Source organism: Pagrus pagrus (genome assembly GCF_965226575.1).
Source record: "Pagrus pagrus genome assembly, chromosome: 4".
Lineage (NCBI taxonomy): Eukaryota > Metazoa > Chordata > Actinopteri > Spariformes > Sparidae > Pagrus > Pagrus pagrus.
Window position 1 is genome coordinate 1602248 of NC_140188.1, and position 143841 is coordinate 1746088.

General features: G+C 43.4%; 7 protein-coding genes across 17 annotated transcripts in view; 3 read left to right on the forward strand and 4 right to left on the reverse strand.

Moving 5' to 3' along the window:
• Positions 1-4917: 4917 nt before the first annotated feature.
• On the reverse strand, positions 4918-24066 carry dlc (deltaC). The gene is made up of 10 exons (XM_084350136.1): positions 23892-24066; positions 23223-23465; positions 22835-22895; positions 22214-22471; positions 20911-21102; positions 17672-17841; positions 17289-17505; positions 8459-9194; positions 8125-8239; positions 4918-6475 (listed from the first exon to the last, which is right to left on the reverse strand). The coding sequence occupies exons 1-10, from the start codon at positions 23940-23942 to the stop codon at positions 6470-6472; spliced, it is 2049 nt and encodes a 682-aa protein (XP_084206262.1). The 5' UTR covers positions 23943-24066; the 3' UTR covers positions 4918-6469.
• A 10392-nt stretch (positions 24067-34458) lies between these two features.
• timm50 (translocase of inner mitochondrial membrane 50 homolog) lies at positions 34459-67087 on the reverse strand. Its single transcript, XM_084351656.1, is given in 12 exon segments — positions 34459-35435; positions 35530-35636; positions 36537-36693; positions 41749-41847; positions 42852-42956; positions 44635-44754; positions 46043-46101; positions 56122-56143; positions 61582-61613; positions 64671-64827; positions 66583-66818; positions 66821-67087. Coding segments are annotated over 12 exon segments (1374 nt in total). The 5' UTR covers positions 67002-67087; the 3' UTR covers positions 34459-35336.
• Positions 67088-71205: 4118 nt separating this feature from the next.
• Positions 71206-77534, forward strand: LOC311255718 (protein NLRC3-like; the record flags this gene model as incomplete). Its single annotated transcript, XM_084350367.1, has 9 exons — positions 71206-71339; positions 72277-74074; positions 74732-74914; positions 75095-75268; positions 75564-75737; positions 75846-76019; positions 76206-76379; positions 76559-76605; positions 77032-77534. The coding sequence occupies exons 1-9, from the start codon at positions 71303-71305 to the stop codon at positions 77532-77534; spliced, it is 3264 nt and encodes a 1087-aa protein (XP_084206493.1). The 5' UTR covers positions 71206-71302.
• Positions 77535-81081: 3547 nt separating this feature from the next.
• LOC311255719 (E3 ubiquitin-protein ligase TRIM39-like) lies at positions 81082-82818 on the reverse strand (the record flags this gene model as incomplete). The annotated part of the gene is made up of 1 exon (XM_084350368.1): positions 81082-82818. The coding sequence occupies one exon, from the start codon at positions 82816-82818 to the stop codon at positions 81082-81084; it is 1737 nt and encodes a 578-aa protein (XP_084206494.1).
• Positions 82819-84718: 1900 nt separating this feature from the next.
• On the forward strand, positions 84719-103890 carry clip3 (CAP-GLY domain containing linker protein 3). Of its 5 annotated transcripts, none has more exons than XM_084350573.1 (15): positions 84719-84798; positions 86266-86381; positions 89287-89704; positions 90879-91018; positions 92768-92861; positions 93245-93406; positions 93570-93688; positions 93899-94192; positions 94316-94451; positions 94543-94692; positions 94801-94932; positions 95251-95374; positions 95558-95625; positions 96820-96892; positions 97984-103890. In XM_084350573.1, exons 3-15 carry the CDS (start codon positions 89305-89307, stop codon positions 98036-98038), a joined length of 1947 nt encoding a protein of 648 aa, XP_084206699.1. In that variant the 5' UTR covers positions 84719-84798; positions 86266-86381; positions 89287-89304; the 3' UTR covers positions 98039-103890. The 5 variants fall into 5 exon arrangements, with proteins under 5 accessions (XP_084206699.1, XP_084206700.1, XP_084206696.1 ...); XM_084350570.1 differs by having other exon boundaries at positions 84733-84798; positions 86223-86381; XM_084350572.1 differs by having other exon boundaries at positions 84733-84798; positions 86223-86381; positions 93899-94135.
• Positions 103891-104947: 1057 nt separating this feature from the next.
• Positions 104948-107048, reverse strand: dharma. The gene is made up of 3 exons (XM_084350526.1): positions 106205-107048; positions 105789-105991; positions 104948-105397 (listed from the first exon to the last, which is right to left on the reverse strand). The coding sequence occupies exons 1-3, from the start codon at positions 106515-106517 to the stop codon at positions 105278-105280; spliced, it is 636 nt and encodes a 211-aa protein (XP_084206652.1). The 5' UTR covers positions 106518-107048; the 3' UTR covers positions 104948-105277.
• Positions 107049-123163: 16115 nt separating this feature from the next.
• The window catches only part of LOC311256094 (nesprin-2), a 33517-nt gene continuing 12839 nt past the window's right edge, over positions 123164-143841 (forward strand). For all 7 annotated transcript variants that reach the window (XR_014622441.1, XM_084350893.1, XM_084350894.1 and 4 more), the window contains exons 1-4: positions 123164-123343; positions 142255-142482; positions 142582-142732; positions 143519-143701. Coding sequence is in view for 6 of the 7 variants with exons in the window: in XM_084350893.1 (XP_084207019.1) it covers positions 142277-142482; positions 142582-142732; positions 143519-143701 (540 nt within the window). In the remaining variant the exon portion in view is untranslated. The remainder of the gene's footprint in view (positions 123344-142254; positions 142483-142581; positions 142733-143518; positions 143702-143841) is intronic.

Below are 143841 nucleotides of genomic sequence, written 5' to 3' on the forward strand. Positions count from 1 at the left end.
CTGATGTGCAGAAAGTCCATAAAAACAGGAAGTGTGTGTGAGACAAACGCCTGAGGACTCCTGGAGTGCAACCTCGCCTTCACTCTGTGTGCGTGTGTGTGTGTGTGTGTGTGTATCTCAGGATGAACTTGTCCTGTTTATCAGTGTGTCGCTGTGGTGCGACCCCCTAATATGTCCTCCTGCTCAGCTTCCTGTTGACTGATTAAAGGAAACAGTTTTTGTTTTTTGCAGAAAACACTGATTTCTGGAGCGTAGATGAAGGAACAAGAAACTTAAACTAAACTCTCTGTCTGTGTTCAGAGTCTCAGTGTGTGTTGCTGCGACTCAAACGTTCACTCATGGATCCTTTCTCCACTTGTTAACATGTATATAATGCTGATATTTACTGAAAAATGACATAAATTGAATGTTTAAAGGTGCATTTTACGTGTTAATAATCTTGTTTTTTGTCTGAGAAGAAATGCTGTGTGCTGCAAATCTTTCTGTTTAAAGTACTGAGTAGTGGACAGACCGCACTATTTAAGATCTTAAAAACATAAAGCAGGCACTGTTTTTTTTCAGTCTTAAACAAATCCTTAATTCACCACGTTACATGTGAAAATATCCAGAGAGGCAGCGAGGGGAAGGGCAGACATCAGAGAGGCAGCGAGGGGAAGACAGCCGGGATTCAGTGAATTAAGTTTATTTCAACCAAACCAGAGTCGGTGATTGTTGGAGCGCTGGAGAGACGAACCACGGTGGTTTGGGGGAGTTTGAATGAAGCGTGTGTTACGATGGTAAAACTGATGTTTCTGTGACTGGAGTCTGGTGGATTCTGACGGCTGATTCTGGTTAAACAAAAAGGATCTTCCTCTTCCTCCTCCTCAGGAGCTGTGGTGGCACTCTGTGCTGAGCCAAGACAAGAAGATGGTGTCGTGAAATCATGAACAGCAAAGGAACAACCTGTGGGGAGAAAAAAGTGTTTTTTTAAACCTTACTTTTGTTACAATTAGGCAAAAAGGTGAGGAGCCAAATGCAAACACAGAGAGGACGATGGATGAAGATGAAGGCTCACACAAAACAGCAGAAATCCAAAAGCAAAAAACTAAAAGTACAAACCAGAAACACAGGAGACCCACGGCAAAGAGAGAGGGAGGAAGACTAATGAGGCACAGGTGGGCAATCAAACAGGCGGGAAACCCAGAAAGACCGGAAGTGGAAAGTAAAACATGGCACAAGGATAAATTCACCAAAATAAAACAGGAAACAGCTGAACCAAAAGCCAGAATCATGACATTTTTAGGGGAAATCCACCATATTTTTTTCTAGCTGACTTTTCATTCATTCAGACAGCGGCCCGGTGTTGTTAGTGTCGGGGGGAGTCACCAAGATGGCTGCCAGGTGGTACAACGCGTCTAGAAGAACTTTATTGCTCGTCATTTACACAACAAACCATGTAAACAGGGCATCGGCTTACAAATACCAGAATTCCCCTTCAAATTAGGAAGAAGTATGAATCATCAAGTCACTGTTTGTCATTTTTTTTCTGTTGACGCAGTTTGAGCGTGATGAGCTGCAGATGTAAAACCTGCTGGAGAACAGACCGCTGCGTCCTCAAAACTCCTCCGCTGGCAACAGGTATGAAACACACCGAGGACATCTGCAGCGACGAGCTGAACCCTGTGATGCATTCACATGCAGAGTCTGAAATATGAAACACAGGAGTAACTGCTGTCCTCTGGTCGGACGCTGGCGAACCAACAGCCTCTCCAGCAGACGGGCTGTTAGCAGAGAGCGACCTTCAACCTTTTACTCAGATCACTGAGAGTCCGTTGGTTTCTGTTTCCACCAGGTGACAATCAGGAGAGTTCACAGTTCAACCTGAGGACGGGTGTGTGTGTGTGTGTGTGTGTGTGTGTGAGTGTGTGTGAGTGTGTTACAGAGACAAAGCCGGCCAGGTGAACAGCAGGTGAGCCAGAGTCTGAAGTTCCCTCCACTCTCCTGCTGTCAGTGTGTGTGTGTGTGTGTGTGTGTGTGTGACACGTGGCAGCAGCTACTCATTAACCAGGAGACGCTTCATCAATTAACAAAACTGTGAAACTCAAAGTCAAGAGAGGGAAAGTAAAAGAGAACAGAGTCCACACAGTCTGTCCTCCAGGAGAAGTTCAGGTACTTGTGTAAAAACAGACTCTGGTAAAAGTAGAAGTACTGATTCAACATGTTTACTCCAGTAAAAGTAATAGAGTACAGGCTCTGATATGTAGCCTACTCAGAGTAAAAAGTCTCCCTCTGAAGGACATTTGTGGTCAAAGCCCGAGCAGCAACAAAGAGAGAAAATAAGAAACTCTCTGCAGATACGAGACACTAACACGCCTTTTCTCCCCATTCAGCCTCCCTCTCTGTCTGTTCACGTCTTTTACGTCTTTGTCTCGTCTCGCTGCGTCTGCCGTGCGTGATGTGCTCTGATAGGTCGACATCAGTCTGTGATGTTGGGAAGGCGGCGTGCGATGACGCCAAATAACAATAATCCATAATTCACCTCAGATGCATCAAACTAAAGTAACAAAGCTGTTTTGAAGCTGTGAGAAGAAGGAGAAGAAGGAGGAGGAGGAGGAGGAGAAGAAGAAGTGAAGAAGAAGAGAAAAAGAGATTTTAAAACAACTTTATTTCAAGATTTCCTTCAGTTCACAGTTAAAACATCATAAAAACATTTTCCAAAGAAAAAGCCCTACATATTAAAACCAGAGTGAAAAACTAACTCTTCCTCCAGCAGCGAACAGACGACATCATTAAAACACCACAGTTTGATAAAAACATCCAGACTCTTCATCAGTTTGTGAAAATTTAAATCAATAAATCGCCCTGACTGAAGCAACACACACTTCCTGAAACACTTTCCTTTCCTCTGTTTGAGAAGAAAAAAAGAGAAAAAGAAGAAGAAGAAATGAAGGAGAAGAAGAAGAAGAAGGCGAAGAATAAGAAGAAGAAAGAGAAGAAGAGAAAAAGGAGAGGAAGAAGAAGAAATGTAATCAAATTAAATGAAAGAAAGAAAGAAGTCCGTGTGATTATCAGACCATCTGAACAGGATGCTATAAATCCTCTCCTGACTGATTTCTGGATGAACGTCGCGGTGGCCTCAGGGTGAACGTGATCGTCCACTGAGCCCACAGCAGTGATGATAATCAGCCTGCACCACGCTGCGTGTTGCTGTCTGATAACTGAACGCCTCGCTGGGGATTATCATGAATCATCACCATGAATACAACTGGCTGCAGGGTTTTAATCTCTACGTTCAATGTTGTTACAATTCACTGAACGTTAGCAAACACACACACACACACACACACACACACACACACACCATGACCAAAGAGCTTACCAGCAGGTGCAGAGAGGTGGTTGAACTGTATAACTGCGAGCGTTTGAGAGTAAGAACCAATCAGAAGACTTTTTGTTCACACTTGACATTATTGCTGCTGTTGTCCAACCAGGTTATTGATGAGAAGTGTAACGATGTTGTGATATTCAAAATAACCATGATATAAAAAAATGAAATGTTAATTTTGTGTTAATAATACAAATATGATGATGTCGTGTGATTGATCCAGCTAACATGTTCGGCCTTGTGCATCTTCTCACTTGTAATTGAGTGTAATTGTTGTTTTTCAGCACGTTTTTTTAGGGTAATAAATTTGCCAATAAAAGAGACAAAACACACGGTAAACAAAGCTGAAGATAGATTTGATTGATTGTTTGTATTGATCACTTATCATTGATATTAGTATCTATTCCACACAAGGAGAAACACCAATCTAGAAACACAAAAGCCTGGAAAATAGTGTGGAAATGTGGGATGCTGTCAAAGTCCTTTGGAGCAGCTGAATCTTTTTGTATTATATTCTATAAAAAGTCAGAGTCGGATGTTTAGTTCAATATGAAGCTACATTTTAGCTTAGCTCACTGGAAACAGGGGGAACAGCTAGCCTGGAAGGTAAAACCTAAAACTAAAGCTCACTCATTAACACTTTAGATCTCAGTGACTTCTGTGTTCCACTTGTATGGACAAGAAATAATCTGACACATTACCGTCTTTAAAATGGTAAATTGACGTTCCTTCAAATACAAAAGTTATCAATATCACTATTGTTTTGAATAATTCTGGCCTTGGTATTATTTACAAGGTGTTTCCACTGCATGATATAGCTCGGCTTCATTCGACACAACACGCTAATGGTACCAGATACTTTCCTCATTTTTGTTTTTTTACTGCAGCTGGTACCTCTCAAAGTAGGCGGGACTCTTTAGTTGATCGTCATAGTGACGCCAGGTGATCATCTTCAACGTGACACAAACACACAGGAACAGTGGAGGATGATTGCAGTCAAGTGACGATTCTCTCTGACCCATCAGTGGTTGGAACTGTGACCGAGGTGATTACCAGGAAAATTACCAGGAAACCAAAAAAAGAAAGTTGAGGTGAGCTGAGCTATGCAGTGGAAACATGACATTAGTTTTACATCAAAGCAAGAATCTGTGGCACCGACCTCAAACCACTTCACAGTTCTTCTGTTGTGGTTCTTTATTCGTCCATTATCCTGTTTATGTCTTTTAAAATGTTCTCTGCTCTATTGTACCGGTAGTTTTGTCTTGTTACCAGATGTTCTGCTTGTTGTGGTCTTCCTTGTTGCGATGTCACAAATACTTGACCTATCACAAGTGACAGCACTTATTTCCTGAGCAGCGCCAAAATGTGTTCCAGGGACTCACCAAAGGAAATTAAACAATAGATTTCCTCGCCTCCTGATACAGAAAGGAAATGCACTGTTCACCTCGTTCATCACTTTCGTATATCATTAGACATAAACTGTATGTAGTGTGCAAACAAACAGCTCCTTATGAAAAGGATGAAGTGAAAGAAAAGTGAAACAACAACGTATCATTAATGTTATTTTTCAAATTTATTTATGAAAAAATATAGTTCTTGATTCTGAGACATTAGGCACATTAACATAGACATATATACAATTCTCTTTCATAAATACAAAATTATTTACAAAGGGCAAACTTAAATAAGAAAACTATCTTCTGGAGGATATGTACACATTGCAATGTTTTCTTAAATTAACGAAGATAGTACAAAGACACGACTACACAGCAAAAACACATATTTTTGGTATCAAATGGACTTAAAAAAGATGTCATTATAAAAACTCTCTTTGGAGTCCTTCACTATTGTAAAAGTTAAATGAAAACACCTGTTTTTTCAGCGGGTGTTTTTACTGTTTTCCTGTTTTCTTGCTGTGACAGCAGAGATTGATAAAGGCAGCAAGTTTTTTTGATTAATGGAAAAACTTACAACAATGGGCTAAAAAAGGAAGTAAAATCACAGGAAGACAAACGGACAAACTGATCTGTAAGATGAATCCAGCTCGGCTGGACCTTAATCCAGACTGTGACATGTTTGACTTTTCTTTTATGTCTTAAAAATTGTCAAAGTAGATTATCTGTTCATGAGGTGAAAACAGCTGATTGTTGACAGAGGTACAAACTCTCCGTGATTCACCTGAGACCTCCTTTGGACAGGAATTAAAAGGAGATATGGGATAGTACTGGACATTGGGATTGGGTCTTGGATTGATTCCATGCTGGTTCCAGTGGAGTTGATTGGGTTTTCTGGGCTCTTACAGACAGGATTTGAACACGAGATACAAATAAAAACCCTCGCAGGCTTTCAGAAGAAACAAATTCTGCTCCTTCTGAGTCCTGTTGCAGTTTGTTTAATAAGAGGAGGCACTTTAGAGTTCATAGGGTTGGTTTGTGATTGTAAGGCTGCTGACGTTCTTCTTCTCAGACCACTTTAAACTTCCAAAGAAAACAAAGAATCAAATAAAATGGACAGAGTGATGATAGAAAGCCACTCACGAACGCTCCATATTTGTTGGAAAGTTCAGCTTGTTTGACCTAAAATAAAATGTTCTGTCTCCCGTTCCTGTAAGCAGGTCCTCTGATGATTTGATTGACATCTTATTTTGAAGGAAACAGGAAACGGTGGCCACAATGATTAGGGAGCACAGCTAAGGCACCGGTCTTTCCGATTGGTGGACGGTTCCAATTCTTTACGTCCTCTCATTCACGTTTGATCCAACGAAAGTTCAGATACACAGACAGAAATATTATATTAAGATTTAAAGAATATAAAAAAAGATAAATAGTGCAAATGATGCCAGACATTCAGTCCTTCCTTTTTTCTCTCCTCGTCCTGCTTGTTCACTCTTCTCAGAGTCAATGTGATCCGAACATTGTCAATATCAAAGCAGAAAAGAATAAAAAAACAGGTCTTTTTTCTCTTGTTTCTTTCCGTTGAGCAGCAGTAATAAATATTAAATAAAACTGTGTGTAGAATAGATCCTCTGGGTGAGCTGTCCTGGACAGAAAACGTTTCAGGCCTTTAGCGTTGAAGTTCCTCCGCTGGCGGTCTGAATACTGGAGGTTATACCTGAGAACAAGACAGAGAAACAGCGGTTAGTCATCAGCGTATGGGTTTACTTCATCTCTGTCAAATTAAAAATACATGCCATCATTTATAAAATAGGATGATGTATATGGAAAGACTTCACATTATAAAGACTGATCAAAACATGTTCATATATACATTTTGATGAATAATTTGACCAGAAAAAGAAGATTTTCGATATCACAAAGCACTCTTATCATTCCCTTTGTTTTCATGTCATGTTGCCGTTTAGCATTTTTGGATCAAATTGAAAATTTCACAGCTTATTTCTTCATTACATGGTTTTGGTTATGTACTTGCATGTATTACTTAGGAGCAGTTTTTCACACATGAAGCAACTTTGAATATGACCAATCAGCAAGAAATGGAAAAACAAATAACCGAGAAGTTCTGACCAGTTTGAAAAGGAGGTGTATTACTTTTAATTTGAGTTCTGTCTATTGAAATTATGAGAAGTGACTTATTATAGTATTATTATTTCAGCCACACCCACAACATCTATACATAGTAGTATTTAGATATAAATCAATATGATTAAGACATTTCTGTACTCTCTATCTGTGTATTACTGAACATTTGTGACAAAAAGCAAAAAACGCAAAATCTTTATCTTAAACATGACAAAATGTGGGTTAAGAGATTCATTATCAGACCAATAACAATATTATACCACTGTAATCGAGGCTTGATAATTAATTAACAGCTTCAACCATACAACACCTGTTTAGCACAGTACAGCTGTTTACAGTCGAGTGCTGTAATCAATACTTTAACAATCCAAAAAGGTTGATATCAGTTATTTTCTGATTTCATAATTTTCTGCATTTTTATATGCAGATAATAAATGGTTTAGTGTGCAGACAGCAAGCCAACACATTAATCTTATTTAATTTATTGTAAAACATTTTGTAAAACTTGTTTTTCCAAGTTACAATGCAGTTGTTGTGCAGTTGTTGTGTACGCTATTTCATCTGGTTAGTTCATTAACTATATTGTTTTAACTACAGGATTGTTGTTATACATTAATTTGATTGATTTATGTGCATTGTGATCAACAAGGCTGCTCTGCTGCATCGCATTGCCTCTGGTATTATGATGTTTTTATTTTAATAAATGTATTTGTTTTTTACACAGTTCAGATAAAAACATTAGACCTGTCACGTAAAAATGGAGAGGAGTCATTGCAGCAGCTTTGGTTGATTAGAATGGACGCGCTCTGTTGAAGGTAGACCCGTGCCCTGGGTATTTTGGCCATAAATGAGGACAAAGGGTCCATTTCACAAAAAACAGTTCTTCACCTAAACTCGTCATTGAGGTGATGAGGTTCTTATAAAGTTTAACAAAACAACAGGAGGTTTAAAGCATCCTGTCGATCTCCTTCAGAGTTTTCAAGTTTGAGAAAACTTGATGTTTTCTAATTTGTGAACAATAATCATCTTTGTTTCTCTCTTACATGTTTACTGTCTCGCTGCATGGACCGGTTCTGTCCAGTGTCACAATTTTTGTCCAGAAAAATAACCAAAAATCAAAAACTAGAGAGTTTGTCTTTCTTGGACCGAGCAAAAGTAAATATACATAAATACACAGACACACTTGTTTGTGTGTAGTTGTGTTGGTAAACGTGTCCTCACCTCAGTAGCGAACACACACTGCTCCATCTGCTCTGGGATGATGAACACAGGTTGATACAGACTGTCCTTTGCAAAACTGAGAGGAGGGACGATGATGGACGAGTCGCACTTCTTACTGTTGGAGAGAGAGAGGGGGAGAGAGGGAGGGTTGGTACCGCGGCAACAACAAGATTTACAGAAATACTTTGTGATGGTGTGTGAACGCAGAACTGATCAGATAAGAGACAACAAACATGCTGGGATGTGTCTTCATGCAACAGACCAGGTAAAAGGATGTAAACACACACACACACACACACACACACACACATAAAAAACATTATCAGGTCCTTACAGGTCAAACTTGTTCTTGCCCAGGTGCTGCTCCTCTTTCGCCAGGTTATAGTCGGCCATTTTGTTTTTAAACATGGACATGTTGTCGCCACCCTTCTCCACCAGCGCTGCATCCTTGTTGGACACTTTCAGATGTCCTCCAGGGAGGAGGAAGGCCTCCTTCTCTCTCAGGCTGCCCAGCGGTGCTCCTGGTAGGCTCCCGTTATTGGGTCCACCCCCGCCGATCACTGCATTGCGGTTGTTCACCGTCTCCAGGTCGTTCTTCACCGACGTGGCCATGGCTGTTAGCGCTCTGCCCCGGCGGAGCTGACGCAGAATGTGGATGGCGGCGCACAACAGCAGGGCCAGTGTCACCAGGCCGAGGGCGACTGCGGCAATCAGCGCCGGAGACACCTCGGGATTGGGCGGGTGTGTTGGCTTGCCGACGGAGTACTCGCAGCGTGCACCCATGAAGTCTGGTGGACACTGGCACACTGGGCCCGTGAAGTGGGTGTAACACTTGCCACCGTTGTCGCAGGGGAAGTGGTCGCAGGGGCTGGTGCGCACGGAGCAGTCCTTGCTTGTGAAGCCGAGTGTGCACGTGCAGGTGAAGTCGTTGATGCCGTCGATGCAGGTGCCGGCGTTGCGGCAGGGGTTCCCGGCACAGTCGTCGATGTTGGTCTCACAGCGAGGGCCGGTGAAACCGGGCAGACAGCGGCACATGACGTGACGTTTACCAAGGTCCAAACACTGAGCGCCTGCAGAGACACAGAGAGGTTTGAGTTACTAACACAGAAGACTGGCTGTGCAGGACAGATCTTAGAACTGTTGAGCAAAACATCTGATCACATAACACAAAGATGTAAATTTTATGCTGCAATCTGTAATCTGCCTTGTTCAAGAAAATCAAATAATGATCTGTTCATTTAATGCATTGGTGCAATATAATTGATTCAAGCACTTGAGAAGAATCTGCTGGACACAATAATGGAAATTAGACTATTTCAAATTAACAACTTTTGATAAAGCTAAGAAGCAGGAGTGCGACGGATCAGAACTCAGAGTTTTGTGTCATGGACAGGATCATTTTTTTGGATCTGGGTTAAATTAACTTAAAATGTGCTACTTTGGCTCTGATGCAGCCGCCTCGCTGTGTCTCATTTTTAAGAATGATGGTGCATCGAAGTGAAGACAGCAAATATTACTGAAGTTGCAATAAGCATCACGACCTGATGATCTATTTCTACGATGACAAGCATGCCCAGTTTCACAGTTACACTACTTATAATGACCGAAGTCACAGCCTGTGGGATTTCACCCAATGGAGACAAAAGTTATCGATTTTAAATCAGTCGCTCTTCCTTAAACCAATCATTGCGCTTCTGAGTCAAACACAGCACAAATCTGTCTTGTCTGTTTTTACTGTAACTCTGCATCAAGATTTAGAGAATTTTATTATTTCACATTATGATGATTCAATTTTGTAAATTCATCCAAGATTCACATCCATACTGAACCGTGCCCTCAGGTCTCAGGATCAAGACCAAAAAGTATCTCAGAAGAACAGCAAGAGAGACGGAAAAGAAACTAGCTGACTTAAAATAAGTACATGGTATAGTCACAGCTGGAAATCACTCGCTGAAGGCAGGACTGTACTTTGCTAGCTTGCAGTGTGGTTTTGTTGCAGGGATGATAAGATCATGAAGACTATTTAGTGCTGTTCAATGGACGAACACAACTGAGTCACAAAGACATGTGAAAAGGACTCATAAGCACATGTTTATATATTTTATCTGCTGTTCAGTGGTGAGTAAACTGAAAAAGATAGGGACCGGGGATCAGGGCCATGTGGAGGCCAGTGTCTCTGCCACGTCTGTTCAAAGTCCTGTATGTTTTAATCAACTGCATCAACAGTCTGAAAATAGAGTTTAGAGCTGAACGCAGTTTTCAAGTAAATGTTAAACAAAAAAAGTGAAATACTTGTTGGTTATCATTGGTTTTAGTCCCCCAGAGTCTCTGAGAAGACATAACCGGAGGTGGGCAGAGAGGGAGAGGATCGATGGAAGATTAAAAGAGAGAATAACAATGTGTTTATCACAACACTTCCTCACAACACATGCCAAACACCAGGAGAGGAATGTGTGTGTGTGATTAGAAATATCCTGAGATGTTTCCATGCCAGCAGAGACTACTGCAGACCACACTGAGGAGATTTGTGAATGAAGAAAACACACGCATAAAAAGCATAACTGACTCACTGACCGACTGATCATTTTGTGTTTTGCTGTTGTAACTTCAGTCTTGCAAACCAAAACCGTTCGCTTGACCTCGCTGAGAAAGGTGAGGCTGCAGCGACTGAACTTCTGAAGAAGTACTAACAGGACCTGCAGGGTCGATTTGAAGCGACATGCCGGAGCTCAGACTGAAGGCTACACACTCACACAAACTCTTGAATCAGCTCCATATTTGGTTGTCATGTGTTGCAACACTGCAAACAGAGCACAGCAAGAACAAGCATTTTTTCCCTCCCCGTCGGGCTCACTGAGAGGCAGGAATGATTGCAGATTGAAGATAAGCAGGCGGTGGTTTCTACACGCTAATGAGGACCTGAGGGACGACTCGAGGCTGAACTGGGACCCTCGGAGACGACTCTGTGCAGCAGGCTGGCGATAACTGTGTGGTAATTGTAATTTTCAGTGATAAAGTTAAATTTTGTGATGCCCAGTTCTGTGAGTGGAGCCGTCTGATCCTGATTATCTGTCTGCTCCCATAAAAAAGGTCTGAGAACAGGTGATTTAAAGCTGAGAGTCTGCATCCTTCTTTCCTCACTCAAAATCTGGTTGTTTTTGAAAAGCATTATGATCCTTTGAGTTTTAAAGAATCTTTGTCCTGATGAACAGTGACACCAAAATGTTAAATTCATGTGATTTTGCTTTTTTTTGTTTCTAAAAATCCTGACGAAACCTGTTGCAGAGAGCAAATCCACCACGATAAACATTTTGCTCAATTTATTTTTGTAAAAAACTCAAATTGATTCAGATTTATGTGAAATCCAACCTGCATGGTGAATTCATAAGCTGGTAGGAAAATCAGACATCCTAGACTTAGCATGTTGACAATAACAATCCAACATGACAGATTTGGAAGAAAGTCATGTGAATTTGAAGCTCAGCACAGTGTTGACTATGGTTGATTATTGCTAGGCAGTAAGTTTCAAGTCTCTGTCGAGTCATGGCTGCCTGGAGGAAGGGAAATCAACCTAAAAGCTGATGGTATATTGTGGAAAATGCTCTGCAGTGATGTAAAGACAATGGAATTAGTAATAAACAAGGTTAACAAGGTTACCATAAATTTGGCGTGCCGCTGCGAGGTGCCACGGGCTAAATAATCATTAAAACATCATGAGAGGCTCATAAGAGCACCAGAGAGCAACGAGCTGTCTCTGGCAGCATTTCTCAGCCACAACAGCGCTGACTGCTGCCCGAAACAACCAGACAAGACCAGGTAAAGAAAAAACAGAGACTGAGAGCGTCTCCAGGGCGAACAAACAGGCTTGTTTACGCCGACAACAATGAGTGAAATGTTTGTGTTGGTGATAAGACACGTTCAGAGGCTCCTACGTGACAATACAGGAGTTTATCTGCCCTCTGACACACAAACACACACACGCACGTACAGACACACACACGTCGGATGTGAGGCTTTAAACCCAAACATCTCTAAATTTACATCCAAAAATAAGAATCGAAGCAATTTGATCAATCAAGTCTCAATTCTAAGAAGCTAATCAATCAATCTGTGCTCATATGCTAATGCTAATAACCTTGAATTTTCTTATTCTCTTTAATTTTCTCTTTCTTTCTTCATCAGCTGAAACATAAACTTTTATCATTTCGCTTCCTTCCTGTCACAACCCAAATCACATCTGCTTAAAGCCTCTCCAGTTGGTCAGCCTGTGCACCAACTGAACTTTGATCCAATGCTTTAATTTCTCCTCCACAAAATGACTGAATGATTTCCTGTAAATGTTTGTGTTCAGATAGCAAAACGTGCTTGAAAGTGAAAGCATTTCTCTGGTAATTATTGTACCTTCATACAATATTTTGGATGTGCAGAAGTGTTTGCTGATGGGTTGCACACAAACATCCTGCAGAGACTCACAAAGAGACCAAAAACATGGACATTCATGTGAAACCTAAAAACCTCTTTGAGCAACAACAGATTTTATGAAGAACACCGTCTTCTCTCGCTCCCATTTCTCTCTGACATTTCACACTGATAAGAGGGTCACTGACTCGAGTCAGTGAACTTTGTTTAACATGGATCAGCTCCAACACATTAGTCCTTGTTATTACCAGTGGCTTTTAAACTAAGGTAATCGTTATCCTTTTATATTTTTATGGCAGATTATTAGTGTTATTACATGACAATCTGCTCTGATGTAATAAGACATTAGACGTGACAGCAGTAAGATCTTTATCTGAACCAGAACTGAATCTTAAGACAAACCGCCTCAGGAATTAGTTCAACATGAATTACGACCATTTAATAGTCCCACTTTGATACTTCCTTTGTGTTTTTAGGTCGTCATGGTATGTTGACGTATCAGAATTTCTGTTTGATATGACCAACGATCACTTACTGTTTTTTTTTGGTCTGTTTTCAATCTGTTTGTCCAAATTTTACTTTTCCTGTGCACCGACACTAATGCACACAATGTTTCTGTCTTTGAGACCGGGGTGCTGCAACAGTCTTAAATTTATCTGACGGATCAGCTAATGTAACTGCAGCATAAATGCGGCATCCCACAGGGCTCCACTCTTGGCCCACTCCTCTTTTAACTCGTATACTGTCACCAGTAGATTTAGTTTAAATGTCTACACTTATGCAGATGACACACAACTGTACATCTGTGTTTCTCCTGATGACACAAGCTTACTGAATCTGTTGAAGCTCATTTAGGATAAAATAAAGCACTAATAGCAAACTTGACACAAGTGCAACATATATGAAGCCCTCTTTCATATCGGAAACTATTAAAAAGGGAACACGTCTGTTTTAGTCCATGGATTAATTAAAACTTTAGACGAGCAAACAAGGTGACATGATATAAAACTAAAATCAGGTGTGTCTGGAGTTCATTTTTTTCTTCTTTCTTTTAGATTGTCAGGAAACAAACTGCCTGATGACACAAGGTGTACCACAGCTGTGCCATCTCATATAAACAAGCTTAATACCCACATGTTCTCTCAAGCCGATGGTTAGCTAGTACCTCTATCTCTTTCTCTATTTGTCCGTCTCTCTCACTCTCTGTCTTTGTGTTGGTAGGTATGTATATAGTTTTTCCTTTACATGCATTCAAATATGTATTCATGTACATTTTAATCTGTATGAAATGTGCTATACAAATTAGTAAAACATAAATACTCTGTAAGTAAAAGATGACATATATTTTATATATTATTATTTTTTCTTATTCTTATATATTATTATTTAAAGTTATAAATATTATGTGATTGAACAAAAATGTTTAATTCATTAGTGTGTTCATCGCTGTAATGTTAAATGCCTGATTTAAATTTCTTATTTTATATATTAATATACATACTGCTGGTTATCTTCTGAATTAGATCAATGAAGTCTTATTGATTTAATGTCAGATATTTGAGATAATTAATGTATTTATTGATAATATTGTGTTTTGTTCATCTGAAGCTGCCAAGTAACGAGTAACTAATGTTGTCATATAAATGTAGTTAAATAAAGAGTACAACATTTGGAGTAGACATAGCAAGGAGCAGAACATAGAAATACTCAAGTAAAGTACCTGAAATACGTACTTAAGTACTGTCTTTTAGTAAATATATTTAGTTACTTTCCACCACAAGTAACTGAGTTGAGAAATGCCAAGAAGCATGCTAATGCTAGCTAGTTTAGTTAATATGACATATCAGGAAGGTGGCTTTGAGCAGACAGCCATTATTTATATTGCATTGTTTTGTAAAGGCCACTCAGACAACACTCGCCGCTGACTTTAGCTCACATTTGACGAGGAACACTGTATAACCTAGGCTATGTTTATCATGTCGGCTACCTGGTAAAGCACACCTGATATGCCTTCTGTTGTTTCCAAGATGAGACCTCCCAAGGCTTTGATACAAGACACACGCAAACAATACGAGCCTTTCCTCCATTTTGCCTTCAATGCCAGGCTGTCTGCCTCATTTCTATTGGCCACGACGCCAAAAGTTCAACTCTGCCATCACCGGCACTTTATTTGCTCAGGCTACAGATAACTGAAATGAACTCAAGCCAAACTCTTGCATGCCATGGACAATCTGTCTCACGAAATTCAATTTAGCTTGAGCCAAGAAAGTGCCGCACTGTTGCCTCCAAACATGCCAAGTCCAAACATAAGAAAGTAAAAGTAACACTGCACGATAATGTTGAAAATCAAGCTAACCTCAAGTTTACAGAGAAAAATTTCAACATCCAAATTTAAAACCCTCCACATCTAAACAATTCACGAGAGAGATCTGACTGACGAGTGACAAGTTTGCAGGAATGAAGCAGATTAGATTTCTCTCATGAAGTTGTTTGTGAAGATTTACAATCTGAAAACACTCTCTGACTGTAACCCTCCACCGTGGCATCATTTAATCATTACACCAGCTTGCTCTTGTAAACACTTTGATATTGATTGGCATTGGATGAACTGCAGTGTATAAATAAATTATTAACTGACTGATAACCTGGAATATACCAGCATCTAGCATAGTAACTGCAGTTTCACAGAGCTGCAGATAAACAATAAAGGTTGTTGGAGCATCAGGGTGGTTTCACAACAACAGGACCGTGTGAAGAAACACTCATGATGGTGCACACTGGTGTGTTTGGTGAACTGTGAAAATATCTCTCTGAACATCTGAATGTGTTCAAACAACCTGCAGCAGGTGGATCCAGTCAGTGAGAGTTAAGATCTACAAACAGATTAACTACCAGAGAAAAGGACGTTGACATGCTGCTGACCTGAACACTCAACACCTACACGGATGCTGCCTATCTTTTCTCACTGAGTGACACTACTTTTGTCTAAGCTGCTCACTAAGGCTGTCAGTTCTGGTTGTGTGTTTAAAGATGAATTTTAAATGATCAACACTTCACATGAAACCTGAAGCGTCACTCTTTGTTCATCCAGCAGGACACTTGAGCTGCTTCTGATTCACTCATTCAACCTTTATTTAAATCTCCAGGAGATTAAGGACTCTTCATCTACAACTGTCTAAACTTTAAATCAATCCTACACACGTTTTTGTTACACTCACAACTGCACAAACTCTACAGCTAGAGCAGACAATACTTTTGTAGCAGTGCATCGTGTTTCCAGCTGATCAATCTGACTGGATGATTACTTTGACACAAACTACTTTTATAGTAGAAAGCAGCATGGAGACCGTTGACAATGTCACAGTCGTTACTTTTTATAATATATTTCACTTCAGTCTCTCGTTCAAACTCAGCGTCAACGCGACAGTGTTCGAGTGCTGCTCGAACGGAGACAGATGGAACTATTTTCGCGCCAACATCCAGGACTCACATCATAGCATCGAGGTGGAAAAGGGGCAAAAATTACCATGTCAATTGGGTATCGTGTTTCAAAGACAAAGGCCAGATGTTAGTGGGTGTCCATTAGTTTCTGTCCAGTGTGAAAAGGGTATTAAACACCTTAATATCTTACTGGTTCACTCTGCTGCTGTACGGTGATTTCACCTCTTGTTTGCAAAAACATCTCCCCTCAGGCACAAACAGAATATCTCATTCTTATGTCCTTGACCAGAACATCAAGTTCATGTGAGCCACAAAAAGATTCTTGAGATGCATAAACATCGGGAGCTGCTTCACTGAGAATGAAGGAAAAACTGATTACATGAAGTGGTTGAACGGCGGCCGCCTGCAAGTCTGAACATCTAGGACATCACCAAGTCTCACTGAGTCGTATCAGCCGTCTCCACTGAGCTTCATGTCTTCATATCAGACGCTCGGCTGTTGTTCTGCGGCTCGGGTAAAAATGTAATCTAGCTGGCAAGTTGTGACAGGACAGGAGTGTCTCTCACATGTCTGCTCCATGTTTTTATTCTTTGTTAACCATCAGATTATTTCAGTAAGCACAAACTACAAATCAGAGGCAAACAGGTACACTCTGGCCGTGGTGATAAACAAATGAAAAGCAGGAAATGATGTCACAGATTTCCTTCCAGACTAAAGAATGACGGGCACTGAATTTGGGGTTTTGGTGCAACTGGTTCCAGGTGCCACCTCAGACAAGATTTCCAAATAGAGCTGAACATTATATAAAAACTCATATTGTGATGGACATTTAGTGGGAATCATCTTTTTTGTTTTGCAATTTTCACTGGAATTGTTTTCAAAATGATGATAATGTGACTCTGTACCAGTGAAGCATTTTATTTTACACTTGGAGAATTTGATTTATAGCTACCACGCTTCATTTCATTTGACCCTTATCTAAAGATTGCAGTGTGTGTTTTGGATATTGCACTCGGTCATAAGTCAAATCTGTTTTCATTACAACCTGCACACCCGAGTTCATGGCTGTCATATTTTGCTTTTAAAATTTCCCATAATTTTTTCTTCTATGGCTGAAACTTATCAAATGCTCACTTATATGAACATGAACAATGTCATAGTTCACATACAAGACTGCAGCATACAGAAAAATACAAATCAGCAGAAATGACTTTAATTCAAACTCATTCCACTGTGAAGTTGAGTATGTGAGTGGAAGTACGTAGTAGTATTTTGGATGTGAAGTCATTGCAGGTGGTTCGTACCGTTAGCGCAGGGGTTGCTGCTGCATCTGTCGATCCTCTTCTCACAGTTGGAGCCGGTGAATCCGGACGGGCAGCGGCAGCTGTAACCACCAGAAACGTTCTCGTCGCAGGTTCCTCCATTAAAACACGGCACGTCTGCGCACCTCATGGCGCTGATCTCGCAGTTCTTCCCATAGAAGCCCTGAGGGCACTCACAGGAATAATCGCTCTCCAAATCCTGGAGGAAGAAACCAAGATGAAGACGTGAGTCCAGCTCATTTCTAATCTCTTTTATTTAGTAGTTTGTGTATTCTGCAGTCTTTCAGAAAGATTCTGGAAAAATAAGCTATTAGAGAAATGACCAAAACGTGTTGAAAGCTGCTCTAAAAGTAATCATGACTTACTTTGCAGCTGCCGCCATTCTTGCAGGGGTTGCTGTCGCACTCGTTGGTCTCGATCTCGCAGTTTTTGCCGGTGAACCCGGGTCGGCAGGTGCAGGTGTAGCTGCCCTGGCCGGTGTTGGTGCAGGAAGCTTCATTGCGGCACGGCTTGTGGTTGGTGCAGTAGTTCAGGTCTGGAGTTAACAAACAGGATGAGAGGAACGGTGAGGTTAGCTGAATGATCAGCTACAGGTGTAAACGATGCTGTCTTTTGTTAAAATAAAGCTGGTGGTAGGACAGGAGATCATGTCGATGTCTTCGGATGGTTGTAGTGTCAAGTAATTTTCTTGCAAAGCATTAATATCTCATCTACAGAACAATTCACAAAGCTGTTAAGTTGATTGAAATTCAGTGTTGAAACAGTGATGAGAAAACTTTGTGTTTTGTCTGAAGAAATGAAGATATTTGAAAGGAAATGAGAATGTTTGGTGAAGGTTTTACAAACATTTCAAGAGTCTATGTCGTTTCTGATCGGCAGATCTCAGATTTTGAGGGTTGAGCACTCAATGTAATCTAAAACCTACAAACTCTGCTAACAGAGTGAGAACAAAACACACTGTGCATGTCTTTATCTGGTCAAACTTTGAGTTCTACTTTCCCTTGTTATATAACTTATATAGACAAACATTAGTGTGTTGCCAGAGTTCTGATAGTATTCACTTTGCTGGTCTTGGTTCAGCTCATTCTTTAAGATCACCTGATCAAACCAGAATTTACTTCAGGCCAGAAAGACAACCCTAAAAATAGGGACAAGATAATGTGTAAAGCAACTTTTAAAACAAATGTTAGATTTTTTGTACAATAATAAATGATCTAAAACGGTTTACGGCAGAAACTATAAAAGCTGTCTTCAAAATCATCCAAGCACTAAGGGACGAGACTGAAGAGCCTCAGAGATCTCATTCAGGAAAGACGGACAAGAACATGGATCGACACTGAGACACTGGTTAGTTTTTAGTTTGTTAGCAGTATTTGGGATGACCAATCACATATGATGGTTTCCAGGTCATGTTAAAACATCAAGGCTAGTTTACTACTACAACCGGATTCCCAAAAAGTTGGGACGCTGTGAAAAACATGAATAAAAACAGATACAAACATTTACAACTGAACTGTGTCTGAAAGTGTTCCTGAGCCCACACAGTAATCTTCTTTGAACATCGACTCATCCTTGCTTGTGACCGACTGAGCCTTTCAATCATGATACCATCACCATACTACCAATTAACCTGAGGAATGTTCCCAACAGGTGTTTCTGGAGCATTACACAACTTTATCAATCTTCTGTTGCTCCTGTCCCAACTTGTTTGAAACGTGTTGCTGCCATCAGATTCAGAATGAGCTAATATTTAGAAACATGTTGATGAGGTAAAACATTAATTATATTGTCTTTGTACTGTTAAATTGAGTATATGTCTGAGGATTAGCAAATTATCGCATTGTGTTTATCTTGTGTTTAGCACAGCGTCCAAACTCTTTTGGAATCAGAGTTGTAGCTTCTGCAGGACTGACACTGCATTTAAGCACACATGAATAACCTGGACCTTATTGAACACTTCTATTTTCATCATCAGGTTAGCGATGTCAGATATACACCTGGAGCAATCTAATAATCTGGTGAAGAAAAAGGAAAATGGAAGTGGACTGAGGATAGAGCCCTGAGGTACACCACAGGTCTTCTGAACAGATGAGGAGGCATATTGTGTTGAGGGATTAAGTGCTTCCAGATGAAGTTTCATAACCAGTGAACTAAAAAAAACATCTAGGACAAAACATTAATATTGTGCTACTTCTACAGTAGTTCTTTTTGAGAGGCGTTTAAAATCTTTGGGGATTTAAATACTTTTAAATACAATTCAAACATCCTGACATGTGTACAGTGTAAAGATTACTCAGATACAGGACATGACTAATGCAAATCATGAAACTGCAATTTGGAATTGGAATTACAATACTGTTATGGCTATGGATTATTTGGTATTTCTATCCAGCTTTTTAGGTTAAAAAGGTTCCTGCATTAAACCTTTAACACGTAAAAACACAACAAGTGTTTGTACAGTGAACACATCTGATGACTTTCTGCAGTGAAATAGATTGGATTTGTGTTGTTTTTTTTTATTTTCACATTTGCAGATGATAAACAACTTGACATATAAGTAAAACCCAGTGACATGTGATGGTTATATGATCTAACAATGAGTATTTTATATGTTTGAACCCTGTGTTTTACATTTTATTCTGTAAACAAGAAGCTGCAAAATTTTAAACCATATAGGAGCTTTAACTAGATGTTTTTAGTGGACGTTTTCTTTCATTTCCCAGACGACTGTGGTTTACTTTTACCCTTATTGTCTCATTCCTCTGTATAACTTAATGCTATTTATCTAATTTATATAATAATAAACCTAAAGCGTATCTTTAAATATACCAATCCAACAGCAGAGATTCAAAACTTGCTTGCGAAAGTTACTCCATTATAGTTATCGTCACGTCTTCGCACTTTTTGGTTAAACGTTGCATTATCGATGAGTTGTAATGGATGAAAACACGGGTGGACTTGAAGTCTGGAACTTAAAGTGTGTTTGCTGTTGAATAACGTTGCATTCATGAGTTTTGTTGGTGGAAAAATAAGCAAAAAAGTAGGAGAGAAACGATTAATTTATTGTTGAATAGTCTTTTTGCATGAAAAAAGTCTGATGAGGCTTTTCTGCACGAAATAAACCGAAAATTTATCAGGTAGAGGTTAAAAATAATCAGATGCTACGACTTGAAGAATGGTTAAAAAAACCCAATAAAATAAATGAGCTAAAAACATGCAACAAAAAACGACGATAAGATTAATTTGTTTGCCTTCTTTAGTTGGTCATTAACCATCTAATTAACATTTTAATTAGCACAGCCAAAGCCCAATTATGAGAACAAACCAGACAACAGCTGCAGTCTGATGTGAGAGATGGTTATTTAAAGGGTAAAACAGACTGATTAGTTTGTCGACAGTTAAATAATCATCTGTGGGTCAGTAGGTCCGTTAATCCGCTTTAAACATGATCACTTGTGTTTCAAACTTCTTGCTGGACAGTTAATGCTTCTGTTTTGTCCCAAAACTTGAAGAAAACTTGGGTTTTTAATTGAACTGGTGAATGAACCAGTCTGAAGTCGGTGTTGGTGCAGTCTGGCCGAGCTGTTCTGGAGCTTGAACCCACCTTGGTCACAGTACAGGCCGCCCCAGCCCTCCTTGCAGTTGCACTGCCAGGGCTGCTGGCAGGTCCCGTGGAGGCAGCCGGGGTGTCGGGCGCACTCGTCGCAGCGCTCGCCCTGCCAGCCCTGCCGGCACACACACTCCCCGGGAGAGTCGCAGAAACCGTGCTCCTCGCTGCACCCCGCCGCACAGATGGCTGATGGGAGGAGGAGAGGGAACGCAGGGGGAGGGGGGACGTCAAAGGAAGAGAGGGAAAGGGAGAAAGGGGGAGGAAGAAGGAGAGAATATTACTATGAGTGCATGTGTGTGTGCGTCTCATGTTCTTCGTTCGAATCACAAAACAACTCCCCTCTCAGGGCCTCTCACACACACACACACACACACACACACACACACACACACTCCCCTACAAGTGCTTGTTAAGTACTAAACGAAGCAGCTGGCCCACACAACAAAAGCAACACATGCCGTCTCTTTTCACGCAAGGCAGCGCACATTAAGCTCCAGCGCGTGTCCCTGTTAAAGCGGGCGGGCCGGGGGCCGACCGGGGGCCCATTGTTGAGCTCAAAACAAAAGGAGCAGACCTCAGAGCCAACACACACACACACACACACACACACACACACACACACACTGGAAACGACAGAAGCTCTAAGATCTTTTTTTGTCCTCCTCAGCCACCAGGGCCAGCGACGGCGTTGACAACTGCTTGACTTAACAATTTCAAGGCCACTGGACAAAAAAATGAAGCGCCAAGGGTCCCATTCTTCACCACCCCACCTCCTCCCACCTCCACCTCCTCCCTCCTAATCTGAAGAAACGTTAGAATAGAAACGGAGGGAGAGGAGAGGAAGAGGAGGGGTCACACTACTGTTAAAAAACAATTTACAGACAATATTTGTGTTTGCTTGTCTTTTGTTTGTATTTTTTTTTTGCAGCACACTGAACTCTGAAACAATCATCTCTATCTGCAGCAAACACTGACTTGGATCCAAGTGACGAAACCCTTCTTGAAACTTTATACTGTATCAATATCACAGTGAGCATCAGAGAAGGAAAAACACCACGAAGCAAGTCTCAACAAACTCATCGCAAAGAGCTGCACACAAACTTCCTACCAGGTCCCTGCAGATGAAATACTTTCCAGTATCATACAGTCACTTTAAGTTCACTGTTATGTAGCAAAGACACAAATTAAACTAACAAACTAATATCACGACAGCATGATGATGCCTTAAAGGACCATTCTGGTGTTTTTTGGTGCATGAGATTTGAGGAGGAATCAAAAAGCAAAACTTGACACTTACGGTCGGAGCAGTACTCGCTCCTCCAGCCCTCCTGACAGCGGCGGTTCCCCTCGTTGTCGCAGGTGTAGTGTCCGAAGGTGTCGTTACGGGGCCGGCAGTAGGCGGAGCAGGCCTCGCCATGGTAGTATTCGTTGCACACTACGTGGTAGGAGTAACGCAGCTCGCTCTGGTTGCCGAAGTGCACGTCCTGGGACCAGTCCTCCCCGACTGTCAGCTTGCGGCGGGTCGCCAGCCGGCTGATGAGGTTGTTCTGGTTGTCTGGAGGAAGGAGGGAACGGATGGAGAGAATTTCATGACGTGTGTTTGATGACATCCTGAGAATGTGTTGAAACAGATCAGAAACCTTTCACACTGTAATCCTCCTGTTTGTCTGTAATGAGTTTCCAGTGATCTGACTGAGCAGGAAACAGACTCACAGTGTTCAAATCTGTTCATGTCTACAGAAATCAAACAGCTACAACTTTTAGAAATGAAAACAGTTTTTTTTAACTGCAGCGTTAAAGTTTGTTTTCTTTCACCAGACATGACCTCTAGTCTCCAGAAGGTGTGTGAGTGTTTCAGTGGGCAAACAGCGCCTCTGTCGCCGCCTGGCGGTGAAGCAGCACCGCAGCAGCAGTTTACCTGTAGATTCAAGTCCAGAAGACTCCGCGTTCCACGCTTCAATGATCAGAGAGAAGGTTCCCTGAAATAAATCAGAGAATCGATTATTGATCAGATCCATCAGATGTTTAATGGTTGCACATGCATGTTCGTGTTCAGTCCTGCAGGACAGTCATTTTCCTTATTTCCTTGGTTCAGTCAGTCCTTCTGAACTATTTATGCGTCTAGAAAGTGAAAGAAATTTAAATCAAGCGGGAGAAGTTGCTTATTACGGCGATTAAAGTCGGTGTTGGTGCGTAATCTGAGTGCGACTGAAAACAGGTAAAAGATGTGAGACGCAGCTCACTGCAGGACCAGAGGTGCTAAACTCCGACTTTTGGACAGAAAGCGTGTGATTTTCGTCACCTACCGGCCACTTGAAGTGAAAAGGCACCCTGATGGGCGCGCTCTCGGAGATGGAGTTGGAGTCGGCGCTGAAGATCTCGGTGAGCGCGGTGCCGTACGTGCACGGCGGCTCCGGGTCGATGACGTCCTGGGAATGCTTGAGGCACACGCGGAAAAATATCTGGCAGTCCCGGGAGGGGGAGCGACAGACGCCGCGGGAGCTCGTGAAGGAGTCGATCTTCAGCTCGAAGACTCCGGAGGAGAGGGTCTGAGGGGAGAGGAGGAGGTGTTACACAGAATATCAGCTGATACGATGCGCAAACACACGCAAATAAGCAGAAACATGCACACATGCACAGTCAGGTCATTGCTGCAAACGTTACAATAAAAGCGAAGATGAATTTCTCCTCGTATTTCTGCAGAAATCCATGATCTCTGTGACCCCTGACTCTCTGTACTGCACCGTTAACTAGTTATATATCCATAAATATGTTACATGAAATTCTAACTAATTTCGGTCCCACAGAAATGAAGTAAAACTGGGAGAAAAGCTGTGCGCGCTGCGCGTAAAAGCGCACGTCTCCAAACATCCCAGCTCCGAGAAACCAGCAGAGAAAAACCAAACCACCGTGACTCTACAGTAAAAAAAAAAATGAATGTGGACTCCTGTGAGTGTGCTGTCAGTGCTACTCACCGTCTGCGCTGAAACAAACAGCAGGAGACACGACAGTAACAAACGCGCCATGTCGGCAGGAGCGTCCAGTGCAGAAAGCGCCGGAGGTCCAGGAAGGTGAAGAAGTGCGTAAAATCCAAACGGGTCCAAAAGGAAACGGAGAGCTGAAGAAATAAAAAGTAAAAACTCTCCGGGAAGAAATAAAAAACAGGTTTAAAGTCAGAGGAGCAGTCAGTGTGTGTGTGAGCGTGTGTGTCGGCGGTCTGATGAGAAAAAGAAAAGAAACGAGAGTAAAGATCCGCTCGGCTGCTGAACTCTGGACTGTGGCAGCTGCGGTTCACCTCAGCTTTATACCGAGGAGGAAGGGAGGGGGGGAGGAGGGGGAGGGGGCGCTGCAAGAAATATCCACCTGAAGAACAAACCCTCCTCCTGCAGCACGCGCTACTCTCTGCTCATTCAAACCGAAACTTTTCTTCCATCTTGCGACACTTCTCGTCAGGCAGGAGGAGCGACAGCAGCCTGCGGGCAGGAATCACCGCAACTCAGACTTTTACTACAAGCCACCCGCACATTCCCATCAGAGCTGACAGGCTGCCAGCGCTGTGTTGTTCTGTTTTCTTTTCTTTTGTTTTGCATGTTTGTTTTTTCTCCATTTCCAGGCAGCTGCTGCTTTCTGTTCCTGACGTGCACCGACATGAAGTGCGCAGACACAACCTGAAGATCACCGCAGTGTATCTGCTGCAGCCCGAAGAAGTGTGCGTACTGTAGACTGAAGTCAAGGTGGAGAGGGGGGCACATTTCTTACAGTGTGGACAGCCAAGGAGTCTATGGAGCCATGCATGAGGAGGGGGAGGAGGGGGAGGTGGGGGTGTAATAGGGGCCCCTGCTTTGATTCGCTTTCACCACCGAGGGGGCAATTACAGCGGGGCAATAGAACAAACTGTCAGGCGACAGCAGCAGCAGCAGCGGCCAAACGCTCCTTTTACTGCCTCCACCCGGTCAACACACACACACACACACACACACACACTCACACACACACACACACACACACACACACACACACACACGTTACTGTACGGAGGGTGTAGCTCAGAAACCTTCTTAAACACTGGACTGTATCATCTGTCCTCTGATCTGAATCATTCATCCACACACACACGAGCCCGATGATCCTCCTCTCACCAGACTCCATGTGGAAACATCCACATTATTACAACTGCAGCTGAATGTTCACACAACAGCGTCAGCATGAGTCAGACACTATCACAGTGTTACAGCGTGAAATGTCAGAAAGAATCATGATAATAAAAAGCGACATCTTAAAGAGATAACAGATAAAAAAAACGCCACAGTGACGTCACTGTTTTCTGCTGTACACGTCCGTACAGAGACGTAAAGTTTCTAATAGACGCGACGCACACATTAGAAATCAGAGTACATGTTTTACAGTAATGAAGGCAGAAGACACGTGAACACTTCACGCGCTGAAAGAGCAGAGAGAGGATTTAAGATTCCTGTCTGCAGACGTCAGATACAGTTTTAAGGAGGTGTGTGTGTGTGTGTGTGTGCGCGCGCGTCCCAGCTGTATGATAATGACCCCCCCTCTCCCTCCTTCAGGGTGTGCAGCATGATGTCATTAACATGAAGCTCACTTCTAATCAAACTGTTCAGTGAGGAGGAGGCGGGGCTCAGGTCAGGTAGTGCAGAAGTAACGTTACTCAAGTACTGTACTTAAGTACAACTCTGAGGTACTTTACATGAGTTATCTCTGCTACAGAATACTTCTACTTCACTGCATCTCAGAGGGACATGTAGTACTGTTTACTGCACTAAGCTACCCAGGAATATCAAACATAGACTCATCAACACACTCATGCATGAATAACTCTGCATTCAGCATGATGAGTACTTTTACTTTTAGTATTATAAGCATATTTTGCGTAATACTTCTGTATACGCAGCCTGGACTCAGTGTTGTGAAAGTACTCATACGTCATACTTGAGTAAAAGTAAAGATATGGAGCTAAAATATTACTTTGGTAAGAGTTAAAGTATGAATGGTACTCGAGTAGAAGTCTTAAATAATCTGATATTAAATGTACTAAAGTATCAAAAGTAAAAGTACATGATCTGTATATTTACATGTACTGAGAGTCCACTGATCATCAGAATCTGCTTTTTTCATCTAATTGACAAAAAAATAAATTCATTTAAAAATGTTGTTCTTTGTCTCTGATGCAGCAGGTAATCTGTAAAGTAACTAGTAACTAAAGTTAAAATGTAGTGGAGTAAAAAGTACAATATTTGCCTCCAACATTTAGTGGAGTGGAAGAATAAAGCAGTAGAAAATGGAAATACTCAAGTACAAGTACTTTAAAGTGGTACTTTAGTGTAATACATAGCAACATTACACGGCTGAGTATTTCTGTGTGAGGACACAGGTGAGTCTGGGGGACAGGTGAGGGGGGGAGGGGGGGGGGTATTATCTGACAAACTGTTGCTTTTTATTCTCTTGGCGCTCGCGACCCGCCTCGCCCTCTATTGTCATTGTAATGAGGGCAGCGCGTGCCTCCGCCGGCCCTGACTTCACCCCCCCACACCCACGGCACGAGGCACGCTTCACACACACACACACACACACACACACACACACACACACAACAAGCCTGCTATTGTCCGCGTGTTTGTATCCAGACGTCGCTTTGTCTCGACACACACACATGAATAATATGATATGAGCCCGCACGCGGACCATAAACAAGGATTCAACACAATGAATGAAAGTTGCCCTCGCGCGTGTCGCTGCCGTTTGTTTACCAACAACATGGAGGCGTGTTTGTGTCGTAGAGCTGATCGTGATGCACTAATCCGAAACTTCACCTGAAAAACACGCAATTTAAGACTCAGGTGTGTCGCTGCTGAGAGCTGCAGACTGCACACACACGTCAAACAACATTTAAATTCCTGCTCAAATAAACTAAAAGTCGTCTCACTGTGATGTTTAAATCTTCAATATCAGACGACAACTATACAAAATAATCTATGACCTCATCTCCTCCTGATGATATAAAGTCAGGCTCAGCCATCGTCTCCTCCTGATGATATAAAGTCAGGCTCAGCCATCATCTCCTGATGATATAAAGTCAGGCTCAGTCATCGTCTCCTCCTGATGATATAAAGTCAGGCTCAGCCATCGTCTCCTCCTGATGATATAAAGTCAGGCTCAGTCATCGTCTCCTCCTGATGATATAAAGTCAGGCTCAGCCATCGTCTCCTCCTGATGATATAAAGTCAGGCTCAGTCATCGTCTCCTCCTGATGATATAAAGTCAGGCTCAGTCATCGTCTCCTCCTGATGATATAAAGTCAGGCTCAGCCATCGTCTCCTCCTGATGATATAAAGTCAGGCTCAGTCATCGTCTCCTCCTGATGATATAAAGTCAGGCTCAGCCATCGTCTCCTCCTGATGATATAAAGTCAGGCTCAGCCATCGTCTCCTCCTGATGATATAAAGTCAGGCTCAGTCATCGTCTCCTCCTGATGATATAAAGTCAGGCTCAGCCATCGTCTCCTCCTGATGATATAAAGTCAGGCTCAGCCATCGTCTCCTCCTGATGATATAAAGTCAGGCTCAGTCATCGTCTCCTCCTGATGATATAAAGTCAGGCTCAGTCATCGTCTCCTCCTGATGATATAAAGTCAGGCTCAGTCATCTCCTCCTCCATGCTGATGGCCTGCAGGTGAAGCTTCATTACTCCACCTGACCTCCATCAGCATGGAGCAGGAGATGATGGCAGTAGATGTGAGGTGCAGGTGTGTTTACAGGACATATTGAACTCTGGTGTGATCAGGATCAGACACATGTTGATCGGACGGGCTGCAGCTGTGGTCACGTGATCGGCTGGTTTGGAAACATGACATCTGGATCTGCTCTGCAGCTGCTTCATAATGATCATCATTAACGTGACGCACGCGCCCCTCCGTCGCACATTAATAACAGCTCTACCTGCGCAGCACGTGCACCGTCCGCTCCCCGGAGAGCACGGGGGGAGAGGGGGACGCGTGCACACAAACACCAGTGAGCATCGCGCCATCAGCCGACAATAAGCACGGATTCGATCGGAGGCCATCTGCTGATCGATCTGCTGCTGCTCCTCCACCTCCTCCTCCTCCTCCACCTTCTCCTCCTGCTCCACCTTCTCCTCCACCTCCTGCTCCTCCTCCACCTCCTGCTCCTCCTCCTCCTCCTGCTCCTCCACAGCATCAGAGAGGGTTTATCATTTCTATTAAACCAGGTTTGAATTAAAGGTAAAGTTTTACTCGAGTAAAAGTCTTAAAGTATCTGATACTTCTATAAGTTCTTTGTGTAACTGAGATAATTACAAACACTCCCCCTGTATTCGATTACATCATCATCATTTATCAGTGTTTTTAATCTGGAAAGTAACTAAGTACATTTACTCAAGTGAAGGCGCTTTACTTGAGTACTTCCATTTTATGCGACTAAGGAAATACTCAAATAAAGAACAATTACTTCACAATGAAACAGTACGTTCAGATGAAGTTACTTTCCGTGAGTGGAGCTGCGATCAGCTACAGATTAAACCATGAGCCGGTATCTGATCATCAGAACCAGAGTTCATTAAACACATCTGTCCACATCTGGTTCCCTGTGGTTTGCTGCAGGAAGGAAGGAAGAAATCAAGAACCGGACCGGATCGGACTTCTGCTCCTAGATGTTTGATTTCATAACGTGTACGAAACACAGAAGTCTCACATTCTGTCACTGTGTTCCTTCTGGATGGAGAGTGAAACATCAGTTATTCCCTTCTTGGTTCTGGACCCTCCGGAGCCCCATCACGGACTCCTGCTGGTCCCTGGACCGCACTTTGAGAACCACTGGTCACTGTTGATATCTCATCCACCACATCAGGAGTGGTGTCTCTGTCTTCAGGCTTCAGCAGTCAGCCTCATTCACAGCCTTCACTTTCTGTGGATCAGTTTATTTGTTCTGGTCGTCAGAAGTTTAAAGGAGCGAGCTGACACCCTGTCGGGCTCTGATGACATCATCATCCTGCTGGTTCCTTCAGACGTCTTTGATTTCTTCTCTCTGTTTCAGTCTGGGAGGTTCCACTCGAACGTTTCTATTAAAGTTCCTCCGGCTCAGATCTAAATGTGGTTTCACTCAGAAGGTCCCAGCCTGCAGCCCGGTGGAGTTCTGGGTGTTCTGGAGGTGTGAAGGTGGGAACCGAGCGGCAGCGTGGAGCTTTTATGAGTCCGAAACCATTTGCCTTCCAGCAGCTCGGGGATTGTTTAGCTGTCAGATGCTAACAGCAGGCTAGCTCGAGCAGCAGACTGCAGGGACTGAAAAGTAGCACCTTTAACACCACCTGCACCACCAGCACCACCAGCACCAGCATGACCAGCACCACCAGCACCACCTGCACCACCTGCACCACCAGCACCACCAGCACCAGCATGACCAGCACCACCAGCACCACCTGCACCACCTGCACCACCAGCACCACCTGCACCACCAGCACCAGCATGACCAGCACCACCAGCACCACCAGCACCACCTGCACCACCAGCACCACCAGCACCACCAGCACCAACACACAGAAATTCAGTTTGCATTCCTCAGTTTCGGTCGAGATCTGTTCAATTCACAACTTATTGGATCTTTTTTTAAAAAACATATTTATTTTTTGCATAAATACATTGCAGTGTTCGGGCTGTGTCCTCCAAAGGTGTCGGTGTGTAGTATGTTGATAAAGAAATTCTGCGGAGGCAGGCTCGGTGAAAGATAGAGCAATCTTTATTGAAACAGATCTCAAGCCAGCGTCCGAACCAGAGTGTGCACTCCCTGGTATTGTCAAATCTCGGCAAAGGATGCCCAGAATGCTTTGCCCCCTGCTCTATCAGAAATCCTCTCTGCTCTAGGAAATCTACAAGTGTTCACCACAATCTGATCTCCTCTGCCTGTGCGGGCCTTTTTAGATCCCTTCTGCCTACAACTATCTACTTCTTCTAATTGGTCACTTTGGTGGATTGAGGGCCCATCTATCCAATAGTAACTGAATCTATACGTTGCCTAACTCTGCTGATGTCACTTCTGGATTTTACAACCTAAAGCAGCTCTGCATCTCTCTCTCTGTCTCTATATGGAAATGTTAAGCCAGATCCAAACAGTTGGGATGAGAGCCGAGCTCAGTTCAATACCTTTTTAGGCCTCGTCTTATAGCGAACATGTAACGCACACACATGCAGCTGCGTTCCTTAAACCTCTCACAGATGATCACCTGTCACAGTCTCATTACTCATAATACAGAATGTGCTGCTCAGATACCTCAACATAAAATGTTGAATCAGTTTTTTAAGTAATAAAGCGCTTTGTTAAGTAATTTTAAACTGTCAATCAAAGAGCTGCATTAAATCCTCCTGAGCAGCCAATCATCTTCCAGCTCCTGTCTCTACAGGTGAGAGGGGGCGGGACCAACACGAGCCATGACTGACAGGTGAGACAAGTGAGCTCATCGTTTTCTGATGTTATAAATTCATCCCTCCGTTTGTCTGCCTCCGCTCCTTCTGCGCATGTCTGCACAGGTGTGACTCTTGACGCCTCGCGCTCCTTCACACCTCTGCGGACTTTCCCACGGCTTCGTCTCTCTGACCCCCCCCCCCCCCCTCCTCGCGGGGGCACGCGGCACTCGCCGTGTGTTTCGTCACCTCAACAAAAGCTCGTGCCGCCTCTTGTCGGAACATGTGGGCGCGTGTTGAAGACAAAAGGTGGACGTGTAGCGTCTCCACTGAGATGTAGTGGAGTACAAGTATAAATACTCAAGTAGAGCACCTTCAATTTGTGCTGGAACAGTACTTGAGTAAATGTACTTAGTTACTTCCCAGATTAAAAACACTGACACGTGATGATAATGTAATCGAGTACAGGGGAAATGTTTGTAATCATCTCAGTTACACAAACAACGTGTTTGTTGAGTTTTATGTTCACTCTTTACACTGATGCAATGTAACTAAGTACTTTTACTCAAGTGTAATCAAGAGTGTTTCCATGTGCTGCTGCTTTATACTTCAACTCTACTACATTTAGACACGTTGTACTTTTTACTCCACTACATTTATTTACATCAAATGAGTGTAGCGCAGTAAAAACGTTAGATACTTAAGTTTATTCAATATCAGATACTTTAAGACTTTTACTCGAGTACTCTTCATATGAGAGACTTTCACTTTTACCAAAGTAATACTTTAACACCGTATCTTTACTTTTACTCAGGTATCCTCCTCTTCCTCCTCTTCCTCCTCCTCCTCCTGCTCCTCCTCCTCCTCTGACATATAAATCTGGTTAATTGTCAAACGGTCAGTTTGTGATTAAATGAAAGTGAGATTAACACACACACACACACACACACACACACACACACACACACACAGCCTCAGGCATCATTAGGGACTTTGGCACGTGGTGGTCTGTCCGTTGGAGGGGGGAGGGGGGAGGGGGATGGCTGTCCTCCTCGCGCTGCTTCAGTTCACAGGTAGGTGTTAGCCCCGCCCCCCTCATCCCATACTTGTTCTCTGGTTTCACGCGCTGCCGTCAAACGGCGTCATTAACATGACACACACACGCACGCACATGCACGCGGCTACACACACACACATTAACATTATGATGATTCAGTTGCTTCCTGATGGACTCACATGAAATACACATTTATATTTATTTATATTTAGTGATATAAAACAGTAAATTAAAAGTATTTCAAAGCTTGTACTGAAGTACAGTACTTGAGTAGATGTATTTAGTTACATTTCAGATACATGCTTGCTGTCGCAAATCATAATTATTATTATTACTGATGCTACAACATTTTAAAAGAGTCAATTCGTACAGACGCTCAGCTCGTGAATTCATACTCACGTCACCAGAGTCACTGCTAACTGCTGCCGTCTGCTCGTTAGCTCAGTTAGCTGTGCAGCTAGCAGTCCAGACTAGAGAGGATGGGCGGGTGCTAGCTGGTTAGCATGCTGAGAGTGAACATCTCTGAGTGCTTCCTCGTGTCAGAAGTTTGTCCTCCTGGATGAAGTTAATCTGACTCTTCTAACCTGTGAAAACAGGATTTATTAAGACATTTAAAACTCTGCAAACAGCAGCTGATCTCTGAACTCCTCTGAGTATCTGAGCCACAGCTGGAAGCCGTCCTGAGCTGCTTTGCTTCAGTCCCTGCTTCACACACTGGATAAATAAGAGTGTGTGTGTGTGTGTGTGTGTGTGAAGCCTTTAATCTGTTTGTGTTAAACCTCCTTCAGCTCCGACTGAACGAGAGGAAACATCAGCGCTCCGGTCGGTTTTAAAGAGAACAGATTCCTCTTGGTTTTCTGTCCAACATGCAGTTTATGAGGCTGTAAGTGTTTTATTATCTGTCATTCATGTTATTAATACGGATTGTGTGTTTTCACTTTCTCTGAAGCTGCTGCTGAATATGTTGTGTTGTGTTTTAACCATTTTTCTGTCCACGATGTCAGCTGCCCGTTATGATGCGACTTCAGGACGATATCGCTGACATTTTGACCCGTTTGGTCACAAGGTTTGCTTTCTGTCGGCTGTACAGACGCTCAGTCCTGCAGGAATGATTCAGATTAAACAATACTTCAGGTTAGATTTGCTTTAAGACACTTAATTAAGTAACAGCAAGGTACGTTTAACCCTTCATGCTGCAACTTTATGTTTCTTTAGGTCCAGTCTTCAGTTTTATGTTTTATACGGTGCTGTGTTTAGGGTCAGGAAGAAATCAAATTTTGGCTCAAGACACCTGTTATTTTATCGCCACGATACGATATATCCCAACGTCTTGTCAAAAATGTTCAGATATTATGCAACAAATGTCCAGATTTCTCGTCAAAAACATCTGGTCCTCTCACCACAAACACAGCTGAATAATGTCCCAACGCCGCCAGAAATATTATGTTTCGACGCTACAAACACGGCTGGAAAAGTCTCGATGTCCTGACAAAAATATCCGGTTTTGTGACGACAAACACAACTGAAGACGCCTCGCCAGAAAAATCCAACAACAAATGATCTGATACAAAATTAAACTAATGATTGTTAAGTGAAAACTGGTGGTTCGGTCCAGACCCAGAGCTGCTGGTGGAGCTGAGGAAACCCTCCTGCTGCTCCTGTTCTCATATCTGTGCCAACAGCAGACCTATTATTCCCTCTGAACACGGACCGGTTTCCGTACCAGGCTGACGGGTTCAGGCGGCGCCCCGGCATCTTTTAATGGTGATAATGGTGCCGACACCTTCACGGCATTCAGAAACAGGTGGTGGTGAAGCTGAGAGCCAATAGAGAAGAAAAACAGATTTACAGGTTGAAGGCACAGCAGGGTTCCTGCTTTAAATCCAAGAATGTGAAAGATTCCTGAGGTCTGGTCGGGTTTCAACTTTGGGTTTTTTCCGTACATTATATCGAACAGGTCGCCTATAAACCTCACTATAAACCGTTTCTTTACCATGTGTAGCTAGGAGAAGTAAACACGAGGAGAAAAACAAACTCCTCTAACAAATATTACTCAAACACAATTTTAATCTGCGTCACAGATTAAATATACCAGGTCAAACAAGTGCAATCAGTTACTCAAAGACACGAGAGTAAATTGGATTGTCGGCCGTTAACATAATTACTTATTCACCGTTATTTGACGCCGACATGAGGTTCGTCCTCTGAACAGGCTGTTCTGAGTGAAAGTTGTCTGTATTTGAGTTGATCATTAAAAACAACGAATGGAAATGTGGTTTCAAGGGGAAACTTTCCTGGTTGTAAACAGTGAAGGAAAGATTTACCTCACATGAAACCAATTAAAGCCACTCAGATTATTCACTGCAAATCAACGTGCCAGTCATCCCACCGACCAAACTCCATTCAAAAAAAGCCAATTTAGAAGAATGTGAAAACATTGAAGGAGCACTAAGACGTGAATGAACTCGGCGCAGCAACGCGTTGATTTGGTTTCTTTTATTGAGGAAGGTCGATGGTGAAACGCATCGACAGGAGTCGCAGGATCTTCAACGAGCACATGAAGAAGAACCGTCATGGCTGCTCAGCTCAAACTTGAGAAGAGAGCGTGGAAAACCAAAATGTGGCGCTGCTGCGTCCTATAAACATTAGTTTGATTACACTCGGTTTGTTTTACTTCCAGGCTTAAATAAACGAGTCCAAGTGTCGTTAACTTACACATTTTCCATTGTATCATGTAACATCTAATGGTGATGCTAACGTTAGCTTGTGGCTAGTCAAATATGTTGTTCTAGTTTTGAAATATGTCCTCGGATCATCACCACCCGTTGCCCTGTCAGTCGCTGATCAATCAGGAAGTGGTGAAATTAAAACAATTTGAATTTATACGTTGAAGCGACTCCACACCTGGAGCACAGGTACGACATCAGCCGACCATCAGAGGGAAATGGCCGCCGTGTGAATATGACCAACAGGGATTCATCCGTCTCCTCCAAAAATGAAACTACATATTTGTGATGTGTTTTTATTTTTCTTCAGATGGAACCAACGGGCTCGGCGCAGACAGCCACAGACAGGAAGTCAGACAGAACACACATTGTTGGTTTGGGTCTTTTTTTTTTTAATGTGATTTGCTGACAATAAGAAAAACGTAGAATAAGACAGATCACAACCAGACAGAATGAAAGAGACGAGGAGGAAGACTGAAGCTTCGTGTCTTCTCTCCAACCAGTGGCTCAGCTGCCGATCCAGTCTGTAAAGCCCAGACGTTCGCCCGTCTACGTCACCGCCGCCCGTCTACGTCACCGCCGCCCGACCCTCCGACAGCCTCACATATTCAATAAACTCTCCGTTACACTATTTATTGTTTATTTCCATTTTTTTTTATATAAACAATAATATTTTAACATGATCTCCAGCAGCCCGTCAGCACAGTCTGACACACACACAGGAATACAAATAAAATAAAATACACATTCTGAAGGTTTGGACAGAGCACTGCTGATCTCAGGTCAGATCCTGTGAGCGGCGGGGCCACCAGCCAGCCTGGAGTGGCGATAACAGCGCTGATCCTGGATCCGCCTCCAACCACCAGCAACAAGAGTTCAGCCTGACCTGGATCCTCTGTCTCCTTATTTTTTAACCAATCAGCAGCTTGAGACGCATCAGGTGACACCAAGATGACCGAGGGAGGGGGCCGCCGACACCCCGCCTCCTACAAACCAGGAAGTGCCTTTCTCATTGGTGCAGAGGCCGGCCAATGTTCGAGCACCGCAGACCCGCCCACTGAGACGTGATTGGTTGCTTGTGACGCTCAGCTGCAGCACGCAGGTCTCCCCGGCCTCCCCCTCTGTCCTCTGGCCCCTCCCCTCACCTCGACGCAGATGGCGAGCCGGGCTGCGATTGGTGGAAGTGTGAGGGGGGCGGGGCTCACTGCTGCTTGGAGCGCCAGAACCGCGATGCGATGGTGCCGAGAGAGAGTCCCTGTTTCTTCTGCTGGGAGAGCTCGGCCAGACGCTGCTCCTCCTCCTGCACACAGACAGCCAATCACATGAGACCAGACCAGTCACATCAAAGACGATCCAGGCAACGGAACCGGGGTGCGTTTGATTTCTCCACCCACCTGTGCCAGCTGAGCCTGTCTGCGTTTGAAGGCGTCGATGGGGTCGTCCTCCAGAGCGTAGTTCTCCAACACGGTGCGGACGTCGTCCACGCCGCTCAGAGCGATGGCTGAAAGAGAGCAGGAGGTCAAACACGCGTTTCTGTTCACATCACGGTGTTCCCGCTCATCATAAGACATCTTAACATCATAACACACCGAGACAAGACTGTTCTGTTATAAATGTGATGTGTTCATAAATCCAGTCAGAGACGGTTGTTTAGAAAATCACAGTTCCAGTTTCAGGAGGATGTTTTTGGTCATAATCAAAACAGGAAATAGAAAAATTAAAAGGAGATAAAATCAAAATGCTCATTATTTTACTGCCCTACTCAGAATAATCAGGCTGTAATTAAACCTCAGCAGTCAGAGGAAACTGGAAAAGCGGATTTAAAATGTAAAATGATACAAATGAAACATGAGACTCAAAAAGCTGAAACAGAAAACTACATTTTGTTGTTGCATTTCTAGTCAGTCAGAAATAAACTCAAATGAAAATAATCATTAGACGTCAACAATGTAAGTTTAGTCAGAGACGTTTTTATCGGCTGATGGAGTCGAATCATTAAGAAAAACACAGCCGAGCTTTCAGTGGTCGAGTTTAACCAGAAGAATTCACTGGTTCTGATCTTTTACTCTCCCAGCTCCAATAAAACACGGACATTTACTCACCGAACATCTGATTCATGGAGTGTGTGCTGACCGGATTTGTTGTAACCCATAAATCTGTACGAATAAGGGCCGTTACTAAAAGACATCAGTCTGTGGTTCAGGTTTAGTTACGGGCAGAACTGTATCTGCAGCACTAGTGGTTCTGATGATGAAACGAGTTGTAACGTGTCAGTTTGGGAGCTTTAGACGAGCCGGTTCAGACACTCAGGGAGGATTATACGGCTCATTTAGGATGAAACAACAACTATTAAAAACAATGAAAGAAGACGGAGCGCTGAAAGCCTTGTTTGGCTTCTTACTCTTGAGGAAGTTGGCGAGGTCGTAGAGCGTCCGGTCCTCGGAGTTTCCGTCCCATTTCTTCAGCGCCATGCCGTTAAAGGGCTGCAGGCTGAACGCCTCCCGCTTACAGTCCACCACGATCACCTTACTGGTGTCCCGGTTCAGACACGACACGTCCTGAACACAAAAGAGAGACGGGTCCAGATGTTAACAAACAGAACAGAGGGGAGACGCGTCACACATCTAAAATAAAAATAAAACAAATAAAATTAAAATTAAATTAAAAGACACTTTGAGTTGTTGGTGTTGTTTTAATCCCTCCTCCTCCTCCTCCTCCTCCTCCTCCTCAACATAAGCTGCAGGACCCTGCTGACCTTCTTAAAGCCTCATCAAATACACAACTTTATTATTATCTTAATGATCCTCAATATTCAAATTAGAAGCCGCAAAACACACACACACTTTCTCTGGTAGCTCCAGCTGGTGACTGTCAGTGTGTGTGTGTGTGTGTGTGTGTGTGTGTGTGTGTGTGTGTGTGTGTGTGTGTGTGAGACAGATGGAGAGGGACGCTGCTCGTTGTCTCTATCACCAGGCTCATCTGGTGCCTCCACCCCAAAACACTGTGTGTGTGTGTGTGTGTGTGTGTGTGTGTAAACCTGAGCGGACACATTCGTCCATCCTCCTCACAACCAATGAATAAAAGGCATCTGTCTTCCTTTAGTGTGTGTGTGTGTGTGTGTGTGTGTGTGTGTGTGTGTGTGTGTGTGTGCGCGCGCACACAGATGAACAATAATGACATTTAGGAACGTTCTCCCCCATTTTCACTTCAAACAGTTTAATCCAGCGTGGTCACGAGACCAACCTGAGGAGGCTGCAGGAACTGTTAGCACGTAGCACTGAAGCTACTCAAGTTCAAAGATTTGCCACAAAACAACTTTTCAAAAGAATATAGCACTTTGTTTACAACATATATTCTTCCTGACTGATTCTTGCTGACGTGTTGTATGAAGAAGGAGATCTGCTGCCGTTTCCTGACACGCTGTCGTTGCTGCAGCGTCTGCTCCTCACAGCAGTAGATGTCATTTCTGTTTCTACTCTCCGCACTAGGCTGCAGCCACAGATGGCTCCTGCCAATAACATCACACGGCAGATTTGACGAGAGGCATTTTCATACAAAGAGCAGAGAGAGAAGAAGTGTGGAGCGCTGCAAGTTGTCAGGCCGCGACCTTTCATTGATGTTACTGTGTGTGTGTGTGTGTGTGTGTGTGTGTGTGTGTGTGTGTGACTGCAGGCAGGAGGTTAACCAGCGGCCTGGAAACAACTTCTGGTCTGAGCTGGGTCTGGATCATTTATTACAAGAAGAGAATAAAAGAGTATCAAGCTGTCAGAACTTCACTGGTTTCCAGTCCGTCACAGAGTTTGTTGTACTGGTTATTAAATCACAGCATGGCTGCTCCTCCTCCTCCTCCTGCTGCTCCTCCTCCTCCTCCTGCTCCTCCTCCTCCTCCTGCTCCTCCTCCTCCTCCTCCTGCTGCTCCTCCTCATCGCTCTGACATGGTTAAAACATTTGTGTCTGCTGCAGATCCTCAACCTTCATGATTGTTCCTCAAGTCACAACTAAAAGGTTCAGAGAGGCAGTCGCTGTTGAGAACGACAACGCCAACGTCTCCTTCTCCTCCTTCTCCTTCTTCTTCTCCTCCTTCTTCTTCTCCTCCTCCTTCTCCTTCTTCTCCTCCTTCTTCTTCCTCTTCCGTCCTCTTCTTTTGTTCTCCTTCTTTTCCACTCCTTATTTTATTCAGCTTCTTCTCTTGTCCTTATTATTATTATTATTATTATTATTAGTGTTGAGTGTAGGCCTGCAGTACATTGTGACGGTTCAGTTAAAGTGTGGACTCTCCTGGTCTACATGGTTCATACATTCATACATAATGGATCTAATAACTGACACCATTCTTACATTTAATTGTTTTGTAATTTCATTAAATAAACTCTGCCAACAGCTGAAGAGGCTGCGTGTGTGTGTGTTGTGAGTCGGGCTGAGGACGGGGGATATCAATAAATAATAAATAAATCAGTCTCAGATGTATAAACTCAACACGAGGAGCATGAGAGGCACAGAAACCCACTTTATCTCCTGACAGTAAACCCTGCGTGGACAGCAGGCCAGAACAAATACAACAAAGTTGGAAGGAAGACAGTTAATCCAACTGTTGTGTTGTGTTTCTTATCCCGGCAACAGCCAACAAACAATAAGACGTCTGATCCATCTGAGGATGGCCTGCAGCCGACGCTCAGATGCAGGCCAGCAAACAATAGCTGCGTGTTGTTCAGGTTTATAAGAGGCTGCGGCTGAGGAAGGGTCGACGCTGGAATTAATATCAGCGGAGCTGTTTGTGGTTATTACAACATATCTGAAACCAAATCAGACGGATGGAAACGACACAGCTGGTGGACAGAACATCCACACTGTGTTAGTTAAACTTCACATGAGAGCTTAGAAATACATCCATGTTTGTGAAGTTTATGATGTCGAGTCTTTACTGAGATAATTTGATAATTACCACCAACAAAATGTGAAGTTTGTCAGCAGAGGAAAAGGTCACACCGGGAAGACCATCAGTCCTGGTACATCCCACCAGCTGTAGACCCTTTTCACGGCGGACATTTTGACTTGTTAAAGCTGAATATCTAACATTCATGACGGCTGCGCTCCCTTTAGGGGAGCTAGAGGCTTTGACAAGTCAAAATATCTGCCCTGTTAATGGTCCGTAAAGAAGAGGAAGTCTCAAAATTCACAATTCAAATCAACAGACACTGAGACATCACTACAACAGACCCCGGTGGGCTGCGGCGACGTCTCGCAATCACGGCCAAACCCGAATCCCCCTCAAACAAGACCGTGAGACTCATGTCCTCTCAGGTGTCCTGCTGTCTCGGTACTTCTGTAACTTCTAACTGAATCTCTTTTTTGTACTTTTTGAGACACCTGTTTGATTTAACTCCAGGTCACCACGGTGACAGAGGAGGTCGTCCTCCTGGATCCACATTCTTCACACGTGTTATATCTTCAGTAGCATCAGATATCCTGTCGATGAAATCTGTGTACGATTTTGTTTTATATTGTGGGAAGTTTTTCCTCACTCGAATCGAGGGTCTCAGGACGGAGACTCCTGACTGTGAAGACCACTGAGGCAATGTGACTTGATGTCAGGAGTCGTGTTACTCCCGGCTGCAGTAAAAAAACATATCATAATAACGGTGTTTACTTTTTAAAGTGTTTTAGTGCAAAAAACCCAGAACAGCTTCAACAGAAAGTGTGTTTGCTGCAGACTTTATGTTTTTCTGTGCACTGAAGCAGATTTAATGTTTGATCGGATTATCGACGGCAGAGAAAGAGCATCCACGACACGATACAAACAACATTGTTTAATATCACGGGGGTTAACTTTCTCTTGACATATGCAGCTTTAATAACTCTCCCTCAGCATATGGAGCATTAATAACTCTCTCTTAGCATCTGTTGCATTCAAGGTCTGTCTTGGCGTTATGGAGATGAGATGATAAGTGTGTCTTCTTCTTTCTGGGAAGTAGGTTAACCAGCTCCTTAAAACCTCCAGACTGCTCGTCAATAACACACACAGAGATGACAGTTGGAGGGAGACAGAAGGAAGAGGAGGAGGAGGAGGAGGAGGAGGAGGAGGAGGAGGAGGGGGGGGGTGAAGAGGAAGAAGGGGGAGAAACATGAAGGAGGGAGTAAGAAGAAATGGAGCAAAGGAAATGAGGAGGAGGAGAGGAAGGACGGCAGGGGTGAAGGAGGGTGAACGGGAGGTGAGATAAGAGGAAGAGTGGAGAGAGGGAGGGAGGCAGAAGGTTAATGAGGCCTGAGAGGGGAGACAGAGGGGAGACAGAGGGGAGGAGGAGGGGAGGAGGAGGGAGGTCTATTGTGGCGGTGAGGAGGAGGACAAATCAATGGCGGCGGCAGAAGGCAGCTAAAGAGAGGAGACACGGGGGGCGACGCAGCCTGTCGCTGTCAAAGTGTTCAGGTGTTTGATCGAGAAACGACTTCGTCTATTAAACTGAAATAAAAATAAGATTCTTCAGACAGAAAACACATTTCAGAGATAAACAAGTTCAGATCAACAGTTCCAGTTCGTCTGAGTTCAGGCTGCGTGTCAGAGTGTGTTTACGGTCAGGTTTTAATTTCATCTGCTTTAGATGGAGGATGAACAGTGGATCACTGACAGAACTGGAGCCTCGCTGTTCAGAGTCCGTGTGAATAAATCTAAATTCTGAGTCTGAGCAAATTAAATTACGCAGACTTTAATGTTGCAAACGATAGCAACATAAAAAGTTATGAGGAACTTCAACACAAACATAATGTGTCAAGTGTTTTACATACAGTAATGAATACATTTCTCTCCTGTAAAAAAACACATTTATTTTATTCACTCAACATGAGAGAATAGACTGAAAATTGTAATTGTAAAACAGTTTAAACACTTAAAGTCACTGTGTGAGGCGTCTTTATCTCTGGAGTGTAAAGGCAACACGAGACAAATAAAAAATATCAGCAAGAAAATAAACAAATTCCTTTGTTTTGTTAATTTTTTATTGTATTTTAATTTCATTGGCCAGTTGTTGAACAGCGACAGACAGAAGCTCTGTCTCTAAAATGAAGTCATTATTTTGTGTTATTTCATTTTAAATTCAATAATTTTATGTTTCTATCTGTTCTTTTGTCTCCTCATGTAGCCGACTCTGATTTTACATCAAACACAGATCATGTCAGCAGTTAAATCTTTTCAACATTTTTCATATATTATTAATGATTAATCATTATTTCTTATTATGCACTCTGTGTCCTCTCCTCACTCCTCATCATTTGATTTGATTCACTGTGTTCACCCGACACTACGTACCGGTCTCACAGAGGCTGGACTGTTGAAGGCTAAATGTCAGAGTTTGTGTTGGACCCAGTTTATTCTGCAGGTTTCAGGCTGGTTCTTACTGGGTTTTCTTTTAACTTGAGCTGATCATTAACTCTGGGCTGTAAAGCAGTGATCGTGTCCATCAGGAGTCAGGAGCCATAATGTTTTCATGGAGCAGCTGCAACCGTTAAAACTAAACGTGGTTTCATTTAAACGAAGACGACGCAGGAGAGAAATTAGCTCTCCGTCTCTGTTCTGATTCCCGAGTGAGAAGTTACCTTCACACGTCAAACACACACCGTACCTTCACATGATGCCCCTCCATGTAGTGCGTTGCATCTCTGAAGAGGCGATACATGACGAAACCCTGAGGATCGATGCTGTCAATCAGAGGATACGCCGTCTGCACGCAAACAAGGAAAGAGAAGGAAAATAATCATCATCCACAGCCGTGACACAGCACAAAACTACATCTTCAGTTCAATTAAACCGACTCTTCATGCAAAAAGGACGACTGCGCTCTGCTTCCAGCTTCTCCTGTATCATGGGAAACAATCATTTTTAGGCTTTTGGACAGTTTGAAGACGTCACCTGACGCTCTGGGAAATTGTGAAGGGCACTTTCAACTATCTTGAATCAATTAATGGAGAGTAACTTAAAAATGAGTAACTGATGTTTCACTGCGAGGGAAACCCCCTCAGCGTCCGTCTGTCTGCCTCTCTCAGTGTTTATGGCCTTTAAACGACTGTAAACAAGTCGGCACACTTCACACACAAACAAAGCAGAGAGCTGAGCTACGACTGCGTTAGCATCTCAAAGGGACAGCAACAATTAACTTCTGTTTATTATAGTTGAGCACATAACACATAAAAACCACAACAGGTTGTATTGAACAAAACAGATCTAACATGTTAATGAGTGAGCTTTCAAGGTGCCAATAGGTGAATTAACTGGCTGCAGCTTCATGTTGAATCAATGAACAACTGTTAATAAAGTTAAATAACATTTAATAAAACCTTTGAGGCCCTGCAGAGACTCATTTGTTTCAGGATTAGTTAATTGTCTAACGTGTGTGGTTACTCCTAAACAAGCTAATGGCAAAAGGACATAAAATGAAATGAGTCCACTGACGTCACTTTTAATTTCAGTGACTAACAACGTGTCTAAAAGCTCATCAACCGTTCATGTGTTATTAAAATAATGTTTAAACAGTGTGATTCCTTCAGGCAGCTGCTGCTCCCGTCAGTGAACGACTGAAGCAACAGAAAAAACAGCAAACAGCACATCAGCATGACAGTGAAACCTCTGAGGGCTTATTTACTGATAAACAAGACTAAATCAACTACAGGCTAGTGTGTGTGTGAGTGTGTGTGTGTGTGTGTGTGTGTGTGTGTGTGTAGGACTCACCATGCCAGTCTCTGCGGTGAAGATGACAATCTCGTAGAGCGGTGCGAGCTGCTGGAACAGGTAGTCGATGCCCGGACGTTTCTTAAACCTCCAACCTGTCGACAACTGGACACACAGACAGAGAAATTAAAGATCTGACTCGTATTCGCTGTTTTCAGTAACGATGCAGGACCACACACCTCAAAGAAACTCGCATGTTCACATATGACTTCAGAAAACTTGCATGGGACATTTTTTGTGCTAAACATTATTAAAAAAATGCTAAATGAAGCGGTGGATGGCCGGGCTGAGAGGGTGGATTCAGCAAAAACGATATATTTTGCAGGGAGCAACATCCAGAGCTGCTCGTGTAACCTGAGCTCTTAGTAATCCTCAAGTTTTTGTTTGTTTTTATCAGACAGTTGTTCAGTCGGTCGGCAGGTAGGCTGTGTGTGTGTGTGTGTGTGTGTGTGTGTGTGTGTGTGTGTTGGCGACAGCCGTTGTTTAGTTACGGTCAGACGCTCAGAGGTTGTGACCTTTTCCACTCAGGTCACTCCTGTTTTGCTGCTGCTGTGAGTTAAACACACACACACACACACACACACCATCAACAACCTGAGGGCTATCAGACGTGTGTGTGTGTGTGTGTGTGTGTGTGTGTGTGTGTGTGTGTGTGTGTGTAGACAGAACAGACTGTGAAATGTTTTAACACAGTAGAGCATTTTTTCTTCATTCATGCTCAGGACTTGTTGATCATCTGCAGCTTTAACTGCGACTATAAAATGTTGGTGACAGTTGATGCAGTTACTGTGTGTGTGTGTGTGTGTGTGTGTGTGTGCATGTGTGTGTTTGTCTGAGACAGGAAGTAAGCTTCAAGTGGGTGGGCAGGTGCAGTTACTTCTGTGTGTTCGTCTGTTTTAACAGGCAGCAGGTGTCGAGTTACGGCTGCTGCACACCTGTCAGGTAGGTGGACAGTGTGTGTGTGTGTGTGTGTGTGGTGTAAAGGGGGAGTGTCTCAGCAGACAACAAGAAGTCGACAGGTGGTGGGACACACCTCCGTCACACACTCCATATCCTCCACCTGTCCCATAAAACCATTGAGCCCCACTCCTCCTCCTCCGTCACGTCTTCAACTGTTACCTGATTTCTTTTCTTCTGCTTTTTGTTTGTTATGAGATGAAAATCTGTCAAACGTTACGTCTGAAGTTTGACTCATAATCTCCATGTTACTAATCTGACACATTCATCAGGACAGGTGCAACGTCACAAAAACACTGAGCTAACAAAGGACCAGCTTTATATTTGATGGAGATTTAAAGGAACAGTTCACCCAAAAGGTCAAATCTCCAAAGTCTCCAGCTGCTTCAGGTGTTCAGCAGAATGCTGCAACTCTGTTTTACTGTGAAGCTCCAGAAATGTTTTTCGGACTACGACACTTCACCTGACTTTCATCAGCATGGAGGGAGGAGATGAAGACTGAGTTTACATGTTTGGGTGAACTGTTCCTTTAAATGAATGAGTCTATTTTCACATCTTATCTTGACTTCTTCATTGTGATGTTGGAGCTTCATCGTTGAGTTTGTTTAACAAGGATTTAAGTTTCTCCGTTTCTCCGACAATCTCAGTGAAATATCTGGACGTCCCTGCAGGATTTATGACATCACAGCTAGTCTGAGGCCAATTTCATACATTCTGGGTTTTATCAATGAAGGAGAATAACGTGGAAAAACCCGTATCAGATTATTTTGTATATCAAAGCATCAGGAGGACTCCTGGAGTGGAAGAGTTGACTGAAGACACGTACCGACCACTCCGGGTGCAGCAGGACGTCGGTGAGCTCCAGCACCAGAGTGTAGGGAGGTTGGTAGTACGGCTCCTTCAGCGGGTCGGGCAGCAGCTTCGGGCTCGTCGGCTCGATGATCATCTGATCGTGACACCGTCGACACACACAGAAACAGCAGGTCACACTTTGCATTCATGAATCAAACATATTTCACACCATCTTCTAGAGTCAGATGAGGAAGTCAGCGAGGCGGCTTTATGTGGGAAAATCTTGCACAGTATTTCCTTTTAAAGTCAGAATCAGCTCATGTTACCGCTCTGAAAACCACAAACAGGAAGATGGGGTATGCCCGTATTAAAACAAACCTATAGATTATACATTCATGAAAGTTTTACATCACAACTTTGACTGAGAAAGCCCCCAAAATATAATATAGCTCCTGCTGCATAAAGCTCCTCACTGCAGAAATCTAACAACAATAACATTTTCCCATCATGTGTCTGGTTTCTACAGTAAAGCCTTGTTCATATCGTCACTATTCATTCTGGTAACTCAAAACAGATCATGTGTTTTTTGTAAATCACGTTTCACAGTCGTGTAACAGAGAAGTAAAAGCGAAACGAAGAAACAGAATACTGAGAAAACCTCCGACCACATGGACGACTGTGAGAACAAGGACATTTAGATTTGAGTTGCTCAAAGATGTATTACTGAACATATGCAGTGTTGAGGGTAACAGTAATATATTTCTTTTGGCAGTAACAGAGTAATATAATGCGTTACTAATAATATTTCAGTAATCTATTACTACAGTTATGTCTCGTAACGCGTTACAATCCACTTCACCGACCGAAGTGAAGCGTTTGTTGTTGTTTTTAATGAAAACAACAACATATATCAGACTGTGACGCTCTGCCGGCTCATCACTGTGTCCAGGACATTCACCTATTTAAACCGGTCGAGGCTGTTTCATTGTTCTATAGAGGTTATTTGGGCATTTTGTTGAGAGTAACTAAAAAGAAGTGTAATACATTACGCAGACAGTAATACTGTAAGGTAATATATTACCTTATAATGAAGGTAACTAGTAATATGTAATATATTGCATTTTGGAAGTAACTTTCCCAACACTGCATACGTGTGTGTGTGCTGGTCATACAGTTTATAATACAAGAGATAATGTGCAAACAAACATAAAAGATCAGATTTCTCTCTCTGAACTCTGCCATGACATTAAATCTGGAGAAGAAAAAGTCCTTTTTCTTTGGGCCTTACAAACCCTCCACATGCAGCTGCTCAACAAAGTTTCAGTACAGACCAAACCGGACGACCTCAGTTTCGTCAGGGGAGGCTACAGTCCTGCTTTCTCATTGAATAGTTTTAAACTGAATGATCTGACTGATGAAGTTCAGGATGTGCGACTGCTCACCTGTCTGTAGTCCTTGAAGTATTTGTAGGTTCTTTTCAACTGCTGGACAACTGGAGGATCTGAAAGAGAGAGAGGAAACAACAACAGTTGAAAAATGTCCAGGAAACAGAATGAGATTCAAAAATAATTTAAATTTAAGGACAAACAAAGAGAGAGAGAGCAGGAAGTGGAGAATCAACCACAAACGCAGGTGGACACAAAAGAAAAATAATACTTTCTGTGGTTAGATCCCCTTTGACTCACAGAGGTGAACCAGAGTGAACACAGTTGTAGTGTTAATGAGTCATAAAAACTACAACTCCCTGAGGAGACGCCATCACTAACAGCTGATAACATCTGAGCAGCTCGATGAGTCTGTCTGGACAAACAATCAATGCAGCTGTTTGAAGCCGAGTAGTTACTGATCTCGTACTCTAACATTTTTCATAACAACATATTTAACCTTGTTCGCTGCAGACTGCTCTTCTTTAACCTGCACCTGCATCATTTTGCAGTTATATAATGATTTCAGTGGCACAAAATGCTCCGAAAATGCACCAATATTGTTTATTGCTATTATTTCTGGGACAATGTCGCCCCAACCTAATTATGCAGTTTTTCCAAATGTCCACAAACCATAAAACCTCTAATATTATTATCATTCAGTCGAAGCACAGGAACAGGGAACATCCAAACACAAGGATGCGATCTGATTGGTCGGGATGAAGCTGACCACAGATATTATCAGCGTGGTGATCGGAGGTGTCACCTGGTTTGACCTGCAGCTCCAAACTGTTCAATGAGCTGCTGATGCTGCTGCTGATAAGCCAGCGAGCCGAGTCCTGCTAACAGCACCTCCAGCTGTCAGTGCGCTAATGACTAATAATAATAAAGACTTCGTTTCCCATGGGGCCGCAGGCTCATTACTGCAAACAGGAGCACAATAACATGATACACACAAACGCGTGCCTCTCTAGTCGTCCATCTCTCTCTCTCTCTCCAAACACACGCTGAAGCTAGCACGCTCTGGTCCCGAGGGACTCAATACCCCAGAGTTCATAGCAGCGTGCTGAAGCAGGAAGCAGAAGCCATCTGCCACGGTCCTGCTGTGAAGACGCGCTGACGCTTTCACACGTGTGGGTGCGTATAAATGTATGTGTGGTGTTAGCAGATGGGGAGGTAAGTAAAGATCAGAGGTGGAGCAAAAGGTTAGAGAGGACGGATGTACAGAAAATCAGTTTCACGGGTCAAAGATGTGAGCGAGCCGAAGCTTTAATCCTTTCTTACAGCAAACTGGGGCCCAGAGAGAACTTTTAGCTGATGAAGCAGCTTCTCTACGGAAGTCAACGTGAATTTAGATGCAGCGCAACTGATGAAGAGTTTACGAGCATCAGAGTTGCCACGATTAATCGATTGGTTTAGATTAATCACCAACTATTTTGATGAGCGATTAACCAGTTTGATGTCAGCTTGTTAAATGTGATATTTGCGACATTAAACTGAATATCTTTGTGTTGAAGACAAAACAAGACATTTGATGACCTCATCTTGAGCTTTAAAAAAGGACCTATTTGTAAGAAAAGTTGATATAATAAATGATAATCTACAGAATCATCAACAATGAAAATAATCCTTAGTCGCAGCACTAATGAACATGCAGACTTCAAGGGAAAAATACAAACTGGAGGGAAGAACCAGAGAACAGCTCCTGGCAGCAGATGAAACACAGTTAGTGGGTCTGTTTCTGGACAATAAAAGATCTAATCCACTCGCTATGAGTGTTAAGTTATGAGAATAAAACGAGAGGAAAATATGGGGCCACATTTCCAGCAAGGCAGCGTGGGTAACTGCCAAGGACCATGCACCCTGCAGGTCAATCAAGCCAGTGGAACAGGGTTTTGTTTGGGGAGGTTACCTGATATTTTCAGAGTGCAACACCAAAACATTGATTGTTTTTATGGCCGGTATGAAAGTTGAAACACCGTTTTTCATTTGATGAAATGACTCTGCTCATGAACTGTAAGTGGCTCATAGAAACTCTCAAAATAAAAATGGGAAGTTAACTTTTGATGAGTTTCTCTTCTCGTGCACTCATTCGCTGATGAGCGTGTCTTTCACTGACGGGCTGCAGGACACACCGCAAAAACTCAAGACTGCAGACGCCTTTCAAGTTCTGGACAAACCGTGGCCGAGTTGTGAGTTTTGTCTCTCGCTCATCTGAAACCATTTTCAACACAGACACACTTCAGAGCTCATTTCTGCTGCATCATCTGAAACAAACACACCGGGAAGAAATAAATAAACAGAAGGGGTGTGTGTGTGTGTGTGTGTGTGTGTGTGTGTGTGTGTGTGTGCGTGTGCGTGTGTGTCTGTGTGCTTTGAGGAATGAGATGGAGTGGAGTGATAACACACACGCATGCAGGCAATGATGGAGTGTAAGCTTGGCTGTCGAGTAACCTTTCCCCTGGGAACGAACCAAACACACCCTGTAATAGGAAAGCTGAGTGAGTGAGTGAGTGAGAGTGTGTGTGTGTGTGTGTGTGTGTGTGTGTGTGTGTGTGTGTGTGTGTGTGTGTGTGTGTGTGGTATGCAGTATATTGCAGTATATCCCCATGATGTCAGCTCTTCAGTATGTGAGGATGCCTTCTGTGATGTGTGTGTGTGTGTGTTTTGGGGGGGGGGGGTCCAGATTAAAGCAGCTTTTATTATGTTAATTGTTGGAGACTGGGGGGTGGAGGAGGAGGGGTGGTGGTGGTGGTGGTGATGGGGGAGGATGGAGGAGTGGAAGTGATGTCTCAGGGTGGCTGATGGGTGGATGAACAGAGGAGGACAGAGAGAGGATGGAGAGTGTTTGTTATCCGGTCAGCCTCCACGACTGAGTGGAGGAAGGCGGCGATGTTTAAAAATGTCACTTTCAGCCGACCAGGAGTCAAAGTGTCTCTAATTTGTGATTCTTACGGTCTAATAACCCAGATATTGTTACTTGGACCTGCTCGTACTGGTGCTTGTCATCAGGAGAGGATGTGAATCGCCTCACGTCATGCTGATGATATTCTGGGAGTGAAGGACGAGAGGCCACCTTCTCCTCTTTCTTCTCCTCTCTTGTTCCTCTCCTTTCATCTTCTCTCCCTCTCTAACGGTCTTCCTTTCATAGTCAATGTCGGCTCTTTGTGTGAGAGGCCTCCGCTCAGTCGAGCTGTCAGATCAGGGCTGTTTGTGTTTTCCTTGAAACCGGCCTGGGTGGGCCGACGCGGGGCCAAACAACTTTCCCTTCGCCCTGAAACTGATCTGGTTGATTGCTGAGGCTAAATATATCATGGCTGAGGTTATTTTACTAGTTTAGTGTAGAGATTTGGCTACTGGGTATGGCAGTGGGGAGGCAGATTTTACTACAAGGATGTTGAAGGAACATCAACACACAGAAATGGAAAAACAGTAATTATCTCCTCCTCCATGCTGATGGAAAGTCAGGTTTCATAGTCCACAAAACAAACATAAAAAGGACCACCAAACCTCCATTACAACTTTGCAGAATCAGCTGTTAGCACTTCCTGTTTGCAGTGAACCTGTGGATGTACAGACAACTATCACTGGATTGCTGTGATACTGAAGAAAACTTAAAAACATGATGTTTCTAAGGCAAGTTCTGCACATGTAAGGAGCGTCTTTTGTTTAGGAGAATTCTACGTTCTAATGCTGTTTTAATGTGAAGCTCCAGAAATGTTTTGTGGACTATGAAACTTCACCTGACTTCCATCAGCACGGAGGGAGGAGATGATGACTCCTCAAATCTGCTTAGAAATCCTCAAAACAGACGCTCCTCACATGTGCAGAACTTGCCTTAGAAACATCAAGTTTTTTCAATATCACAGTAATCCAGTGATAGTCGTCTGTACGTCCATGAGTACACTGCAAACAGGAAGTACTAACCGCTGATTCTGCAGAGTTTTAATGGAGTTCTTTGTTTTTCTCCCGCAGATACTTCAGGTGCAACGTTGTTTTGCTGTGAAGCTCCAGAAATGTTTTGTGAACCATGAGACTTCACCTGGATTGTGGACGAACTGTTCAAAAACTGAAGTATTTGGCTCTGATCACTTTACTGCTGAGAATACTCAGATCAGATTTGGGCCATTTAGCAAACAACAGCTGCAGCATCCATTCCTACGACGTGTTTGATTATGGTGACGTTTTGCAGAGAAGAATGTTTGTGATCTAAAAATGCCAAATGAAGTAGAAGCAGATGATGATGATGACGGTCACTGGACACTGGATTTACAATGTGGAAAAAACTAATTATATTTCAATCATGAAACAGAAAAACTGTTTCAGGATTGAAGGAACACTTTAAATTCTACTTTGTTTCACATGTGTCGCGGTGTGGGAAAATATGTCCTTTTACAGCAGCAATAAGCTGTAAAGAGAGGATGAAAAAAGAAAGAGAGGACATAAATAGAGAGGAGGAGGAGGTGGAGAGGAAAACAAGTTGACAAAAGCCAGTTATGGAGGGAGAGAGGAGGAATGAAGGAGGGAGGGGCTGATGAAAATAATGAGAGAAGGAGAAAAGAAAGGAGGAAGGATAAACAGAAAGAGACGGTTAGGAAACCAGTGAAGAGGGGAGGAGGTGAACAGAGAGGGGAGGAAATAAGGAACGAGGGAGCAGGACAAGAAATAAAGGATAAGAGTAGAGACTGCAGGATGAAGTAAAGGAAGGAGACGAGAAAGAAAGAGGGATGAAGGGACGAAGAAAGGTAAAATACTGAAGGAGGAACAAGAGAGAAAAGAGAAAATGAAGGGAGGAGATGGAGGGAAAGAAAAGGAGGGAAAAAGGGGAAATCAGATGAAAGAGGGATGAAGAGAGAGGTAAAGATGGAGGTGTGGAGAGATGGATGAAGGGGCCTCTGTCCCAAACAAAAGCGGCTGTGGTCAGGCTCAGCATCTGCTTCACAACAACACCTCCCTCCTCCACCACCTCCTCCTCCTCCTCCTCCTCCTCCTCCTCCTCCTCCTCTCCGGGTGACAAACGGCAGCGTGGCCGGGCCTCTGTAATGTTTGGATCAGAGTGCCTGCGTGTGTGTGTGTGTGTGTGTGTGTGTGTGTGTGTGTGTCTGGCCTCCGGGGAAGGAAACAGTGTGTGTGTTCATGTTAGAGCAGCATGAACACACACACACACACACTCAGGTTATATGTTTGAGATCACTATAATCGAATCATTTAGGTTATTTAAATACAGATTTTTATATAATTTAGAAACATTTTATTTTGGGTCGATTATTTGATCAGTTCATCAGTCAGTTGTTTGGTCCGTATGATGTCAGATCAGAACCAAGATGACGTCCTCAAATGTCACAGAGGAGGAGAGAAACCAGAAAGTATTCACATTTATCACAGACTTCTGACTTTTCCTTACTTAAATAATTACTCAGACTGATTAATCGATTATTAAAACACTCGGCACTGATGGATTCATTGACTTAAATGTCATGATCCGTTCCTGCTGGTTGGTTCTGACCCACTGTCAGCCTCAGATAAAGGTTTGAGTAGAGGATGTGGTTTCTGGATTTTGTGCTTCAGGAACAGATGTCTTGTTTTTTTCAAATTGTATCTATTTATACAGCCGCCAAAGAAACAGCGTCAAGTATAAATGTTAGCCTGTGAGGATCAAGGGTCAATCCAAGGGGATGGTGTGTGTGTGTGTGTGTGTGTGTGTGTGTGTGTGTGTGTGTGTGTGTGTACGAGGTGTCACATTTCCTGGTTGCTATGGTATCCGACACTCCTCTGCATCATGCACACGAATGCCGCCACTTGGACACAAACAGTCTGTAGCCAAACACATCCCATAAGACTCATCCATTTATCCACCCCTCCATCCCTCCGCTCACCAGGAGGAAGACAGGATGGAGGAGGCGAGGAGAAGAGAGGTTGAAGATATAAAAGTTAGGGAGGATCGAGAGGATTGGAGGAAGAGGAGGAGGAGATGAAGGACATGAAGGAGTCCCTGAGGGATCGTGAACTTTTACCCTGGTCTCTAAGCTCATCAGGGAATATTTGTCCGCGGCCCTGAGGTCCCTAAGAGGTCCCCGAGGTCATGATTGGCCCTCATTACTCTGAGGAGGGCTGATGGGAAATGAGCAGAGGGGCGTTTAGATCGGAGCAATGTCGAAGTCAGCGGGTAATAGTTCAGTATCATTTATCACCTTTCAGTAAAATCAATAGGTGATGATGTAATAATCATACCTGATGTAATGATCATGTGATCGGAATGAAAACATTGTTCAAGTAAACATGATGTTGTGGGTTCAAATCCAGGCTCTTTGTCTCTCGCTGCTACGACTTCATAATGACTAAAAAGCCTCAAATAAAATGATCGAAGTTTGTCCATCTCTATGTAAAAATGCGGCTTACAAAATCCAAATGTGGATTCAGATGATTAATCTTGGTTAAATAAAATGAAAACCAAGTTAATCAACACTTCTGTCAGTTTGCTGGAAGACTTTCACTGTTGCTGTGTCAGCTGAGGTTCGCAATCCTCAGACAGCGGTTAAAGAGCTTCATTAAAGGATAAGTCGGCTTTTTTTACATGTTTCTCACTGTGAACAAATCCAGTGTGTAAGAAAGTTAATTTCTAATACACTTTGGGATTGTGGGTCGGGTCGGCTGCCATCCCAAAGCGTCAGTATTTGACAACTCTCTAAAATCAACTTTCATACAAACAGCCAAAAGGTGACGTCGCAAAAGTCTTGTTGTGTCAAACTAACTGTCCAAAACTCAAGATATATTCAGTCTGTCAGCAAACATTTCTCTTTAAGTGATGTTTCTCTAGAAACGACCGAAGCTCGACACCGTCTCAACAATCTCCGTCTTCCTCTCTGTGGCTCTCAGGTCCAAGTCCACTGGTTCCTTCTGAAGTTATTTCTTTAAAAAAAAAAAAACACCTCACAAATAATAAATTGTAAAATTTTTAACTAGAATGGGGCTCAGTAGAGTGCGTACTCCCGCCAAGGCCCAACAACCTGGTTAGTTCAATAAAAGCCTCATCCAAAATCAAGTTAAACACATTTCAACACACTGCGTCACAGTGTAACGCTCTCTCATGTCCAAGAACAGGAGAATAAAATCTCTGGATCCGTCCCTTTGTCCTGATCCGCAACAAAAGTTACTGAGGTCTATTCTGGGTCACATCCTCCATCCACGTCTGCTGACAAACCAACCAACCAACAGACACAGGTGAAAACATCACCTCCTCTCCATCACCTGTTGATATGCTACAAAATAACCACCAGTAGCTCAGACGACGACTCGTCTGAGAAACTGGAAAACCAAAGAGAGAGAGAGTGTGTGTGTGTGTGTGTGTGTGTGTGTGTGTGTGTGTGTGTGTGTGTGTGTGTGTGTGTGTGACAGCAGTGAGGGTTTACACCAGGTCGATCTGCCGCGACAGAACTCTGCCTTTAAACGAATTCTGATCGCCTGCTGATACCAATAATCCCTTCGTCAATACCTCAGTGTTCCCCGGAGGTCCAGTACCGGTCCGGCAGCCACATCCCTCCTTCTGTCCATCAATCAATCAACCCATCCATCCTTCTGTCCATCAATCAATCAATCAATCCATCTACACATCCATCCATCCCTCCTCCTGTCCCCGCTCTGTCCTGACCAGACTTCATTCACTTTTTCTGCAGTTTTAGTTTCAGTCAAGAAACATCAGCGTCAGCCAGAACCAACAAGCTGCCGGCTGCAAACAACACATTATCTTTACGAGCCGAGGACCTCGGGGAGCCAGAAACCAGGAGAGAGATGGAGACAGATGGACAGACCGATAGTGACAGGCAAGGAAAAAAGAGGTGAGACGGTAATAAAGTTACAGACACAGAGGGAGGGATGGAGAGATGGAGGTCTGTAGTCAGATGAGGACAAAATGGACCTCGGGGAGTATTTTATGATGGATGGAGGGGTGGAGGGGTGGACTCAGGAGGAGGGAGATGTGCAGGCAGGAGACACAGACTGGACCTCGGGGACAGAGAGGTATTGATGAAGTGATTATTGGTAGCAGCAGGCGATCAGAACTCGTTTAGAAGACATTTCTCAGCAGATTGATCTGAAAGGTCAGTCAGCCGTCGGCAGCTAAATCATCTGAGCTCCTGAATGTGTGGAGATGTTAGAGCTCATCGCTCATCATCATGAAGATCACTTTTGATTATTGATGATCGGAGCTGATGTTGTTCATTAAAACCATTTTAGTGTCTGTGTGTTTGTTTCAGTTCAGTCAAACATGGTTAAAATTCATCCAATTGATTTTCGGCTAAAAGGAAAAAGGTTGATATGTGTATGAAGGAGACTCGTGCAGCGATCTGATGACAAGGAGGAGTTCTGGATTACATGAGCATCTAATCTGTTATTGTAAAACATTCTTAATTATGTTTGTGCCCGTCTCTGATTGTCGATTAAGACATTTTTAAAATCTTAATGGTGATTAATTGATGAATGATTAATCAGTAACATCCCTAATCGGAAGGCGAACATGTTGCTGGGCACCACGGTTTGATCCCATTGCAGGAGGATCTCTAGTTTATTTTTGTCTTTTCTTTTAAAGGCAAAGAAGACATCAAGATTTTATTTTCTCCATTTCATTGGCCTCTTTTTCACCTGCAATATTATATTGAGATTTAGTCACAATTATTGTTAACAAGTACATTTCTTCCCGTCAAGCCTCGTCTTCATCGTACAAGAAAAGGTCGACTTGATTTTTTAGGATCCCATAACTCTGTGTTTTCCAGGACATTTTCAACGGCACTTTTCTTGGACTTTTCCAGGATTGTTTTTCAGAGTTTGCTCACATTTTTTAATAATAATTCTGCTTTTCTGTCAGTACACCATGAGTGACCTCTGACCTCCGAGTCTCTTTCTATGGATTAATAAGAAGAATGTAAACACATGTGTGTGCTTTGTGTATTTTCTGGCCAGTCAGACAGGCAGTTTGGGGGGATGAATGATGGGCCGGGGGCATATGGGTGGTTGGTAGCAGTTGGCAGTGCCACCGAGACTCTGTGGACACATCCATCATTCAGACAAACACCGACACCGACACCGACACACACGTCGCTGCCAGGGTGTCAATAAAAACACACATGTTCAGTAGGAGGTGGAGGAGGACTCATCTGGAGCCTCTTTCAGTCGCAATCTGCTGCTGCTTGTTTGACAAACACGAGACTTGACTGAAGAAGTTGGCAGCTTCCAACAAACCCGAGTGACGTTTTCAGCTACATTTCACTATCGACATACTCCATTTGCCGTTTGATCTATTGAGCGAAAAAAATAAACTGGGACAAAAACAAGGACTTTTCTGCTCAGGGTTCCCACTCTTCTCTGACATTTACCAGGACATTTTCAGTGAGGATCTAGCTGGTAGGACAGACAGGGAGCGCCCATACACCAATACGTTCCTTAATTAATCAATTTATAACCCTCATGCCTGTTTCTCCTGTGAATTACAGTGTATTATCATCCATGGCTGTCTGAACATCAATAACTGAAGAGCATGAACACTGATAACCAAGTGTTACTGGAGGTTCTGCTTTCATCAAGAGCAATACTAAATATACAAAAGAAAAAATAAGGCAAGTCTCTTAAAACGAACGACTCACTGGTTTCCTTTTAAGAAAAATCGAAGTACTATAAATACTATACAGTACACTACTAATACCAGACTGTGTTTTGTAATATTGTGGAGTTTAAATAATGTTCCAGGACAACGCAAAGTCAACTGTTTTCCTGATTTTCCAGGATGCGTGGGAACCCGGCTTATTGTCCGACCCAAACAGGCATCAACAGCATGTTGCAGACAGGAGAAGTTAAGAAAATGTCAAATCAGACATAAACTTGCAAATAAAGATCAGAAGCTCACACCCTAAAACACATTTAAATTGGAGCCTTAACGACAAAAAAAGAATCGTTTAAAAGCTTTAGATATAAAATAATAACAATGGAGACCAGCACCTCCACAGACTGCACACCAGTCAGATAATCTGTCGTTACACGTTGTGAAAATAAATGAATTTAATAAGTTAATTTATAAATAGATAAAAAGGCAACATGTTCACACTCACCTCTGTCGAACTCGTCTGGAATCTGCAAGAGACAGAAAAGTGAGAAAAATGATTAGAATCTCTTCACACAACAGTTGGCTGATAATCAATCAATCAATCAATGATGAGGGTTTTGTGTTGACAGTCAACGTGTCAGTTTCACATCTGGACCGATCAGAGCGCGTGATGTGACGACTCAGCGTTTATATTTGCGGTGACGACAAAACACAACAAATCAATCAGATTACGATTGATAAGAAACCGGTGAGAGGCTGCAGGGCGGCAGGAGGCACCACGGGCCGGACATCATCATGAAGAGAGGACTCGGAGAAAGAAAGAAAAAGGGGAAGAAGAAGAAGAAGACGACAAGTGGAAGAAGAAGGAGAGGAAGAATGAGGAAGAAGAAAAGAGACAATGAGGGAAAAGGAAAGTTTAAAGGAGGAAGAAAAGAAAAAACAGGAAGCTGGAGGAGGGGAGGAAAGAGTGAGCTGGAGAAACATGAATGGATGAAGATGGAGATGGAGCAGACAGGGCTGGCGTAGGACTCCACCTGGTGGCCACAAAGCAGAAGTGCAGCTGTATTTACCACACAGACTCAACACAATGAGGTTTTACTGCTTCCACAACAAAAATAAGGGAGTAAAAGACATGAAACCTGATGGAACATCTGCTGGTTGAACTTTAGAAAGAAAACAGACTGAGAACAAAGTGTCCAACAATAACAATCACCCATAAAAACACCTGGTTGTTTCACCTATTTTGCCAGATTAGACCTCTTTTGCTGGGATCTTTATCTTTCTTCCTTAATTTAATCAGTGAAATCAATGTTTCCTGTCTGGTTCAAAGGGTTTTGTTGTACCTGGGTGGTTCATGCATCTGTGCGGTGTCCAAAATCATTTTTTTCTGACTCTGTTAGATGAGAAAACATCTACCAGCGATACAAATATATACACTGGGTGTGACTTAAGTGTTTATTGATTAAAAAACACATTTGTCAGCAACAATCAGTACTTTCCTGCGCTCTGAGTGAACTCAGGAAAAAGGACTTAGGACCCAAAACTAGAGCTGGAAAGGATTTTTTTTACAGTGAACTAAAACAGAAGAAGATGAAGCTACGAGAACGGTATGCAAACTGACGGCGCAGTGAAAAGAGTCATTAGAAGGGAACCAGAAGCTTCACACTCGGGGGTGAATTGATGTGAGCGAGGCAGAGCTCAGCTGCTGCTGGTGGTGTTGTGATGTGTGGCTCGGTGTGGACGGAGGTGTGAAACCGGCCGTTAAAAGCTCATCGACACCTCGATACGACTGCAGAGCTGCAGCCGGGAGAGCAGCAGGGGGACAGGTTCCCACACAGCAAACACCAGTGAACTACAAGACTATCACAAAAGGCAAGACGATCATCTGCAAATACATGACTAAGAATATCTGGACAATAGAAGGACTAGACGCTTTAGATCGAATATGTTTAAAAGCTGGAAAGAATCAGATGCATAAAATATCATCCAGTCCACCTTTTTCCAGTCACCTTCACCCTAAATTCAGTCTCATGACGTTCAGTGCCCCCTCTCCACACGTCACGTCGAGTCCCGCAGCAACACCTCGGAGGCTGGCACACTTTGTCACACCTCCCCGACACAAGTGTGCACTTTGAAGAGGAACAAATGTCCAGTTCGGACACATGGAGTGTGAGATAAGTGTGCCGTCTCAACAGCGCCTCCAACATCAGCCTCGAGACTGAAGACATGAAGAAGTTTGACACAAGTATCTGAAGTAGAAGAAGAAGAAGAAGAAGTCATACTAGCTCTGCAACGATTACTCAATTAATCGATGATAAAAAAAAGTTGTGAATAATTTTCCTTCAATCAATCAATTGTTTCAGCCATGTTTCAATCAAAAATCTGTTTGTTTAGCTTCTTAAATGTGAGGATTTGTTGCTTTTCTTTGTCATTTATGACTGAAGACGTCACTTTGGTCTCTGAGAAACTGAAGAGCAATTAAATTAAATCTCTGATGGCATCAAGGCTGTACTGAGACTAGTTTTCCCTTGAGACTTCCCATACTTTCACCTCACAGCCTCTGCAGAGAAGAAAACAAGAAGATTTGGAGCTGATGAGACATTTGGGTCCTTTGAAGAACTTGTTCCCAGAGTTTCTCCTCTGACAGCTGGGACATGAGCCCTCTGAGGGTGAGGAAGGTGGGGGAGGCAGAGGTGGGAGAAGTGTGCCTTGACTTTGAAGTGCTTCAGTCTGCCTGTTGGCTAGACAGGATACAACCCGAGAGGTTTATAATGTGTGACGACGGGAAGGAAAGATCTTTACAATACAGCACGGAGCAGAGGACGAGTCCTGGTTCCCGCATCCTCACAACACTTAACACTTTGATTAAGTGTGTTGATTTCATAGCAACTGCAGATTGAATCCTGGAAACAAACTACTTATCTTAGAACTGCAAAAGAAAGTCCAGAAAATGCTCACGACTGCTGCAGTGTTTTCACTGAAGAAGTGTCCCTGCATGCAGAGACTGTGGCTGAAATGAATGAGCAGCAAACTCAGTCAAAAAGTCGACAAGAACAGAGTATGTGTCGGTACGGGCCGCGATTGGCTGTTGATCATTGCAGCTCAACAAATAATTGTAGTACTCGCACATCACGTGACCACCTCCCCTCAGAAGAGAGAATAAGATGATCCCAGCGAGTCACTGTCTATCGTCATGAGCTTGAGATGCAGAGACATGGATCTGCTTCTCTGGTGGGAAATCAAATTCCATCTGGCCCGAAGGGTTCTGTGCAATCGGATCAGGTGTTCAGCACCACAGGCAAAGTTCACATGTCCGTTACTTCCCCTGCTCAAGCCTGAAAAAGTAAATATGTTTGTATTTCTGGTGGAAAAGCCTGAAATAGGTTTGGAGAAAAGTCTAATGTTGCTGTTTTAAATCATTATCTGAGTGGCATCATTATATAATAATCTTTATTTTTATAGCACCTTTCATACATAGAATGGAGCTCAAATTACTGTACAACAAATAAATTACAAGCAGTGAGTGCTTCACATAATCTGCAGCAGTGCCGCCATCTTGTGGCAGAAAGCGATATAGCGGAGATGGCTGCTCCCTCAAAGCTCTACATTGTGACCTGTCATCAGTATACAGCAGGAAACACACAGGTTACACATACTGAACAGCTTGTGTGTGTTCTGATAGAAGACTTTTATTATCACAGAGATGATGGAGGAGACTGGGTTCAGAGAGCTGCTGTGGACGACGGCAGAGGAGAGAGTGTCTGTGGTCGTTAGCTGTAGCTCGTCATAGCTCCCTGACCCGTCTGCAACTAAGGCGGATATGTAGCATCCTGGATATTCAGCTGACGTCGGCGACACGCCAGCGAGCTGTCCTCGGCCGTCGTTCACGGGAGCTTGCCGAAGCTCAGGGCTAAAATCCTGCGGTGTGATCTCGGCTTTACTCGACTAACCAACAAGGTGTTTTCACTGTGAAGAATGAACACTTGATAAATAATGTAGTAACTTTATTACCATGGCAGAAGCTGGACAACATGGCCGAGACCACACACACTCCTGGCACTGACTGCATCCTTTGAACTACGTTTCCCAGACTAACAGCTCATAAACAGCTCCGACACATGTCACAGTCCTGTTTAGCATGAGAAGACGAGGAAGAGTCCGAGGACGAGGAGGTGAGATAAGTGTGCCGTTTGAAGGCTCTGACGAGCGGCACAAGACGGCTGCAGCGCCGACATGAGAAGTGTGTCGTCTGATGGGAGCTGGACGCTCCCGACAGGAAGTCCAGGTGAGATAAGTGTGATCTTTGAAAAGGACGGGAACGAAGCGGAGACAAAAGACGGTTCAGCTTTCTCACATCACATCACAGCTGCTGCACCTCACCCCAAACTCTCTGAAAGTTGTGGGAAAAAAACAGACTAACAAACATTATAAATGATATTATGTCCTGCAACTTCTGGAAAATTATGATTAAGGATCATGCAGAGAAATAACCACATATGACTGTAGGATTATGAATGTCATGATGGTTTTTCCTGCTGGTTATCAAAGGTCAAAATTTGTGTTCTTGTGCTCATGAAGAAGAAGAAGACTGAGACTCTCATTTCATCAATTAAGACTTTGAAGGACTCTAAAGGGAAGCAGGATATTCGTTCATCATGACGTCACTGGAGGCTGCAGTTTGTTTCTCTCTGGACGACTCTTCTTTCCCGGGCTGACAGCTTCAAAGTCATTATGACAAAGACCACTTAGCAGGAAGCCATCCCGACATGTTTGGCTCTTTGGTACCAACAAAAGGACGCTAATGTGAGAGAAGTGTGCTCTTTGAAGTGGCTCGTCTTCCCACACCGACACCTCCAACAGCAGATCCTGTCTGAGAGCTGAGACCTAAGACCTCAAGATCTTATCTGAATACAATTACAATTTTGATGCAATTCGGACGGTTAGTTTTGATATTGAGAGTTCTTGACTTCTTTTAGAAGAAGTTTGATGACACAGAAGCTGCAGTTTTGTTTTAGTCTTAATGTGGCTCACATAAACACGAGTATAGTAAGAGTTTCCTCCTCAAGGCATCGATGTCGCTCCCCGTGCTCTGCTCATCAGCTGTTGTTACTGTCTGAACCTCAACTTAAAAAAAACTAAAAAACTTTATTGTACACACGGAGGCCAAGATGCGCTCTCAGATCTAACTGCTGATGATTTCATTCTTTGTTTTTGATTTTCCAATCTCTCCAGTCTTTAGAGCAGTCTTTCAGTCTGCAGGGGAGATTTAGTGAAACATCTGTATAACGATACTTCAGTTGACGACAGAGACAGCAGGTTAAGTATCTGGATGGCAGACTGGTCCTTACAGTAGCTGGTGTGTGGTACGTGAGGAAGTGATGGTCATTAGCGAGTGGAGGTGGGATAATTGGGCTCTTTGATGTTCCTGCCTTTCCCAAAGTCACAGCTCAGACGGACCTGATGTCTCAGCTACCTGTCGAGTGTGCTGCCGCTCTCTTACTGTATGACAATGAACAAAAGGAGGACGGCGAAGGTGACGTAAGTGTGCTCCTTCCTTTCCCACAGACACCTCTGACAGACGGACACACGTCACAGCCGCCTGTGATGTGTGTCCTTTACAACAGGAAGAGGATCTCCTACCTGCGAGGTGAGCGAAACACCACCACACATCAAAAGGATGAAATGGAAAGAAAAAAAAAAAGGCGGCTGAGATTCACGAGAGCGCGCCGAAGTGTGCCGACACAACCCGGCACATCAGCTCGGCTCTGCTCGCACGTGAACGTCCCATCAGAGACCGAACAGACGGTGAAATGTGTCTTCACTGTGTGGACACAAGCTCTAAAACCACCATCACCTTAAAACACAGTCAGCCACTGACAGGTAATGTGAGCAGAGTCACACCTGGAGGAATTGTGTGTGTGTGTGTGTGTGTGTGTGTGTGTGTGTGTGTGACAATAAAACTTACCATGTTTCCTTGTTCGTCCACTGAATTCGTGCCTGAAAAAGAAGGAAACACAAAAGTTGATCAGCTGTTTGGAAACAGGTTCTCCAACATCTTCATTATTATTCACGGAGTTTGTTGGACAGCAGAGATCTGAAGGAAAGAGCTCGGTACTGAACTTTTATGGTACCACTCAAAATGTCTCCACTGGACTGAATATCAAACACTGACGTACCGACAGCTGTCATCAAACGTCTCGACTCGTACACGAACAGACTTATTCTTCGACCAGATAGTTCCTGATTTAATTCTAAATATTTTTACACAACGCTGCTTGTGTTTGAATCTGTATGATCGCTTTCATCGCTGATCGTTTTCTCAATTAATTGATTACTTGTTTGGTCTATAAAAGGTCAGAAAATGTCGATCAGTGTTCAAAGACAACATTGATCATTTAATCAAGCACACGTCAAATATTTGTTAATTGCAGATGAGGACTTGCTGCTTTTCTCTGTTTTATATCATTGTAATCTAACTACTTCTTAGTTTTGTAATGTTTGTCACATTTGAAGACGTCACGCTGGGCTTCCAAACGTTTGTTAGGTACTTATACTACTACTACTACTACTACTATAATACTTATTGTTTAAATAGCTTAAATCAATAATGAAACAATCTTCAGTCTCAATAAAGACACAAAAACATGAAGTCATACTTACAAGAGAGAAAAAGTAGACATGGAAATCACCAAAACATCTTTTCAGCCTTTTCTATACACAACTTTCATCAGTGTTTCCTCAGTTTTATCACTATTGACAGTCTGCATGAAAGAGCTTTCACAACATTACACCTGCACATATTATCTGCTCGTCACACAAATCTTGTGACAACAGAAAAAAACAAAGTATTTCACAAACCTATCTGCAGGAAAACCACACAGAAACATGTAGACATGAATATTTTCCAGTACTCGTCAGGTTATAATCCAAAATCTCCAGAATTTTCCAAAAAAGGTTAATCCACACGGCAGAAATGTGATTAAACTCCACATTGTAAAGAGCAGATTCTGATCCGGTTCTCCAAATGTGTGACAGAATTATTCCACAACACGGATGAGATGAGGAGAAAGTGAAAGGAACAGTTAAAAAGATGGTAAATCTCCAACAGAAATATGTGGGAAGCTTCCAAAGTAGATCCTGAAATAATATAAATAAAATATTTCCATCTCGTTTGTGCTCCGTCCATCCTGCCATCGCTCACTCCTCTGCAGACCGAGCGGCTGCTAACAAGGATGGAAACAAACCGACTTCAAATAAAAGAGTAAAAATCCAAGCGTGACTTCGCACCAGAATAAAAATGAAAACTTCAGGGCCTGACGATCAAAAAGATAAAAGCGGCGGCGGCTTCATGAACACAGCAGATGGAGCTGACAGACGACTCGGCCACCGTTGAGTTTGTCTGTGGTGGCGATCGTCCTTCACCGACTGCTGCTGAACACCAACACTTCCTCTGAGCTCCTGGGAGAATCTGCTCACTTACTGACTCTTGTTTTGTGAAGAAAATTTCCAAAAAAGTCCTTCAAATTGAAGTCAAACTCTTAAATCTTAGATACCGGCTCTTCTGCCTCACAGGAAGTGAAAACTGAAATCTAACTGCGCGTCTCTTCCCGCTGCTTCTCTTGTCACTGACTGAAAACTCAACCAGCTCTTTCAAACTTCCCTCCTGACTCACGTGAGTATTTTCTACCTGACAAACTGAAGATTTAAGCCTCTTCATTGATCTCAGTCTGACTCATCTCTGCCGCTCACCTCTACTGACAGCTGCTGGCTCCACCCACATGTGGGCCGTCCCTCTAAACAGGAAGCTGGGGGGCGATAAACCAATCACACCCGGTGTTTACAACATCTTCTTCCCCTCACTGATGGACAGGGAGCTTCTGATCGGATCAGCTCAGCTCAGCCACAGTTTTATTTTCGTCAATAAAAGCCCGTGGACGGACAGATTAATCAGCAAAAACACAAACATTTCTCTGGTTGCAGTTTCATGCCTCAGTAAACTGAGATACATATACACTGACAGATACAGGACATCTTTCCTGCCACATGCCATCACACTGTCTAATAACAGCTAAAACTCTGGTCATACAGTCTCCACGCACTTTATATGTTTTTACACTGTTCTGCACCTCATCTGTTCACTGCATCTCATATTTTATTTTGCACTACAATTAATACTGCCTATGTATACATCAACACTGCTCATTTATACATTTCTATACATATTTTTTATATATATACATTTTTTATATTACATTTTATATTGTTATGTTAATATGTCTAGGTTGTTCTTTTTATTTCACTGTGTTGTCATTCGTCTCTGTGTGTAATGCTGCTGCTACACCTTAATTTCCCAGCTTGGGATCAATAAAGTATATCTATTCTATTCATCTATTCTATTCTATAACTGAATCTCTTTGGTTTTGGACGGCTGGTCGGACTAAACAAGACAAATGAAAACATCACTTTGGGCTCTGAGAAACTGCGTTTGCTGTTTTCTAACTTCAGTAGTTCGAAAACAAAGAAAAACTGTAAATAATTAAAACCAAAAACTGCTTAAACTTTACAGAAATGAAATCCAAGTTATTCTGGATGATCCACAGCAGCATTCGCATTTAAGAAAAGCCTCGATAAATTACTATCAGAATGGATCATTAATGAAAACATATAATCATGACTCAGTGTGTGTACATTAACATTCACCCTTTAAAATAAGCTGTTTTAAGATCTGTTCCAGATTAAAGTAAGTGGTGAATATGCAGCCAGTCATTGTGGGCTGTTTCTTCACTCCAGCCACGAGGCGTCAGTGGTGAATTACAGAGATGAATGGACAGACAGATAAACTGTGAGCGTGATGTTTGGTATTCTGTTTGACCTGCAGTGACTCGTCTGTTTGCACAAATTCAATGTCTCACAGTCTGCATGTTTTCCATTAAGACGCCACATCTACAAACAAAACGTCTGCGATCAGAACACCTGAATATTTCTCTGGTGTAATAATCAGTTTGGACACTTTCTTTCTGATAAATGTTGTAGATTAAATGTTTCCACACTCACCGAATACGTAGACCATGCCGACCGCCCCGCCGAGTCCCATCAGCCCCGCCAGTCGTAGCACCATCTTCTTAGCGTAGGCCTTGTTCTCCTTGTCCTTCTTGTCCTCCTTCTGTTCTCCCTCCCTCTCACCTTCACCTCCCTCAGGAGGAGGCTGGCCCTGGACAGAAACGAACATTTGACCATTGTTAATGTCTTTATTATCAGTGCATTATTGTAATACCAGTCATGGACGTTAATTTGAACTGCAGGTTGATTATTACCTGATTATAGTGATGTCATTCAGGTCATGACCTTATCAATGATAGTAGGGCTGTAACTAGCGATCAGATTAAATATTAACCTCTCACCTATTTTGAGATTAACCAGTTAACCTGTCAGTCTATAAAACTGTATATAACTGCATATTAAAATAGCACGACTGTTTGTAACCAGAGAACGTCTGGTGTTTTTACTTCCTGAATATCAAACAAATAAAAAGAAAAGGTCACAGTGAGGTGCAGAACAGTGTGCGCCTCAATACAAGCTGATCACAACTCTACCAGCACATCACAGGTTATTTTAGTCCGTCCATCAGTCACGTTATTTATAGACCACCATAGATATTCAGACACTAAACAACATCTTTTTAAAATAAAACACAGTTTATCCTCCGACTTTTCAAGATATTCTTTAGCGAATAGAATATTTTGTTGTTAATGCATAAAAAGTTTAACCTCCACGTTATTACAAGCAAAACAGGCAACAGCTGTTCGACTCTGTGGGGAGATTTCCAGATGTTTTTCCAGCCTAAACCTAGAAATAGAAAATGTAGTTTTAACTTATCTGTGATTTCCAGAAACAAACTTACCTGATTGGGTTGTTTATTCTAATTAATTAAAATTTAAACCCTCTTAGGTGTGTGACTCTTTAACACCCTGTATAGCTGTGTTTGAACAGTCTTTCCTAACGGAGCTGCTTACGTTGACATTTTGTGGCTCATTTTTTATTATTGTGAAACAGAAATATCTAGGCCAGAGGTGCTGTCAGGTTTTTCCATTCAGCTTCAGTCTCAGCTCGAGATAGTAAGACAAAACACTTCCTTCTATGTTTTAGCAGCACGTCAGACACACATGGTGTGTGTGTGCTACAGATTTGGGTTTCAGTGAGGTGGATCTGAACGTGGGGAGGAGGAGGAGGAGGAGGAGGAGGGTCTGTTCTGACCTTCAAACCAAACAAACCTTGGCTGCTAACACGGTTTATCTAACAGCTCCTACAGATAACATGGAGCTCGGTCAGACACGGTTAGCTTAGTGTTTGTGTCTGTGAGGAGCTGATACCACCTCAACATTACAGTGAGCCACACAGAGATGACACAGGTTACAACAGCAGGGCTGATGCTAGCTACATGCTAACTGTCCCAGCTAGCCAGAATAAGAGACCACACACAAATTAAAAGATATTTCAGTTAGGAAATGTAGCGACTGAGCTCAGGTAATGGCTGTCAAACCAGTGTGTCTCTGACATGTGTCACAGAGAGACATCCAACCTGTCAGTCCAGTAAAAGCGCATGCTAATATTAGCTAGCTAGCCTATTAGCTAAGCTAATTCCAGGTTCATTCATTCAGCAGAATGCGGGACATGCGCAGTGAGGAGCACAGATCTGACATGTATGAAGTTGACATTTGTCGTGACACAACAAACACTTAACACAGTCCTCCTCTCTCCGTCTGTCAGATAAATGTTAAGATGTTAGCTAGCTTTCAGAGGGGGGAATGTCAGCGATGTAGCTCCGATTTGACTTTCATGGGCAACTCGTGTGGGCGGGGTTTACGTCCAACCCCCGAGCTGCAGTGTGTTCGCTCTCACCGCCAACATCGCCGGCTGCTGACACGCTAAACAAATCGAGCGCACATGAGCGGACTAGCTTCCTCACCTGACTCTGCTGCTGTTGCTGGAGCCTCTCCTGGAGGATAGCCTGAGCCAGTCCGCCCGTCGCACTGCCCGTCCCGGCCGGCGGCTTGTCCGTGGAGAGCGTCCGGACGATATCCACCACGGCCGGGGAAGAGGCACCCACCGCCCCGCTCCTGAGCCGCAGCAGGCCCCGGCTCGCCCGCACACACATGGGGAACACAGACGTAGCCGACATGTTGGATAGCAGCTCAAGCTGCCGGCGGACGTATGTGAAAAGGACAAAAGCAGCCGATTGGCTGGGGCCGGTATGAGTGGCAGGCAGGAGGAGCGCCGAGAGCAGCGAGAGGCCACATGGAGCGGCAGGAGGGCGGGACGTAGAGCGTCCGGTCCAATCAGAGGCAAGAATGAGTCTGACCTTCGATTGCGACAGAAAACTGCCATGATGGTTGATGGCAAAGTGCCCAAAACCTGCTCAATTATATCACCTGTATGAAAAACATGTCAGAAAACCATCACCAAGCAACTTTATTACATCAAAACAGGGAATATAAATAAAAACCTGAACTCAACCTGAACAGAATGTGTTTCTGATACGATGACAGTTTTATTTGCCAGGTATTTTATAAGCAGTTTGACTCTCAACATACAATTTTCAAGAAAATACACACTGACATACAGCTAAGATGAAGCTTACAGGTTACAGTGCTGGAATAATACCGTATGAGTAGTGTACATACATGAGCTGAAATATTGCATCAGCCACATGTATTTACTCCAGCACTCTTTGCACTTTAAAGAATGTGGCCTATATTCTGGCACTTAAAGATTTTTCATTTTTTTATTCAATGTTTTTTGATTATGACCTGTCAGGCATACATTTCCTTTACTCTTGAACACATTGTGTGAAAGCAGCCACATTTAGATGACTCATGCACACACAAACTTGAACTGATTCTCCAAAATGTAATGGTATTTTCTCTGAAATCATAATCTTAACTCTCTGGACATTTTGCAATTTGTTGTCACCAAAGTCTAACCTGAATTAGGAAGGAAAGCTTCCAGGTTTTCTGCACCCTCTGCATGGAAAAATCTAGAGAGATCTCATTGCACCACTGAACTATTCTTATTTGTCTTATTTGTTTATTTGTGTGTGTTTCTCTGCATTTTACTGTTGTAACTCTGTGTGGCTGCCATTCTCAGCCAGGTTGTAAAAGAGAATATTTTATATATAGAGAATATAAGACAATATTATTGACTGCAAAGCTGGAAAATAGTGTTCGTTCCATCTAACATACTGATGTTCCACTACTCCAAGTTATTTAATACAATGAACAAAACATGCAGAAATAAGGGTTAAAGTTCAGTCTTTAAGAATGGAGCATGTCAGTTATCTGAGCCTGTGGCTTTGTGCTCTTTTTATGTATTTCTTAAAACTTTCTTCTCGCTTACACCAAATCATGTGGACACTGTGTATATGCCTCAACATAAGGTGAAATTAAAATGGCTTTTATTTTGAAAAGTTGTCTGTTTATTGGTTCAAAAACAAACTCTCACTATAGGATCAGACCAGTCCGTCATCATGTTCACGTTCTCTTGACTTCCTGAAGTAATCTTATCCGTGCTCTCATCAGACTGGTTCGACCGGTTCAGTTCAGTGTTTCCAAAGTGTTTGAAAGCAGACTGCACACACAGACAACTCAGAAAGGATAAGCAGCATCTCATCACCGGTTATGGATGTAACTTTTATTCAGACCGATGGGATCATCCTACTAAGATCGCAGACCTCTTCAGGACACAAATGACCTGCTGGAATGACGGACATTCACAGGCCTAACTCGAGTAAGCCTTACTCTGTTTAACTTGGGGAAATCCTCTTTATTATTACAGTCTCATTGATATTTTGTTCTTTTTGAGTATAATGCCCTAATTCATGTAATCCTTAATCCAAAAACAAAGATACTTGTTAATGGTGCAGAAGCTAACACACTTTCATTTTCTACTTTTCTTACAGGTGTGGCAGCATGTACAAGGTACAGTCTGCTGTTGAGATTACACTTAACTGTGTTAGTATTGTTTCACACATGAATGTTTATTATGGTTTAATTTAGCTGTAGTGGGACAGCAGATTAAAGCAGTATAAGGCTTCAATTCACGGTCAAAACTGTTATTTTTGCTCTTTATCAGCACCCAGCACAACAGACCGGACTCCCCTGAACCCAGTTGTGTGTCCTTGAGGAGTGACCGCTCTATGAGTCGTCCTACTGCTTTAAAAGATGGACACGACTGATGAAAAGTAAGGATTTGAAACTGAGTGTCAATGACTGCAAGGCAGTGCCTCTCATAATTGAGGCTACAGCAGGGTGTGGTCTGGTTTTGCCGGTTGTTTTCTGCCAGTCTGTAAATGTCTGTTGTTTGCCTGTGCCCTGCAAACAACTCATATGAACATTGACTTAACAGACAGCCTTGTCGATGAGACTCAACCTTAGACAAGAACATTCATTTTGGTCCATTCCAATTTTGACATTTAAAGTCAGACATTTTTTTTCCTAAAATATCTGCATATGACAGCAATTTTTTTAAACTTTCTGCATTTTAGGGAAGGCAGAAACAAGCTGTTAGGACAACACTAACGTAGCCTGTTGGCAAACAATTGCTAACATCGGGAGCATGCCTATGTTCCCACAGCCCTATGCTCCTACCCTAACCACTTCCCTAAACCTAACCTCTTCCCCTTCCCTAACCCAAAAAGTGTGGGAACATAGGGCTGTGGGAACATAGGCACGACCCCGCTAAGATCCAACAATCATAGCACTATTAGCATTCATTTGGAGCGGTGTTTGTGTCCAACAAATGATTCTCCAATATTTACCCTCCTTTTTGCTTTGTTTTTGGTCTTCAAAAGCTCTGGATCTTTAACTGTTTCCATTCAAGATTCTTTGAACCTTGGTGCCATCTGGCAATCCAGCTCGTGTTTCCATCAGTTTAACCGCTTTCCACCACTTTATTACTTGTTACTTTTTGGTTCAAAGTGCTCTGAACGGTTGAAAACTGGCTCCATGGTGGTGGAAAAACCCCTCACTGTTGCCCCTTGTCCATCAACACTGAACCGGTTCCATTCCGGTTCATGCACCTTATCTTGAACCATTCAGATTATTTCAGCCGATAATAAACTGGTTCATTTATGATTACAATGGTTCTGCTCACAACTGGAGGAAAAGTGGGCTTGCTCGATTCACAGGCACCAAGATTTCATGAATCTTGAACAGAATTGGTTCAAGTAAGTGGTGCTGAGTAAGTAGATCATGATTATGGAAATAAACTTCTTGAGGTATGGTTAAGGTTAGGCCAGTAAAAACAGGTTTGTTACAGCCCCGGGGCTGTGGGTGCGTTTTGTGTTTTTCTTCTCGCCCATTCAGGTGACACCCTCATCCTCCCCCCCTCTTCCTCGTCAGTGTGTGGAGCGCCACACCTGAGGCTGCTTGCCACTTAGGTGAACCACTATAAGTGGCCGCGGATGCCAGTGGGCTGGGGGCGGCGACCGTGACGTGGAGAGAGCTTGAACTACGGCAGACAGCGTGCTTAACTAGTGTTCTCTTTTGCGGGCTTAAATAAAGCCCTTTTTAATGTGATCATTACTGTTTTGTCCATCCTGTGGTACTTCTAGAATCCATCAGGAGAGGCCAGAGTCCCCTGAACCCACCTGTGTGTCCTCGAAGAGTGACCGCTCGATGCGCAATCCTATTGCTTTCAAAGATGGACATGACTCTACCGAACCCAGCTGTGTGTCCATGAAGAGTGACCGCTCGATGCGCAATCCTATTGCTTTCAAAGATGGACATGACTCTACCGAACCCAGCTGTGTGTCCATGAAGAGTGCCTGTTCGATGCGCAATCTTATTGCTTTCAAAGATGGACATGACTCTACCGAACCCAGCTGTGTGTCCATGAAGAGTGACCGCTCGATGCGCAATCCTATTGCTTTCAAAGATGGACACGACTCTACCAAACCCAGATGTGTGTCCATGAAGAGTGACCATCCACAGTCTAAACATCTCACATTAAAAGCGAGGCGCCCTCCTGTTGGACAAGGGTAATGATTTTAAAGTGACAGTTCAATGAAAATTAGTTTCCAGACTCTCCATCATGACAAACAGAATTTGTATTTGAGACTCAGTTGATTCATTTTCACTGTAACATGCAGTCATGAAAGTGGTACTTACACAATTTTTTACCCCTTTCTTCTTCAGCTCGACTGCAATTTAACAACCCTTATGTGAGTGTGCTCATTACACATTATGTATATTTCCTCCACAGAGACCCTCAGAAAAAGTCAGATGTTGCCAGTGTTGAATCTGTCAGGAAGAATCAACCAGACCTGAACTCCATATTCATAGTATGCAATAACAGATCTTCTAAAAAAAACACAACACAACCATGCTTCTTTAAACCAGTATGGGTTGTCCCCAACTCATGCAGTCTTTCATGGACGTGTCATTCTTTGACTTTGGCGTCACATTTTTAATATGTGTAATTTTCTGTTCCAGTTGCTCGAAGAGAACATTACCGCCTTTGCGAAGAACGAGCTGAAAAGGATTCAGAGGATTCTGAGTCCAGATTACCCAGACCGTTTAGAGGTTAGGAGTGAGGAGGAGGAGGAGGAGGTTGGAGACAGTAAGGATGAAAGGCAGAGGAGGAGCAGCAGAGAAGCGTTTCTGAAGATCACACTGCACTTCCTGAGGGCAATGAAGCAGGAGGAACTGGCCAATTCTCTGCAGAGCAGTAAGACACTTTCAGTTTGCTGAAACAGGATAGCAGTGGGTTCATTTCTACAACCTCCTATTAATGTGTTGTGAAAAACTTGCAGTGATGGCCAGAAATGTGTCAAATATGACTTTGATATGGCTAAGCACCCATCCTTGACTAAGGACTCGATTTATCCTGCCCAAGAAAAAAATTACTTCAGACTTGCTTGTGACTTGTCCCTAATGACTTGAGTCACATGTCTGTTTATTTCATGAAAAAGAAGTGCTGGAACAAGTTCGATCCATGGAGGCCCCACCTCACAAAGATCTACCACTAACGTCCTGGTGCCAGACACCACAGGACACCCTCAGAAGTCCTATGTCAATGCCTCAATGGGTAGAGAAATGTTTCAGCATCAATGGGAAGTGTTGGAAGAAGTCTGATTCATGGAGGCCCCACTGTGGATTGGGCTTGGCTCAGACCCATTGAAGGAGTCCTGTGGCGTCTGGCAACAGGGCGCTGGATCCTTTGAGTCCTGAGGGTTGTGAGGTGGGGCCTCCTTTTCCAGAACTTCCCATTGATACTCAATCGGATTTGGGATCTGAGGAAGGGGAAAGATCTTGGAGACCAAGTCGACACCTTGATGTCTTTGACTATTCCTTTGGCGTTTCCTAAGCAGTGGCACTACACCTGTGTTTGGGTGGGTGGCATGTGTCAAGTGTCCCTGCAGAACATTGCATTATATCGAGACGATAAAAATATTCACTTCACCTGTTAGTCTTTTTAATGTTGTGGCTGATTGATGTATGTACCACGTAGATAACCACCAGTTATATATGTAGAAGTGACTGTTCGGTGCCTTGATCTATACTCTTCCGAATGTCAAGGATAGATGAACTTTCCGATCTATCAAATTACTTTTGCCACCTGTATTGTAACATTCACCAACTGACGTTGTTGTTTCTTTGTTTAGAAACTCATGCCATCATCTGCAAGCGTAAACTCAAATCTAATCTCAAGAAGAAATTCCAGTTTTTGTTCGAAGGGGTCGCTAAAGCAGGAAACCCAACCCTTCTGAATAAGATCTACACAGAACTCTTCATCACAGAGGGAGGGATCGGAGAGGTCAATGACGAACATGAGGTCATACGGATTGAAACAGCTTCCAGGAAAACAGCTACACCAGAAATAACAATCAGATGTGAGGACATCTTTAAAGCCTCACCTGGAAGAGATAAACCAATCAGAACAGTGATGACAAAGGGAGTGGCTGGCATCGGGAAAACAGTCTTAACACAGAAGTTCACTCTGGACTGGGCTGAAGACAAAGCCAACCAGGACATACAGTTCACATTTCCATTCACTTTCAGAGAGCTGAATGTGCTGAGAAAGAAGAAGTACAGCTTGAAGAAGCTTCTTAATCACTTCTTCTCTGAAACTAAAGAAGCAGGAAGCTACAGCTTCAACAAGCCCCAGGTTGTTTTCATCTTTGACGGTCTGGACGAGTGCCGACTTCCTCTGGACTTCCACCACAATAAAATCCTGACTGATGTCACAAAGTCAACCTCACTAGATGTGCTTCTGACGAACCTCATCAGGGGGAAACTGCTTCCCTCTGCTCGCCTCTGGATAACCACACGACCTGCAGCAGCCAATCAGATCCCTCCTGAGTGTGTTGACATGGTGACAGAGGTCAGAGGGTTCACTGACCCACAGAAGGAGGAGTACTTCAGGAAGAGATTCAAAGACATGGAGATGGCCAACAGAGTCTTCTCCCACATTAAGACATCTCGAAGCCTCCACATCATGTGCCACATCCCAGTCTTCTGCTGGATCACTGCTACAGTTCTGAAGCATGTGTTAAAGACTGGAGAGGGAGGAGAGCTGCCCAAGACCCTGACTGAGATGTACATCCACTTCCTGGTGGTTCAGTCCAAACTGAAGAACGTCAAGTATGATGGAGGAGCTGAGACAGATCCACACTGGACTCCAGACAGCAGGAAGATGATTTTGTTACTGGGAAAACTGGCTTTTGAGCAGCTGCAGAAAGGCAACCTGATCTTCTATGAATCAGACCTGACAGAGTGTGGCATCGATATCAGAGCAGCCTCAGTGTACTCAGGAGTGTTCACACAGATCTTTAAAGAGGAGAGAGGACTGTACCAGGACAGAGTGTTCTGCTTTGTTCATCTGAGCGTTCAGGAGTTCCTAGCTGCTGTTCACGTCCATCTAACATTTGTCAAACATGGTGTCAATCTGCTGCTTGAGGTGCAATCTAAATCCAAATGGTCTGAGCTATTCAAGGATACATTTGCAAACCTCTATCAGAGTGCAGTGGACAAGGCCTTGCAGAGTCCAAATGGACACCTGGACCTCTTCCTCCGTTTCCTGCTCGGTCTTTCATTGGAAACCAATCGGGCTCTTCTTGAAGGTTTGCCAAAACGTAAAGGAAGTAGCTCGCAGAACAACAAGAAAACAGTTCAGTACATCAAGAAGATGATCAGGAAGAATCTGTCTCCAGAGAGAAGCATCAATCTCTTCTACTGCCTGAATGAGCTCAAGGACCAGTCTCTGCTGAAGGAGATCCAACTGTACATGGCTTCAGGCCGTCCCTTCACAGATAAACTGTCTCCTGCTCAGTGGTCAGCCCTGATTTTCATCTTACTGTCATCAGAAAAACACCTGAGTGTGTTTGACCTGAAGAAATTCTCTGCTTCAGACGAAGGGTTTCTAAGGCTGCTACCAGTGATCAGATCCTCCAACAAATCTCTGTAGGCACAAAGATAAAAGAATAATTATTAGGGATGCATTGATTTATCAGCCAAACATTGGAATCGACCAATATTTACCTTGTGACTGCTATTGGGCTATCGGCAAAAAAGATGATGTTCACTGAAGGTGTAAGTACTAAAAAAAATAAAATAATTTTCATTGTGTAGGAAGTTGTATCGCGGGCTAAAAAGGCTTTGACACAGTTACTTTTTTTACTTTAAAAAAAAATCTTTTTTACATGACAGCTCATCCTAGTCAGAAAAAAATGACGTTATGCAAGCAGAATGTTATTTAACTGTGAGTTATTTTTTCTAAGATTCATGACAAATCTTAAGTTGTGTACATACTAAATTTAAGTTTCATATGTTACGTACATTTTTTAACCGAAACCATGATGTTTTCCTAAACCTAATCAAATAGTTTTAGTACCTAAACCTGACCAAACAGCAACAGTACGACAAAGGTCCGCTGACAACAAAGGTCAACAACAATAAAAACGAACAGCATCTGCTATCAGCCAAATTGTTATTTTATACATCTGTATCAACCCAGAAATTCACAATCGGTGCATCCCTAATATATACATCAACACGTGAATACTGAAAGATTTAACATACTTAAATGCACAGATGTGTTTTCCACCTATTTTTCTTCAGGCTGAGTGACTGTAACCTGTCAGGGAGAAGCTTTGCAGTCCTGGCAACAGTTCTCAGCTCCCAGTCCTGCAGTTTGACAGAGCTGGACCTGAGTAACAACAACCTGCAGGATTCAGGAGTGAAGTTGCTCTGCGGCGGACTGGAGAGTCCAAACTGTAGACTGGAAACCCTATGGTTAGATAAGTTATCATGTTTTTTTACATTTGTTTTGCACAATCACTTGTATTCCCCCTCCAGAGAAAAGACTGGGTTACAGTACAAATCATTGAACTCTGTCACTCCTCTCTGTCATGTTGCTCTCTGGGAGTAAGTTTGTCTGGGAGGCTTTTCACCTGAAAGGAAATTGTTTCATTTCACTGGTAGGTTGAATCAAACCGGTCTCACAGAGACATGCTGTCAGGAGCTCTCGTCAGTCCTCGGCTCCGAGTTCTCTACACTGAGAGAACTGAACCTGAATCACAACAAACTGCTGGATTCAGGAGTGAAGCTGCTCTGTGTTGGATTGGGTAGTCCACACTGTAAAATGGAAGGTCTCGGGTAAGTTCAATTTAGTTTTTTACTTATATTAATGTAAACTGCCAAAAAAGTCTGTCATGAATATGTTTACCTGAGCAGTTTACTTTGGAGCCCCTGACCTGAAGTTTTATTGTATAATGAATATTTTGATAAATAATTGATCTCTTCGCCCCTCATAACAGCATAACCATAACATTTCTTCATGTTGCAGCTTGACATGTTTTCAGGTCCATTTTTCAATTTTATGTTGTGACTACCCTTTGCTTATGGTCTGATTAGGTTAAGGTAATTGTCTTTCTTATTTTTTCTCCTTCAGGCTGAGGGCCTGCAGTTTGTCAGAGAGAAGCTTTGGAGTTCTGGCTTCAGTTCTCAGCTCCGGATCCTCCAGTCTGAGAAAACTGGACCTGAGTATGAACAATCTGAGAGATTCAGGAGTGAAGCTAATCTCAGCTGGACTACAGAGTCCACACTGTAAACTGGAAACACTCAGGTCAGGTTACTTGGTGTTATCACTACATTATTGCATGCATGATTTTTCATGTTGGTTTGTTTACTCACTTTAATCCCTGATGAAAAATATTGAATTTTATTTCTTCAGGTTGACGTTCTGTGGTCTGACAGAGAAAAGCTGTGGAGTTCTGGGTTCAGTTCTCATCTTGGAGTCATCTTGTCTGAGAGTGCTCGATGCAAGCAGCAACGACCTGCAGGACTCAGGAGTGATGCAGCTCTCTGCTGCACTACGAAGTCCTGGCTGTCGACTGAAAACTCTCAGGTGATAGTTCCTGAAACTTAACAAGAATAAGAATAAAAACCTTAACTCTCCAACTACATATGCAGTAGTGCTCCCCAAGACTGCCCTGTCAACTGCTTTTATCTGACATTTTCTGATTCAATTTTAAAATTAAACATTTAACTGCATTTACACAAGTTAACAAAGTCTCTGTTGGTTTCTTTGTAGCCTGTCAGGCTGTCGGGTAACAGAGGAGGGCTGCGATTCTCTGGCTTCAGCGCTGAGCTCCAACCCCTTCAATCTGAGAGAGCTGGACCTGAGCTACAACCATCCAGGAGAATCAGGAGTGAAGCTGCTTTCTGCTAAACTGAAGGACCCACACTGCAGACTGGACACTCTCAGGTCTGGAGGGTTTTGCTGTTATACATATTTGTCTGTCATGTTTGTAGCGTTCTCGCCACATATATTAGATATTATTAAGCCCTCATTAGAAGGGACACGATATGAAAGAAATTAATGTAATGCTCATGTTTCTATAATGAAATATTATGATGTCTGACATTGATTACCACTCACTTCAGGATGGACAATGGAGGAGCCCAGAGGCTCAAACCGCATCTGTGGAGATGTAAGTATTTCATGTTATTTGTGTGACTTTTCATTGGAAAGTCCCTGCTGAAACAGGGACATCAGTCATTCAAACCTCACTGTTTTAATAAATGACCTGCTATTGATGATGTCGCATCATAAAGGATTTAATAGAATAAATTATCATACCGCTAGTGAATAATAACCAATTGTCCTAAAATATGGATCTTTAGAAACATCTATTGATAGACAGAAGAAACTGTTCTGCTCATTCTTACTGATACAGCAACTACAAGATGTGTCATCACAACAAGGTTTCTCCCAGAGTTTAGAGTGGAGGCGTCCCACCTCACCTGAAACAAAGACAACCTCTGCCATATGAAAGGGAAAGAGCAGTGCCCCCTGCCTTTAGCAACATATCACAGCAACTGTATTCACTCTGTCACTTGGTATTTTTCTCCTTCAGATGCCTGCTATCTCACACTGGACCCAGATACAGCCCATATTGACCTCACTCTGTCTGAAGACAGCAGGAAGGTAACAGGGGCAAAACTTTTAGCACGGCATGATCAATTCACGGGCCAAGTGCTGTGTAGAAACGGTGTGACTGGTCGCTGTTACTGGGAGGTCGAGTGGAAAGGATTTGTTTCCATCGGGGTAACTTATAAAAGAGTCAGAGGAAATGGTGAGGACGCCTGGTCCTGCTGCCTGGCCTGCTCTAAAAAAAAGTACACTGTCCTGCACAATGACAAAGAAGCAGAGGTACACGGTCTTCCCTTTGTCTCCAACAGAGTCGGAGTGTATGTGGACTGGCCTGCTGGCATCCTGTGCTTCTTCGCAGTGTTCTCTGCAAGACGGATCTGCCTCCGCACCTTCTTCTGCACATTCACCGAGCCTCTCTACCCCGTGCTTAGGCTCTGGTTCAAATCTGAGATGTTGGGGTGCTCAGCATCTTTGTGTGACCTGTAGGAAAGAGAGTTACCTCTGAGCTAACCAACAACTGATGACAAACTTGTTCGAGATGTACAGAGCGCCTATAAATATGCAGTTTAATGACAAATAAGCCAAAACAACTGTGTATTAAAAGATACATTTTATTTGTTTAACCTGGTGCTATCATTATGGTGACTTTGGGTCTTGGAATGACGCAACATAGATGTAGCTATAAGGAAGTCTGAAGGCTCAAGAAAAATATGAGCAGTCAGGTGATGAAGCAGGTAGAAAAAAATGTAAAGGTTAAAGCATATTTGAAAGAGAAAACAACGGCTATTGGTAAAATTATTTCCCAGTGTCATCAAAAAGTGTCCCTCATAAACATCGTGTTGCGTGTCAAGCTGACCAATCAGAGCAGACTGGGTATTCAGTAGGCGGGGGAGCTACAGCTGCAGGTGTGTTTTTTTTAGCATTAAAGCATTTAAACCTGTTCTAGTCGAAACCCAAAATCACATGATGAACCTGAAAATGAGCATAATTAGCTTAGTGGTTCAAATCCTGCTGCTGCAAAAACGTTTCCTGAAGACTCTCTGAGCCAGTTTTAGGGACTCGTAAAGGGTTTATACATGTTAAAGTTTTTCCACATATTTCATACATTCATTCTTTTATTCAACTTTTACACAAACATTCATACCAACACACTGCTATCCTGATCAGTGGCAGAGTGGTTAGTGCACATAGCATGTGTCCATACATCTTGTTTGGAGGTTTGAATCTTGACTGTTAAGCAGTGCAGTGTCTTCAAGACAGTAAAAATGATTGCATCTCTGCTATGCTGCTCATGGTTAGAGCATATAGCACATGTCTAAACAGCTTTTTCAAGACGCAGGTTCGATGGTTTGACTCATGGCTGTTTAGCAGTGCAATGCAAGGTGTTTCATTCCTGCATTTCAGCTCCAAAATCTATTTTTCAGGTTAATTTCAGGTCACGTGCTATTTCTTTTCCCAATTTTTGTTTGTAAGCAAATTCTTACGCCATTGTAAAAAGAAAGCAGACATCTGCAAACTAGCTGTTTTCTGACATTATGTTGTTATTGCTGATTTGTACATGACAGTCCTGCATTTTGATGTATTTCAATATTGCATTCCCTTCTTTCTCTCAGTTGTAAAATGTTATTTAAACACAAGCAGCTGCACAGTAATTGGATTGTTGTGCAGAGGTGTTTTAAGACATTTCTGTTGATGTTTTAGGAGATCACAGATATTGTCTGCTGCCCTTTAAACTGAATATTATTGAGCACAATCATCACTTAAACATATTTTACTTCTGTAACATGGGGTGATCAGTGACCTGTTGGACATCAACTCAATACTCAAATCCACTTTTCTTTTTTAAATGCGATGATTTGTTTTTTCTATATGATATAACATTTACTGAGATCGGTGATGGGAGGATTGATGGTCAAAGTGATTCTGTGGACTATCACTGTCCTGTTTTGGATCAATGACTCTTAATTTTGTGAAAGTGTGACGGCTCTCCCATTAAAGTGCTGTCTGTGTAACCACACTGTGCATTGTGTTGACTGTACTTTACTGTCAGTTTGATCTTCTAGTGTTTATTTATTTGATTAATCGCTTATACAGAGTTTCACACTAACTTCCAGAGGACAGTTTAGAGTGAGGCAGAGAACACACAGCTAGAAAACACAGATGCAAAACAGCTGTGAAGTGTGAAGGTGCAAACAAAAGCAATGAGATATTTCTGTAGGTTTCAAATATACAGTATTCTTACACAGTGTGACCAGCGGAGGGCAGTGTGCACTCATGGTAATCAATAATAGATACATTACATGAACACTCAATGTACCAAATGTAAAGATACACCGCAGCTTACATACATTTGATGCATCTGATTGCATTAAAACATTTATAATCATGTGTCCACACTGTCCTCCAGTGGCCACAGGGCAACACTGCACCCACTTCAAAATAGACAAAGATGTAGTTACACACCTTGACCATCAGAGGGCATCGTACACACATGAATATAAACACTCACATGGAAACCAACTGTACCAACTGCCAACTGCAACTCCTCTTTTCTCTATTGATTAAATAAAAACAGGAAACAAGACAATGAATCCAAAAAACCCAAAGAGAATATGATATTTTCTTGAATAATTAGTCTGTAAACACGAGCTAGAGCTCCTCATTTTTCATCGCCTGTCATGACTCTATCTCTCCAACTTACTATTAGTAGTTTTTATGCACAAAGAGTTCAACGGTGCTTATCGCTCAACTATTAAACATGCAATCTACCAGATAAAGCAGCAGCCTCTGACTATGACTCACCATGAATGTGTCAACAGAAGTTTGGTCTTATAAAATATGATTTAACCCTTGAAGCTGCACTGCTCAGCAGGTCTCAGCTTGAAGTTACCATTTCAGTCTATTTTTTCTTTGTTATCTGAAAGGATTTGGGCACCAAGTCTAATATGTTTTGTCTTGATTGTCTGTTAAATCCATTTTATAATAAAAAAGTAAAAAAAAAACAATGTTGTCCCCAGAAATTTTGCACAGTCTGATGTGTTAATGTGATAAAATATGTAATCGCACATAGAATATAAGCACAATAACACTAAGAACGACATATGAAAAGCATGAACATTGTCTTTAGCTTCATGGAGGACATAACCTGAAAGTATCGCTTGTGTAGTAATTTCATTTTCGGGGTGTCTTCTTATGGCCAATGGTGATTAACTTAATGGTAATTGAGCAAAAGATTTTCTTTGTTGCAGTTTTGCAAAGTGGACTCAAGTGCAGATGTGACAACAGCGTGAGGTGAGTTAAGGAGGGCTCAATAAAGGGAAACTGGGAATAGAGACAGAGGCGAAGGGGCTGGCGGGGAAGAGGAAATGCAAGCATAGCTGGCAGAAGACAGGCAGATGGGTGCTGACCCTGAGCCACAGAGAGGTGAGGGTAAGTACACAAAAACACAAAAGATTCAATCACCAGAATATAAACTAGGACGGCCTGGAAGTGTGGCAAGCACAATGGTTGAAACAAAGATCCAGTGACGAGAAAAAGTAGAGCCAGGGTTGATTTACTGCCAGCCAGGCTGATGACCTGATGGACTGCAGGGATGCAGGTTCAGCAGGTGGACGTTTCCATCCGTTTTTGTGGCGTCATAAAAAAAGTTTTTTACATGGGAAGTTGGACCATCTCCATCTGTGATCGTACCGACTAAAACAGGTGTTCTTGTTGTTTTCCTAACCCTAACCCAGTGGTTGTTGTGCCTAAACCTAAAGAGCATAAGCACAGCGTTGAGAAAATTCAACCTAAACAAAGTTGCAACATAAAGAAATGTTCAGTGTGAACTTATCTGTGGTTTTGCAGAAAAGTACTTAGCGGACATTTATTCTGCAGATTTGGTTGATTCATTGGAGATTTCATCTGAATTTGCAACCAAAATGACCTAGAAGTCACAGAAAACCATGTGGAAGCCAAGGTCCAACTTCACACTTAACAAGAGGGCTACCCAGCTACAACTTGTCTGTGCGAGTCCGGCCTTTAAGAAACTGGATCACTGATCTCTTCTCGTGCAACTGACAGGAGTGATCTGTAGAGGAGCTGGTTCTCTCCACTCAGCACTGGGTCTGAATAAAGGGAAGATCCTGGTCTTTGCTTGAGCGTCGTTGTGAACCTTCAGCGCTGATAAATTCCTCGGACGTGGCGCACCTTCTGTGAAGACACATCTTGTGAAGGAGTACATTAGAAACCTAGCATCCACGTTGTAGAAACAGACCAAACCTCCTTCATAGTCCACAAACACTCCGACCTTCTCAGGGTTTTTAGACAAGGACAGGACAACGGGAGGACTAGCGTTTGCCTGGCAACGTCCCCAGTACGACCCCAATGTCCAGCATCCGTTTTCAGGGCTGAGGGACAGAGCGACACCCTTCCTGCTGATGGACTCTCTCGTCACTCCGACTTCCCAAACTTTTTGACCTTTAAGCAGAACTTCGTAGTAGAACCTGCCGGAAGAAAAACCCTCATTTCCAAGAACAAAATGATAAAAATCAAACCTCATTGGTTTGTCGGGGACTTTCCTCTTGGCGCCTCCATCCCTCACTTGTTTCCTGTCCTCTGAGAGGATGAGGGAGGGGTGTGCTGTGTTGGGGTCCAGAGTCACATTTATTGCATACTGACTCTGGATTTTCCCAAGAACATCGTCAAACACCTTCTCTGCTTGCACCGGTTCCTCAACGGTCTCCTCTTTATCTACCAGACTGAGTTCTCTGATAATGTTTTCCATCTGTTCATTGAGCGTCTCCTCCATCTTGGCCACCGCGCTCCTCACTGCGTCTAGCTGCAGGAGATGGTGTTTGGTCTTTGAAGGGGAGGAGATGATGGATGGGAGGTCCTGCAGGAGTCTGAAGTCGTCCTCGGTCTTTGAAAACTCCTCCAGCTCGATTCTCGTCCAATTGTCCTCGTCGATCTCCAGCTGCAGTTGTCTGATGAGTGCTTCGGCCCGCCGCTCTGCTGCTCTCTGCTTCTCCTCCAACAGCTCCATCAGCTTCACCTTTTTGGACTCCAGAGCAGTGAACGCCTTGACGGTTTCTGCTTTCGTTCTCTTCACTTCCTGCTGATCTTGCATCATTGAGCTCTTAATCTCACTAGCCTTGGTGCACTTCTTGCTCAGCATGCGGCTGACTTGTCTTTTCATACGCTTCAGCTTAGTTTTCCTCTGATTAAACTCGACCTCTAAAGAGACGTACTCGTGCATCATGTGGTCGTCCTTCAAGCACACAACGCAAACACAGCTCTGCTCTCTCCTGCAGAAAAACTCCATCACCCTGTTGTGTTTCTTGCACACCCTGTCCTCCAGGTTCGACACAGGGTTGATGAGCTGGTGCCACTTTAAGGCCTGGACCGTGTGATGAGGCTCCAGGTGAGCGTTGCAGTAAGAGGCCAGACAAACCAGGCAGGATTTCAGAGCCTTACGCTTCGTCCCGTGGCAGAGGTCACAGGGCACCTCCCCAGGCCTGGCAGGTGAACCGCTGTCATCACCTGCAGCTGCCATCCTCTTGAAAACCTCCAACATGTCTCTGAATTCTGTGTTGACTCGCAGCTCGGGGGCTCCTTGGAAGTCCTCCTTGCACAGCGGACACTGGCTGACGTCGCTGATGGACCAGTAGTCTTTGATGCAGGCCTTGCAGTAGTTGTGTCCACAGGGGGTGGAGACGGGCTCGGTGAAGACATCCAGACAGATCGAGCACAGAAACGCTTCTGCAGACAGGGGGATGATGGCTGAGGCCATACTAGAAGAGCAAAGAGAGAGAAGAAACATGGTCATGAAGTTCAATTTGATCTCATGGTGGCACGGGACAAGTTAATTTAGTTCATCCTGAGGGGGACGTGAAGGAAACTAAACCGTCCATTAGGTGTTTGATTCAAGAAGTTTTTGTGTTTCATCCACATCCTCATGTTTCACAGTATTTGTTCCCCTCGTGTGTCCTGACTTTCTTTTTTCCTGATGTCAGTGAAGTCACTCAGTTCTATTGTAGTTCAGTTGTGCTGCACTTTGAACTCAGTTGTGTTTCACTGTCTTCTTTAAGAGCTTTCAGTTAATAATTACGACTGTCTATCGCTGCGAGGCCAGAAAAAGATAAACTAAGCAGTATCATGTTTACTGTTAATATAAGTTATTTTAATGTTATTACGACGTACAAACTTACAAATTATAACAAGAAACTTTTCTTTGTCAAATATTCTACTGATCTTATTATAGCGTGAAAATATCTTGTTACGTATACTGATCTATTTCTTTTTCTGTCGTGGCAGCAGTTTGCCTCTGTGAATAATCTCTTTGCTTTACCTTCTGTCATTTCTCAGGTAAAATAAAAACCCACCAGTGTGCTCAAACATGAAACTAACACACAGAAATACTTCCCGTTATCATTCAGGGAGTCCAGCCCACCATCTACTACAGATTTATTGATTTCATGATCAATAAATAATCATTTTGAAATGACAAGAAGTGATTTAGAGCGAACACAAAATGTCCCAGTTCTTCTTTACAGACTAATTATAACTGTCTTTTAAGTAAAAGTCACAAAAAGCGAGTTAGGATTAAATGTACAACAGGTAAAACGTCAAAACTCACCTGATCAGACGTCACAGCTGCTGTTTTCTGCGGATTGAAGCAGGAATGTCAGCTGGACATTCGTGTCCTGTCTCAGTTTCGTTTCCTGACAGCAGAGCGGACACGCCTCTGTGTGTCTGATTGGACTTCAACCTTTGTTTGGAAAATGGGAACTTTTGAGGAAGTGGAAAACCCTCGAGACAAGTGACGGGATTGTTGTGGAAACTGAGGACATGTTCAGAAAGTAAAGACAAAGAAAAAAGGAAGAAAAAAGAAATTAAACTAAATTTTCAATTCAGGAAAATCTCTAAAAGTGACTTTTGGGGAGAGTTTAACAGTTGCAGTTGATGTTCATTATACTTTGTTAATGGTTGATAAATACTGTGTAGTTGAGTAACTAACTGATGTTTTTAACATTTACAATCGCTTAATAAATGTTTTATGAACCATGTCATTTTTTCTTAACAGTGAAATTACTTGAATCTAATAAACTGTAAATGTATAAAGTGTTACCCACGTCAATAAGTTATTTCTAGTGGAGAAATAAATGTAATAGATTTTTAAAAAAGAAAATTGGCCGTATTTGTTACTTTTCTTCTTCTTCTTTCATAGATGATATTTGCTGAGTGATTATCGGTCCTGTCAGAGAAATGCACAGATTTATACTATAGTCTTCAGAGACTGAGGACATTTTGGAAAAGTTTTGCATAATAAGAATTTTTCGGGGGAATTAAAATGAAAAAAAAATGTAAAAGATTTTTGTTTTTTTGAATTCAGGTGATGTATTTTTTGAATTTAGTATATAAATATAGATATAGATGTACATTTCTGCGAAGTGGGGACATTTAATAAAAAACATAATTAAGATATATTATTATTCACACACTTTATCCTCTTTATAACAACAACAATATCACTGCGCAGCCTCTCATCAGCTCTTATTCAGGAGTCAGTTGATATATTTTGTGTTGTTTTTGCTTTATATCTTAAGTATAATCAACGCGTGACGTCAGCACGCTTCAGTGACGTGAACTGAATTAAATGAGGGAGAGAGAGAGAGAGAGAGAGAGAGAGAGAGAGAGAGGGAGAGAGAGAGAGCATCATCAGTGTTGTGATCAGAGGCTCACCACAGAACAACCAGCGGCTTGTCTTCAGGTAAAAACACCTTCAGCTCTCGTGATTATTGTTGATGATGATGCAGATATTGATGATGAAGATAATGATGGTGATGATGATGATGATGATGGTGATGGTCTGTTTGTGTCTCGGGCTGTTTCTGTTGTGACGCTGAGGACAGAAATGGAGACAGCTCGAGACAAACCGTGTTTAATAGACGTGACTTCAGGTGACACATGACAGATAATCCTCAGTTATTTCTAATATCTGTCTGGTTCCCACGTGAACGCTTCGTGTGTGTGCGTGTGTGTGTGCGGGTCTCATTGTGTGGCTGCGGGGCGTTTTTCTCCCCATCCTGCTCGTTACTACGCACATTGGCACAAAACACAAACCCGCAGCTGTCGCACTTCGGATCTTGTGTTTTTTTGGATGATAAATCATCTCTGTTGGTGTTTAAACTCGAGCTGTGCGGGACGCTGTCCACCTCCTCTGTGCGTGTTTTTGCGGTATTTTGTGCGTCAGGGTCGGTTTGTTGTAAAATGGAGGCTGATGGAGGAGGAGGAGGAGGAGGAGGATGCTGCCATGGCCTCCCTCCTCCTCCTCCTCCTCCTCCTCTCACAACCTGCCGTACACATCACATGGCGATCACACACCTTAAAAAACAACAGAAATCATCATAAACACTCAGTTTATTGATCATACTGTAGATGTGTGCGGGTTGTGTGCGGGGCTCAGAGCTGCGTGATGGTTCCTCCGCTGGTTTCCAGTTCTCCCAGTGGGACTGAGGCTCTTTAACCAGAGGACTGATCCACTATAAGGTCACTACCAACCACAGCCTGTAGGACCATGTATACATATATTAATAATACACATATTAACATATATAATACGTTCAGTCTTTACTTGAGTATTTCCATTTTCTGCTACTTCATACTTCCACTCCACTACATGTAATTGATTACTTTAGTTACTAGTTACTTTGCAGATTACATGCTGCATCAGAGCCAAAGTAGAACATTAAAAAACAACAATATCATTTCCATAATCAGTCGTCCCATCGTATATGCATCAGTTACTTTTACTTGTATACTTGATACTTAAGTACATTTAAATCAGATACTTTAAGACTTTTACTCGAGTACAACTATGACAATACAATATTTCCCAGAAAGTGAAAGTTGCATAAAATGTAAATACTCATGTAAAGTACGTCAAATTTGTACCGGTGCAGTACTTGAGTAAATGTACTTAGTTACTTTCCAGGTTACAAACACTGATCAATGATGATCGTGTAGTCAGATGAGTTTTATGTTCACTGTTTCCACCGATTGAATGTAACTGAGTACTTTTACTCAAATATAATTTTGAGGTACTTGTACTTTACTTGAGTATTTACATTTACTGCCTCTGCTCTTTACTCTTCACACTTTATTTTAATGATCCATGTTCATGTTTCTGCAAAGGAAGGTTGACACAACGTGCTGAACACGTGTTACATGTTAACAGACAGCCGGCCACAGTTCGGATCACACCGGAGGACATTTCTAACTGTGGCGTCAGCACCGGGTGTTTTTCACAGGAAGTCGGACCGCCTCCTTTCTTGCTCGTGGCGACCAGAACAGGTATTTTAAACCGACCCATGATGTTTTTCTAACTCTAACCAAGTGGTTTTAGTGCCTAAACCTAACCAGAGCATACACATAGAAACAGAAAGTTCAACCTCAACAGACGTGAAGTTGCAACATGGCAGAAGAAGACACGATCAGTTTGAACTCGTCTGTGGTTTTGCAGAAACGTACCGGGCTAACATTCATTCTGGTGATCGGGTCGGTTTCTGTTGGTGAACAGCGAGAAGTTGCTGCAAAGTTCATGTAAATTTGAACACAAAATCCTCTCAAGTTGAAGGAAACTGTATCTGAAATGTGAATTTATGTCACAGATTTTGTAGAGAAAATGATCGATTTTTAATTGATTTGTTTGTTAGATGATCAAATATCAATATCAGCCTCATAACTCCTGTATCAGTCGGCCGTAGAGCTGATTTATGTTGATTGTTAAATGATTAGAACAATAAAAACTGTTAGAATAAAATAAATCCAAACACATAATAAAACAGTGTGTGTGTGTGTGTGTGTGTGTGTGTGTGTGTGTGTGTGTGTGTGAGTGTGTGTGTGTGTGTGTGTGTGTGTGTGTGTGTGTGTGTCTGAGCTGACTCACACCGTCATGTTGCGTAACCTTTGTCGTGGCCTCAGACGAGTCCGGTCTCAGCTGACGGTCATTACTGTTGTGTTCACGCAGGAATCAACCAGCTGAGACACAGATTACATGAACCACACACACACACACACTCACACACACACACACACACACACACACACACACACACTAATAATTACTGTTTAAATGTGTCAGCTGGACGTTTTCATCAGATGTTTTGTGAGAGCTGAACGTGTCATCGCTCCTCACGTGTTTTCATCTCTTCATCTGAGGATAACGAGCTTCGTGTCGAGCCGATCCTGAAACATCTGCTCACATCAGGAGAGATCATCCTGATGATAACACAAGACTCAGACTGAAGCGTCACGTCTCCATCTACATCCTGCCTGTAGTGATGTCTGATGCAACTGATAGCAACTGTTAGCTTAGCATGTAGCCGCAGCTGCAGACAGTAGCTGAGTCAGATTAAAGGACAACAGAGCTGCTGTTTGTGTGGATTGAACTGAAGGACTCAGACTGTAGGGACGTTTTACACGCCTCATCTGACCTACTGGTTGATCTGTGTGTGTGTGTGTGTGTGTGTGTGTGTGTGTGTGTGTGTGTGTGTGTGTGTGTGTGTGTGTGCGCGCACTAAGCCTTCGACATGGGCAGATAGGAGGATGTTACTGGTTTAACTGGCTTCTTGTTGGAGCTGAGTGCTGCTGCTGAGTCTTTTTCTCTTCTGTGTGACTCTGATGGTTCTGATCCGACTGATCTGATGGTCCCTCTGACACACTCGCCAGAATAAATGTCTGCAAACGTACGACTCTGCAAACCACAGAGGTGTTGACGTTTGATCTGAGGGCTGCTGCACGATGACTCTGTGATATCGCTCTCGTAGTGTAGCGCTGTGATCAGCTGCTCCTCGTCCCGGTGTGTCCTCAAGCTGCGTATCTAAATATGAAATCAACGTCAAAGCTGATGTTTTACTGATCAGTCACGACCTTTGTGACTCACTCGAATGTCTCTTGATAACCCTCTCGGCTCGCACCGGACAAGAACATTAGTGTCTGACTCCAGTGGATGATAACACATCAGGTGTGGAGTTAATCTGCAGACTCTCCACTTCAGGATGAGACCAAACCTTTTGTATGGACGTCTACTACTTGTAACTCTTGCTGTAAACCTCTTCACTGTGTTGTGACGCACGTTATAAAATGGCCCCGACTACCTTATGTGACATTGCACTTCCTGCGATGTGACTGTTGCACATTCACACATGCCGAAAAGATATATTGTTTTCCAATTTGATATCTGGTTAGATTGAGTCACAAAACCTCCTGTTAGGGTTTGAAAAGGATCATGTCTGGCTTGAAATATCTGCTTCTGTCGCGTCAAACACGGCTGCAAAATGTTAAAAGTATCCAGATGTTTCACACTAATAAATGTAGAACAGCTGTCTGAAACTGGTCTGTCCTCTCCTGCTACATGAGAGTCAGCTCATAAACCAGCAACGAGAGCGAGATATGACACGTATTGTAGAAATAAAGGTGCCTTTGTTGCTACTGAACCGCACGGCACTCTGAGCTACATCCATATATAAGAGTTGTTTTATAAATCAGTTTCATTTCCTTCATTACAACTGCAGCTGATTCATATTGTCCCTGTTGATCAATCTGTCAGTGTTTCGTCCTCAGTTGTCTTGTTTTGTCCACATCACAGAAATATTCACTGTTTACTGTCACAGAGGAGGAATCAGAGAATTTACAGATTCATTTAAAGATTAATTGATTCATAGAATAGTCGGTGATTAAGTTAATATTTGAGAACTGATGGATTCATTCACGGGATCATCATCAAGAGTTGTCTTGAATTTATCAGCCGAGACATTGAGTGAAACTTTCGCTTGAGGAAATATTAGTGCTCATAAATTCATCTGTGTGTTTTCTGCCTTCCTTCCTTCCTGGACGTCTGGTGATGGAGGAGATGGATGGTGGGATGATGGAGGGAGTGGCTGCTGGATGGATTTCAGCATCTCGTCCATTTGCTTAAGTGGAGAGCAGATTTAATCCAGTCGAGCCTGTCGGCGGCTAATGATGGACAGGCAGTGTTAGCATTAGCCTTTTTAGCCACTCAGTGCGATGCTGTGGGTCAATTAGCTTCCTCTATCCTTGTTTTCTCACACACACACACACCAACACACTCACAGAGCTAAACATAGCGCTCGTCTGGTGATGCAGAACAGAACCAGAGAAAACGAGGAGGAGGAGCAGCACGGCGGAGGAAAGAGGAGATTTACTGGAGGAATAATATCTTTGTTTTCTCTCTCAGGCTGCAGCATCGCTCATCATGACTAAAGAGGAGAACCTGGAGGTGCAGGAGAAGGAGAGGCACGACCGGGAGGAGCAGGAGGAGGGGAGGGTCCAGAAAGAGGAGGAGGAGGCATTGACCGAGGAGGAGGAGGAAGAGGAGAAAGACGAGGAGGAAGAGGATGAAGACGAGGAGTACGAGCTGAAAGAGGAGAGGGAGGGGGAGGACAGAGCGGAGGTGGAGGACGAGGAGGACGACGAGCAGGAGGACGAGCGGGAGGAGCGGGAGGAAGAGGAGGAGCCAGCGGCCGGTCAGGAGCCCGAGGCCGAGCCGGAGCCCGAGCCGCTGTCAGTGTCCGAGTACCAGAGTCCAGTTCACGAGCCGCGGCGCCGAGCCATGGTGCACCCGTCCGCCCAGGCCCCGCTGCCCAAAGACTACAGTACGTCATTCCACCTCAAATACATACTGACACCTGAGATACACGATATACCACCTTAATGCACACTGTCGTTCCACTTTTCACACACTGTTACACAACCTTCAACACTACACACTGTTACACAACCTTCAACACCACACACTGTCATACCACCTTAAACACACACTCACAATGATAACCAAAGACTACAGTATTCAGTCATACCACCTTAAAACCATCCTGTCTGCAGACAGTCAGTGAATCCACAGTAAACATGTTACTGTGGCAGCTGGGATCATTAACCAGCAGAACTTGACTCAGTTCTGTAAATATTTGAGTTTTATTACTTTTCTTTGTGAAAATGTAAACAGACAAACAGAGTCCAGCCCGACATCAGGAGACAAACACAGTCAGTACACAGGCTCGCTGTGGCTGCGGTCAGCTGGTCCAAGACGGATGAAGTGGAACAAGTAAAGAATCCATAAGAACCTCAGAGGACTTCAGCGCTCACAGTCTGTGTTCTGATCGATCAATAGCTCTGAACAGCTCTGCAACCACTGCTGTGTGGACCACGGGCTCATTGGTATTCATGAGACGGACTCAGAGGAGCCCGACTCCATTATACACTGTGTGTGTGTGTGTGTGTGTGTGTGTGTGTGTGTGTGTGTGCACAGAGCCGTCCTCAGTTCAATGAGCTTCGTTTTAACCAGTTACTGACTCTACATTACGTCTCTACATTCTGACCTACAGCCAGTAAATACATACTGGATACAAACTGAGTCATAACATTTATTTTGTGTAATTTCCATTAGAACAGTTTTTTATAATCGAGCAGCAAAGACTCGCCGCAGGCTGCACTCTGCCACACAAAGACAAGGACAGCTACAGTGAAAGAGAAGCAGGTTCACAGACGGACTCTTAAATTAAAAAAGTCATCCCAGTTGAAGGACTCCGGCTCTGTGGAGCTTAAAGTTTGCTGTCAGGCTGATTGTTGTTAGTCAGTGAAATGAAATCTGCCTCCGAGCTCAGACTGCAGAGCTGGCAGGACGAGAAACTGCAGAGCTCACAACACTTCTGATCTGATGAGCGGGACACAAAACTCTTGGCATCAACATCCAGATCTAGTTTTGCTTTCACTCTTCCTCTTTTATCTCTTCATGGTCTAACTTTTCTTCTTTTCTCCATCCGTCTCCAGCCTTCACCTTCTTCGACCCCAATGACCCGGCCTGTTTGGAGATCCTCATGGATCCTCGGACCACCATCCCCGAGCTGTTCGCCATCGTGCGTCAGTGGGTCCCACAGGTGCAGCACAAGATCGACATAATCGGCAACGAGGTGAGAAACACAAATATCGACGCTGACTTATGTTTTATTGTGTATTACATAGAATATATCCACGTGCAGCTTCTTCATCAGCTTCTTCATCTCATATCATCATGAACTGAATCCTGTTTCAGGTTTGTTTCCTCACTATGAGCTTCTCCAACATCGAGACAGATCAATCAAACTTTATTTGCGTTGCACCGACTGCAGGTTTCCTGCCTGCTGGGGACCAAACTACACGCAGCAGGTGTCTTTATTCTACATCCATCACACTGTGCACTCGACATTTACCTCTTTACTCGTCTAGTAACATTTTTAAGATGAATAGAGAAACAGAACAGAGAAAGGCAAATTTAAAATCTGGGTTTACTTGTCAGCTGGCTGTGAAACGTAGAAGAAGCTAACACAGAAGACTGCAGCTCTTTTGTCCGGTGGCTGGAACCTTGAAGCAGTCGTGTTTCGCTGCCCCAGTTGTTCTGGCAGGAGGCCTGAATCCACACGAGGCCGTCATTGTCACATTGACCCAGATTCACACACACACACACACACACACGCACACATGCAGATAATGAACAATGAAATCCCTCCGAGCAGCAGGGAGCTGGTATCAGACCCGTCAGAACAAAGCCCGAATGTGAACTTGACATTTCACATTTCATTCTTTTCAAATCCTGCAGAGCAGCACCGGCCTGCGGAGGTTTACTGGTTTCATGATAAACTGCGGTGTGAAAATTAACCGTCATCGCACCATCGACTTCACTGCGGCACCTGTTTCCACCGTATTAGTGCTATTAAAATAATATAAGAGATAATATTATGTTAAATTATAAAAAGCTTTTGTTCAACCAGCAAAACCCTTTTTCATTTCATTCTTTAAAGGACCATAATAATGTTAATAACAATAATACTGACTCATGAGCTCTATGTAATAAAACAACAGGATTCAAGCTGCTACACAGGTTATTTAAAGCATAAAAGGAATGAAAACTTGTTACAAAAACTCCAGTTTGACACACTGAGACACACTTGAGCTCTGAGGTGACACTGTTGTCTGACGGGAGGTGAGTCTCCACACTGTCACTGATACAAACAGGCTGCTAATGACCCAGTTAAAATGGCTGCATGGAGAGAGAGAGTGGTGCAGAGGAGAGAGAGAGACGAGAGAGAGAGAGATGGAGAGTCACTGAGGCTCCACCATGAGTCAGCAGGAAGCTGAGTCAGCCCGGAGGAACAAAAAACAAGGAGCGGACGGCGACGTGACTCAGAACGAGGCCGAGCGATGGAGCGAAGCGTCAGAGTCGCTGTCGGAGCTCGTTCTTACAGAGAGCTGAGGCTCTGCTGCTGAAGTTCAAGGAACGTTTCAACCCAGAAATGAAAATCCAGTCCTCATCTCCTCCATGCTGATGAAAGTCAGGTGAAGTCTCGTAGTCCACAGAACATTTCTGGAGCTTCACAGTAAAACAGAGTCGCAGTGTTCTGCTGAACAACTGAAGCAGCTGGAGATGATTTAAACATCAGATGTCTCCATACAGCTCGTCTGCTGTGATCCAAGTCTCCAGAAGCCCCGAGATCCTAAATCTCCTGAGGGGCTCGTGCACCCAGTCCAGACTGAAAGTTGTGTTTGATACTGAAGACCATGATTGAGGAAATCGATTTTAAAGCTCGTTGCAGCCACAACGAGTCGCCTGTTTTCTTCAGCTGTTACGAACATATAAACACCTGCAGCGTGTTAACCGCTGTCCTCTGTGTTTCCTGTCTCAGATCCTGAAGCGCGGCTGCCACGTGAACGACCGCGACGGTCTGACAGACATGACGCTGCTGCACTACAGCTGTAAGGCCGGAGCACATGGAGTCGGTAAGAGGTTTATTTGACTTGGATCCAATCAGTCAGTCTGACACAGCATAGTCGAGTCAGGTAAAGGCAATTTAATTTATAGTCTGAAATCATAAATCTGACTCAGTGTTTAACAATCTGTTCAATAAAAAACACCTGCTGTACTTAAACCCTCGATTCATAGTGATAAATCCACCGAAATGAACCTCTTTAACAGACAAAATGGTGGAACCACAGGAAGAAAAACAGAGGAGGTCCGATACTATTCTAATGAATCAAGTCAAACACAACACATCCTAGAGAGGGTCAGTGCGCAGGGCGTGTTGGAGGCAGGCAGGTGATGGTCCGTTCTGTGTTCTGTAAAGTCAGAGCTCCTCTCAGTCCGGTTCTGGTTGTGTGTGCAGGCGACCCGGCGGCCGCGCTGCGTCTCAGCAGTCAGCTGATCTCTCTGGGCGCCGACGCGAGTCTGAGGAGCCGCTGGACCAACATGAACGCTCTGCACTACGCCGCTTACTTCGACGTCCCGGAGCTGATCCGGGTCCTGCTGAAGGCCTCTAAACCCAGAGGTACACGCACCATCCAGTCCTCACTCAGCATTTATCGTTTTAATGATTATGGTCATTATTTTGTAATGAGGGACCTCGTCTTCTTCTTCTTCTTCTTCTTCTTCTTCTTCTTCTTCTTCTTCTTCTTCTTCTTCTTCTTCTTCTTCTTCTCTGGTCTCCACAGTGTTGAACTCCACGTGCAGTGACTTCCACTATGGGACAGCGCTCCACATCGCTGCCTCCAACCTCTGTCTGGGTGCAGTTAAATGTCTGCTGGAGCACGGAGCCAACCCCACCGTCCGGGTAACAGCACTTCACCTTACTTTACTTGTGGAGGTAGTTTAAGGTGCAATATGTACGACCTGTAGGGGGCAGCACATCAGCAGAGGACCTGCTGAAAGATCAACACCATGCACTACAGATTTCAGCAGGAAACCTCGAAGATATCTCCTGCAACATTTTACACACATTTCTGCAGACACAACTCCTTCAATGTGCCACGTCTCTCTGCAGAACGATAAGGGCCTGGTCCCAGCAGACGTGGTTCCTGACCCGATGGACATGAGCCTGGACAAGGCCGAGGCGGCCATGGTGGCCAAAGAGCTGAAGCAGCTGCTGCTCGACGCCGTCCCTCTGAGCTGTAACCTTCCCCGAGCCACGCTGCCAAACTATGACAACATCCCAGGAAACCTGATGCTGACCTCTCTGGGGCTGAAGCTAGGAGAGCGTGTGCTGCTGGACGACATGAAGGTCAGAGGGACAGAAAGTCCACCCTCAAACTGTGGGCAGGGAGGATCAGGGAGGACTGTAAGAACAAACCAAGTGCAGCAAACAACCTCAAAATGCATTTAAAGAATGTTTGGAGTTTGTGTCATGTGTTTGAGACGTCACTCATAACCTCAGTAATTCATCCCTCTGCCTCCCTCTCAGACCGGCACGCTGAGGTTTTGTGGGACTACAGAGTTCGCCAGCGGTCAGTGGGTCGGCGTGGAGCTCGACGAGCCGGAGGGAAAGAACGACGGCAGTGTGGGCGGCGTCCGCTACTTCATCTGCCCTCCTAAACTTGGTAACAGCCAGTCTGAGACGTCTCCTGAGCACAAATCAGACGGTTGTTTTTCTCTGGTTTCACTGTATTCGTCTTTATTTCTGCTCTGCAGGGATTTTTGCTCCGGTGTCAAAGATTTCCAAAGCTGTGGATCAGACGCCGTCATCCGTCACCTCCACCCCCAGAACCCCCCGCATAGACCTGGCCTCCCGCCTCGCTGGAAAGACCAAGAAGGAGAAGGAGAAGAAGGAGAGAGTGAAATGTAACAACAACCTCATGTTTGGAATAATGCAGTTTGTTTCATGTCCGTCCATGCAGGAAGTATTTTAGAGACACTGTTGTGAGAGTGTGTTTGTCTGTGCGTTCTCAGCCCAGAAGAAGAAGACGTCAGTAGCCAGTCTGGATCCAGAGGGACTGAACGTGGAAGTTGGAGATCACGTTCTGGTGGCCGGACAGAAAAACGGCATCGTTCGCTTCTACGGCAAGACAGACTTCGCTCCAGGTCCGTCTGCAGTCTGCAGCTTCTCCACACTGAACACTGCACACTGCTAGCTCGGTATACCAGCACCGATGGGCTGGTTAGCGACACACGACACTATCTGAAAATACAGCCACAACAAATCGATCGAGATGTTTCTCCCATGAGGCAGAAGTTCTCAAAATCAACTTTAATATAACATATGAAAATATATATATAATATGTCTCTCTGCTTTTGATCTGTCGTACGGGAGTGTTGGCACGGTCTCGTCTTTTTCTCCAGTCCTGAGAAAGTGACAGTTTTGCTGTCAGACCAGACTTGAGCTGTTTGTGTCCCTGCAGGGTACTGGTTCGGTATTGAGTTGGATCAGCCGACGGGAAAACACGACGGCTCGGTGTTCGGAGTCCGCTACTTCAGCTGCCTGCCCAAATACGGCGTGTTCGCCCCGCCCTCACGTGTCCAGAGGTGAGACGCCACCGAACCTGGAAAATGTGTTTTATTTACTGATCGTTGTTTTAGTTTCTCTGAGCATACCATGGTGTTCCCATTATGAACCAGGAGAACATTAGTCCAGTTTTCTTTCTCCTGAATTTACTTTGGCAACAACTTATCATCACCAATAAACTGCTGTCGTGGTTGTTTCGTCAGAATCGGAGGTCCTAAAGACGGCTCACAGAACGACAAATCCATGGTGAAGAAAGTCCATCAAGTCACCAGTAAGTCTCGCTCACTGTCGCATCAAAAAACTTGATTATTTAATGTCATTCATTTCTTAATTTCTCCTCCTGTGTGGAAAAAATACTGTTTCAAGAAAAATCTATCCGGCAACTGCATCCTCACAGCACTTCACTGTGAACTCTCTGGTATATTTGCTTTTTAAGACAAGAGGCCACAATGTTTGCGTTATTGTTCAGTACTTGAGTCTGAGCTCAACAAAAACCTTCATGACACCCAACATGAGGCTCTGTGGCGCAACGGATAGCGCGTTGGACTTCTAGTTAAACTTAGGAGAAGTGATTCAAAGGTTGTGGGTTCGAGTCCCACCAGAGTCGAGCTTTATATGTGTACAAGGTTGTTCAACGTCACACTGTGTGTTATGTCACTACTTGTTAAAGTTAAATGAAAAGGAGTTGAGTTCAAGTCCCATCAGAATTTAGCTTTACAGCTTTACAAAACTTCATAGTGCAGAATATGTGACTTCAGTTATTATTTGTAGATGTTTTGTGTCATTTCCCACAAATTGCGTCAATTAATATAAATACAGGCTGTGAAAAAAGAAGTGTAACACCTTCTGTGGCTCCAGAGGAAGCCTCCAGTGATGTCTCTTATTGGTTAAGTTGCATTGTGGGTAACGTAGGTGATAGTTTCTGAAAAGGAAGAAGAATGTGTGGAATAAAATAGGCGATATCGCTCAAGTCCAGTTTGCTAACACAGAGCCACATCGGCTGAAGAGATGTGAGGCTCTGTGGCGCAATGGATAGCGCATTGGACTTCTAGTTAATCATTGGAGAAGTGATTCAAAGGTTGTGGGTTCGAGTCCCACCAGAGTCGAGCTTTATAAATCACCTGTATCATAAAGTGCCTCAGTGTTTCCTCTACAGTTGGCCAACCAACACTCCACGGCATCTTCCGGAGGTTGTTTCTTCTGCATCGAGCTGAAAAATAGTCCCGAAAATTCATCCTGTTTGAGTAACAAACTTAAAGATCAGTGGTCCAACAAAAAACTAAACCATATTTTGGTGGTAAGGAACATTAAGTTGTGTGATGACAGAGTTCAGGTATGTTTTATCTGCCAGATTTGAAGTTTAGAGGTAATAACATAAGTCAACCCTTAAATCAATAACTAATGTTGTTAATCAGCGATGTCCTCATCATTAACTGACTGTTGTCCGTCTGTTTGTGTGCCGCAGTGTCACAGCCGAAGCGCAACTTCAACACGATGCGTTCTCCTAAAGACCTGACCTCCGAGAGCTCCATATCCAGGTGAGACTGTCGCACCGATCATTACCTGTCGGGATCTCAATACTTTAGTGTCGGTGGTGTGAGGGTGCATTGTCAATATAGAACCATGTCCAATAAGTTCTGGACCCGCCCGGTGGAGGCAGATGACGACCTCCACTGAGTTTCTGCCTGTTAAAAGGCAGTTTTTTTTGCTGCTCATTGGGGAAATGTTGGTTCTCTAAAAAAATTAATCAAGGAGTATGATCTGGACCTGCTCAGTCCGGAAAGTGTCATGAGATGACTTTTGTTGTGAACTGGCACTATACAAATCAATATTGGTTGATTACATTTGTACAACAGACTTTGACTGATGTGATATTCACTTTTTCAGTCACTTCAGTATTTTGCACCGTGTCCGATGAGTCTCTCTGTTGTCAATCGAGGTGCTGTATCGTAGTCAACTGGGCGTTTCAGCTCTCATCCTCCTTCAGTTGGATGAGAGGGGAAACGTCTTCAACAAACTGAAACCAGTCCAGTTGCTGACGATACAGCACCTAGAGGTACCAGGACCTGGATGACCGAGAACCTCCTCAACGTATTTCTTTGTTGTAATTATAACTTGGATGTTGATTCGAGGAGTGTCATCATTCTCCAAATCCATGATTTGGTTCGATTTGATTTTTCCCCAGTCCTGACAGCTGTGTCACTGTTAGACCAGGATCAAGAGATCTTTTCAAAGATCATTGTTTCCCTGACAACTGTCATCTTCTGTCTTCTTTAAAAAGATACAACAACAGTTTGACCTTATGCTGGTGGCTTTTAGCAGGATAATGTTAGATAAGTTCAAATAATATAAATAATGTTTATGATACTGTCCTTGTCTCCAACAAGTGTCTGATGTTCCACATGTGAGCTAAAAATCTAAAACCTTTACCGAGCGTTGTAAACAGAGCGTCTGTTTGAGTTTGTTACTTAAACCACTGTACCCTCCTCTTCCTCTTCCTCTTCCTCTTCCTCTCCCTCTTCCTCTTCCTCCTCGTCCTGCTCCTCTTCTGTCTCCTCGTCCTCCCCAACTCTGTCTGCCTTCGTTCTTCTCCTCACCTTCTCTCTTTCTCCTCGTTCTCCTCCTGCAGATTGCTGTTCTGCTGTTGGTTTCCGTGGATGCTGCGTGCTGAGATGCAGTCCTAACCACGCCCTCCTTCTTCCTCCTCCACTCCTCCGCCAGATCGATCTCTCTGCTCTTCTTTCTCTTCATCTTTTTACTTTTCATTTCCTCTCTTCAGACAAAGAGTCAAACTTCTCGTAGTGAAACCTCCTCCCTCTTCTCTCACTTACTCTCAGCCCAGATCCCTCTGATTTAGCCGTTCTATAGCAAAATCTATAGTGCCTTGTATCTGATCAAAATGTCCTGCATTCCTTTAATCAGACTGAGAATCCAGCTCTGCTAAAGCAATTCCCCTAAAATATTCTCTTTATAGGTCTTTTTCATTTAGTTTCAGCAGGTTCTCATCTCATTGTCCCGGCTTGGTGTTTGTCCATGTTGTGTCTTTATTTGGGGCAAAAAGATAAAAAAAAAAAAAACGACCACATAACGTTAGTTTGTGCTGCTACGTGTTTTGCTTTTTGCTGCTACTCGATTTGGGTCTTAAATTTTGAAACGAGTTGATCGATGGCACCAAGTATCTTAAATCAGGAAAGAATTCTGATGTTCGGACTCGCGTTTGCATCAAATCCAGTAATGCACTCTGCGTAAGTCTGTGAACACGAACGATGATGACGTTTTGCCAAATGACATGATTGTAAGTTGTCCTGAGGGGGGCGATACAAACAAGGCTCTTATGAAACTTGTACGACGGACATTAGAAGCATTAATCTTCTTAGTAGCTGCTACGCCTCAAAGTGTCCTCACACACTTGAGTCACGTCGAGAAGTTTCCAAACACAACATTAGCCGTGTTTCCATCTGATTATCAGGAGAAGTTCAAGCAAAAAAGAAATCATGAATAAGTTTCCATCGACTGATCTGGAGTAACTGAAGCTGTGCGAGGTGTAGTTTCATCATGGGAAGGCGGTAGAAGCCACGTTACACAGGACTGTAATGACCCGAGGAGAAGAATTAGATGTTGTGACCCGGAAACAAAACCAACCGCCAGTAAAAGTGAAAAAGAAAAAGATGAAGAAGAAGAATTAAAACTTTACCGAGGGATGGGAACTTTGCATTTTCAAACTTTTCTAACGAGATACTTCAAAATGTGCGTGGAAGCATGTCGGTGGAAACACGGCTTGCATTGATTCTGCTCAAAGTGTTTGCGTACTTAAGTACAAAACGTTTCGGATATCAAGTTGTGGTGTCAACGGACTGATCGGCAGAATGTCGCTGTACAGGAACTTTGATTTGTACGTGTTTCGGATCGTCTCTCCACTCAGAGAGCCCTGGTTACGCGTGTAACAGTAAGCCTGGGAGTCAGCGCTTTAGTTCGAGTCTCAATCGTAGAAAACTTTAACTTTAGACCGCGTGTGAAGAACTTTTATCACCTGCATGCTTTAATCTCAGAGATCAAACTGAAAACAGGGTTAACCAACGACGTTGTGTTTCATCATAGTGTTACAGTCAGGTATTTTTTATCTTAACCGTCAGGACGTGAGAAAACAAAATGGTTCACAAAAAGGGAAACGCATCTCTGTAGTTAATATAGACGGCGACTTTTTAATAGAGTAACTTGAATTTAAGTTGTTTCCCTTTCACAACACCTCTGATCACGCAGAAAACAGCTGGATTTGACTTAGATCCAGTTAATGTAGTCTTTAATAGAAGAAGTACTGTAGTTAGAAGTTGTAGTGACTGATCGCCTTAGAATAACTGTCATTATTAATCAGTGCGTTGCCAAATACAAACATTGGTCCATCTAGTTAGAGTTAATATACACTATGTTATAGAAATCTTATGAAGAGCTGCAATCATAATCTGACGTTAACCAAAAGTGCTAACAGACCCAAAACTATGATTTTCTTTGACGCATATAAAAATATAAAAAGTGTTTTCAGCCCCGCTACATGTGATATTAATGTTTTGTGTTGCTAAAAACACGCTTTATTTAGAGCTTTTAAACAACATTTAATCATTTCTGAGTTTTGTTTATGATAATCAGCTGTACAGCCCGTCATCAAACATTCGTCTCCTCCATCTTGAGGTTTTTCATTTCCTAACGTAGAAATCTAAACCCTGATAATCTCCAGATGATATTTGTAAAGTTTCCCTCCCTGCTTCTCTTCCCCTCTTCTCTCATCCTTCTTTCTCCATCTAAATAAGACTTTTTGTGTATGTGAGCATCTGCGAAAAGACAAAACAGAATCACGATTAATCTAAACTTACAGTAACGTGTGTGCTTAATGTTAAAATCTCTCTCGCACTATGTGCATAACTGAAAACAGCAATATGTAAAACAGTGTACCGATCTCTGTGTGGAAATGGTTCCTGTGTTAATGTTTCTTTACACTCTGTGAGCACACGAACACAGAGAGACGAACACGCTCACGCTCTGACGGCCGAGGCTGCCAGAGACCAGACGCTAACAGACGACAAGAGCTCAGACGCTGAGAAATAACCAGAAAAATCAATCTGTGGAGGTTCATTTACGCCTCAGTGAGCGGTAGATTCAACAGTTCAAGAGCTGGTGGGATTTGTGTTGAGCAAACAGGCCACAGCAGCAAATATACAGTTAACTTTACCCAACAAACATCCAGCTGTAGGTTTATTATCTAAATCTAAATGTTCACATTTACTAAGACGGATGAAGTTTGTTTTACAACTTGTTTATAGGTGAATTTTGTATATTTTGGACGTACAACATACAGATCTTAGAGAACCGATGCCATGTTATCAGAGCTGTAAAACACAATCTTGTCTGTCTGCATCAGTATTAACTGATTCCTGGATCCTTCTCTTTATCTGGATCAACACCAAAAGTTAATGGGGTCCATTCTGGGCTGAGACCCATCCTCTGAAGTTTTGTGGAAATCCTGCTGATAACCAACCAACAAATGAACATGGGTGAAAACCTCTGCCTTGACCTCCTCGGCAGGGGAGGTCATTTAAAATTGCTCATTCAGCACATTTATGGACTCTTTGCTTTTAAAGTTTAAAAAAAGAAAAAACAACTCAACTCTTTATTTGGTAAAATCCACAAATCTGCTCTTGAATTTGAAATCTACCCTCCGTCCAGTTGCTTTTCATTCTGACTGTGTGTGTCTGACTTCACAGACTTCACACTGACAGTAAACAACCAACAAACTCAACTTTGTTGTTGGTTTGTCTCTCAGTTGGTCTCTGCAGCCTCGGCTACAGGAAACACTTTGTGGTCGCTCCTGCACACTGCTGTTGATAATTGTTCTTTTTGTGCCCGTGGATACAGCTTCAACATTACACTGATGGTAACTACAGCACCTTCACTCATCAGGTTTTACTCAACCAGCTGCAGAGTTCAGTCAGGCTGCGATCGGACCAAAGCTTTTCATTCTTGCTTTAACTCAAAGCTGCTACATGAGACAGCGAAAAGGTCGAATGATATAAGTAGTACTTCACTCAACTCTTCAGCTTTGTCACGAGCTGTGGATTGAGTTTTGTGTGAACAGAGCTCTCATCAGTTTAGCATTTTGAAGATAAACTCCTGACCTGGTTTCACTTAATGTTGAAGTGTTTTTTGGTCCGACCGGCTGCAGTTCAGCTGGTTTCATCAGCGTGTTCAGATGCATAGAACTGCAACGAACAGAAAGGAGAAATAACTGAGAAAAAGGCGCAGACAGCTCATAAATCCTAACTAAAATGTGCTAAATTAGCTGACAGAAATTACCAGAGTTTCAAAGTTACATTAAATACAATCTGTCCTGGAGCACTGCAACAACTTTCAATCCCAAAATGATTCGTTATGCGACAAATTCCAGCTTTATTCAGAGACAAAAAAAGTTCAAACTGCTGATTTAGCATTCTTGTAAAGTTCGCTGTTAATTGAGAATACTAAATTAAGTCAAGTCAACTACTGGACCAAAGAAAATCCAGATTTTCCACATCAGTCTATCTGAAATCAGACATAAACTCCACTTTGAGACACTTTTCTGAAATATAACACAGACTCCAGGTTAGTGAAACTGTTCTGAGGACGATTTCTTGAGAATGAGGATACGATATGCAGATGACTCACACCTCTACCTTCCTACTGTACATTGACGCTGTTAGCTTTCCCCTGCCATCCAATCCAAGCCTGAACAAAAAGAGCCAGATGAACTGAAGTCAATCCACATGTTGTAGTTCACATCTGTTTATAATTTCACACACACAAATAAACTGCTGTTCCTTGCTAACGCTCCACAGAGTCAGGCCCTGCTGACTCCTCCATCCTATAGGTGAATATAGACGTGAGTGGAGCACAGTGACGGTGAGGTTTGTCTTCGTACAGTAAACGTACAGTACAGTTAAATGTCCCAGTGAAGCCTCTGTCGGTTTGAACTCTTACTGCTGTGTAAATGTGGAGCTTTCTCTGGTTTGGCCACTAAGTGTCACTAGTGAGTCACTGGTTAATCATCTCACAACAAACGAAATCTTACAGAAGCTTTTCCTCATTACATATTCTCTATTTGTTTCGCTCCATTTAAAGGACTTCTGTCTGTTTTGGCTCTTTAACTTCAAACTACTGTGTGTTTGCTTGATTTCTGGTGGATCGACGTCAGATCCTCCCTTCAGTTTTTTGCTGTATTTCCTTACTTCCAGGCATCTTTTGGTTCCAGTTCATTTTGAAGAAAAACCTTTTCCATCTATATAAAATTTAGTCTCTTTTATACTATTTCTCCGTCACATCCAACGACTGAACAGGTCGATTACCGTCACTCCCCAAACAACATATATCACCACGCCTAAAACAAAGTGAAACAGAATTTTTACATCTTTTACGTCAGTTAAATGCTGAACTGCTGCCAGTAGTGATGTTACGTTTAAATGACACAACTTGGCACAGTATCGCCAATTTTCGGCACAAGAATTGGAGCAAGATTTATTGCAACCCTGAATCATAGAAATTATGCGTGTATATTACTAAATTAGATCAATTGTTCTGAACAAAACGTACAAGAGTCCGGGATTAGCATCCAGGCCTGTCTGTGGTTAAGGTTATGCAAAGATTGTGGATTTTCCCTCAAGTCACTGCTGACTTTATCTACATTAAAACAAACAGAACATGATCTGAAGAATAACAACAAATCTCCAAGCCACTCTGTTTAAAACTATAAAAATGTCTTTATCGTCACAACAACGAACTCTGACGTGATAAACTCAAAGATGAACATGTTTATTTTGAAGATCTTATGAAAATGGTCCCAGGCTGCTCATACATCACCACCTGATACCTTCAGCCAGGTGTTGACTGGATTTTGGATTATCTCTCTAAATTACTGTAAGATGATTTTCTCTACACTGCCTGGAGGAAAGGAAATCAATGAAAACCTGATAGATGATTCTGGAAAATGATCATCAGAAACATAATTTGTAATCTGTAGCTGATGGGCCCAAAACATTCAGAATCTTTGGTTGTGTCCTTTAAATCTTCTATAATCGATCGGTGTACGTGTCTGAGAATATAAACTCATTCTCATAGAAACTAACTCAGCACAGGTTGTTTTAACATTAAGAATATACAGTATATAGCCTATATTTTGATAACTTCACTAAGTGTACTTTTTGTTCTCCGGTTTTTGTAGTGCGTGTGTGTGTGTGTGTTACTTTGTGCTCGGTTACAGTCCACGTGAGTAACTCCTGTTTTAAAAAGTGTGACGCTGACGGACGTTAAAGAGGAAACAGGGGAGAACGAGCATCGGACGTCCTCATCCTGACAGACACTCACTGCATGCTCTCTCTCTCTCTGTAACTTTCTCTCTCAGTATTTTCTGATTTCAGTTTTTCAATATGTGTAACTTCTTCTCATCAGCATGGAAGTGCTTCTAATAATAACAGTGACGACTCTATGAATATAATAAAGATGTTGTTTGTTTTCATACCTCTCCTGTCCGTTGCTTTTACTCAGAGAACATATTCTGGAGGTTTATTTAAAGCATAACTTATTATCTGTCATCACTTCCAAAGGTTTTATTTCACACAGATCAATATCAGCAACTATTAGAAAATATTAGGATTTTTTTCTATTCAAGTCGGCGAAACTCTGACCTGAACTTTATACGTAAATCAAGAAGACAGAGAATGACTCCATGTTATTGAGGGGGAAGAGCTTCAAGCTGTGCTGGAGGAGATATTTAGATCCAAAGTAAAAACAGCATTAATAAAATATAAACGTAGTAAAAGTCCAGTAATGAACCTGATCAATCTGTGACCAAATACTTTATATCTGTACCCCTATCCATGTGAACTCCATAGTTCAGTACCTAACACACGTCTTTATTCAGCGTTAAACTGTGAAGACACACCTGACACTCGTGCTGTTCAATCAGCACCCTGATGAGCCACAGCTGTCAGGTGGGTGGATTATCTTGTCAAAGACAAAGTGCTCACTGACACAGGTTTTATCAAATTAGTGCTCAAAATCAAAAGAGAAATTATTCATGTTTGTGCTTAAAAAAGTCCAAATCTTTTACTTCAACTTGTGAAAAATGGGAGTAAAAAGAAAATTTTTATATTTTTGTTGAATATAAAATCTGAGTCTGTTAAGTAGCTGTATCCAGCAAAGTATCGGGCAACTTCAAATGATCAAGTCGTCTCAGAGTTGTGTTAAACACAGGACTTGTAAATGTTCTACTTTCAAACAAAACATGTTAACGATGACACCTAGTGGCCGATTTTCAGATGACACCTTTCTCTCCAAAGACAGAAATTGTCAACACAAGTTTTACTGAAGCAGTCCCCAAAAGTGAAAACAAAAAGTGATGAAACGTGTTTTTCGTGTGTTTATAAGTCATGTGTCATGTGTTGAGGCGAATGTTTGAATAACTGTTGCTGAAACAGAATTTAAACAGTTAATAAAGACACACAAAATAAAAACCAGCACAGAACTGAGTTCATATCAAACTACATTTATTTCTTAAAGAAACCACTCGAGGTTACAAACGGTGTCTGTGTTTCAGACCTACACACAGCAGCCTATATTTAAAACACTGATTCAATAAATTACATAGAAATTCAAAATAATTTAAAACTAGAAAACTATAATTCACTGAGTAGAGAATAAACTGCAGCATAGTCTGCAGTCTCCGACTCTCCCAGCAGCCTCTGAACGCATCGTCACAGTTATAAAATGTTCTGTTGGATCAGCAGCAGTCACATCAGCGCAGCTTCCACTCTGCCGAGGTGCCCTTGAGCAGGGTGCAGTCAGCTGACCTTTGACCTCTGAATGTGAGAGTCTCTAAACAGCAGCAGGACCTTCAGTCGGGTTCAGAGGAAGGTGGTGAGGAGCCTCTTCTCTGCTCCAGCGCTGCGGGGAGGGGACGGGGATTTGACCTTTGACCCGCTGCGCTGCCGCTTCCTCCGGGCTCTGCGGTTCTTAAACCACACCTGGAAACAGAGGGGAGAGTTTAGACTTCATGATCTATGAGCAGTAACATTTAAAGTGTTAACTGTTGATCTAAATGTTTAATTTCTAAGTATAAAGTCACTGGACTCAGGCGAGCTCTGTTTTCTGTCCCATGCGTAAAAATATTCTCTGGAGAGGTTTTACGCATGGGGGTTGTTTATGTTTAACAACGATTATGTTATATAACGTTAAATAATAATTTCCCTTTAAAAAAATAAATAAAAAATAGATCTGATTTGCCAGAAACAAAAAAAAAGCTTCCTTGGTCAGTCTGTGCGTCATGCGTAAAATGCCACGTGGAGAGGTTTTACGCACATTTGTCTTTCACCTGCCTAAAATAAACACTTCAGAGAATCGTCTCGTCGGACTCACCCTGACGGTCTCCTCGCTCAGCCCGGTGCTCCTCGCCACGTCGGCACGCGCCTCCACGGTCGGGTAGTCGGTGAGCTCGAACAGCGCCTCGAGCCGCTTCGTCTGACTGTCGGTGAAGACCGTCCTCATCCGGGACCTCTGGCGCTGCTGTGACTGCGCCCCGGCCTGGTGGTAACCATGGTAACCTACCAACTGTTGAGCATCTAATGACAAAAACAGAGAAAAATCAACGAGTTAGTCGATTGATAGCAAAAGATCCTGAATTCTATTTTTCTATTAAAGTAACTTTTGTGGCACTTTCTTGTGTTTGATTTCATTTCAAACTAAATGAAAAGTTTACACTTAACTTTTCCTTTTTTAAATCTGAATTGAAATAAAAGTTTAACTCGAGTTTTTCTTTAAAAATGTTGAATTACCTGCAGGTTCCTGGCTGCTGAAGTGCACGTAAACTCCGGAGTTTGAGTAAACTCTGCTGTAGTCTGTGTGATGGAAACCGGCTCCATACGGGTAAAACGCCTCTCCGAAGCCCATTCCTCGGTACTGCAGGCAGCCCGGTACGGGCATCGGGACCGGCGCAGTAGCTCTGAAGCACCCGGAGTCTGGACTGAGTCCGGCGGGGAATCCCTGGAGATACCCGCCCGGTGAGACCTCCATGACCGGCGGCTTGTGTCCCAGCTGCGGGGAGAGGATGCGCTCGATGCTGAAGTCCGACACTCTGCTTCCCTCCATGACTGATGATCCAGGAAAGTTTCCAGTGAGCTGCTCTGAGGCCTCTGAGCTCTGGAGGTCCTCCAGTGTCCAGTTTTAAACACAGTTAGTGTGGAGCATCAAACCATCAGACACCTGACGGCTCATTAATATGTTAATGAGAGTCATGAAGTCAGTGTTTGATGGCTGAACTTCAGTCAGACATGAGAAGGAGCATGCACTTTGATTTGACCTCGTGAACTCTTTGATTCTTTGAACTGAATAATGACGTGATGAACGGACTCGTTATGTTCAGTTAATCTCCAGCTTTCACTTTTCTTCAAACAAATTCATCATCGTTCACGAGACTGAGCCGGAGTGCGCCTGCGTACTGAGGCTTCATGTCGACACCACAACAGTCACACTTGAGTCAAAGTGAAGAAATCGTGTTAAAATATTATTCTGGTGAAGGTGAAAGTCACTCATAGGAAAAGTACTCGAGTAAAAGTCTTAAAGTATCTGATTACACTACTAAACATTCTTCTGACTCAAAATACTTTTAATTTAATTTAAATTTAATTCTTCATTATTTTTAACTTTTTAGAGTGAAAGCGATTCATGTTGGACATTCTTATTGGACACATCCATCCAAGTCATTATCAAGCTGATAGACCAAAAGTCAAACATGAATAAAAGTACAAATGTACTAATAAATGTTTATAAAAATATTGCTTTGGTCAGCCACACTAATAGTACTTGAGTTAAAGTCTTAAAATATCTGATATTAAATGTACTTAAGTATCAGAAACAAACTCCCAACTGACATTTAAAAAAAAATCAGATTGCCAATAAAATCCATATAAATAAATAAAGTTATCAAATAAATGTGATGAAGTAAAAGTACAATAGCGCAGTGAAAGAGGCAGAAAAACTTTAAAGTAATTAAAATGTATACTTGAGTTTAGACTTTTATTTGATCTGTTTACTCCTAGTGAGGTTTTGAATGTGTGTTGGCCTGTTTATTGTTTTTAATCAACATAAAAAGTTTGTTTATTTTATTACATGTATGAATTTATTGTTTTGTATTTGATAGAAATCAGATCTTCATGTCGTCTTCTCGTCTGTCAGGATACGTGTGCTTTCAGGATGTGTCCTCTGCAGTTTCTCTTGTTCTGAGATGTATTTGTTCATAATAAGAAGAAAATATTAACTTTATTTTAAAAGTGTTGGAAAATCCATCCAGACATATTTATTTCCTCTTTAAGGACTTTTTTTTTATGTCATCGGTGCCTTTAAACACAAGCTGCAGTTTTCTGTTTGTGTTCAGTGACAGTCTCAGTCTGTTTCCGTCCACACGTGAAACCCTGACATGCAGTCGAGCCGTCTGCACTGAGGGTCAGAGGCCTGCAGATGTCACTGCTGCTGTTTGCTGCACTGAAAAGAAACCTGCACGTCCAGCACGTAGACACATCCACCTGTCAGACGTGTGGAGGCAGTAAAAGCACTCACAGTGCAGTAAAATGTTCCTGCTGCATCAATGTGTGTGTGTCATTTTACTGCTGACCTCATTTTAACTTGAGTAAAAGTATTTAGTTACATTCCAGTAAAGCTACCTGTGATTATTAATGACATTTTCTTCATAGGAACACAAACAAACATTATGCAACTATGACTAAAGTAGTAAAAAGTACAATATTTACCTCTAGTGGAAGTTTAAAGGAGCAGGAAGTAAAATTACTCGAGTAGAAAACAAATATATTAAATCATACTTAAATAAAGTACTCGAGTAAATGTACAGGTCATCACTGTTGTATTATAATAAAGTATAACTGAGTGTTTTTAAACACAAAACTGTGAGGCTAGAAGAATATTTGCTAACATGAAATATAGATATGATGATGTTTATTTTGTGTGTGTGTGTGATGTTAGCTCAGTCTGACTTCTGAGGGAAGATCAATCAGTGATCAATAGCAGATCAATCAGTGTCCTCTCTTTAAACCCACTGTGATCTGATCGATCGTTAACAGTCATGAAAGGAGTGAACAGAAACAGAAAGAGATCATCAAACGTCCTCAGACTGACGATCAAAGAGCAGAAACAACGACGGCGACTGAACATCCACACGTTTGAATATTTAAATATTAAGAAAGGATCAAAATGAGCTCAGCTGGACAATAAACAAACAGAGAGAGGACATAAATATCACACATCATCCACTTAATGTGACGCTTTCATGCTAATGTGCTTCTTGTTTCAGTCAGTTTACCAAATATACATTTTCATGGCTCCAAATGTTTTAATTATTGACTTAAAAACCTCAACATCACCAGACTCCATAAGAAATGTGGTGATTTTAAGAGTTGCTGAGTTAAAACAAACTTTGTAACGTAGTGAAACTCTGTCTCTGACAGACTCTGAATCATTGAAGAAGAAACATTTTATTGATCTAAACATGTCACATTTTACAAACACACTAACCAGTAACCAGTATAGGCGACTTCTTTGTCCCCAGACTCCCTTAACAAATGTGTCAGTTTAGTGAGTTGTTGAGTTGGAGACACTTTATAAACTGTGTGAAACTCTGTCTCTGACTGATTCTGACTGATTTGTTCCTTCTTGTAAATTCAGCAAATGTTCTGCATGAACTTCTTTCTGTCTTTGAGCAGAAACATGGAGTCTGTTTGTCTCAGTGATGTTTATCTGCATATAAAGCAGGTATGTGAGATCTGATCATTAGTGATCACTAATCACTAGTGAGACACGTGTCAAGAAGCATGTTAATGCCCGGTGTGAACTGACACTGCAGAGCGGTCCAGCTGTGATCTGATCACTGAGGACAGATGTTAATAACGGGTCTGAACAGAACCTCAGTGTGTTTGTGATGCACAGTCATTTTCTTTGACTTGTTTACTTCGTCTTACAGGATTTTATTCCTCCTCGACTGCAGCTGCTGAGTGTTTTGCATCAGGTGTGTGTGTGTGTGTGTGTGTGTGTGTGTGTGTGTGCGACTGTGTGTGTGTTGTTCATTTCATGCTGCCTCGCCTCCCTCAGCATGAATCAGCAAAACGTCATGAAGCCTCAGACTCACTGAGCCGGACTCCAGACATCCAGCAGTCTGTCTGTCTCTCTGTCTGTCTGTCTGTCTGTCTCTCTGTCTCTCCCTCTCTCTGTCTGTCTGTCTCGCTCGCTGTCTGTCTCTCTGTCTCTCTGTCTCTCTCTCTCTCTGTCTGTCTGTCAGATTAGTAAACACAGCGAGGGTTCAGTCGCAGGGTTTTGTGGACGGGCTTCATTTCTCCTCTCTCTCTGCCTTTTTGGTGACTCTTCGTCTCTCCTTCCATGTCGGCTGGGCTTCAACACTCCTGTCCAGTTTAAGACATTTCACGGCTGTCGGGCCTGATCTCAATACCGTGTTTCCTGGCTGGGTGTCAGGCGACGCTCTCTAAATGATACCAGCTCTTCACCGTCCTGTGATGTGTCAGCTGATTGAATTCTCTGCTCCTGCTACCTGCTGTTAGCTGGTCGTTCATTCTGAGCTGTTCTTCACCTCTTATGCACAACAGCAAGGTGAAATAAAGGTGCAGGGCATATGAGGGTTAGGGTTAGGGCATTATTTCGATATATGGTGTCAGAGCTTGTGTCAAATGTTCACAATGTTCAACATTCAAATTACACGTGTATGAGCTGATTGTAACGTCAGGAGGTGGAGGTACAGCGAGGTGAGACGGCTACTAAGCCAGAGACCACTGTTCAAGATGTTGTTTCGACATTTGTAAGTGTGCAACCACTGGATATTTTGAATGAGACATGAGGACTTTTCCAGCCATGAACCAGAACCAAGTGGAAACAAAATGTAAAGTTTCAATAAATCTGTAGTTTGCATAAACGTCCATGTAATCTTTTGTAAGCACGAACACAAACGAGTGAAGTCTGCAGCCGTGTTAGCAGGTCTGCGCTGAGGCAAAGTGGTGCTATGAGCTAAATGCTAATCATCATTACACACAAAGTACAGTCGGGGCTGATTGCGAGGTCGTTAGTTTTGGCAATTTGGTCGTAAACCAAAGTATTGGACGGATTAAAATTTGGAGACTCGGATGAAAAAGTCAGAAAATCACCAAAGTTATTACAGCTCTGCTCGAGGGAAACATGAACGTCTGAGCCACATTGATTGATGACGATCAATCATAAACTAGTCGGTCTGTGTATCACTGGTCGAGTTTCAATACTGTGTGTGACCCGCCAGAAAAAAGACAGAGAGGAAAAACAGAGACAGGGAGGAGGGAGAGTCAGAGAGTTGAGTCTCATCCAGACTGATGTTTTCTGTCTGTGACCCAGAGACGACCTGAGCCCTCTGAGGACAGCAGCGACAGAGGCAGAGAGGGGATGATATTGAGAGTAATAAAGATTATTTATTGATAAGGACGAGCTGATAAAAAGAGATAAGAGGATCACCCTCTCTGTGTCCTCTGTCGTCTCCTGTGTGTCTCTGTTCACCCGTCAGATCTCAGCGAAGAGAAAATATGAGTGTGGTTTGTGAATGAAACGTCGTCATCAGTCCGACGAGCCTCCTGCTGGCATCAAACTGAAGCGTCTCTCTGGGTGTCTGCTCGACGGATGAGTCATCGCTCAGCTGCTGCAGGCTCACATCGGTTTGGAAATATCGACTCTGGTGCAGTCGAATGCTTTTCAAATCGTATTACACACACATCAGCAGCTCTGTGTTTGTGTGCAGCATGAAGAGTTTACAAACTTTCATTCTGTCATGCAGCTCTGACAAATGTCACGGCTTTACCTTTCTTTATGTTGCAGGTTTACACCTTCACACTGTGGTGATCCTCTGGTTGGGTTTAGTGTTCGGAAAGCATCATGGTTTGGATTAAAAGAACGTATCCCTGACCTGCAGAAACACACAGTGCAAACATGCAGCCACACAGGAAAACAACAACATTGTCAGGAAGCAGCAGGTGAAGCTGGAGGACCAGCAGCAGGACAGTCTCTGGTGTCCCTCTGGGATGTGTCCTCTCCCTGCTTCCTGTCCTCCTCCTGCTCCTTGTCCTCCTTCTGCTTCCCGTCCTCCTCCACACAGACGACTGCAGCTCGGGGAACACGTCTATTAAACTCCTGTCCAACCTCTGAAGTCTGCAGACGACAAAACAAACATGGCCGGTGAGACGTCTGCATACAGACGTCTCACCGGCAACAGATGTTGGCACAGCTGGACCTCTGGTGAAGGAGAAGGAGGAGGAGGAGAAGAAAAAGGAGAAGAAGAAGAAGGAGGAGAAGAAGAAGGAGAAGAAGGAGAAGAAGGAGAAGAAGACGAAGGAGAAGACGGAGAAGAAGAAGAAGAAGGAGAAGAAGAAGAAGAAGGAGAAGGAGAAGAAGAAGAAGAAGAAGAAGAAGAAGAAGAAGGAGAAGAAGAAGAAGAAGAAGTAATAGAAGAAGAAAAAGAAGTAGAAGAAGGAGAAGAAGGAGAAGAAGAAGGAGAAGAAGAAGGAGAAGAAGAAGGAGAAGAAGAAGGAGAAGTCTTTGCACCACCTGTCGCCCACCCGTCAGGCTGCAGTGTGTATTACAGCTCAGTGAGACCTGTAAGACGAGTCTGAGGTCAACAAGGACTCTCATGACAGCTGCAGGGATCATGAGGCTCTGTGGCGCAATGGATAGCGCGTTGGACTTCTAGTCAAACACAGGAGAAGTGATTCAAAGGTTGTGGGTTCGAGTCCCACCAGAGTCGAGCTTTATGATCTATTAACTTACAGGTACTGTGTGTCAGCGAGAAGAGACAGCGAGGCCACTGCTTGTGCTACTTTATCGATACTGCTAAAGATGATCGTTGAAACCATTGCAAATATTCAAGAATCAATAATCTGACAACACTAAAGTCTGAAGTTTTATTTTTGGTGTTAAAATGTGTTTTTGTGTGTCTGAATATGTTCATGGTCCTCGTGTCGTCTGCTGAGGTTTTAGCGGATTGTTGTTACTGTGTGTTTAGTTTTATTCGAGTTTGTGTTGAGTGAGTCAGACGACAACATCACTTTTTTAAATGTCATTATTTATACACATCTAAATATCTCGTATTAAACATGAAAAAGCAAGTGTAAAATTAAGGTAAAAAACTATTTTAATTATGGGGAATTGCTGTGTTTTTATGAGACACTTCATTTCTGTTATTTTACAGGATATTTTTTACATTATTATTATTATTTTTACAGTTTATATTTCACAGTGTGTCCTCAACAACCTCTCCACCTTCTTTCTGCTCATTTACATCTTTTTGAGGCACAGATTCTTGTAAAAAAAAGGTAATTATCTGAATGAATTTGCACTAATTGGAGTTCCCTTTGCTAACTAACGGTTTCATTAGTGTTCTGTCAGCTCAGTAATTACAAATACAGTTTTATTTTCTAATTTAAATCCACTGGTGTTGTACCTTTGTACTTGTTCGCTTGCTGAACCCAGACTGACTCTGTCTCTGCCTTTTAATCAGCCCACTTACATAATAATGAGGCTGATTGAATATTCACAGCTGCAGTGTGTCGGTGTGAGCAGCAGGAGGCGGTGCAGGGCGGCAGCACAGCAGCACAGACAGGAAGGCAGAAACCATTATGTAACGTCTCAGTCTTCAGTCCTCAGTCCTCCTCTTCTGTCTCATCCAGCCTCTCTCTCTCACCGGGACGCCATTCATTCTCTATGTGACTCGCTCTTTTCTCTCTCTCTCTATCTTCACACCTGTTTCAACCAGTAATATCACCATATAACACACACACACACACACACACACACACACACACACACACACACACATACACACACACACACACACACCACAGACGCTAGACAGTCATTAGACGACTGTACGACCTTCACTGCTCTTCATAGCCCACAGGAGACACACCACACACACATAAACACACACCAGAAAATTAATTCTCTCTCTCTCTCTCTCTCTCACACACACACACACACACACACACACACACACACACACACACATACATAAACACACACACACACACACACACACACACACACACACACACACACACTCAGCCTCCCTCCTGCCGTGCAGCTCGTCACCTGAGGCGCTACAGAAGTCTCTCTCTGAATAATGTGATCTCTCTTCAGGGCGCGCTTGATTTAACTCAGCTCTGCAGGATTTTTTGCCTCGGTTAGATCCGCCCGTCTTTACTCCTCTGATGAATCAGCCACTCGGGTTTCCAAAGAGTTGGTTGCTGAACTGTGTTTCTACCAGAGGAGCTTCTGGAGCTTCACAGTAAAACAGAGTTGCAGCATTCTGCTGAACAGCTGAAGCAGCTGGAAAAGACACAAAATGTCTCCATGCAGCTCGTCTGCTGTGATCCAAGTCCAGACACAAGACAGCGCTGATGTCTTCGTTCCTGGTTGTTGGTTTAAAGACCGTCCAGGGACATCTCTTAATGAAGTGAACAGACAGGTCTGCTGGTCAAGAGTCTAAAGCTCGACTCTGGTGGGACTCGAACCCACAACCTTTGAATCACTTCTCCTGTGTTTGACTAGAAGTCCAATGCGCTATCCATTGCGCCACAGAGCCTGGTGTGCCTGCAGGTGTCTCCAAGGTTTTTGTTGCCTTGCTCAAGGGCACTTGGCAGAGCACAGGAGGTGAACTGGCACCTCTCCAGGTACAAATCCACACTTCGTATAGACTGTTCTGAGTGGATCTTGAGCCAGCAACCCATCAGTCCAGGAGAAGACTGAGAAACTGCCGCCCAAGAAGAAGAAGAAGAAGAAGAAGAAGAAGAAGAAGAAGAAGAAGAATGAGGAGAAGAAGAAGAAGATGTCACAACATGTCACATTTTACAAACACACTAACCAGTAACCACTATAGGCTACTTCTTTGTCCCCAGACTCCCTTAACAAATGTGTCAGTTTAGTGAGTTGTTGAGTTGGAGACACTTTATAAACTGTGTGAAACTCTGTCTCTGACTGATTCTGACTTATTCGGGCCTTCTTGTAAATTCGGCATTAAATGTTAAACAATTATTTGTTCTTTATTTGTTACGGCTAAAGCTTATTGTACCATCCAACATTACTTAGTAACTTTTCATCTGTTCTCATTCAAATTTGCTGCTGAGTCTTCTTACTCTTTGTTACTGCTTGATTGAAAAAGAGATCCCACCACCAGCTGGTTCGGTGGTTCTGGTTCCCTTTCAGGATGACGTCTGCTCCGAGAACACATGAGAAAATGTCACCTGGAATCAACAAGGACAACAAAAACAGAACACTTGACCCTTTTCTGTTGTTTCTCTCCACTTAGTGTGTCAGATAAAAGTGGCTAACGCTCCCAGACACCACCGCTAAAAAGGTCAGGACTGATGTAGCAGTAAAGGTCAGGAGATACACACACACACACACAAACACACACACACACACACATACACACACAAACACACACACACACACACAGTTTACACACAATGTGCAGCTCATGAATAAATGTACATTTAAACAAAAGAGGGAGGTTTAATTATGCAGGGTGTGTGTGTGTGTGTGTGTGTGTGTGTGTGTGTGGGTGTGTGTGTCAAAGAAAGAAGTGGGTGTGTGGTTAAGATGGTAAAGGGGTGCCGCCAGCCGATTGGCCAGTTTGGGGATACATAACGCGCTCTGATTGGCTGGTTTGTGTCACAATAGGAGCAGGGATTGGCTGACAGGTGGACAATGGCCGTGTCATTGGTCAGTTTAGAGAACAAAAGGCTGTTTGGGCATCGAGGCGGAAAGGTGAGGAGGTCAGAGTGTGTGTGTGTGTGTGTGTGTGTGTGTGTGTGTGTGTGTGTGTGTGTGTGTGTGTGTGTGTGTGTGTGTGTAGCTCAGGCCTGGATATCTTTATACATACATGGAAAAAATTCCTACTTTTTTCTTAAAATCCAGCCGATGAATAACACATATTATACTCTTTACATTTGTCTGACAGCTTAAGTTACTTTTCAGATTTTCAGATTACAATCAATTCTCTCTCTAAAGTTGGGGATGTTGGGTGTTTGTGATGAAGTGTTCCTGTGTGTGTTGAGAGATTTCTCCTCCGTCTTCAGCTTCATAAACTCTTTAAATCCTCCTGGATTATCTGAAAATTCTTCGTCACAAAACTGAAAACAAAATGTTTTTCTGACTCTTTACAGATTTGTGGTTCTCACAGGAGCCAGGCCACAATTATATGAATGATCTTATAGAATATTGATTTAAAAAACATCAGATATAAAAACACTGACAGGGACGTTTTACTGAGACAAGAATACTTCATCCTTTACGTTTTTGCTGACTCGACCAGACTTTTGAGCAGTTTTCTGAGCGCTTGAGTCACTGAAAGGTTTGGATTCCCTGCAGCTCTGTGCTGTGAAGTGGAATAACTTCTTAAGATACAAAGCTTGACCCTGGTGAGACTTGAACTCACAACCTTTAGAGTTACATCTCCAGTTTCCCTCAAAGACTAATGCAACTATCCATTGCTCCACAGAGCAAAGAGGAGGTTTCTTTTAAATTCAAACAGCAGGACCCGTCTTCAGGACCTGCAGATTATTCTGACTTTTTGTGGAACCTATGAAAGTTAGAAGCAAAGCTTGAAACTCACAACAATCTGCATCAGCATATCGAACAGATGTTACAGCATCTTCTGGCTTTATTTTGAAAAGAAGATGTATTTAGAGCAGCCGTGGTAGCAGAAGGTGTTGATATTTGACATGGAGGACTGTTTTCATGAGAGATGAGAGATGACACATGAGGCTCTGTGGCGCAATGGATAGCGCGTTGGACTTCTAGTTAAACTCAGGAGAAGTGATTCAAAGGTTGTGGGTTCGAGTCCCACCAGAGTCGAGCTTTATACAGTAGATGTGCAAAGTTGTTCAACTTCACAGACTATTTAAGAAAGTTGGTTAAATTAGAAGTGTCTGTGTGGAAAAATGCAGATTTGCCGTTTCAAGAGAAATCTGTCCTGCATCTTCACAGCACTGAAGTCTGACGTAACCACTTCAGTGTTTCTCTCCAGAAGGAAAGCTGATGTTTCCTTTTTAACACAAACTGGCGGCAACCTAAACTTTACTTCTCAGTACCTGTAAGACGAGTCAACGGGTCAACAAAAGCCTTTGTGACACCTGAAGAAGTAGGAGGCTCTGTGGCGCAATGGATAGCGCATTGGACTTCTAGTTACTCTCAGGAGTAGTGATTCAAAGGTTGTGGGTTCGAGTCCCACCAGAGTCGAGCTTTATAGGTTTACAACATTATAGTGCAGACATAGAAAGAAAATAGGACTGGATAGTACCACTGGATCCTCCGTCAGCCTCATGAAAATCAAGAATTGACCTGCGACTCTCAGGATAACAATGTTAGCCAACACAGTCAGATAAAGATGTCCTGAATAGGGAAATGTGTGGACTCTATATACTCAACAAGAACACTTTTGTTTTTGCTCCAATTTGACATAAAAGATATAAGAAAAGATCCAAGAGTTTCTGTCTCCAGTACTGAGTGAACAGAACCACAGTGGCAGTGATCCAGGATCTGGAAACTCTATTTAAACTTGTGAAACTAATGAAAGTCTGAAGCAAAACTTAAAGGACCGCAAACAGCAAACAGTAAAAAACAATACTCTAACATGATAGCTGGAAGACCAGAGGGGCTCTGTGCTGCAATGGATAGTGCATTGGACTTCTAGTTAAACACAGGAGAAGTGGTTCAAAGGTTGTGGGTTCGAGTCCCACCAGAGTCAAGATTTATTCAACCCAAACCACATAAATCAAAGGGTAGTGTAGGATTTCCTGCATCAGGAAGTAGAATCAAATGCAGACAGAAGAAAATACACACTATCTCCTTGTCTTCATCCAGCACTAAACTGTTGATCTATAGCCCCACCCACTGAGGTTTAACTCAGCCAATAGCATTATCCGTGCCTCCTGAGCAGACTGTGATGCTAATGCTATCGTTGGCACTCTGAGCCTCAGTGGTCTTAGCTCAGTGAACCATGCAGAACGTCTTCAGTGAAGCCAAGAGATGCATCTGTCATCAAACTGCCATCAGCTAATCCTCTGCAGCTCCACAACGACTCCACGGCTTCTCCTCCCCATCTGACAACGGCTCCCGTTTAGCTCAGTAACTGCTTAAACCAATCCACTGAATTAAGCTACTGAGAGGGAAACAGAGCCCACATCAGGAGAGTGTCCACTTAGCTCTTTAGCTACTTAGAACCAAGTGGGGTTAATCAACCGTCCATCATCTCAGGAGGCCTGCTGCTGCGAGGCGTGGCAAACAAAACCTCAAGGGAAGTTAATGAGGCGTTCGATATCTGTAATCCATCTTAGAGACACATCTAACTGTGGTTTCCAACATCCAGCTGAGGTTCGTCAACAGGACGAAAAGTCTGTCTCCTGTACAACAGAAGAAAAAGTCTCTTTCATCTCTCGTCGATGCAAAAGTGAAGTTTCCAGAGATCTCTGAGGACGTTACTGTTACAGATCTATCTGCTGAGCTCCACGTCTGCTGAGCTATTAAAGATGTTTACACTTGGACATACTGATAAACCTTCAAGATCCAATCAACACAAATTATATAAATTATAAGATAAATGAATCTGCCTTGAGAAATTATTCCACAAAAAGTTCAATGACCTCATTAAAAACTCTCAAATTACATCTCCAGAAGTTTAACTGGACACGAGATCGGCTTCAGGCTAGTTGTGATGTCACGTAATGAGATTCGCACGTGCACCTCTCAAACTGAGATTTAAAGGGACAGTTCGCCCAAAATCTCACCTGTAGTGTTGTTTTAAGATTGTTTCTGCTTGTGGTGCTCCACAGTTGATCCACAGATTTGGTTGTGAGCAGTTTCATGTAGGAGCTATTTTCTTTTTCACATCACCGCGCAACAGGAATCACATCTGCTGATGGACAAGCGGCTAGCTAACTAAGTTAATTAAGCTAGCTAACGTTACAGCTCAGCCAAGACAGACGCTGTTAATGTTTACATCCTGCTCCATCACACGTTTCTCTTCCATGAGTAGATGCAGGATAGGAAATAGTTTCCCCTTTAAAGATCCTCTCCACACACATTTTAATATAAAATACCTCATTAAAAATCTTAACTACAGGACACAACATTGGCTCCAAGCTAGCTGTGATGTTACAACTGTACAGGTGCAGGTTGGCGTTGGGGATGATGATGTCAAGCATCTTTCCAATCACCAACTGGGGCTGCAGCTGTCAGCTGTCCTCAGCATCGATTAACCTCCCAATCATTTTACAACTTAATCCTGATTTTGCAAGTAAAACGCATGTAGAGAAAGACAATCATTTGGTACAAAGGAACAAAAGAGGTATGAAAATCGATGTTTCCTAATCGAACGTCCACAATAAAAACATTTCACTTTCACTTTAAGACGTTTCCACGATGTGGCTCCTTCTAATGAGCTCATTCAACACTTCACTCAGACTGTACGAGCCAGTAAATCAAAGAAAGAATTTGCAACGAGAAACATCAAACGCAGTCGAACAATAATCCTTTGAGATTCAATTAAGATGAATTATTATCATCAGCAGTTGAAAACGAGCCAGACGGAGTGTGAAGGCAGACGGACGGGCCACGACAGCGGCGGCTGCTCGGCTCTGTGGCTACTTGAAGCTGCACTTGGCAAGATGTGGATGTAAACAGCTGTTTGGAGCCAGAACTCAGAAGCGGAGCAGAGTCGGCTTCCTCACGACCTGAGGTGATCTGGATCAGCCTACCGCTTTGTCCAGTGTCAGTTCTGCTGCTCCAGTTAGTAACCAGTAAACAGCAGAGAAGAGGGAGACTGGTTTCACTGGCTTTGATTGAGATGTTCTGTGTGATCACTGCTGGCTCTGAAGTCTTTTTACGAACAGAACCCGGCTGAACTCTTCCAAACGACTGGTGGAAGTGATGAAGTCAGCAGCCGTGGACTAAATTTATCAGCTCTTGGCTCGTGTTTGCTGTTAAATTCCCTCTTTACTCGCAGCTGTAAATACAGCACATTGTCTCGGTGTGATGGTGTCGGCAGAGCGCCGCTCGTCGTCGCGGCTGTAAATAGAACCTCAGAACCGCCGTCTTATGTAATTTCCTGCTAAACCTCTTTTTGAAATACGGCGTTTACGTAACTGTCCTACAGCACCGGGCCTCATTTACATAATTGCATAGAGATAAAGTCACTGCACCAATGTATGGCAGAGTGTGTGTGAACTCATTTACATATATGCAGATGAGCCACACGTGTACACACACACACACACACACACACACACACACACGTAAAACCCAAGCATTGATTTGTTGTGTCTGTCGTCCTCCTCTGGTGTGTGTGTGTTTATGTGTGCATTACAGTTAATGAGAACAGAAATGAAGGTTTCTTCTGCTGCTGATTCAAGAGAAATCTCTCCAGCATCTGTTTAGAAGAAGAGTAACCTCACAGCTGTCCCCTGTGAGGTTTGTTGAAGTTTAATCAATATTCAGTCTGATCTCAACAAAACTCTCTGATATACTTGACTTTTAACATAAAGTACGTTCAGATAAGAAGCTGCAACGTAAACATCATCAGTCAATACCTGTAAGACGAGTCTGAGGTCAACAAAAACCTTGTGACTCCGGTTCAGATTGAGGGGCTCTGTGGCACGATGACTTCTAGTTAAACACAGGAGAAGTGATTCAAAGGTTGTTGGTTCAAGTCCCACCAGAGTCGAGCTTTACGCGTTGTCACGGAGATCCAAGAGATTCAGCTTCTGATGGAAAACTAAGAAGAAATAACTACACAAAGTCTCCAGCATCACAGAGACCGGTGTGTTTCAGGTCTAGTCTGCACGTTCATGGGTATTTTTGGAAAAAGGGTTTTCAACATTTTTTTTAAAATCTCTGTCCAGATGAGCATTTTGGCATTATTTCAGGTATATGAAGTCATACATGTGAGGCTCTGTGGCGCAACGGACAGCGCATTGGACTTCTAGTGAAACATGGAAGAAGAGATTCAAAGGTTGTGGGTTCGAGTCCCACCAGAGTCGAGCGTTATGCAGTGTCAGGGTCGTTGATAATTCAGTCATGATGGAAACATCACAAACCTTCTCAACTGAGAACAATGATGATTTGTGCCAGTTTTGCGTGGGACTTGAATGCACAACCTTTTAATCTCTTCTTCATGCCTGTGTAGTGCACTGCACCACAGAGCCACATTATACCGACAGGACCTGAGCCTCCATTTTCATTCATGATGAATGTCTTGTGTGCCTTTTCGGGCTCTGTGGCGCAATGGACTTCTAGGCAAGTTTAAGAGAAGGAATTCAAAGGTTGTGGGTTCGAGTCCCACCAGAGTTGATGTTTAATGGTTTGTGGGGTAATTTGACAAAAGTCTTCAAACAAATCATGTGAAAAAACTGCATCACAGTTCACCTACCGAGCAAATCAAAACCACTGTCCAATCAGTACCTCAGTTTCTCTGATCACCCTGACAACTCTTAGAGCTAAACTCAAAACCCTCAACCTTTGAATCACTTCTTCATGGAGTCCAGTTGTTGTGGACCTCTGTGCCACAGAACCTTCTGTACTGCTCAGAGCTTATACAATATATAACTGTGGAGGTTTCACAGGTTGAACCTTTGTTTCATAGTGAATCAAAATGGAGGATCGGGTCGTGTGCTGTTTGAATTTTCAAAGAAAATGAGGCTCTGTGGCGCAACGGATAGCGCATTGGACTTCTAGACAAGCTTAAGAGAAGTGATTCAAAGGTTGTGGGTTCGAGTCCCACCAGAGTCGATCTGTAATTTATTTGATTTGTGCAAATAAAATCACACAATGTCATAACTCACATATGTAAATGATATATATATATTTGTAGTTCTGTCTTGCAACTCATTGTGGGTGTGTGAGCATGTCACTGGTGTGTTGTTGAAGAGAAAGACGCCCTGTGTTTGTTTACCTGTGGATCACTGATTGCACCTTTCCAGGACGTCTCTGTTGCACAACGACTCACAGCAGTCGTGTGACAGCTGGAGGTATGTTGAAATACGAATCTCCACTGAGCTGCAGAGGGAAGAGCTCAAACTGCTGAAGCCATGTCAAGCCTCCACTGATATCTGTTTCAGCGAGAACAAACCTGCTGCCAGGCCTCTTCTCTGACAAAGGTCACATGACTTGTCCACCCAGGTTTCCTTCACCTGCAGCATCTCACAGGGTCTAACCCTTATCAGGCCGATCTCAGGAAGGTCACACACGCCACGTCTAGATCTTTTCTATTCTTTGTATTCGTGGTAAAACCGAAAGACGATCTCCAAAACACGGCTGCTTGGCTTTCACAGCAGATATTTTGAAACGTCACAGTTTTGAAAGGAGCGGGTGTGAATAATAAGATTAATGACGGCTGCTCCAGTTTCAGGGTTGACACAGAGGTCATGTCATCAGATTTTTTCAGGGGATTAAAGGGAGGTTTGGAAACCTGGGAGTAGTTACATATATCTAATGTCAACAGTAGGACAAGTGTTAATCTGCATCCTGTGGTTTTCAATCATCACGTTTAGATTTAGTTTCTGACGCTGCGACAGATTCATGAGGATGTGATGCTTGTAGAATTAGCATCTTTTAAGTCTCCACCTTAAAAAAATGTATTAAAGGAACAATTAACCCCAAGAAATGAGACATTTTTTACTTTCTACTCTCAGTCACTACTTGGAGGAAAGTCAGGTAAACTCTCGTAGTCCACAAAATGTTTCTGGAGCTTCACAACAAAACAGCATTGCAGCATTTTCCTAAACAACTGAAGCAGCTGGAGACAAAACAACCAAAGAAATTCAGAAATCTGTGGCTGTCTGTACAGGTGCAGAACTTGCCTTAGAAACATCATGTTTTTAAGTTTCTTCAGTATCACAGTGATCCAGTGATCGTTGTCTGTACGTCCACAGGTTCACTGCTAACAGGAAGTGCTAACAACTAATTCGGCAAAGTTTGAATGGAGTTTTAAAACGAGTCTCCAGCTGCTTCAGTTGTGTGGGAGAAAGCAGGAACGCTGTTTTGCTGTGAAGCTCCAGAAATGTTTTTCAGGGAGGAGAAAATGGCTGAATTTCCCATTTGGGACATATTGTTCCTTTAATGTCCCCATTTCTGTGTATTGCCTATTTTACTTTCACTCTTTATTACCTTGTGTTTATTGTGGTGTATTATATATATTGTCTGCATCTTGTAGTTTTATTTTGAAAGGCAACAAACAAGTAATAAGTGCAGTACAGTGCTGAGGGTGAAGCTTCATCAGTGTGTTTTCCGATGAAGAATGAATCCTTGTTTACAGTTTTATGATGGATCAGGGAGTTTTATGTGTTTATGACTTGATGACCGATGGAAAGTAGGCCAGCAGGGCCGCGTCCCATTCCGAAATCAGCTCTACTTCCGTGCGTCCTTCACGAGCAACAGTTTGATTGATCATTGCTCCATAAAAACATTAATACAACAAATAAATATGTGAATTAAAAGTTATTTCAGGATGTGAGAGTTGACTGTACTCGGGGTGAGGAGGGGAGCAGGACACATCTGAGGAGGCGTCTGTTTCAAAATGGGTGACGGGAGCCAGCGGAGCGTGATGCAGGTGAGCAGCTGCAGGTGTGTGTGTGTGGTCAGGCTCAGAGGGGGCGGGGCTTGTGAAGTACCTGCTGCAGGTAGCTTCGTGCTGCAGCTCAGTCGCTGTTGGTTTAGTTCCTGCTGCAGACTGGAGGTGTATCTGTCCTCTGCAGGTGAGTTTAATGTCTCAGTGCAGCAGCTGATCAGGATACAGCCTCACCTGGACCACCGGAAGTGTTTTAAGTTTTCCTCCCAGCGGTTCTGGAGTTCAGCTTCGTCACGTTTCCTGAAATGAGCTCATCCAGCAGCAGGTGAGTCAGTCATCCCTCAGACGTTAATCAACGCACGTTTACCTGTTGTTCCGCTCCTGCAGTCTCATGTGTGTGTGAGTCTGTTTGAGACTCCAGCTGTTTTATCCGCGTGAGAACAAGTTTCAGGTGTCACGTGAGGCGAAACTCTCGCGCTGTTGTTGTTGTTTCGCGTTCAGGAAACATCCAGCAGACTAATGTGAGACTGTGAGGGCGGTAATTGAGCCTGTGTGCGGCTCAGGAACCGGTTTCTTCTTCCTGGACTGGACTGCTGTGTGTGTGTGTGTGTGTGTGTGTGTGTGTGTGTGTGTGTGTGTGTGTGTGTGTGTGTGTGTGTGTGTGTGTGTGTGTGTGTGTGTGTGTGTGTGTGTGTGTGTGTGTGTGTGTGTGTGTGCGTGCGTGCGTGCGTGCGTGTGTTTGTGTGTCATTCCCTGACACTGGGCTGTCAGGAGTGTATCCAGTGCCCTGTTTGCCCTCGGGACAGGAGTTTACAAAGGTGTGTGTGTGGTGTGTGCCTGGGTCCCTCTGTTGCCATGGTGACAGTGACAGGTATCTGGCCTGGTGCTGGTCTGGTGCAGATAGTGGAGGAGTCAGTTCACTTTATTTGTCCCCTGTTATTATAAGTATATGTATGTTGTTGTTCAGAGTAGATAAGTGATTGATTGGTAGATATGACGATCAATATTCCTCAGCTGTGACGCTCGTGTCAAATAATCCAACAAGATTAAAAACACGTGCTGAAGCTGCATCGGGAAGAAGTTCAGGCTCATGTTCTTTCATTGATTTGTGGAGTGATTCTGTTTGTATGAGACCTTTTTTTTTAAATTTTTGATCCTCAAAATCAACCGAGGTCGCCGCCATCCATCATATCTGTCGTGCTCACCTGTGTCCACCTGGAGGACGATTATTCCTGCAGGACAACGATAACAGGAGCGATTTAAAACCACGACTAGAGACCGGCGTTGTCCACTTCTGTGGTAGTTCCTAGAGTTGTGCTGATTCTGATACCGGTATCGGAAATGCCGCCGATACTGCTGAGAATGCAGGCATCGGTATCGGCGCGTACGTGGGTCTAAGCACACACACACACACACACACACACACACACACACACACACACACACACACACACAGTCAGACAGTGTTTGGCAGTGAACTGTGTCGATGCTGCTGTGAGTTGAACCATCAGCTGATGCTGCTGCAGGAATGTGTCTGTGGTGAAACGGCGTCTCCACCCACCAACACTCAGCACTCAGACCTGTTCTGATCCGCTGCCACGCCGAACTGAAGGAACAATTAACCGTGACGCCGTGTTGCTGTCGCTCTCGCTCTCGGGTCCAGTTCTCAGACGAACACCTGGTTCTGACAGATCTTCACTGATCAACATGAACATGTTGATGTGTTCAGGGCTCCGTCTTACACCGGCGCTGCAAACCTTTCAGTTTATTTCATCAGTTGACTAATCTGTGAGGGTGATGCACTTCATATTTAGTTTACTTAGTTATTTACATCGTTAGTGAAGGTTGATGTGTTCACGAGCAGAAAGAGCTGCAGCTAACGATTGTTCTCGCTTTCGATATTTTCACAATTAATAGATTTAATTGTTGAGTCCATATAATAGTGAAACGTGCTCCTCACAGTTTCCCAGAGCCCAAAGTGACGTCTTCAGATGTCTTCTTTTGTCCAAGCAACAGTCCAAAACACCAAAGACTCTTCATTTACTGTCATAAACAACAGAAAAAACGTTTAGGAAGCTGGAACCAGACGATGTTTGAGAGTTGGGGCTTGAAAAATGACTGAAAAGATCAAAAATAGTCGCCAATTAAATTTCTTTCGATCGACTCGTTGTTGCAGCTCTGCAGCGCTGGAGACGGAGGCTGTTTAGGTTTGTGATGTGATTTTGAACAATGTCTTTGTTGTTTTCCACGATGCAGGATCAATACAACACAATATGAGATTAAAGCATCCATAAGACTATAAACAGGGCAGAGATTTTGGAAACGAGCTAAAAGAAATCACAGATCTCAACGTTATGATGCGTTACTCTGGTTCTGGTTATTGATGACGACTTAATGTGTCGACTATTAAAAGCTCAGGATGGGATTTTCTGTTTCAATTAGGGCTCGACCGATACGGCTTTTCCAGGTCCGATGCTGATTATGAGAAATAAACAAGAAAGTTGCTGAATATCTCCCCGACAGTCGGTCCACTTCTAGTTTTAAAACACGTGGAGTCCTTTAAAGCCACTTGTGCTCCCGGGTGTTGTAGTGAAATACACGACGGGTGCTCTGAGGCGGTATGGTGTCTTCAAAGACAGAAAGACAAAAAAACAAACCAAACACAGACGCTGTCGAACACTGATTTTGGGCGTCGGTTACCATGGCAACGGTTGAAGCTTCAAAGCAATCGTGTCAGCGCCTCATAATTTAGTCCAATTTAAAGTTTCTTGGATCAGTTTTGAGTTTGTTTCGGGGCCTTTCTTCCACACAGATCTTTTCTATGTCGCAGAAAACCAAAAGTATTGCAATATTGTTTTTCTGATATTATGCAGCCCCCCATCAACAAATGGTATTTTCAATTATAAATCAAATCCTCATCATCATTTCCTACATGGTCTGCAGCCTCCTCTTCTTCAGACTTGTGCTCTCTGAACTTATAAGAAACTGACCGACATGTTGCAGGAACCCGTGTGAGTGTTTGAGTACTTCAGCTTCGTGGCTCGTCTCACAGGGTGACCGCTGTGTTACGCTCACAGGTCACGTCCTGTATGGACTCCAGGTGGAGGGTTACAGTGTCACTGAGCTCAGGTGAACCGACCTGCAGCTGAACACTGTAACTGTGTCAGGTGTCACATGGCTGTGGCACAGTTTCACTACAGCGACCTGAGCTGTGTCACCTGAGAGGAGGAATTATACCAGGAGACCTGTTTGACCTCGTTCACACCTGAAACTACAATAATGAAAGCTGAGAGTGTGTCAGAATGAAGCTGTTATTGTCCTGTGGAAAACAGGTGTGGGAGGAGGAGGAGGAGGAAGAGGAGGAAGAAAAGAGAAAGTAAGGAGTTGAGTTGGAAGCAGAGCAGGTTGTGACTTGATAACAGCGTTGTTAAAGTCCATTTATGTGTTTTATCAGTGTTGCTGAGGCTGCTGGGCTTCGTTATGACTCAGACTACCTTCATGATGTCCCCAGGCTCCGCCCCGGTCCACGCTGACTCTTCGCCAGCTAACATCTGCAGGCTAATGTCACCTCCGACGGCCATAACAACACATAATGTTATTACACCATTAAACGGCCTGCTTCCTTCAGCTTTATAGCTGCTGTTACCTGCAGCACGTCGGCCCTCTGCGCAGGAAATACTCTGTTAGCTTCCACTGAAGGGCCAGAGAGGGCCGAGCGGGGCCAGTGTGGTTTCCTTTGCAAGGTTTGCTGTTATGTTTGGACTGTTTTCAAGAGTCTGTGTGGGTGTGATGCTTCAGGAACAGGTGAGAAGATGATGGAGAAAGTCTGAGTATCAGAAGTTATCAGACACCTGCCTGTTGCTGCATATATTTACAAAAAAATCTGTGAAGTTGATGAGGTCACACTTTCATCTTCCATCTCCACCATAACCAGACGACCGGCACAGATACCCTGTTCAGACTCGTTGCAGGAGTCTTCTGCACGAGGACACCTGCTGTGCCGACACAGTGACCTCATTACAGCCCGGTGAGGCCGACTGGGCTGTGTTTTATTACCGTCAGCCTGAACATGGCAACACTGAGGCTGCTCTGCTCTGCTAAACAGTTAACCTGCTTCACCTGCATGTTTAATAGAGTCCAGTCTCTGTTGAACTCCTCCAGCTTCCAACCGCTGCAACAATTAATTGATTAGTCTGTTGGTAGTTTGTAGGGTTGCAGCGGTGTGACAGTTTTAACGTATACTGTGGTGTGAAAAAAGGCAGTTATCATACAGTGTGTATTTGCTTATCCACAGGATTGAACTCCTAAAGAATAATCGTTTTTAAAGCGTTAAACCTTCTGTTTTCATCCCTTCAAGGAGAACTGTAACTGAGAAAATGGTGACAAGCAATCGACTCTTTGAAAAATTACGAGTTTCAACTATTAATCAACTATTATGATATTTGATTTATTGGTTTGAGTCAAAATTCTCTGTCAGCTTGTTAGATGTGAATATTTTCTGGTCTCTTTCCTCTGTGACAGTAAACTGGAGATCTTTGGTTTGTGAACAAAACAAGACATTTAAGGACGAAACACTGATCATTTTCTCACATTTTATAAACCAAACCACTAATAGAGAAGATAATCAAGAGATTAAACGACAGTGTAGTTGCAGCCGCTGCTTCTCGAGGGTCGGGCAACCACATCCTCAGTGAAGCACTGCCATGGCCGATGAGTTATAAACGGGACGTGAAGACGTAACAAACTTGTATTTTCTCTCGCCTGTGGAAACTCTGAGGGGACAGGAGATCCACTTACTTCTGGCAGGGAGGAGGTTTGTAAATCACGATGATACGATGGTCCAGGGCTCAGTGGTCGATGGATGACGACGCAGTTCTTGTCTCAACTGGTTTTAGTCGTATTAGGAGATGGACCTGATTCTGAAGTGGGGCCTAACAAGACAGAAGGACGGGTTCTGATCAGTCTGTTGGTCTTACTTTCAGGTCTGGTCTGGTTTCATTGTAAAGCCCAGAAACGGCAGCAGCAGCAGGGTTCTGGTTTCTGTTGCAAAGCCGACCAGAACTTCACTCTGGCTCTGTTGCTGTTTTGGTCTAAATGAATTCTGAGTTGTGTTTTTGTGCCTCCGGGCAGATTTTCCTCCTGGGCCGTTTGTTTCACATAAAAGAGAAACTGATTAAAGATATAATTCTCCTCTGTGGACATTATTTTTTTCTTTTCAGTGAGTTTACCAACATCTTCGTCTTTATTCGTCCCTGGGCGTGAATTCACCCCCCGTCTGTAATCTCACACAGGAAACAACGTCTGTGCAGAAGTCATTTAAACACACAGGAGGATAACAGGTGAGCCGGCGTCAGCTGGGCTGTTTTAATAGAAATATAAAGTGTATGTACGACGTATAACAGTTACTGTACGGTTGTATTTTCCTGTTCAGTGAGGGGACAGGTGTCAGAATATTTCCTTTCTTGACATTTTGTGAGTTGAGTTTGTTTGTCAGACTAAGTAGTGAACCGGCTGCTTTTACGTCTCCGAGCTGAAACTACGGGTCTATCAGACCGTCACCTCCTGAGGTACACGGTGGTACTGGGAGACAGGCCGGGCCGGGCAGCACTGACGTTCCTTCACACGCTGGTGTTTTAGGTTTTTGATTGTTTTAAACTGCCCGTTAATCACTACAAAGAAATCTCCTGAGCCATTTTTGACAAACCCCGTCACGGCGCGCTGCTGCAGAGGACGTGGCAGTGGAAACAATATTTGTCGGTGTCTCATGTGGTTAAAGACATGAACATCGCTTCAGTTCAGAGCCTGAGTCTTTATATCAGAGTCACCACCCTCTCCTCCGCTCTCGTCTGTGATCCTCTCCTCTTATCCCAAACTCAGACACTTCCCCTTTCAGTCCGTATCACTCGCTGCTCTCCGCCGCCTTGTGACGCCACTTCCAGCTTAGTTAGTTTAACATTCAAATCTTCCGGAGAAACGTCGGCGTATTTGGGTCATGAGATTAAGATCTGCTCAGTGAAAAGGCTCCTCTGACACCTTCAGAAATTTCAAAGTCTCCCCTCAGCCTGAAACTAAATTTGACATAATCACGGAGCTGGAGTTATAACGTCACATCTGTCTGCTTTGGTTTTATAAATCACAAGTGAGAAATGTTAGGCTGCTGTTTCTGTGTATTTAAGAAGAATAAATGGATGTTTTAAACGGTGCAGTTGGTATTTTTTACGGTCACAGCACCTCAGAGAGTCGTCGCAGTGAAACAGCGTCGTCCTGCACCGAGATCCTCCCCAGGGCCCGTATCATTATCTGGATTTATACAGTGATGAAGTTTATTCCCAGCAGTCTGTGTGCTCCGTCAAAGGTATTTCTGAAGATCAACACATCATTGGCTCATTAGCTCTTAAGAACGGATCATAATTACTGTCAACAAATGAGACGATTAGTCTCTCGTGGCCTCGACGCTGTTTACACTGAGATCTGAAGGGAAGTCTGAGAGAAATCAATGTGCGTGGCTCCTTTTTAAAACCGTGTTGAAGAGAACAGAGAGGTGAGATAATCAGACTGAGGTGTGACTTTAAGGGCTGCAGCTGATGATTGTGACCAAGATGACGTCCTCAAACGTCTTGTTTTACCCACAACCCAAAGACTTTCAGTTTCCTGTCACAGCGGAGGAAAGACGCAAGAAAATATTCACATTTAACAAACTGACATCAGAGAATTTTGGCTTAAATTGTACAAGAATACTCGAAATATGAAATAGTCGTCACGTCCATAACGAGGTCGTTTCTACAGGAGTGTCAGGGTCAGAGGGTGAGGAACAAATGAGAGGAGTGTGTTTCTTTTTCTTTCTGCAAAAAAGTCAAAATGTCGAGAATAAAGTCGACATTTTGAGACGACGTCATACGACTGCCTCAACAAAATTTGGTTGACAACTATTAAATAAACCGCCAAATATTTTGGCAATCGATTAATTAGTTTGAGTATCCTTTTATTATCATTTAAGTCAAAATTCTCTGACGTCAGCTTGTTAAATGTGAATATTTTCTTGTTTCTTTCCTCTGTGACAGTAAACTGAAGATCTTTGGGTTGTGGACAAAACAAGACGTTTGAGGACGTCATCTTGAGAAAATGGTCCACAGATAATTTGACAATGGATCTGTAAAGTCATGAAACTATCATACTTTCAACGTGCTCTCTCTCTGAACCATACGCAGCAGCAGGACGTGGGAACTAGATGACGGGAGTTCAGGGTTGACTGGCCAGTTTTCAGGACTACATGTGACTCTGCTAACATTAAAGAATAAGTGTCCTGACACGCTCTCTTGTCTTCGGTTACTTCGAGCCCTCAGAGGAGGAAACATCTCACATTTCACTGAAACAGCAATCTACTGTTTCACACACAGAAGGAAACTTGTTTGAGTGAACGGAGGCTTTTAATACTGTTAATGTGAAACGGTCTCTTTCATCCACATCCAGACTGCGTTAACTTCCTTCCTCCTTTTACACTCGATTAACATCTCTGACACAGAACGAGGACGAATCGATGCCGCTCGTCCGGCGATGTGGCTGTGGATATAATCTGTCTGAGAGCTGTGGAGGAGAGAGACTGTCGGTCTTTTCACGGGGACGTGTTGACAACGAGAGAAATATAGACTATCACTGACGGCTATGAGACGTACTGTATTGTGTCTCTCTTCCCCCCTGAGGCTCCACGGCTCCATTTTCTTTCTGTCGGTTATTTTTTGGGAGGATTTGTAAACTATCCCCCTCCAGATATTCTCACCGTCTCCTTTTCCATTTCCTCCTCGTCCCCCAACGTCTCTACGAAATGAGATAGTTGAGATCAGGTGTCTTTTATCTCCTCCTCCTCCTCCTCCTCCTCCTCCTCCTTTTCTTCTTCTTCTTCTTCTTCTTCTTCTTCTTCTTCTTCTTCTTCTCCTCCGTTTCTGTCTGTCTGTCTCTGAAGAGGACAGAAAGGCTGTTTGTTCCCCTCCAGCCCCCCTTTGTCCAGATGAGACAATAAACTCATGTTGGGGGCCGAGAGGAGGAGATGTGGAGATGTTACTTCTCTGAGGATCCTCCTGGTAAAACTGTGTCATATCCCCCAAAACATGTTGGTGACGGAGCAGTTGGAGTATTTATGGCTGGTTGACCTCAGATTCTGCAGGTGGAGGCGTCCTAAAGGTAACAGAGTCGTACTGTACGACACAGTCTGTCAGAGAGGAGGAGGAGGAGGGTGGAGGAGAGTTTCTGACAGTGGAGGAGACAGAGGACACACACACACACACACACACACACATACACACACACACACAGGTGTCACCAGGCGGCTGTGTTCGGGGCTTTTTAAAACACGATGTGTGTCGGAGTGAGAGTCGTCACAAGGTTAGAAAGAAGAGGAAAGTCCAGTGAAGTGAGGACTCGCTCAGCTGCTGGAGGACGGTTCAGATCAGGGCTGAGACTGAGCAGGATTACATTCACTGTCATTACAGCCTGTAGGCTGGTCCACACTGCCAGCGTTTATTACAGTGTTTCTGAGGTGTTTTTAACGATTTTCACCCTGTTCTGATTCCGATAACAGTGTCAAAATACTGGTGAGTATGTGAGTCTACGCACCGACCCGATACCACGTCATTTAGAAACAGGACCCTCTAAAACACAGGAGGTTGAGCTGTGCTCCCCCTGACAACTGCTCTGTTTTTAGAGCGGCAAAGAAGAAGTTTGATTTCCAGTGTGTAACGTTAAGCAGAGCTAACGGAGCTAGCTGAGAATTAGCAGGGTCCCGATTTTCTAAATGCAACATGTCAGCTATGTGGCAATATTTTCTTCTGGATAACCCCACCATGAAGACGGCGACAGTACGGTATGCAAGGCTGTAGTCTGGAGGGGTCGCACGAGTCAGCGACCTTTATAAAGAAGATGCATCTCGCGAAAGAGCACGACAGACCGGCACTCAGCCCAGGTATCAGAACATCTCTGCCTGCAATGACAGTCGACTATATTACGTGCACTGAGGAGAAGCCCTGCTGGAAACTGTCAAGACCTGTGGCCAAGACGAGGTCCAGAGTTGTAGGTTTCGGGGGTGTAATAGCAGAGATAGACTTGAATATTCATTATTATGTTCTCATTAGTGTAGAATCACCTGGAACTAATAATCAATGTGTTTTGAGCCAGTTATATCTGCAGAGGGAGCTGGTCCTCTTCCACAGTCCTCCATGTTGCACTGCCGTATTTCTACAGTGGCCCAGAACAGACAAACCAACACTGGCTCCAGAGACGACCTCAGACTTTTGTTGCGCCCACCGTAGTTTCTGCTACAGGCTTGGAAGGGGAGGGATGGTCAGTGGGTTTCAATCTACACCCTCACCACTCGATCCTCGGCCTCTCACAGCGGACCTTTAACTGGCAGACAGAAACTTGAGCTGCCGCCTCAAACTTTGACCCAAACTGGAAAAAAGAAAAGCTCAGCTAGTTCTTCAAGTCCTGGAGAGAAAATCATAAATGCTTGTCGATAAACAACCCTCAGCATTTTACTGTTGTTTGCTTCCTCATGCACTTCAGATGCCAAACCAACACAGGCAGCTGTTGAATCACACACACCTCCTGCTGTCTATGTGTTGTTAACGCTCTGTGATGATGGATCAGAACCTCCAGTTTGACTGTGAACTTCATGGTTTGACTGTGAGCGTGAAGAGCAACGCTAGTGTGCAGAAGTTATAAATCAAAAGAAACAGACAAACAACTTTATGGTGTTTTCAGGAGGAGCGAGTGTCCCAGAGAAAAGACGCCAAGCAGATAAAGTTGGCTGGTGAAAGAGGAGCATTTAGCAGCTAGCTCGATACTGGAGGTTGGTTGAGACTAAACCAGAGCAAAAAAACAAAGTGAGTTTTGTACTTAAACGGCTCAGATGTGATGGTTGTTGCTCTGTGGATGCTGGATGTGTAGATCAGCACCTGTTTGCTGACACGTATCAGCGTCATCAGTTCATGTGCGATGTTTTACAGCTTGTTGTGTTTTACGTAATCCTCCTTTTAATGCTGCTTTATTTCTTCGGCGGCTTATGAGATGAGTTTCCTCTTTTTTATCTGCATGTCCCAAACTGAGAGCGTCTGAGAGGATGAGACGATTCACACTTGGTCGACAGAAGCGGTTCGAACGTGGTCACACGGCGGCCTGTGTGTGTTCTCAGCTGAGGAGCAGAGGGGATGATTAACTTTGTCTCGGGACGCAGACGTTATTTTAATCAGTCTCGGCTCTAATAGTCTTAACTTCCTCTCACCTTCATCACCTCCTCAGCTGAATATCACTTTCCCTCTAAAGCTGCCGCGCTCTAATAGGAGCCATTCATCTCTTTTTCCTTCAGCGAGTGATGCATTTCACTGCTTCGTTCCAGCATTTTCCAAACTGCACTCGCTGACCTGCAGTGCTTCTCTCGACACACACACACACACACACACACACACACACACACACACGCACACAGTATTGCTGGATGCCAGTTTGAGTGGAGCTTTCTGAACGTGAAGGTCACAAACTAATTAAAATGTCACCTCGTTGGCCAGGTGAACATGCCGTAACGAAACAGGTTAAAAACCAGCCTCCTGCTGCAGCATGAGGTGGAACTGCATCTTTATTTCATCAGTGAATACGAGCGGTCAGATGAAAACATGCTCTCTTTTTTTATTTAGAAAATCCTTTAAAAATCAGACTGCAACAGTAAAAGTCAAACCTCATGTAGTTTTGTGTCAAAGCGCTCAGTGAACTATCGTCTCATCAGCACCAGAACAAACACCAACATGGAGCCAACTGGGCTCAGAAAAGGTCGTGAAAAAGACGAACATCACAATAAATCTGCTCATATTGACAACTGCAGTTCTGGTTCTGGTTCAGTTCTGTGAGCTGCTGATATACAATCTGGACTGAACGCAGTTAGTACGGTTAGACGGCCTGTTTGCCGACTACGGCCCTGGGTGCTGCCGGTCAAACCCAGCAAGAAAACCACCTCAGTACCTGTCGTCAAACTGGCCTACGTCTACTTGCTATTGGCTACTTTAAACGCCAACCAATAACCACGACGAGTCCCTCCCTGGCTGTCTGTTTTTACTGCAAATACATCTACACAGCAAATAACACTCCACCAGTCGCTTCATGAGATCTTTAATGTCAGTAGGCTATAATTTTATGTATGCAAACTCCGGGTCGTGATCCGTCTGTGCATCGATGGAGAATCTGTCACGTCTGCATCGAGATTCATCTCCATCAGTCGTCCTCAGAGTAAACTCATCATATATTCAGTTCTTCCTCTGCCGTCTTCACATCGTCTGTGTGTGAATATCATCACCTCCACCGCTGAACATCCTCCAGTTTATATGCAGACCTGACGGCATAAATCCACCTCTGACCACCATCCTAATAAAGCTGCGTATAAACCCGGCTCTGCCCCTCGTCCTCTCTCATTTAACTGCCAGTTTCAGGTTTCTGTCTCAGGACAATGATATTATTTAAATCTTCTTTAAGTCTAAGCCGAGTCCTCCGAGTCTAACTTCACTTTCTCCTCCTCTCACCTCAATCTGCTCCTCAGCTCCGTATCACCATCAGGTCGAACAAAAGCCATTTTCTTAATCTTAATAACATGAACTCACTTCCTTCCCTTTTCCTGCTGCGGTGCATTGTACAGCAGAGGAGCTGATATCCTCATCATCTCAGCAGGGGTGAGTCTTAATAGTGAAGATGAGCTGCCTCCTCTCGTTCCCTTCACGCTGCTCGTCTGGCTGCTTCCTGCAGGCAGAGCAGCAACATGCATTACAGAGACATAAAACATTATGTAATCCGGAGAAATCTGCTGGTATCGAACACAAACATCTGCCAACAGGGTGAAAACAGTGACTCGATGAGATTTCTGGAAAGCAGCATTAGAACCAGGCCACTGTTTGACCTTTTTAAAAGTAGTAAAAGCTTTTTGACTTTCGATGTAAGAACCGGAAACTTCAGACATTCGAGATAAAGCTTCCTGAAACTAGATTGTCTTTTAATTCATTCAATTAAAGTGGAGCTACAGAGGAGGATCTGATAAGCTCAGGCCCTCCTGCAGTCAGGAGCTGTCAGTGTAGATACCTCGAAACAAGTTTAATAATCGAATGCAAATTAAGCTTGACAAGAATTTTATCTTCAGTAATAAAGTCTGAGTGAAGCAGCGTTCGGGAGCATGACACTTTTTTTTGAGTTCATTATATTGTGCTTCCTGTTGAAACAGGATGTTGAGGCAGTGGATGATGACTGAAGACACAAAAGGGACCGACGGGTAAATACGACTCACTCGACTTTCACTGGCTCACATCTCAGAAGAGTCATATTTCCTGCGACTGCTGGAGGGCTTTGTTGCTTGAACATAGTTTGATGTCATTTGGAGGCAGCAGAGGCTGATTTTTCTTGTGAGGACGGTCTCTTGGGAAAAACAACCTCTGAGAGCAACTTTAACTTGCATTGAGTATCGATTTAGCTCCAGGAAATCGTCCCCAAAGCGTGGTGAGAACAGTGAAACATGCAGAGCCAGTGACCAGCTGGGTTTGGTTATATTCTCGTGGAGGAAAGAGTTAATGTCAACCAAATATTCAGCCCTCTTTGCTCTGAAATTGAGCAGCAGCCTCTTCATGTTGGTGCCTTTAAAGCTCCACAGCAGATCTCTCTCCAGATGTGACCTGATGATCACAGTGGAGACGTACAGATGTTGATGTGAGGAACTGGAGCTTAAATAAGATGACGGACAGAAGAAATGTTGCCAGATCCTGAGAGGAAGAGAAGAAGAGCGAGTGACGTTACAGTGTTGAGACTCGGCCGGCTGTCTGTCCCATCACACGTTTGTCGGAGGCATCAAAGTCACAGAGGTCACACACACACACACACACACACACACACACGCAGAAAGCTTTCGGGGAATCATATTGGATGACGGAGCGTCGATCATTACAACCAATCACACTTCGCTGCCAACTCCTTTGTCCAATACGATCGCAGGGATTTTTTTGTGTGTGTGTTTGTGTCTGTCTCAGCTGGTGATGATGTGTGTGACATCATCAGTGATGTCAGGTATCAGACTCATTGTCTGTTTGAGTGAAGTGTTTGGTTAAAGGCTTACTGAGGGACAGACAGTGTGTGTGTGTGTGTGTGTGTGTGTGTGTGTGTGTGTGTGTTGCCTCTTTCATAAAAACAACAAAACAAGTGACAGAGTTTCACCGTCGCTGTGAAAAGGACGTGCTGAAATGTGTGAGAAGATTATGAAGTGTAGTTATAATTCTGAAGTGTGTGTGTGTGTGTGTGTGTGTGTGTGTGTGTGTGTGTGTGTGTGTGTGTGTGTGTGTGTGTGTGTGTGTGTGTGTGTGTGTGTGTGTGTGTGTGTGTGTGTGTGTGTGTGTGTGTGTGTGTCGCTGTAACAGGAAGCTTTTTAGCATTTGTGAACGTCCTTTGAGACAGAAAACTCTAATATTTGACTGTTTGAATAGTTTTATAGTAATCCTGCTTTAATCCAGCTGATGCAAATTCAAGTGTGTGTGTGTGTGTGTGTGTGTGTGTGTGTGTGTGTGTCTGTGTGTGTGTGTGTGTGTGTGTGTGTGTGTGTGTGTGTGCGTTCATCCCTGTCTCGTATTCAAATTTTTGCCTACTCAGGGAAACCTACCAGACACGAACCTGTCGTTGGCTTCAGGCTCTGGACGTTCTTGCTGAGGGTTGGATGTTCAGATTGATACCAGTCTTGTATCTGTTTGTCAAATATGAAGCTGCTGCTGGTTAGCCTAGTTTAGCATAAAGACTGGAGACTGGAATCAGTTTTTTTGATGTCCGAAATAATGTGTGATTGACACAAGCTTAAGAGATGTTCATTAAATTCATTAATGTCCACAGTTTAATTATAAAGCTCTTCATGTGTTAAAAACGGTTAGCGGTTGCTAACAAGTGTCTAACTGAGACTACAGAGGTTGTCGGGGACATTAAACGTCCTCACAGCGAACACGGAGACTCGTCTCCTCACTAGTCCGTCTTTAGAGGCCCACTTTAGTTACACACTGTTCTCACTCTGACTTTACAACTCGTACATTGATCAGTTTATAGAAACCTGGATAGTAATTGTGCAGTAAGACGCTCAGTGGTGGAGACGTTTAAGTCATGTGACCGTGATGTCGTCTGTTTGTAGCCTAGCATTAGCTTTTTACTTATCTTAATGAACAAAACCTGTAAGAATCATAAACCTGAGATTATTTTCTGCAATAATCCAAAATCCAGTTGAATAATCCCACAGAGGCTTTTTGTGGAAGGAATCAGGGCGATGCTAACTTCAGGTCAGCCTACAAAATTATGTAAAGTGTAGAAGGTTAACTCATCCAACAGTAGAGAGGACGTGACCTCAGTGCTGATCAGGACTGAGACTGCTGACGTGTTTCATATTATAATGGAGAGCAGGCGGAAAGAGTCAACAACAGATCTGGAATACATGAAAAATGAGGTCTTTAATAGTCATTAACTTTAAGTGTGTGTGTGTGTGTGTGTGTGTGTGTGTGTGTGTGTGTGTGTGTGTGTGTGTGTGTGTGTGTGTGTGTGTGTGTGTGTGTGTGTGTGTGTGTGTGTGTGTGTGTGTGTGTGTGCCTGGCAGCAGTACAGTGAGCTGCAGGCAGCTGGTGACTCATCAACACACACAACGATGCTCTCTCTCTCTTTCCATTCACACTTTCAGCTCATTGGGGGAAACAATTTTGTGTGTGTGTGTGTGTGTGTGTGTGTGTGTGTGTGTGTGTGTGTGTGTGTGTGTGTGTGTGTGTGTGTGTGTGTGTGTGTGTGTGTGTGTGTGTCCACATGTTCAACAGATGTTCATATTAATGTTTGTTCTCTTGAGACTGAGGTGGTAAACGTCTTCATCTGGTCTGAAACTGAACCTGTCTGTCCCTTTGTTTACCCCTGTCTGTCACCAAAGTGTGTGTGTGTGTGTGTGTGTGTGTGTGTGTGTGTGTGTGTGTGTGTGTGTGTGTGTTACTTCATGATGCGGAGTGACACCTTTGTGTGTCTGCTGTTGATGCCTAATACCTGTCTGTCTTAAGACTCAGTTATCAGCTGGATGTTGAACCATTTCTTCTAAAATCTACATTAATAACAATTAAATGTTTTTAATAACACACCCTGTCACAAACGTTCAGTGCAGCCTGGATGTTGTTGACTCACAGCTGATGAGGTGTGATATTCTTGCACCATCCAGAGATGATGAGGTGGTCGGGGCGGATCCACTTCGCCCCTCCATCGTGCACGTTCACCCTGAGGTGTAGTGTGTCCTGACTCTTGTTGGGACAGCGGGGTAGGGAGGGAGCGTTTCAGATGTCGGCCTGATGTTTGTCTGTTTTAAGTGTGTTTATGTTAATGTTTCCAGCTCTGTTGTGCTGTAGAACCAGAGTCCTCATGAGGTGTTTTATTCTGAAACTTGACTCGGTGCACGATGCCGTTCCACTGTCTGACTTCCTGTCTAGACTCGGAGAGCCGCTCCTGGGACGCTGCTGAAACGTGCTGTGGTGCAGCCGGTAGAAACAGGAGCATCGTCTTGAATGGCTGCGATCAGCCACGGCAACGGTAACGAGGCCATGACGGGCCCGGTGCAAACTGGGGGTTTGGACTACATGACCCTCCAGACCTCCCTGTCGTTTCTGTCATATGTTCCTTTTCTTTACAACAAGCATAAAACAATCGCGACTAGTCTGTTGACGTCTTGGCAGCTAACTACCTCGCTCGCTAGCATGACATTGTTATTGCTGATTTGTGAATGACAGTCCCTCGTTTTGATGTATTTCAGTGTTGCAGTCACTGCTTTGGCGGCATATGAGGCCTGAAATGTAACTGAAGTGCAGCAGTGAAGTTGCTGCACTTGGTAACCGCTCCTCTGATATCAGACTGCAGAGGAGGAGCACAGGTTGCTAATGTTAGTCCATAAAGCACCGTTAGTGTCCAGGTAATGAAGCAGCGCTCTTTCTTATTTGATGACACATTTTCCTCATTCTCAAACTGACGTCAGGGTCACACGAATATTTTAGGTTTTTTGCAGCTGCTGATGAGACAAAGTAAGAAAACTTTTGCATTTTCATCGGAAAAATTTAAAATAAAAGTGATCGTCCTGATGGTGAAACATACTGGGATTGACCTGAGAAAGACTGAAGAGTCTCTCTCCAACACACACACACACACACACACACACACACACACACACACACACACACACACACACACTGATGCAGGCAGACAGTGATCAGGATCTATGTGGCCTCTCAGTGGTGCAGGGCTGAAACCTTGGCCTCATAACTCTGCTATTACACACACACACGCACGCACGCACACACACACACACACACACACACACACACACACACACACACACACACACACACACACACACACACACACACACATATATACAGTCCCCAGGTGAGAGTTTGGAGGATGAGGCCTTGGCCTGATCAGCCTCCTGTGGGGCGAGAGGAAGCAGTTGATTTATGAGTCTGAGGCTGGAAGATCTCTGGTGGAGACACACACACACACACACACACACACACACACACACACACACACACACACACACACACACACACACACACACACACACACACACTTGTGGTTGCTCTGGATGACTGACTGCATCGAAGCGCTTTTTAACTGAGAAAGGAAGAAAGATGAAGAGAGTGAGTGACATCAGTGTTTGGATGAATCCAGATGAAAGCTAAAGGGTCGAGGTGTCAGAGGCATCGGACAGAGAGAGATCACGTCTGAGAGGCTGCACTGAACTAATAAACTATAAGCACATGAAAAAGCTTCTTAGATCAATATTCATAGCTGAACACAGCGTCTGTCTCATTTTATAAGACTAAACGCAGAGAAGAAGTGAAGTTCAGTGTTCATTAAAGTCAGACTGGAGCTTCACTGAGCTGTGAAATCACTGCAGGAAACGGCCGCTGCTGCACTTGTGATGAGACTTCAGGTGAGACATCAGTCACAAACTGGCGTCTCTCTGCTCAGCGTTTCCTCGGTGTTCAGTCGTCTCTGCAGCTCTGCAGCTGCTCCACTGAATACACTGTGCTTAAGTATATTTAGTAGTAATGCAGGTGTTGTGGTCATGAGCTCTGGGTAGTGACTGAAAGAGAGAGAGCACAAGCAGCCAGGATGTTTCCTCTGTTAGGATGCTCGGCTCAGACGGAGTAAAGCTGCTGCTCCTGTGTGGGTGAAAGGAGCCAGTTGAGGTGGTTCAGGATCGGATCATGATCCTGCTGGATGCCTTCTGGCACGTCCAACTGGTAGGAGACCCTGGAGTGTAGACCCGGAACACACTTGACAGATTATATATCTTATCTGGCCTGGGAACACCTAGGGATCCTCCAGGAGGAGCTTGAAAACCAGTTTACGTAATAAATACTCAATAACTGGGCAGTTTGTACAGTTTATCAGGGAACAGCATCTCTACAAGGGTCTCAGGAGGCAGAGCTGTCACCCAGTAACCAGGGGTCGGTGGTTAGATCCCCGGCCTCTACATGTCGTAGTGTCCTCGGGCAAGATGTTGAACCCCAGTGCTCTCGGTGGCTCTTCCATCGTTGTGTGAATGGATGAATGCTGACTTGTGTTTCTTCGAAAGCCATTCAGAGTTGGTCTTGTTTGATCTTGCAAAAAATGTGCTAACTATATGAAGTTAGCAGTAACATTATACTGTAGCTGGAAACGTAGCGGTGCTGTTTGTCGATGAATAAAACCTAAGCCAAGTTCCTGAGTCTTGCTTTTCACCTGAATATTAAAGTGTAGCAGTCCCTTAGTTAGCGACAGCTACAACCCAGGCTCACTTAAGGTCTACTGACCTGTTTAAAGTTGACTAGCTTAAGTGATTAGCCGCTCCTGCAACCCCCTCGCCCCCAAAGGAGTTGACAACACTTCACGTGTGAACACATCTTAAGCCACACTGTCCATTCATTCTCCCAGTCAGACTAAGAATGACTGCGTCTTTGGATTCATCCTCTTTGTTTTTCCAAAAGCTTCATTTTTGGGTGGAAAAAGGATGTTTTTAACGTCAGAGGCTGGACGTTCGTCTGTGTGATCAGCTGCTGCGTCTATAAATCAGAAGACAATTACACTCAGACTACGAGTGCGAAGCAAATGAAAGGTGCAGATCCTTCACATACATGTAAATCAGACCTCAGTGTTGTTATTGCTCTCTCTCCGGTTGTGAAAACAGTGTGTGTGTGTGTGTGTGTGTGTGTGTGTGTGAGGCTACAAGTGTGTGTGCTGGTGATTATAATGAATCACTGCTCCGCTGTGTGTCTGTGCGTCTCTTTGCTCAGAGGATTTAGGGTTTGTTTGCTTTCCTTCACTTCTCCGCTCCAGCAGCAAAGACTCAAACACGTTTAATTCAGCTCGTTAAAACGTTGACGTCCTTGTTCGTCCTCGAGGGGCTACAGTAAATGAAGATCTCTCCTAATCTGCTCCTTTTTTTTATCCTGGAAAAAAAACCACACCTGCCAGTTTGTGTGTTCATGTAATGTCAATGTGCGAGACCAGACTTCATCAACATTTCTTGCACATCTAATAAACCACAACTAGACTCCTACAGAAGTATTCTGTGTTGTTGTCGTCTGTATTTTTTCCCTCTTTGTTTCCTTATTGTGTATTTTATTGAGAACTTTATGTGCACAGAATGACAAAGTCTACCCTGACTGTGATCTGTGCTCAACACGTCTTAAAACAATGGTGAGTTTGAATGCTAAACTTGCAGCTTACAGTCGAGATGTGTCACAATATTTCTTCTGAAAACAAAAATGTAGGCATGTTAATGAGACATGCAGGCTTTTATCAGAGAGCAGAGCTGCTGTCAGCGTCCAACAACTGCAGAGAAAACAAAATGTCTGCAGAGCAACAGATTTTCCTGCCCGATGTAATAACTTGTTATAGCCGACTGTAAAAAATGGTCAGATGCTCCCGTACAACCAGCCAGGTCTATTAAAACTGATCAAAAACAAGCGCATCCAAACGTTCTGTGTAGTTAAATTTGTTTGTGTGTTTTTGTCGACTGAAAATATCAAATATTGTCACGTCATCAGATGAATATGAAGAATAAAGTCAGAAAATTAAAGTAAATGTCAGTTTAGGATTAATTATCCACAACTCTTTGAAATGTGGACACATCGAGTCGTCCTTCCTCAGCTTCTCAGATCCAACGTGTGCGGCCTTGTTTCTCAACAGGTGAAGGTCACGTGATGTCAGGATGCCTGCATTCCCACCGGACCGTCCTCCCTCCGTCGCCTCCGCTGAAGGAAGTGATGTCATGCCTGGACAGGAAGTGAGAGACATGGAGCCGTCTCTGGATCCGTGCGAGTCTCTCTTTCTTCTCTCCGAGTCTCTGAATGAGGAGGAAACGCAGCAGGTGGACGACAGCTGGAGCCAAGATGAAGACCTGCAGGGATGTGGACAGTGAGTGTCCTCCATGAGGACGTCAGACTGGACAGTCCTGGTGTCTAACATCAGGGTTTGGAAGTCTAACGGACTGTGTGTCTTTCTCTGTCTTCGCAGATTGGAGAGGAGGTGGGTCCTCTGGCACGAGTTTATGAAAGAACACGCCCACCTGGACTCCTGGCTGCGATTGGCTGAGCAGGCTGTCAGTCCCTCTAACCCCGCCCACGTTACCTATGTCACCGCCAAGGACGAACTGAGGAAGTTTGAGGTGAGAAGTGATGAAACGCACGACTCATTAAATCTCCTCTGTCTTGAAAGTCATTGTCAGAATGAAAGTTTTTGTGTCTGAAGTCCATGTAGTCGTCTTGTGAGGCCCCGAGGGAGAGAAACGCCGAGTTAGAGCAACATTAGGCTAAAAGTTCAGGTGGGTTAAAGACATAATCCAGGGGGAGAGTGTGAGTATCACTCAGCAGCCGGACGTAAAGCTGATGCAGGCGGTGTTTGTGTCTAAATCCAGTCGTCTTACAACCTTAAATCCCAAAGTTTGAGTGTGCAGCAGAGCAGAGCGTCCGTCCACCGGCTGAAAAGCTTCTCCTGGTTTTGTCCAAATTAAATTCTGCTGGGAAATCTGATCCAATCTTCTCTTGCAGCTCCAGCAAACAGGAAGAAACACACAAACAGTTTTTTATGTTGTAGACACTTGTTGTTGTTGCTGCAGTGGAGGAGCAGGCAGGTGAATCAGCTGTAACTCATCAGAAGCTGCTGCACAGATTTAAATCCACCTGTTTTTTTCAGCGTAGATGAGTTTTAAATGTCAGTCTGTGGTTTGAGTCACACAGGAGTAAATATCTGGACTCAAACGAGGAAGAAGCAGCAGGAAGACGTTTGTGAAATGCTGCAGATAGTTTTAACTTTTTAAATCATGTAAAAAAGTAATGACGGAAGGGAAAAAAATGATGTTTGACCTCAACACACGGGATTTATGGGTAATGAAGTCCTGTATCTTTTGTTGTTCGTCGCCTCACACATGCATTGTGTGTTCGTGTGTGTTCAGAGGCTGCGGTGCGAGGCCGGATCTCGCCTGGTCCAGTTGGACAGTCTGACCCGGAGGAACCGAACGCTGACTCGACTGTTCCAGGGCGCCATGAAGGCTCGGCTGCTGGCGTCGGCGAGGGAGTGCGGGCAGCGATGGGACGACGTGAACGCCAAACTGGAATCCATCACCGGACGACTGACGGTCAGAGTCACGCTTAATAATGATATTAAAAGTAATATTAATTCTTTTAGTAATCATCTTTATTTTATGGCATAGAAGAAGAAGAAGAAGAATTACGTGGATGAGTTTTCTTGCTTGCTCATTTTTATCTCCATCTTTCT

Excerpts from the sequence above, each read along its gene's own strand:
- dlc (XM_084350136.1), bottom strand. The coding sequence starts at position 23,942 with ATGGCGCGTTTGTTACTGTCGTGTCTCCTGCTGTTTGTTTCAGCGCAG. Across the intron at positions 22,896-23,222 it reads CTTTTCACTTCAAGTGGCCG|GGAACCTTCTCTCTGATCAT; the intron begins GTAGGTGACGAA and ends GATTTATTTCAG. Across the intron at positions 17,506-17,671 it reads AGAATGGCGGCAGCTGCAAA|GATTTGGAGAGCGATTATTC; the intron begins GTAAGTCATGAT and ends TTCTTCCTCCAG.
- clip3 (XM_084350570.1), top strand. The coding sequence starts at position 86,256 with ATGTTAACAGACAGCCGGCCACAGTTCGGATCACACCGGAGGACATTT. Across the intron at positions 89,705-90,878 it reads CCCGCTGCCCAAAGACTACA|CCTTCACCTTCTTCGACCCC; the intron begins GTACGTCATTCC and ends ATCCGTCTCCAG. Across the intron at positions 94,693-94,800 it reads GAAGAAGGAGAGAGTGAAAT|CCCAGAAGAAGAAGACGTCA; the intron begins GTAACAACAACC and ends GTGCGTTCTCAG.
- dharma (XM_084350526.1), bottom strand. The coding sequence starts at position 106,517 with ATGGAGGGAAGCAGAGTGTCGGACTTCAGCATCGAGCGCATCCTCTCC. Across the intron at positions 105,992-106,204 it reads CAGCAGCCAGGAACCTGCAG|ATGCTCAACAGTTGGTAGGT; the intron begins GTAATTCAACAT and ends TTTTGTCATTAG. Across the intron at positions 105,398-105,788 it reads TGAGCGAGGAGACCGTCAGG|GTGTGGTTTAAGAACCGCAG; the intron begins GTGAGTCCGACG and ends CTCTGTTTCCAG.